We start from the raw sequence: 119951 nt of genomic DNA on the forward strand, positions 1-119951 counted from the left end.
AGAACATAAAGAAAAAGGAGAGAAGTGAGGTGTGTGAATGCGTGGGTCAGAGATGAGCCAGATATGCTGTGGTCATTTCATAGCACTTGTATGCAGACACAATAACGTGGGTGGGTATTTGGCTTGGGCCTCTCTCTAGGAGCATGTGGAGTCTGCCAAAGAGTGAGGGAAAAACTAACAAAAAAGAAAGGAAGAGGTATAGTATATTTTGGTGTGCTTGATACTTCAAAGAACTTCTATTCATTTTAGAGGTTTATTTACAGACATTTTTATCAATCAAGTGTATGGAGTAACTAATAGTCTTAAAATTCAAGTATTAAGTATATGGAAGTGGGTTAAATACTTTAAGCAAGAATTTTTCCACTTATAATATATGTATTCAATTTGACTTAATCACTACTAAAAGAGAAGGTCTTTAGTTTCTTCTACATTTCAAATTATTTGTACCCCTAATGGAGAAATATGAAATAGTTAGATTTTTCCTTTCACAAAGAATGGAGAAATAGGGAACCAAAGCAAGATTTTAGAAAGACTTCATTGTGATGCACAGGAGTTGAGAAACCTCCAAATCACCATACAAGATTTGATGAAGAAAGTAGACATAAATGAGAAGAGCACAAAAGGAAAAAGTGTTGAGTTTGGTGAGGTGAAAGGGCATCAATCAAAATTGACATGGATGCATTTAATACCAACTTACTGTATTGGCAGTAAGATTGCTGAATGAACCCATGGTAACCATTCAGTCTACATCTTACTGTATTGGCAGTAAGATTGCTGAATCACTTGGCAAAGCATCAATCAAAATTGACACGCATGCATTTAATACCAACTTACCAATCAACAAAAAAAACTAAGATACACAAAGTTACCAACCAATAAGAACCCATAACAAAATTTTATATTTTTAATCATTTCTAAACGCACAAAGTATATTTAATAAACAAAAAGTACCTTGTGGTTGTGGCAGCAATAGATTCAAAAGCTGGTTCAGTCCTTATGCTTGTGGCAGCAATACGTTCAAAAACTTCTTGAGTAACTCTTCCAATCGATATAACTTCCTCTGAAAAAATGTAACGAAATTAATTGTCAACTTAGAAGATAAGGATCTCACTCTCAATTACGCATTCTAAACCTTATCACTAGTATTCATTTCATATACTATTTTGTAAGTACTAAAAAAATATGTTTAAAAAATACAAAGATATACCATTAACGTTATAGACTAAAAACAATGTGAAACATTTGATAATGGGCTAAAAATAGCAAAAAGTATTATTTAGAGAATTAAAATGGAAATAAAAATAAAACAAGGGAGGAAAAACATACTTTACCAACAAAAGAAGGACACAATAAAAATAAGCAAAACACATGTTATTCTTCTACTATCACACACTATCATTTTGCAGAGACACATCATAGGACAAAAAAGGTAGACTAAGAGGCACCAAGAGAAGAGACTAATAGACTAATTCAGAGAATACAAAGTATTGAATTTCTTAAGACTAATGTATGTTTTATGAGCCAAGAGTTTCTTTTATTATTAATATCTTGATCTGAGTTACATTGGTGTTGATTTTTAAAGTTTTGGTTTTCTGTGTTGTTTCCTTTTTTTCTTGTTCCTGCTTGATACATGTTTGCTAAAATGGCTGAACCACTAAAATGCTATATCTTTCGGTTATTTTGGTTATGGAATGTTTATCTGGAGTATAGTCTCATGTATACCTCTCAATCTGTGGATTAAGATTGGTTTTTAAACAAATGTTACTGATATACTTAGTAACACTCTTTCTAACACACTATCTTCTATTGGGTGAAATTCACATACTTACTACTAAATTTCCCATCTCATTTGGTGAGTTTCATTTCCAAAATAATAGGACACACATGAATTTCAACCAAAAAGAACTGAAATTGTTTTCAACTTCTACTGTTCATAGTGGCTACATTCATGTTCACCGGAAGCTCTTCATTTTGAAAATTATACTATTGTCTGGTAGAAATTATGATATGATCTATGTATCTACAGTTTTAGTCAATCTCTACGTGATACGTAGTTGAGTTTTTCAATTCACAATAAAGACTAGATAAAACTCAATATGTATCATGGCTGAAACCATTAATCTGAGACTATATATATCAAGACTAGATAATCCTTTTGGCATATTCAACGATGACATTGTTACGGCAACTCAACACATTAATAATCACATTTTAAAAGTCTTACTTAAGTAAACCCCTAATACTATAACACATATATATCAGCAAACAAGAACTCTGAGTACTTCGACATCCTTACCTTGACAGTAGCAAGGTCGCGACACCACTCCAAAGAGCACGACTTCGGCTATGGCGGTGGTGGGAACAACAGGTAGCTACGGTGGGCACGACGGAGGTCAGGGAACGGCGATGTGAGGGTGGGCACAAAAGAGATCGAGTGGGATGGTAGAATGTGCGCTAGGTTTTAGGTTTTCGTCGTAGAATTTTCGAAGACAGGAGATGAAGTGTTGAATCAATATGGAAACACGAGTATATATAGTACGAAATTTACGACGGTGTATAAGCAACACCGTCTTTGTATACTTTTATTTCTACGACGGTGTCTTCAAAAGCACCGTCTTCGATAAGTTGAACCAAACGTACAAAGCCGGGGTTAAATTCAAACGTCGTCGTTTACGAAATGTACCGTTTAAAAATCGTATATAATTACGTAAATGCCACCGCGTTGACTACTACGTCGGCTACTGAATGACCGACGTAGAATGTGCGTCGTAAAATAGGATATTTTTAGTAGTGAGATTGTTGGATCAAGTAGGATGATTGACAACAGGAGACTGACCACAATAAGACAATTGGACCTTTAATATTGAATCTCATATTTTTCACTAAGTCATATTCTATAAATAAATAAGGATGACTCTCTTTTTGTCAGCCATGTTCACACACTTTAAAATTTTCGTTGACGGCTTTAGAACCTCTAGCTTTGAAACTTCGGAGATCCAGACATGAACATAACTTAATATTTTGTTCCAAAATTTTCTTCATATTATTACCATCGTCTTAAAACTTATTATATAGTTAATTAATGGAATTGCCCCATAAGACTGGCTTTGAAGGATTAACTTACATCATACATTGAATTAGAACCATATAGAGCATGTAGCATCCCACATTTCCTCCTGATTGTTGTCCACATCTAAGAAAATTACTAAAAGGAAATGATGACAAGTCCATGTACGCTTGAATTCATCTTCACTCTCTCCTTCACCAATCACCTGAGACACTGTCCAAACCCAAATAAGCCCCACTTCACTACCTCAGTATCAAATTATCAAATCTTATAATTCTGCTGCTTTGGATGCATACTAACTAGGTATAATATTTGGGGGGTTGCACTAGTATAAATATAAAAAGGTATAGTTTAAAATATAAAAATACATTAATAGAATATATTTTTATTAATTTATAATTTATTAATTGCAGGTAATATTTCTAGTGTATCATGAGTATTTTCATTAAAATTAATAATACGGATTTTTTGTTACTGTATTTTAAGTATAAAGTATTCACCAACTTTTTTATAATTAATTTCAGCTTTAAAACCTAACTTAATACAAAATTAATTAATTATATGGTTTATCAGCTTTTCTTAGTGAGAATATAATTAAAGATAAAATGTATTAATTTATTCGTAGAAGGATGGATTGGTGCCACACAAAAAACAGTTAGAGGAAAGATCTTTCATTATAAATTTTGAGATTTAATATTTGGATCAGTAGCATAATTGCGTGTGTTTTCTTTTTGGTATCTTTCTAAGACTAATTCTCATATTAAGAATAATAGTTTATAGATCAAATCTTCTCAAAATGATAAATATGTCCTGCTTATAGATAAATTTCTCTAGAAAAAGAAAATAAGAAGAAAAAAACTTCTTTTATAAGTTAAAATTAAATTTATGCGTAAGTTAAAAATCAACTTTTCAAATAACTAAGATAATCCTTCAAAAACAAAAAACTAAGATAAGAGAGTTTCATTTTTTAATATAAAATATGAAAGAGTATCTAAGTTTTAACTTATTCATAACCTAATTTTTATTTATGAGATAACTTTCTTTTTTTTTTTTTCCTCTCATAAGTATTTACAAAGAAATTTATCCAAATGACCAAATTTTATTTGAAGCTCCAATTTGACCACTTCTACTACCACCAATAATTGTTGCATATTATTTGGTATGCTTTGGTTTAATACATTGTTACTACCACTTAAATCTATACTATATTTTCAAAACTTTGGTAAGTGAAGTTTGGCTTCATCCTATGTACGTCCTCATGCCATCCACACAAACACAAATGAGCATACCTAACTCCAATCCCACACATGGGACATGGCAACAAAGCAATGGCATCACGCACATACACTCCCTTTTGTTTTCTTTGCTATGGGCTCTCTGTAAAATTGTTTGTTCTATCCCTTCCACATCCTCAAAAAATCAAGTACTTCAAGAAAACTCTTGATTCTTGAGAGTGTTAAATTTCCTATTTATGTCTTCTTCCTCAAACCCTTCTCCTTTTTAGTACTGTCCCCAGAACAAGTCCATCATATACCATATGGAAACCAATTCTAGTTTCTTCATACACTCACAAGAATAACAAATTAATATCCTAATATCATATTCTTGAGAAAGCGTTCTCTCTATCTATATGGCAGCCTTATTCATCTCAAAGTCCAAGCTTCAATCCACAGTACTTGTTCTTGTCCTAAACCTATCTTTCTTTTTCCTCTTCTGTCTCCTTCTAAAGGTTTATTATCTCCAACCTCCTAATAACTCGAATTCTCAATCTAATGGCCCCCTCAAAATCTTCAACCATGCAAGATTGTTCAGAGATGTTAGTGTTGAAGGCTGCACTGACCTCCACAAGTACTCAGATTACGAGTCAAAGTGTTTATATGTGAAGAACTATCTTGACTGCAGGTCAAAAGGGTACATAAACTATCTCCAAATCTTCTATTGCAGCTTTGGAAAATTCCAAATTTTGGGACAAACCCTACTTGCCTTGTGGCTTGTGGTGTTGTTCTATCTTTTGGGGGACACAGCTTCCAACTACTTCTGCAACTCCTTGGAAGGCTTGTCCAACATCTTGAGGCTCTCCCCCACCATTGCAGGGGTGACCCTTCTCTCATTGGGAAATGGTGCTCCTGATTTCTTCGCCAGTGTTGTGTCCTTCACTGGATCATCCACCAATGGTGCTGTTGGACTCAACAGCATCCTTGGAGGGTCTTTCTTTGTGTCCTGTGCTGTCTTGGGGATCATAAGCATTCTTGTTGGCCCAAATCAGGTTCAAGTTGATAAGGCCAGTTTCATTAGGGATGTGCTTTTCTTCCTTTTCTCACTTCTTATCCTTCTCATCATCCTTTACATTGGTAAAATCACTTTGTTGGCTTCAATATGCTATGTTTCCATCTACTTCCTCTATGTCTGTGCTGTCTCAGCCACACATCTCATCTATGGAGGGGACAGAATGAATGAAAGGCAATACCAATACTCAACATTCTCTGATGAGGAATCACTAGAGGCTAGCATACCTTTGTTAGGCTATGTTGATGAAGAGAAACAAAGTTTGGCAGAGATAGTGGTGGTGGTTGATGACAAGGACCAAAACCAAAAGCAAGATAGTGCTATTTTTTTGGGTAACAATTCATTGTTTGATTGTATTTACATGGGAAAAATCCTGCAAGTGCTAGAACTACCTCTTGGCTTACCAAGAAGGCTAACAATCCCAGTGGTGAGTGAGGAGAAATGGTCAAAGCCATATGCAGTAATTTCAGTCACATTGGCACCGGTTTTGTTGGCAATTCTTTTCAACACACAAAGTGAAAACGTGGGTTCAAGGAGTGGTCTTGTTACATACATAGTAGCTGCATTGATTGGGATAGTTTTGGGCAACATGGCATGCGTGACAACTGAGAGGTGCACCCCACCAAGAAAGTCCTTGTTCCCTTGGCTTGCTGGTGGCTTTGCCATGAGTGTAACATGGACTTACATAATTGCTGAGGAGCTTGTTTCTCTCTTGGTCTCAATTGGGAGCATCATTGGGGTTAGCCCTTCAATTCTAGGACTAACTGTCCTAGCTTGGGGCAACTCGCTTGGTGACTTGATTGCCAATGGTGCCATGGCCATGAATGGTGGGCCTGATGGGGTCCAAATGGCCATTTCTGGCTGCTATGCTGGCCCAATGTTTAACACCTTGATGGGATTGGGCTTACCCCTTGTTCTCTCAGCTTGGTCTGAGCATCCAGACCCTTATGTCACTCCTAAGGACACTTCACTCTATGAGACCCTTTTGTTCTTGATGGGAGGGGTGCTTTGGGCACTTGTGATTTTGCCTAAGAAGAATATGAGGCTTGATAAATCCTTGGGGGCAGGCCTATTGAGTGTGTACCTTTGCTTTTTGGTCATAAGGATAGCCATGGCTGTTGGAATTGTGAAATTTTAGCTAGAGAAGCAAGTCTCTAAAGGGGTCCATTGTGGTCCTCATGGAACAGGCTTATGTTAAATCATACATTTCACGATCAGCATGTCTACTTTGTACATTTTGCGTGTAGTTTTTCTTTTCTTCTTCTTAGAATAGTAGTAGCTAGTCTTCGCATTTATAAATTCTCGTTGAAAAATGAAAAATAGAGTTTATTTATCCCAAATAATATATACAAATGTACATTTAATTTTTGCTTTATTACGAGTTACTGTTTACAGTTTACAACAAGCTACTTCCCTGATAATATATTGGAAAAGAATGTTTTCTATCGAACATAAAGTATCCTCTTCAGCTAATAACTAACGGATAATTCCATGAATATTGAGATTTATTTAAGTTAATATTTTTTAACATGTTATTCTATACATAATGATGTAGAAATCAAATCCTTAATCGCTTTTTTTAGCAGTGATCACATGTTTAAAAAATATTGTATCTATTTATCAACTATATCATATTGAGAAAACAAAATCTTATCTACTCCTTTTTTTAGCTATCAAAATCTTATCTACTAACAGTTAAATTTTATAATAAAATATTAGTATACTTTGAATAAAGACTTAAATATAATTTTGGTTTCTCTATTTTAAAATTGAGATATTTGATCTTCTTATTTTTAAAATTTTATAATTTTGATTCTTCTATTTTAAAATATAAACATTTAATCTTCATATTTTAAAAAATCTACAAATTTGATCCCATATTTTAGAAAATCCATAATTTTGGTTTAATTTTTAATTTTGCGTACGATTTTTTTTATTTCTTACTTTATAATTAATTATATTATTTCTTGATGGTGCCTTAAATGAATATGTCAGATTTAGGATTCAGCTGAGTCAAAATAAAAAAATGTAGATAAAATTAAAAATTTAATCAAAATTATGAATTATCTAAAATAAGAGGACTAAATATACTTTGAAATAGAATAATTAAAATTAAAAATTTTTAAAAAATAAAAGCATCAAATATCTTAATTTTAAAATAAAAAATTAAAATTAAAGATCAAATAAAATAGGTGAACTAAAATTAAATTTAAACCTTAAATAATTTAGCCTGATAATGGTAGGAAATTTGTCTTACCAATGTTGGTGGCATGTGGGTACCCGGGGATCATTTTCAGCCGTCTGATGCATATGTCACAATACTTTTTGTTATTTTCATTTTCTTGTCAAATTGTCACACATGTTTTTTTTTCTTCTTTCTAAAGGATAAATTGAATAATGCTATTTAATAGTATTGGCCAAAACCATCAAGAGCAATAATATATAATCGATGAGGATATTCCTCCATTCAATACATCTCATGTTGATAATTTTGTCATACATTTTTAAGTGCTACTAATTCGTAATTCAGTTAGGGATACGACATGAGGATGGGATCGCGGAATATGGGTCGGTATGGTGTCTTGTCGCATGACCTTTACTAAGAGCAAATAAATTCAATTTAAAGCAAAAAGTATGTCTACTAAAATATGTAGAATTTAAATAAAAATATGCTTACCTGGTGCTTGTCTGAGAACAACATTGTAGAAATATTTTTCTTTTTTTTTAATTCTTTAAAGAAAATTATGAAAACATAGTCATATTTCTCTAAAATAAATTAGTCACATATTTTATCAGCATCCGTTTCTTTTCATATTTTCTTTCTTCATTTTCAGTTTGTCAAGCATATTAATTTTCACTTTTAAGAAAATTATAAAATCAAAATTTGCAGTAGCTGTGAATCTCGAAAGTTGTTATATTTATAGTGTGTTTGAATACATACATGTCTTCAAACCACGTCCTACATTAAAATCATGTCAATCAGTTCTCATAAATTATATTTGCTTTATTTTTTATTTTTAAAATATTTTAAATAATATTTTTTGAACAGTAAAATATATTATAAAAAATAATTAAAGAACAAAAAATAAAAAAAACTTAATTTACAAATACTAAAAATATTTTTTAACAAGAACAAAAATAAAAAAATATTAAATTATAAAAACTAAAAGTATTACAAGTTATGTACTATGTTCAACCAACTAAAATACTGCATAAACATAAATTTTTAGAAGCTACTGTCTTAATGTGGGAATTAAAAAAACACACATTCAAAACGTCTCCCCAATCACACACTAAAGGATGTGGATCCACATCTACCTCATGCTAATATGTTGTCACACTCATTATCCTATCTTTCTACTTGAATGAGCTCTTATGAGTTATGAATTGTCTCTTTGGCTTAGCAAGGCAAGGTCATGTTTCTTATTTGAAGTGATTAAGACCACGATTTAAGTAATAAAGTTTTTTTTTAATATATAACATTATTGCATATTGAAAATTCAAACTCAAGACACTATTTAAATTGGAATGTACAACTCATTAGGAGTTTATCTACAATTTACATTAAATCATAAAAAAAACGTATAAAATTATTGGTAGCCGTTTCATCTTTGACACACTTCTATGTTGAAACTGAGTTTAACTTGATTCATTCACTCTATGCCCACCAAAAAGAAAACTTGATTTACTCTTATATTTTCTTGACCTCATGAATTGGGGTTGATTTCCAAACATATCAAACGAAACATATACATATTAGAGAATTTTAGCATCAGTTAACAAAAATGATTATTTTTATTAAAGAAATTGATTATGGTGAAGTTGACTGAAGAACTATTTCTCTAGCTAGTGAACAAAATTGGTCATGGAGGGGGTGAAATGCAGGGTCAGCACCATGCAAATTTGAAAGCGACATATAATTAAATCAAATACGAACACATTCATATATTTTTAAGCCATTTTTCTATGCTTTAGCCCAAGAAAATCAAGCATAAACATTTTGGTTCACAATTTTTTTGCACAGTACAAAAATATTTCATTTCATTATGCAGAAAATAGTAAAATAATATTTCTTTTTCTATATAAGGTGCAACTCAACTAAAAGAATCAATCACAAAGAGTAAGGTCCAAATAGCATTTTCACACAAAAAAAAATAAAGTTCAAACGGCATTCTTTTGGTTAGTAGATTCATAAGAAGTACCATATTGATCAAACCTTTTGTAAGATTAGTAGGATGGCTTTGTTTATGAATGAAACATGTTATCTCTTTATTAAAAATAAAATAAATAATCCTATATTATATTAGGGCACGTGAATACGTTCAACTTGGGGCAGCAGTGACAAAAAGCGATAGGTTGCCAGAACCAAGGCAATTAATCATTATCCAACGAAGGGCTTCCTAGACCTACCAAGTGGGAGGGTGGATCCTATCGATATGTCCACTGTGTTTCTATATGTCCAAATCATGATGGTTCATTTCTGACCTGTTGGTTCTTTCTTTTCGACAATGCTGAATCATTCATTAGATGAAGAGTAAATTATTATATTGGTCAATCCTGAGTCTGAGTCTGTTAATTCACGGTGTTCATTTTTTAGTGAAAAATTCAAATAATACTTGTCACTTAACCCACTCATAGTGGCCTCATATAAACTCTCTGAAATTCAAAATCTTAATTAGGGTTTGCAAAATCCCAATGATTGTAGGCAGATTGAAATAGACTTCGTTTGCAAGGGCTCTGGCCGGAAAACCTTCTCTCCACTTCCTCCTCCTAGTCACGCTCCATAAAACCCGGCTTCTCACTCGCCAATTTTTGCATCTCAACGTTATCTAGATCTTAGGGAGTGGACGCCGATCTCACTCGATCACCAAGATAGAAGGACCAAACGCGTTGCAGAAGGGAGGGTGTGCTAAGGAGATGGGTGCGGAAGTTTGATTCTTTTATTATTAGATTTAATTAATCATTTAGTTTTTATATTTTTTATTTTTTTTAATTCTTTTATTTAATAAGTAAATTTTTTAATCCTTAAGTTTATTTTAATTTTCAAAAACTTTTGTTAAAAGTTTTTAACTAAAAGAGTTAAAAAAAATTAATGGCAGAAACTTTTTAAAAATTAAAATATAAACTTTAGATATTAAAAAAATTATTTATTAAACTTCAGGTACTAAAGTATATAGAAATTAAAATGAATAAATATAAAAATTATAAGAACTAAATTATTATTATTATTATTATTATTGAATTTTGGATAATTACTATGCGTTATATGACCAAGATTGACACAATTTTTTGGCCGGTGAAGATTCTGATGAGCAATTTCTATGTGTTTGGATGTTGAAGTTGTGGAGTTTTCTATCTTCTTTTATAATTTCTGGAAATTTGTATTTGCTGAGAAATATTGTTGTTGCAGCATATTTAATATTTGTGAATCTTATGATAAACTTGAAAAAGTTAAGTAGCTTCTTCGCTGTCAATGTGTTAGACGGGCAATAAAAAACTTGAATCAATAAATTGCTTGAAGACAATTGATTTTGTGTCGACAACCTTGTTGGATTCCAAATAGCATTTGAAGAAAATTTTGATCATGAAGCAAGTGAATTATGTTTTGTAGGTTATCCAGATGCATCGCAGGTTCCTTGATGGTTTCCAAGGAAGAAGATAAGAATATTGTTAAATTATATTTATCTTTATATTATCTTGTTTATTATTATGTAGAAACTTATGATTATGATTAATATATAATTACCTAATAATAAGTAATTAAATGATATGTAATTAATATTGATTCTAATTTTTTTTTTTATAAATAAAGGTGAGATGTGGTCACCTTTGACTCACAATGTTATATGTATTTTAGACCAAAAAAAATTAATTAAAAAGCATGCGTTAAACACATGTTAGCTCCAATTAACATAATTAATATTTTTCACATTGGTTATGACTTAGGGAGTCACACCTTAATAGATGATGAAAATTAAGGGAGTTTAGTGTATGGTGAAAATAAGGAGGAATGTTATTGGGTGTAATAAGTCCTAAACTTTGAGGATAAAGAAAAAATATTTTTTGACACCCAATGTTAGTTGATACCTTGAGAGAGAAAGAGAGGAAAGAAAAAAAAAGTATAAGTACTATAGATGATATGATTTAATAGAAAGACACATAGAAACAAAATAAGAGTTTTAATTAGGTGTTTGAAATTTGTGAGTATAAAAAAATAATTTTTTTTAGATAAATAGGTAATAGAAAAGTATTAGAATAAAAAAAAAAATATTATTTGAATAAAACATTTTCGTTCATCTCCAAGTAATGACATGTAACTCCAAACAAAAAATCTTATGTAGGATATCAGTTTTTTTTTTTAATATTTGTTGCCATGCACCAACTTAATTTCGTGCACTTGATTATATCCGGATAGATTTTGTTATCATATTAAAAATTAATTATGATGAATGACTTTTATATCTAATACTTCTGATCATATTTATAAGTTTCATTTCAATTTGAGATAACTTTTACTATTTTGTATGAAGGAAGGTGATTTCATTCTAGATAGTATTGTGGTTTTTTTTTTTCAATAGATAGCATTGTGCAAAGGCAGGGAAGGGGAAAAGAATCCAACTAGGTTGACACTCCAACCCCTACCCGCCAAACAAGCACACAACACTGATATAAATTAATTGAAAATAAAAAGGAAATACAAAAGCATCTGGGGCCAAACCGAACCCATGAAGGTGCCACAAAAACAATACAGACAATCAACAATAACTATTGAAAGGAATGTTAGATCTATTACGCCTAAGATCATCCAAAATGAAGGGAGGTGGAGTATCACACCAACAAAAAACAAAATTATCTATACCGAAGGCAGCTAGCTTGTCTGCACGTGTATTGCCTTAACTAAAAATGTGAAAGATATGAAATTGCATCATAGAAGTTAGGTATATGCAGTTTCTCCACCTATTTCTAAGACTCTAGGGAACTAAATCTGTGCACTTGAAAACAAATACCACCAGCAAGGAATCACATTCTAGCCACCGATCCTTGTTGGAGGTAACTTCAATAGCCTTCATGGCCACCAAGAGCTCCACATGCAGGGAGGAAGAGACTTTCGATATGCTTAGCAAAACCTCCAAGAAAAAAGCCTGTGGTACTCCGGGAAACTCTAGCACAGGCTGAAATACTCGGATTGCCTCTTGAGGCTCTGTTAGAATTACACTTAGTCCAACATGCAAGGGAAGGTGTGACACCCTCTATTTCGAGATACATATAAATAAGAAAAATCTATAAAAATATGAAATTTAATTGAATCAATTTTATAAAAATCACGTACACAAATTCATGTAGGTAAAAAGTCACATTCGATATATTATTGCCAAATAAAACTTGTTAAAAACATACCCTACTCAGAACAAGACCATCAAAGTTTACAAAATAAATCTTGTTAAACAATGAATAAAATAAAGTAAAAATAACATCACGCAATTAAAATAAAAACTCTTGTCCCAATGTCAAATCTTATTAGAGTATTATGTCACAACATCATCTAGCATGAGATTCTTTAAAGTCCTCCACCTAATCATTTGCTCCCGCGAATACAAGATTCGAGATCATCACAAGATTCAAACAGAAACAACATATAGGGGGGAATTATCACATTTCTAAATAAAATACAGATAAACAAAGACATAATCAAAATAAATTATAGAAATATTTATAACATAGCTCAACTTAATACAATCTACGTTACTTCACCACTTTATCATTTAAAATTTATTTTTCAATCACCAATCACATTACACATGAATCACACACTCGAGTCAAGACATAACAACACTCATCAATTTCATAATAAATAATTCACAGGCGTTATGCAACAATTATACTAATATAAGACTCAAGTCTATATGCAATGTGGTACCATATCAGTGAAAAATCACACTGGATCACTTAGGAGTATATAACAAGACACATCACACAATGAGTACGTCACTCTCACTAAGTAAAATCATAAGGTGACCTGTCAGGGTCACTCTATTTTGTGAGAATATTCCAATCATATGGGATCAACATAAGCTTAAAGGAGCACTCAAACCGAGTGTTTTTACACACACATACGCACCCACACACATACACATATGCATGCACACACACACACACACACACACACACAATTATATCAAAAGAAATTACTACTAGGCACTAACTTTACAACTTTCTTTAATTTATTACTTTTATTATTGCAATATATATCATGTTGATCATCATCGTCGAAAGATATAGAACAAAGACAACAATTTGTATAAAATAAGCAATTAAAGAAAATATTATTTAGGATATAATTCACGTTAATTAGAAGAAGAAAAAACTCAATTTTAGGATTCACACTCAACACAAGATAGAATCAAAATTTGCAGAACACAATTATAATTGGTTCGTCAAACATATATAAGTCACAGTTATAATTGTAAAGATAAAATCAAAATTTACATAAACACCCCAAAACTCATTCCATTGATCCTTTAAGGATTCCTACACATGTTCTCACTACTCTCCAATTGTGAATAACTCATCCCTTACCTGTAAGTGGGCTCACGTGTATAGTTCGGTAACGATAACGGTATCTCTAAGATTTCTCAAGTTTTTCCTTTGGTTGTTCTGCTAAGATTTCCAAGCGTTAGAGAGAAGGAGGAGAGATTGAAACTCCATTCCCCTATCCCCGTGCGAGGGGAATTTCTCTCACCACATACATTATTTTGCAAATTCCAATGTTAGGGATGTGAGAAAATGCGTTCCAAACCTGGTGTTCAAATTTTACTAAGATCCAATGGTTAAAGATTCCAAGAGCGTCGAAGATTTTGGAAGAGGAAGAAAGAAAAAACGAAATTGAGAGGAAGAGAAAGTATATAGATGTATCATTGATGTGAAAACTGACCTAATATGTTTCTATTTATAACTAGGATACTCAAGATCTATTATTTACTTAATTTTTTTATTTTATCATTTTATAAAAGAAAACTCTATTTTACCTCTATCAAATGAATAAATAAAACATTTTTTTAAGGACACATATTTATTTTATTTACCTTAAAACTATTATTTTAATTAATAAAATTATTTCTCTTTATTTATTTAATCACAAAAATCTCACCATTTTTTTAAAGCTCTATTTATTTTAAATAAAATCATTTTAAATTTATTTTATGAAAGAATGGGATGTTAAGGTGCCACAGAATGGGGTTGGCATTAAGGGCCTTAAAAGGATGATCCATGGTAGAGAAGTGCTTTATGATGCGAAAGTCCTAAATATCAGAAGACATACTCCCTTTGGACAGATTGCCTGATAGAGAGACACCCGCTAGAATGAGATTGATTACAAAGTTGATAAAAATGGCCTTATTTCTAAATATAGCATGGCTGCGCAAGTGCCAAATGCCCCATAAAACATGAATAATGGCAGAAAGGAGAGTGTCACCGACCTGACTACTCCATCTGTCAAAACAGATGCTGAGAATCGAATGAATATTGGAGCAGTCGATGTAAGAATGGAGGGGATGAGTCATTTAGGCCCAAAGACTTTGAGCAATGATGCAATAAAAAAAGGAATAAAAAGAGGATTCACCACTATTGAGACATAAGCTACAAATGGAAACTGAGGCACAATCCCTATTCTACAGATTATCATATCAATGTTATATTGTGCCTATTAGTAGTCATGTGTAAAACCTAAAAAGCAATGCTAGAAATTCTTTCGGTTGCCACAACACCAAGTCACACAATTGAGCTACAAAAACTATTTGACTCTAGATTTTTACATGGAGTTAAATTTCAATAATATAAAGTTGTTGAAAAAGATCGCACTCAAAAATAAAGTCTATGTTGAGAACTATGCAGTTACAAAGTTGACACTTTTTGAGGTTTCAGGTCATTGTTTCACTGTCTAAATTGGGTATTATTTTGCTCTATATGTTCTAGTTTTAACAAATTTGGATCATTATTTTGGGTATGATGTAGTCTCATAATATCATATTCTCTTACATGCCTAAGGCATTTCTGGACCAATCGTGTTTAGACATGTTGGAAGGTAAAACATGATATTTTTGGATCTTACCGTTAGGTTGCATGATTAAACCTCCTTGATATACCTATTATGTTGATTTTTTTTTTCTTTGTATTTTGTCAAATAAAACCTTTTCTTAGTTCATTTAGTGTAACAAAATGACATAACGAAGAAGACACATGAATCTACAAACTTTACCATTGAAAATTGAAAACACAAATATGAGGCATTCACAATTCATTTAGTATCATTTTGAATCATCTTTAATCAAATTTCCATAGCACATTCACATGTATGACTTAAAAAAATTCAATTATATTTAATCACTTGTTTGTCATATCAAAACAGAAATTACACACACGAAGTAAAATCTTGAATTTTAACATTCATGGAATGAACCTAAACTATTTTTAGATTCTACAAAATAATAATTCTCAAATCCTAACTCAAGTGTAAAGACATTGACTAGGAATAACACTCAAACATATGGCTAAACTTTTGGATTTACTCTCTCTTAATACAATATTATTGTTAGCTGGTTAACACTGTTAGTGAAAAAGGTTAACATTTTTGACTAATTGATTAATAGGTTTATTTGATATGCGACCTAATCCCATTTGAAAAAACAAACCCTATGAGAATCAAAAGGAAGAAACCATAGTGGTTAAGGTTCTCATATAAAATCAGAACATAAATTCATATGAGAAACCCTATATCAAATTAGAAAAGGAATGCACATATAAAAGATAGACAAATCTAACCTAAGAGAGATAAATCTCAACCAGCGATAGACATAAACGTATGAGAACTGCAACCTCCATGATATAGACAAACGTATCAATATGTGTGTGCAAGTGAGATGGACTTTAATATGAACATGCATGTGAGAGAGGGACTCACCATCTACACCATTGATGACATGGGATGGTGACACAAAAACTTTTGATGACGATGACGATAGTTTTCAAGATAGACAATGTTGGTTTCAAAGAATGTTGATGATGGCTTGGGAGAAAACAATATCGTGAGAGAGAAAGTCAAATTCAAATCCCAACGGATTTCCCACTTTGTCCCTCTATTTTATGTTTTCTAATGTTTTAAAAAAACAACAAATAATGTTTTTTAATTTTTAAAAGGGAATTAATTGATTAAAAAATGTCATGTAAGCATGTGGTTGCTGGGTGGATTTTACTATGTAGCAATGTATGTATCAACATTCTAAAATATATGACAACCAAAATTATGTGGTTTTGATGGGAAACAAACCAAAATTATGTACAAATATGACTCCTTATGCATTAGTGAATATTTTTTTTTTGTAAATTAAAATTCAGTGTGAGAAACAATAAAATAGATTCAAAAACAAATTAAAAGTTAAACAGTTTGGATATGATTTAATATAATTTCTTTTTCATTTTTTTCCTAGGTTAATGATCAAGAGTGTCTCTCAATCCACTTGATCAGAGACTAATATCACTCGCAATGCGTGGTTGACGCTGGTCTAAGAATTTTGCACACGGAGGAAATCAAACACAAATTCTTTTGTTAAATATTGTTTCTCACATGTGAACACAACAAGATCTAATCAAACACAAATTCTTTTGTTCAATATAGTTTCTCACATGTGAACGCATCAATATCTTAGACTATTACTTCAATCCTATGAGTTTATTTCTTTTTTGCTATGGTTATATTAAAAGAATTTAAATTATTTTAAATACAAATTGTCATTAATAACTATAATACAAATGTACCTAAATAATTTGTTTTTTTCAGAAGAAACTAAATAATTTGTTAAGAGACTCAAAATTGCGCAATTTACTACTACTACTGATTTCTTAAATATGTATCTAATAGAAAAAATATTGGATATCATCATAGAATTATTTTTTCTATAATTACAAAGGCTGTTATAATCTATGTATTATAATTTATACACTCCTTGATGATACCTTGTGTTGTCACGTGCAAACATTACATGTATTAAAAATATTGAATTAGCCTATTATAAATATGATTTTTTAAATGGCATACTAATATTATTTTTATAGCCTTCGTAGTTTTAAAAATTGGACGAATCTAGTTGGTTTGACCAATTTAATTAGGAATTGGTAGATCAATTGGGTTGAACCAATTTTTGGATCATGCAGGCTTTCAGCCTAGTATGACCCAACCGATTGTTGACTGGACCAAAATGAATCACATGTCAATTTGATCTGAATCGATCATTTTTCTTCTTTTTTTTTTTATCTATATTTCATATAATAAATATTTTTTCTTTTTATAAAGGTCATTTTTATTTTTTATTTTATTCTTGAGTATGGACCATTGGTCTTGTTGCATGATGAAGTAGTTTTCAGAATTGTCAGTGCATATTCTGAATTGTTATTGATTAGCCTTTTTTTGGGGGATTAGTTGATTGGATTGATCATCATTTCAATTTTTAAAGTTATGATAACATTAATTATATATGAAAATGAATATTTATTAATGATCAGTCAGATTTTTCAACAATAATTAGATATCAATAGAACTTATGGATAATTTGTACTAATGTTATAGTGATCTAAAATATATGAAAATTAAATTCATTTCTTAATAGAATGAACTTGTTTCCATTTTACAATTTTTTTATCATGTCATTTATGATTTCTAAGGATTTTTTGTTTAAGGTTTTGTACATGCTTATTGTTAGATTATTCATTTATTCCTCTTTCAGCTCGGGTAAAAAATAAAATAAAATAATTCATTCATTCCAAACTTAATTATTTTTTAAGGATGTTGATATAAAGTTTTGACCGAGATTTACCAAATTTTGGTTGCCAGACCCAAAATTAGGCTAGAAGATTTTGCTAATCGTTTACCTGATTAAGAAACTAAAAGGAAAATATATTCATTCAGTAAAACATAGGTGAACATAAAAAAGATCATGGACAACGTAATTAGTATTTGTCATAAATATATGTATAAAAACACAATTTTAATATTAAGTTTTACTCCTAACATACTTTAAAAACATTCAAATATAAATCACATTACTTTAAAATCAATTTTATAAAATTAATTTCATTCAAAATCAATTATATTAATGTTCATCCAAACACGCACATAATTTCTATTTAAAACAATGTGAGTTGCTAATGTCTATATGAATAGTTTTAAAAATTCAAAGTTCTTATAATTTCTTAATAGAATAACATGTCTTGAAATTGGAGAGACCTGATTGTATGGACTATCCTAAAAGAAAAAGGAAGAAGAAACAACTAAAATTATGCCGCCTAAAGCTTCATATATGTACTCAAAATACAATTACCCAAATTGATTAAAGTTGGACCCAATTATAAGGCCCAAACTCATTTTTACTACCCTTTTATAAATTAAATAAAAAATAAAACTCAGAAAAAAAAATCCTTCCCTCTCTTTCGTCCTCCTCCAACCAAACACTATGTAAAGGATTGTAGGCATTGGACCATAAGACCAATGTTGAATTGTCCATTAGTACCTTGGCCCATCCCATCACGTAAGCAATTACATTGTGACTGAAGCACTAGCAAACGCTTATCTATGACCGACCAATCTCTAAAATTTGTCAAATGTCAAGAATAATCTCCAAACCCACTTAAAATTTCATAATTTCGAATCTACGAGAACAAACATGGTCACAATCAGTTGCCTTATAGCATCAATAACTATTGGTTCGCTGTGGAATAATACCTCACATCAATATCGATGGTTACCATTTTGGCGTTTCCTCGAGATGTCTTGAGATATATCGGCATTCATCCTCAATTTAGCTTTCAACGAGTGGAGTGGATTAGAAGATGACAAATACATCCATCCACGCGGTTTAAATGTGATTGGTTAAACCTAGGGACATTATCATGCTCTTTCGGATAAAGGATTTCACTAACTAATAATTTCTCGATAAAGAAAATACAGAGTAAAATAAGAAACGTGAATTTAGCTCCCTTAGACATGGGATTTAGTTCATTTAGTTGATTTAGTTGAAAATGGTGTATGAGTTGTTATAGATAAATTTTTTTCTCAAGTAAAATTTGATAATACATAACTTCAATTTTAATAATTCAGTTATGAATTAAATCTACAAATTTCTATAGAATTTTAAAATTTATTTAATATTTTATTAAATAAATATAATTTTGCACATGATATACTTATTAAAAAAATATTGACAATAAGATCACAAATGCAAATTTACTTTATCTAAAATTTGGATTGCATGATGGTCATCCAACAATTCAATTAATAAAATTCTATTTGTAAAAAGAAGAGGAAAAAACTTTAGCAAGAGTTATTGAGACTTTAGACAGTAACTTGATCTTCTTCTCTCTATACATGTATGGATGTAATTTTGTGATCTTAATGTATTAAAAATGGCATTAGCCAAGAAAAGCTAAGTACAAATAGCAGTGGAAGTTCTAACGCTATCTAATTTAGGCCTACCTATCATGGTTGCACAATATAGCTCCTGCACAGAAAGTGATGTCAGTGGCTAATAGCTATACCAATATGATGAGAAATTCACAATTCATTATCATCTGCTGAAGAATAAGCCTAACAACATATGCTGAAATTGGAGAGAACCAAGTGTCTGAATCAGCCTCAGGAATAGAGAAATGAAGTAAATAACCAAAAGCCCTCCTCCCAATAGTGCATCAAGCTTCATGTCTCTTCTAATCAGCACGACAAGTGCCCAAACCAATCCAACCCCCAAAAGTGCCAATGTTTCCCACAGATATGGGTCTCTAGTGATCACAACAGATAAAGGGTACTCAGACCAAGAAGAGCTCACAAGAGATAAGCCCAATCCAACTACTATGTTGAAAATAGGGCCAGCATAACAACCTGATATTGCTATTTGAGCACCTTCTGGTCCACCATTCAAAGCCATTGTCAAATTTGTCACCAAATCCCCAAGTGAATTCCCCCAAGCAAGAACTGTTAGCCCGAGTATTGAAGGACTAACTCCACATATGTAACCAAGTGAAACCAACAATCCCACCAATTCCTGAGCTGAAATGTAGCTCCAAGTCACACTCATCACAAACCCTCCTGCAAGCCAAGGAAGCAAGTACTTCCTTGGAGGGTTTGACACATTGGTTGTGAAAAATGCAATAACCCCTAATATAATCCCAATCAACAATCCAATTCCATAAACAATAATGCTGTTGAAGCCGTTTAGATGATTAGGTATCCACAAGAAAGACAAGAGAAGTGGTGCTAGCATAGCTGAACAAACTGCATAAACTTTGGACCATCTCTCTTCACAAACACCAGGAATTGTCAATCTCCTAGGCAAGTAAAGTGGCATCTCCAAGACAAAGAGTAACATACTACACATTGAAGATTGTAAACAACAACGTTTCCTCTCAATTTTCATGTTACATTCCTGAGCTCCATTTACAAGTCCTTTCTCCATCCCACTGAGCATAGGAACAGATAAATCACTGCCACCACCATGATTCAAATCACAACCAATTTCACCATCAGCATCTCCACACACACCCTTGTTCCCTCGGGTAGACAAGACATAAACAACAACCACATACACCACATACATCAAGCAAAACCCAATTGCCCCAGGAACATTAATCTCACCAGCAATCAAAATGGTTAACAAGCACAGAAGAACCAAGAGGAGGAAACAAACATCTCTCACCAAGTCCCACTTCTTAACCCGGATCCCCCTATGCCTTATTGCAATGCTCACTATTCCAACCACCACACAGGACACAAAGGAAGCACCCCCAAGCACAGTGTTGAAGCCAATGTCACGGGTCCCACTACCCTTGAAAGAGACAAGGGTGGCAAAAACATCACAAGCACCATTTCCAAGAGAGAGAAGGGTCACCCCAGCAATTGTGGGAGAGAGCCTCAGCAATTTGGACAAGTTGTCAAGAGAAGGACAAAAGTACTCAGAGGCAGTGTTGGCCAACAAATAGAACAGAACCAAAAGCCAAAGAAACAAAAGAGAGTGACCCAACAGAGGGAAACCCCCAAATTTGCAATAGAATAGGTAAAGGTAGTCAACATAGCCCTGAGAGACACATGGATCATTGGATTTCAAGTACAAGCACTTGGCTTTGGAGTCCTCCAAACTGTGGAAACTCTTGCAATCTTGTTCTTCACCCCTCAAACCAACCCTGTTGCTCCTCAGAACAACGTGTTCTGATGAAGAGTGGAAGGGAACAATAAGAGAAACACAAAACACAATCACGAGGAAGGAGGTGTTCAAGAACAAGGTGAACCCCATGCGTTTGGAGAGAGAAACCATGGTGGAGGGCATGTTGAGAGATTATTGTTATTATAAAACAAAACCCAATTTCATGATCATGGAAAGATTGAAACTTGGTGGTGAAGAAAAGTATAAAACCCAATTGGGGTACTAAAAATCCAAGATTTGATGGTATCAAGAAAAATAAAATAAATAAACAAGTATAACAAAAAAAAGGGTACTGAGTACTGACCTCAAACTCAAATTTTTTTTTTTGCTTAAATACACTTTCTTTATGTGAAATTGGTGTCTGGTTTGTGCAAGAGATTAGGAAAGAGAAAGAGAGAACTTATGAGAGGCTGAGCAATTGATTTTTGTAGGAAAAAGTGGGAAATAGAAATAGCATTGAGATGAGATGAAAAAAAAAACGAATAGCATGAGTCGCTGCCACACACGTCTTGTGTTGTTGTGTTGTCTGGAGTCTAGTTTTTGGTTATTCGAAGGTTCGGTTTCAGAATCATGATGAAAAGCAAAAGCAATGGAAGGGAACACACGTGTCGTGGTAACAGAAGTTGCATTCCTGGTGATTGTCGTACTGAGGGGAGTGTACAGAGAATGGGAGATCCAACGAGTAAGGGTGTGTTCCTATCTCTACGAAGAAGTTTTTAAATTTGAATTGAATATATCATAAATCTTCCCATAAAATCGTCATGATCCACTTACTTTTTAGATAGAGACATTAAATATTTATAAATTTTCTAATATATTTTTTCTTTATTTACCACTTTCTTCATAAAATACTAAGAAGATTCATAAGAAAAGATACTATTATTCATTTTTGGTATACTTTTTCCTTTGGTATAAACAATATTTTTCGTTTAAATTAGAATAAATAGTATATACACCCATAATGCAAATATTTTTTTATATTACACACTCATTTATGATAAATTTATTAATTATTATAATTTTTTAAAAATAAATTTTGATTAATTGACAATATAAATTTTTTACTAACAATATATGTTTACTAAAAAAATTAATTACAATATATATTAAAACAATTCTTGGTTAATTACAATATATTTTTTATTAATTGTTTTAATAAACAAATAATCAAATGATTAAATCATTCAAATATTATTCGAGTTCAATTGTTAACAAAAATAATAATTTTTTAAACTTTATTTACCTTCTAATCAAATTTTGAATTATTTATTATTCTTTTCCTATGAAAATCAAAGGGTTAAGACCCAAATATTATTTATAGGAAATCATGTGCGAGTTTTGTAGGACTACTATTTAAGCGAAAAACTCTTGGTTTCAAGTATTATAAAAATCATGATGTAAAAAAGTTTAAGAACTAAAATTAGTCAGAAAAAAATTAAAAAATTTAAACACTAAAAGTAATAAATCCTATTATATATTATTATACATACAAATACCATATAGCATGGACGTATATATAACTATTCAATAATTATAAAAAAAATTAAAATAGTATATATTATAAATAATTATGTTATAAATAAAAAATAATACTATAATTATTATTAATAATGAAAATTAGTATTTATTATGAGATTGCAATAACAATAAAGATAATATAAGTAATACTAATAAAATATATAAAAAAGTAAAATAATACTATAATCTTAGGAGAAATAAGAAAAAAATGTTACCATAGTAATAATATAATAACATAAAATCTAAAATAGTATGCATATTTTATTAAAATGAAAATAAATATAATGAAAATAACACAATGATAAATTGTTATTATAATAAGCATAAATACTAATAGAATTTAAAAAATAATAATATATATTAGTTAAAATATAATATTTTTATAAATTAATGAGAAAAATTTAAAAATTATTATTTAATTAAAATACATTAATTTTATTGTATGATGTATCAAAAATAAAATTTCAGAAATTAAATTCAAATTAATTAAGATTAAAATAATCTTAAACTTCAAAAATATCCAAATTAGAAAAATAAGTGTTTCTTAATAGTATTAAAATAGTACTACTATTTGTATTTAAAACATCATAGACATATTTAAATTGTTAATAAAATGTTTACAATATTTACAATGTAAAAATCATATCTATACATATTAATATTATAATGTTCAGATGAATATAAAGTAAATAAAAATAACATTAATAATGAATATAAAGAATAGTAATAACTAATACTTCAATGTTAACAAAATTAAGGAAAAAACTACAATTATAAGATAATTGCATAAAATCTAAAATAGTAAAAAAAATTACACATAATATTAATTTGTATTTAAATATAATAAAATTATATTTTTTTGAAAAAATATTTAAATAAATAGACCCGTGCATCCCACGGTACCAAATCGAAGTTTTCTTATATCTATATAATTTCCTTTTTATACTGAAAAAAAAATGCTATAAACCATTTGGGTACATGATCGCTTTCCGTATTTCTTATCAGATTAGTCTTCTATCAACGAGATCGTGCAGCTCCTTCCATGCGCCATGGCCAACCTTGGTAACATATGTTTTTTTTTCTTTTATGTCATTTTTCCATTTTCATCTTTTTCATCTACTTATAATTAGTTTTTTTGCATCATCATAAATCACAAGATGCAAAGAGCCATACGTGATGTAGTCTGTTCACCAGAAAATAAAATACATGTTCTACTATATATGTGATTGTTGTTGCTTTATTCTCACTTCCACGGTATTACTACGAAGTATTAACTTATTGATAACGTAATTGGAAATTGGTTAAAAAATGTAGGAACCAAGCAATAACTATCAGTAGTTTCTAAAAATCATATCTAAAATATGAAACTTAAGACGCTATAAGGTAGACCGGTTGCAAATATATATAGGGATAATTGTTAACCGTGATATTCATATACTGAAATTTAATATACTATTACTAAAAGTCAAAGTATATCATCAAATGAAAGTATCATACGTACATTTCCGATGTTAAAGATGCAAAACACACACACAAATATATTATAATATAATGTACTTTTTTTAAGTATTTTGCTATGAGAAATTTTTTAAGTGGACTATGTTTGAACTCGGCAAGTGCACTGGATCACACAAATAATATAAAACGGTAATACACCTATTGACATATTTCTTGATTTATTGAGTACCAAATTAATCGACTCAACAAGATTGATGATCATGTGCCTCCATTGTCGGTCGTCATCCTATGCGAGAGTCCATTTTTTCTCATGGAATCTCACTAAACAAATTAATTGCTCGGTCAATATTTGCTTCCTCCCTCAAAATGTTGTAGTAGTGATTGAACGTAGGTTTTGTCCTTGCATATGCTGAGTAGTTATAAACATACAATATCAATATTATGAATGATACAAAATGAAGTGATATTTAATATGAAGAGAAAATAGTTTGACACTCACCCATATTGATAATCAATTTTTTGATGGGGTTGTTCTTATACCTCTTAATGTAATTTTGTGCAATGTGTTGAATACAAAACACATACTCTAAATTTTGTGTTGTCCACCCACTATCACGTTGTGAGTAGGAACTTTTGATTAACTCGTGTCTGTCTGAAATCAAACACAGACCATGTTGTGGGGTGACATACCTTTTTAGATCTCGGAGGAAGAACATCAATGCTCTCACTTATTCACTCTGGACAACAGTAAAGACTATTGGAAGGATTTTATTGTTGTCATCCATTACAATTTCCACAAGGAAGGTCCCCTTGCACTTACAGTAACACCATGTTCCATCGATTGAACTACGAGTTTGCAATATTAAAACTCATCGATAAACATACTGAAACTCCAAAAAAAATGATGGAATATGACGAAACCCTTTACTGATTGACCTCCTTGTGGTGACATTGACAGTGTTTCCTTCACAAAAATTACTACATAGCTTGCAACAATCTCGGTAGATCGTGGTGCGATCTTTCCCAATTGTTGTAGATGTTTTCAATAGCCTTTTGCTTTGCCAACCATGCTTTGTGGTACGTGGTGGTGTATCCTTTAGTGTTTTTGATGTGTTTTATCATGGCTAGCACCGAAGTTGATGGATCATTTTCGATCAAGTTATGGATATTTTTACTGATTAGCAAATACAACAGCTTTGCATGATCTTGTGAGATTTAAGGATTCGAAAATGTATGGGGTTCATGAAGCTTTCTTATTTCCTACTACTTACTTGCAAAAATGTATGATGCCCTGCACCTCCAAGCACAACTATCGTCATCGCAAATGAAAATTAGCTTTGTTGGGTTCAATAGTTGTATCTTATAGTTAACTTCTTTGCTCACATAAAACTACTGCAAAGCATGTTGTACATCTTGTTTTCTCAAGAAGTGCATCCCTTCAATGAAAATCTCCGCCGGATGTTGAACTTCTTCGCGATCCAAGCTATAATCGTATTCAAAATCTTGAAAATTGGATTCTTCAAAGTTTTTCATATAGGGTGATATGTAGCATGCTGGTACGATTGTGATTGGTGAAATAGGCTCGACTTTTTCCTCGTCATCTTTCTCTTGGGGTTGATTGTGAAGAGCTTTGTCTTCGTCCTCACTAAAGGGATTGAGTTCTTCGTTAGGTAAGCCTAGCTTTGCTGTAAACTCAAGCTCATTTGGTTAGGTTGATGAAGAAGGTTCTACTGTAGGGGTACTAAAGTACGGGTGAGGGTGATCCTCAGTAACATCAAATGCTTGTGAGTCAAAAAACATTGGTGGAAAATGATGCAAAAAGAAGTTGGGTAAAACAAGATATGTTTGGTTCAAATATATTTTGTTTTAGTTGGGTTAAAGTAAAAATGTATTGGGTTGCATCATATGTGTGTGAATAATGAGGCTGAAGATAATATTGTGGTTGATGAGGTACTAGCTTAGCGTTTGGGGTGGGAATTGTATTGTGCTCAATGTTTGCATACAATTCACAACATTGAAGAATCTTAGTTTGGCAAATAATTAAAATCATACATTTCACGTCTTTGTTGTCAACAAGTTGGACTGTAAATTTCAATATTCCTCGTCTTACTACTTGTGAATATTAGAATGAGATATTACATACTTGGTCCAACAGTTGAAGACAAAGCCTTTCGTGGATTTTTCTTTTCAAGGCCTCAAGTGTGAAGTCTTGCTTTGGTTCAAAGAACAATGGGTGATGGCTTCGAAAAGTACCCTCTTCATCTATTTTGATTATTTGACCATCGCAGTGCACTAATCATTTGACAGATGAGGAAGACATATTATGTAATAGACAAAGAATAGAGAAACAAATGTGGTAGAGGGTTTCTGTTTGCAAACGTGTATGAAAGTAATAGAGCAAAGAAGTGTTGTTTGAATGTGTAAATGAAGGTGGATATGAGTTCTATATATAGGTGTCAGGGCTAAGTGATTATGACCTAGGGTTAAGGTAAGGGTTAGGATTAGGAGCATTGGATTCTTGATGTGAATAGATGAGGGTTTGATGCATTGGATTCCCTGATGTGAAAAGATGATGGTTTGAAGCATTTGATTCCCTAACTGGAATAGATGAAGGTATGAAATAAATTAGACTCCTTGACGTGAATAGGTGAAGGTTTGAAATAAATTGGATTCCCTGACGTGAATAGATGAGGGTATAAAATAAATTGGACTTGTGAGTGAGAGAAAAAGAAGAATACAAGTAACATTAGAGAAAAGAGGTTATGTCTCCTCTTAAGTGCATGGTCCGGGGTTAGGGTTAGGGGTTAACGACCTAGGGTTAAGGTTAAGGTTTTGAGCATTGAATTTCCTGACGTGAAAAGATGAGGGTATGAAGCATTGGAATCCCTAACGTCAATAGATGATGCTCTAAAATAAATTGGACCTGTGAATGAGAGAAAAAAATGGCATGAACCAAGTGGTCAAAAACAACAAAAAAATGACCAAGAGTTGAAAATTTCAATCCATGGGGGCAACTTTTGACACTTAGATTGTTATTTGTATCAGTTATTTTGGTTAAAATAATATTTTATTTTCATAGTTTTTCATGTCAATAGAGCCATTAAAACAACTTTCAGGCGCCCCCAAATGCATGAGCAAAGTGGCAAAACACAAGAACAAATTACTAAGACTTGAATATTTCAATCCATGAGGGCAACTTTTGGCACTTACATTGCTATTTGTATCAACTATTTTTGTTAAAATAATGTTTCATTCCTATAGTTTTGATGCCAATAAAGCAATTAAGGCAACTTTCGGGTCTAAATTCGGGCCTGAAACGCATGAACCAAGTGGCCAAAAACAAGAAAAAATTATTAAGAGTTGAAGATTTCAATCCATGAAGGCAACTTTAGGCACTTAGATATTTATTTGTATTGGCTATTTTTGTTAAATAATGTTTCATTCCCATAGTCTTGATGTCAATAAATCCATTAAGACATCGTTTGGGTCTTAATTTAGCCCTTAAACACATTATTCAAATAGGACAAAATTGGGTGTTTTTTCTTCAAACTCAATTCAAGGTTCATTGCTTAATCAAGATATTCATCCAAACCATCAAAATTGAAAGAGGTTGCAGAAATTGGTGATAGATGTGCACATGTTTGTATAAGTGGGTCTGCTGTGGTAATATATGACTCCAAGAACGTGAGCTTGGAAATGTCTGCAAACATGAAAAATATAGTTATTATGTCCTCATCATCGTCCAAAATGTATGCCATGTACTTGTCACAATCACCAACAAATGATACAAGTAGTTGAAAATGTATATCCTTGACCACTTAGCCATTTGATATACTAATGTTGTTTCCAATAGCTTGCTTCAATGCATCAAATGACATTCTATTGTCAAGTTGAACAATCTTTGGTGAACCGCTTACAAACATTGAACCATGTTTAGTTGCTATGATGACACCATCATAATACACAATCAAATTGACTGATGATGAAGTCATGGTTTAAAGTTGCAGAAAGGTTTTTGATTAAGGTAATGGATCAGACTACCTTGCTATAGACCATATTTATAATGTTTAATGGCTTGTCAAATACTTTTAAAAAAGAATGACCAAGATCCCACCGAAAAATTCAATGGCCTAGATATTACTGATTGGAGCAATGAACGTTGAATGACCAAGATCCCATTGACAAAATCAATAACATAGATATCATCGATTGAAGTGACGCACCTTGAACGACCTAGATCCCATCAAAAAAATTGACGACCTAGATATCACCAATTGCAGAAATGCACGTTCAACGGTCAAGATCCCATCGACAAAATGAACGACATAGATATCACTAATTGGAGCAACACACATTCAATGGCCAAGATCCCATCGACAAAATAAACATCCTAGATATCACCAAATGAGTTGTGTTACTGTTGGATTTTTTTTCTATAAATGCAATACATGTATTGTCATCATATACACTAACTCAATGATTCATTTTCTCTCATTCTCATATATTCTTTTTTAACTTCTTCTTGATGTTAGCACCAAAGCCTTAACCATGACATCTACAATTGTTCATCTTCTTTGGAAACAACATCTTCATATATCTGGAGAAGTATGCAATACATTCAGTTTAATTGAATGTTAATTATGTTATGATTCACAAATGATAATGTTGTTATTATTTGATTTCTTCAGTTAATAAATGATGTAATCCAATCGTATGCTCAGGTAATGCCCTCTCCAGTTCCCATAGTTAAACCTTTGTTGGTTCAAGTTGAGTTTTCAGATGTTGCAAAGCTCAGGAAAGTTAAAATCGATGATGTTTTAGTGACTATTTTGGTTGAAAGGTGGAGACCTGAGTCATATGCATTTCATCTTTTTGTTGGTGAATGCACAATCACCTTGGAAGATGTTACTCTTCAACTAGGTTTACATGTTGATGGTAGACCAGTTACTGGCCCAACATATTATGATTGGGAACAAATGTGTGCAAAATATATAGGTGTTGTTCCTCTAGAGAACACTAGTGGAATCAACACTTAAACTAAAATGGTTAAAAGAGCACATGCTGACTCTCCTAGCTGAACCCACACCACAACAACTAGCAGGCCATTGTAGGGCATACATTTTAGGGCTAATTGGTGGGGTGTTGATGCCAGACAAGTCAAGCAACACAGTTCACCCGATGTACCTACCCTTGTTTGTAGATCTTGATCAGGTTGGCTGGTGCAGCTTGGGTTTAGGATGTTTAACACATTTGTATAGAGAAATGTGTAGGGTTATTTATCCCACATCCAAAAAATACGGGGATGTACACTACTTTTACAGTCTTGGGCATGGTATCGCATATCATTCATTCAACCAAGGGTCGAGCACTAGCTGTCATATCCACTTGCTAATAGGTAAACAAAAAATTTTCACTCAAACAAAATCCATTTTTCAGTAATGTATTTGACGCTAACATCACATTTCACTAGATGGAGTGGTAGAGGCCTACGGTTTTTTGATATCGCACGCGGTGATGTCATGGGTTATAGGTTAAGATTCGAAACCATGTGTAACGAGGAGCTTAAACCCTTTGTTTTTTGATTTATTTATTCAAACATTAATTTCGTTGTTTTTAAAATTACTAACGCAGTTTAATTTTTTAGTTCCACTGGATGCCTTATAGAGATTTTGAGTCATTTCTGCTAGAATATGCATACAAGGATTTTCAAATATGGAGTGTTTGTGTAGCTTTAATTTGTTTTCCAGTGGTATTATGGCATCAAATTGACAGAGTCATGCTCCAATTTGGACTTTGTAACCACATTCTAGATCCACCATATAATCTTGACAAAGTCTATCATACTGGCATGAGAGGATATAATGACACAAATTGGGCAGAGGAACATCAACGGTGGATTGCAATTTGGAAGGAAAGATGCACATATATGTTAATTGGCCAACCAATTCTATGAAAGATTGAATATATGAGTCACTAGATGAATTGATACTGACCAAATTCTAAAATTTTTCTAATACGATTTGCAACTTATCCAAACATTGTTGCAACATTTCGTTCAGCTCCAAACATGAAAATTGAATAACATCTTTCATAAAAAAAGTCCATAGTGGTTGCCGATATGCATGGTGAAGGACTACCACCTCATACTCAATCATATGAATTCACACCACAACTTCATCATCATAAACAAGATAATGGGTACAATCTGCAGTTCTTTAGTGCAACCAGAGAAGACTTTATGAGCAATCTCATGGATACAAATCTATGAACACTGGAGTTTGCTTATGCGTACATGCAAAGTATGTTCATACATTCCTTTGCATCATTTCACCAAAGTATTATTGAGAGTTATTCCACTAATGACTTTGTCCAGGAAGAACAACTTGTTGTTCCTGATGAACAAGTTGAACCATGAAAACATGGATGAGTACATTGACAATCGACAAGAAACAAGCAACCACCCAAATGTGAAACTGGTGGACACAAACGACATTAATTGTTTACCCTTGTTAATTGAACTTGTTAATTATGTTCTATTATGTTCATTGTCAATTTTCCCTTGATTGAATGAACAATACATAATGCATTAATTGAATGCATTAATTGACTAATCACTGTATTTTTCTGATACGCATTGATTGAACATTCATTTCTTCGAGATAATTTGACCCCATGTTGCTTGTTTCAAGACGATGTGTTTGCACAATACTTTTTACAAGACAATTTGACTAAACACTGATTTTTTCGAATAACACAAACCAAACATATTTAATTAAGACCCAATCTAAATAATTTATATTGTCGGTGTCATCTGTGTTGTTGATATGTGTCACGTGAAAATAGTAGATCACCTAATATATATATATATATATATATATATATAGTAGGGGGTTAGATGTAACTCAATACATTTGCTTAAAACATAGAGAGTGTATCCACTTTAGTTTATTGCAATGGTGACATGATTCCAACAGATGAAGGGATAGTGTTTGAATACTCTACTAATCTAAAAGTCGTCACAATAAGTGAGGACATGTCACTTGCTGCTTAAGAAAAATAATTTTTTTATGCCAACACAGGCTACAAAATTTTAATAAATGCTTTTTTATCGTCAACCAAACTATATAGGCAATGGTTGTGCTGGATACGACTCTATGGAATTCAAACACAATGATGATATTGGAAAAATATTTTTCATCTATTCTGAATTTAGTACCAAATGTCCAATTGAGTTTAATGCAACTTTTGAGCATTCTCCAAATGAAATTCTCGACCAGTTGCACAAACCAAGGAAACCAAGAAGAGCTGAAGATATAATTTCCCTTATGCATGATGAATCTGTGTAGTTATTACGCAAAGTACTTGTTGTCACTTTTTTAGCATAAAAATGCAATTCATCATTGGAATTATGCCGTTGCTTTTTTTTAAAACATTTGCTACTTTAATTGTGTTAGTCCCAGAGTATTATGATGTTTATGTAAGTTTTATTTATGTAATTCTTCTTTTTATTTGTCTTCTCCAAACTAGATAAACTTGTTTTCGTTTAAGGATTCATTATTTTTTTAAAAAAATACTATGTAAGTAATAATAGTTTTACATGAATCAATGCATACTATTAAAATTGAATATGTTATATTTATTTAATTTGTTTAGGTAAAAGAATTATATCACTTAAATATATATATTTTTTATAAATATTTAACTAAATTATATTTATTGTGAGTATTTAAATATATGTATTTTTCTTAAATACTATTGGAGATAAATTATACTTTGTTATAAATTAGAATATATCAGTCAGTAAAATAAAAAATTTAAAAGAAAAACAAAACAATTAATTTTTTAAAAAAAGTGTAAGAAAAAAATAGAAAATGATTTTAAAAAAATAAAGTGGCAAAAAACAAGACAAAATTATTAAGATTTGAAGATTTTACCCGTCAAGAATGTTGTAGACCATTGTCTTGTGTGCTAGAAAAAGAGTGGTCAGTATAGCATCAACGAAAATCAATGACCCATAATGCATTGATGTAAACGAGGTTACTTTTCACACGACAAGAATCTTACAGAACTTTGAATTCTATGCCAAAAAAGGAGTAGTCGAGATAACACCGATGACAATCAACAACCCATAATACATTGATGTAAACAACGTTATTGTTCATCGATCAGGAATCCTATAGAGTTTTGTCCTCTGTGCCAGAAAAGGAGTGACTGAGATAACATCAACAACAATCAATGGCCCATAACGCATTGACGTAAATAAGGTTATTGTTTACCAATCAGAAATCCTATAAAGCTTTGTCCTCTGCGTTAAGAAAAGGAGTGGCTAAGATAGCATGGACGACAATCAATGACCCAAAACACACTGTTGAAAACGAGGTTCCTATTCACCCGTCAGGAATCCTGTCCTTCGTGCAAGAAAAAGGATGTGACCCCACGTTGCTTTTCCTCATACGATTTTCACCTCACATTGCTTGTTTCGAGACGATGTGACTGAACGATACTTTCTACCTGATGATTTGACTAACTCTAATTTTTTTTAATAACGCAAACCAAACGTAATTAATTAAGACTCAATCTAAATCATTTATATTGTTAGTGTGATCTCAGTCGTTGGTATCAGTCACGTGAAAACAATAGATTGCCTATTATATAAAGAGAATGGGGGCTAGATGCAACTTAACACCTTTGTCTGCTACTCACCCTATTTCATCATCTTCAAATCATTTATTTTTATCACATAGTCGCATTCATCATGGACAATAATCCATGAGAGCTTCTTGAAATTGATGACTCATACCTCCCATCCTTTGTTTGCCCTTCTGATCAATCATCCTCCAGTTCAACAACACTTATTCCGCGAGAGATAAGTTTCTTTCTATGTTGTATAGAGTTTGTTTTTTATTGAACTAAATGATATACTCTATGGGCGGTTGTGTTTTATCCTTTTCGTCTTCACTCTAAATGTTATTTGAATATTACATTGCATAATGTTGTCAAGGTAATGTTTTTACATTTTAGGTTACCAATAATTTTAGTATTCACAAATTTGCATTGTATACCCATATATTGTTAATATTTGACGCAAGTATTTCTGAAGGAGAATTGATCTCTTGTCAAACAATTTGTGTTTCATGCGTGCAACATGTCATTGAGTGTATTTCATCAATGACTTTATCGTTTATGTTTATTTTTTATGGTACTGATTATGTATGATTTATGAATTTTATGTATAATGTTTTTTATGTGTAATATTATTTTATTTCGTGTGTGTAATGTTGTTTTATTTTATGGATTATCATTTATGTATTAAGGATTTGCGAAAATAAATATTGAGAGGGATGAAACATAATAAAAAAAATGTTGTTTTATTTAATGATTGGTTTTTTTAAAAAATACTATTGTAGATTTATTCATATTTAAGTACTCATAGTCTTACACCAATGCAAACTATCAAAATTGAATATGTTTTATTTATTTGATTTGTTTTGGTAAAATAATTAGATCACTTAAATATATGCATTTGTCATAAATATTTAAATAAATTATATTTATATTAACTATTTAAATATATACATTTTTTCTTAAGTGCTATTCTACATAAATTCTATTTTTATAATTTAATATATATAAACTAGTGAACTAAAAAAATTAAATCAAATAAAAAAATAGTTTAAAAAAACTATAACAAACAGAAAAACAATTTTAAAAAAATAAAACAAAAAACTCAAATAAATAAACACGAAAAAAACCTTCTAAACTATGTTTGAAAAAAAAACCCTTACGAAAGAATCGATATAATAAGGTAGTTTTGAAAGAAAAAAAAGTTGTAAAATTAATTCTAGATGATCGATTTTACAATGCAAAAATAAAAAAATAAAAAACAAATTAAAAGGAAGGTGAGAAATCGATTTTGGAGAATCAATTTCTCACCTTAAATAGTAGCTTATAAATGTATGTAAATATTTTTTAATTTTCTATATATTTTTTAGGTGAAAAATTTCTACAATTGTAACCATACTCATTGCATTTGTTCACATTGTATTGAAATACAAAGAAACTACAACCGCCGTTTAAAACCTCAGCGATAGTATCTCATACTAAAAAATACAATTAAATATAATTTTACATGTAAACAAGAGTTATTAATTTTTTTAATTATAAAAATTTATAAATTAAAAAAAAATATTTAATTTTAAATATATTTAATATTTAATGTTACATGTATTTATTTTTATTATAAAATTTTATTTTAATAACAAATTACTAAATATTAAATTTTTCTTATTATATATAATTTAAAAAAACTAGATAAACTAATATATATTATTTAGAAAATAATTTATATAATTTAAAAAATTAAGTAAATTTAAAATGATATTTAAATAGTCAAAAAAATAAAAATTCATTAATTTTACAATTAAAATGATTTTTTATTATTTATATATAAAAAAATTTACATAATTTTTATAAATGATATAGAATATTTTATATAAATAATTTACATATTAATTTATGTAATTTTATTGATTTGTATAATTTGTATTAAAAAATTATTTGCTATATAATGTTTTATAGTGAAAACAAAAATATTAACATGTAAGCTTTCTAAAAAATCAAATATTAAAATTTTATTAATTTAGATAATTTAAATATTAAAATAGATTTAATTAATTTGTATAAATTACATTGATGTAATTATATTGATTTATATAAGTAGAGTAAAAATAATAGGTATATTAAATCAATTTACAAATTAAATTTTGAAAATAATTTATACGTAAATTATATATTGGTAAAATATTAATAAACATATGTAAAATATTTAAAATAAAAATATATAAAATAAAATTAAAATGATTTATATATTAAATATATTTTTTTAATGCATAAATTCTAATAACGGGAAGAATTATATTTTTTTTACTAATGATAGATACAAAAGAGTATTTATAAATTTAACTAAATAAAACAAATATTTTAGTAATTTATTATTTTTTTAATAAAAGATCATCAATTTATCTCTTATAAAAAATATTTTTATTTCTTATTTTATTTAATAATTTATCACCATCAAAATTAAGGTTTGGATTATAACAAATCAAAATTATAGTTTAGCCTGATTTTAACTATTAATAAATTTATCATATATAATATATTAATAAATTTATCACATGATTTACGATTGAATGAATTATAGAAAACCATTTAAACTCAGTACAAAACTTTTTTTATCATTATCTATTTGTTAAAAAAATGTTGCCGAAAATGCAATCATATTGGATGAAGGGTCAGAGGTGGTCATGAGAATTAAATTAAGAGAGCCCACAAAAAAGGAAAGAGAAAAGCGTAGCAAGAAAGTATCTTGTAAATGTAATGACTCTTCGTGTCGGCACTCTTTGTATGAACTACTAATTGTTGAAATTGAAATATCATCTTCTCGTGAAAAAGGCATTTGAAGTTTCTAAAATAGGAACAATTAGTTTGAAAGAATAAAATTCAAATAAAAGTAGCTCAAGTCACATATATAAGTGTTATATTTTCTAATAAAAGAGAAAAAGATGATGAAAATTATAAGTAGGATAATGATGGTGAGTTCAAACAAATTAATATCATTCTTGAAAATAATTAAGATATAATTATCCTACCCATAAACTTCGAATATCACTTGTTTTTTCTTCCAATAAAGAATTAGAACTTAATACGAAAACACTATGTTATTCGTTTATCAGTTAAAAAAGTAGCTCTGTTTGGGGACTATAATTTGAGTATTGTACAAAAAGTCAACAACACGCTTTCCCAATTCGCTTTGTAGTAAGAACACGCTTTCTTTTCCTTTGCAGAATACTACGTCATAATCCTATTGCTACGTGTGAGTTCCACAAACTGCGTTTTAACTGAATTTCAACGAGCGTTGGCTTAATAGCATTGACATTGGGGTGAGGGGGTGGGGACCATAATACACCAAATAAATTAAAATTCAACTAAAACTAATTCTTTACTAAATTGAATCAAAATTTAAAAACCAATTAAAAACAATTATATTAATTGTTTTGTTAGAACTACTTGATGTCATTAGACCGTCAAAATGATTGTTTTATCATTTGTTATTTTAGTTTACTTGATAATAGAGACAAAAGTATTAAAAAAAGTATAAAGACTAAAAATGTTAAAAATAATTATTTAGAGACTAAAAAAAATAAAATTAAGACTAAAACCATTATTAACTCAAAAGAAAATTAACCATCAACTTGAGGTTACCAATGTCATTTCATGCTTTTCTTGGTGATTGGGCTCCCAAGCCCAATATTATTTATCGAATAAATGGGCCTAATAAAGTCCATATACTGAACCCGAATTCCAGTTCGGATGTAGAATTCGGTTGATCCAGGACCCGTGGACCCACGTCGTGAACTACGAGAACGAGACCCCAGTTGTTGTTGGTGTGAATGAACAAGCGATTTGTACGAGGTAGTGGTGCTGTTCTGTTGCGTGAACAAATTGAGGTGTGCATGTTCATTATTGGGCACCGATGGATTCAGTTTCTGTGCAAATAGCGACGTCAAAATTTGTTCTTTGCCCCGCGGCGACGGCCAGTTCTAAGAAGAATGCCATCATCAATTTCAGTTCCAATTTCAAAGGAACTCTCACCAAAATCCATGCCATTTCCCCAAATGGCTCTGCCTCTAGCTGCACTTCGCGTGTGGTCAGTTCATCTTTTTTCTTTTTATCCTTTAATGGATTTTTTTTTTGAGAAACGTTTAGAAAAAAAATACTGTGATGTTAAATTTCTTGATTTCTTAACATTGGTGAGAGTCCTTGAACAAGGTCTTAGGTTCAACTCTGCGCAATGAAAAAAAAATGTGATTGAGAGGAAAAAATCTCACTAAACGTTGCTAGTCAGGTTCGATGGAGATTAGTCATTGGCAAAATCAATGTTTGCCAATGGACATTCCATATCAATAACATAACATGGTTACCAAAAAAAAAAATCTTGATATATGACATAAATGGTTTTATTTATTTATTTATTATTAAGGATGTCTTTAGGATAAAACAACTGTCAGCGTTTTTATTTTTTTTATTTCTTTATGATTCCAATTTGAAGATCTTAATGACTGTGTATAACTGTCCCGAATCATATTACACGACCCTTGTATTATTTGGCATTAGTTTATGGTTATCCCTTGCTACATTTCCTGAGGCAACAAATTTTAATTTTGTGTATTACTATGCAAAAGACTTTCTTGGTGCATTTTATGCTTTCTTTTTTTAAAATTTGTTTCTCCTTTCTAGTTTTTATTTATTTAGTGTTTTTGGAAGTTTAGTATTTGACCTAGGGGTACTAGGGTGGTTTTGGTCCTTGAAAAAGGTTTTACTTTGGTTTGTGTATTTCCAGATGTTTACTCATTAACTGCTACTTAGTCATATAATGACCTTGTTATGTTTCTACCTTGACCACAATTCTTTTCCATTTCTGTTGTACTTGAGATTTGAAAAATCATTCAATCACCTGCTGAATTCAGGAAAATAATGCCAAAAGATATGCATTTGCTAGGAGTGGTTCGCGTATGATATCATTTTATAATGTTGCTTTCATTTTGACCAAAAAGAAAAAAACAGAAACAAGTGTTGCTTCAGTGACCTATGATCAGGACGCTTTCTTGGAGTTTTCTGTATTTGAAATTCAGATATAAGCTGTCCTCAAAATCATTGACAGCACATAGATCTTGATTAGGAAGGTTCATTTTGCTGAGCTTGTCTAATATCTGCTGGCATTGCATGCTATAATTTCCCTGGAAAAGTTGAGCCTACCTTAGAGCCAATTTGGATAAACTTCTCAATGAACATTTAGAAGCTAAAATGAATTAAACTTCTCCCATAAGTTAAAATCAACATATATACTCCAACTTACAGAAAAGTTAAATAAGGGAGCTGCACAAAAAATGAGGTGTATAAGTTAATTTTAACTTTCGAGAGAAATTTGATTCATTTTGACTCACTTATCCATATCATCATCTTGTATAAGTGTTTGTTTAGAAGTTTATCCACACTGGCCTTTCAAGTATAGTCTGCAGATTTGAAGGATTCGTAAGTGGTAAAAAGTGAGCTGAAAGTTGTTTTTTCTTCTTTCATACAGATTCTCTAAAGTACATTGGACTGTGAGGATGCAACAATTACAAATATATGTGTGCAAGATTTATTTCTAAATATTGTTAAAATTAGAAAAATAGAAGATTCTGTTGAAATGAAGTCCATTTGTCTAAGTCAAAATTGAATGCTAAGATCGTAGGATTGCATACTTCCACAAGACCATGATGTTTGCTTGAAGCTATGATCCTAATCACACCGATAAACATGATTTGGTGTGAGCGTTTGGGACTGCTGTGATTGATCATGGGGTTGTTGGGGTAGAAGATCCCATTATGGCAGTCTAGTCGCCCAATTCCGAAAAGTAAACCTCAATCCCACATGACATCTTAAGACCCTGATGCCTACAAACTCTTTTTGCATTCCTTCAACCCTTCCCTACTACCTGTTTGCACTCCTTGAACTTTGATCCATGGCTGCTACCAATTGTGACTTGTGGGTAACAGTTGAGAAAGAGAGGGTGGGCAGTGGTTTAGCGTCTTCCTTGCTTCTGTTTCTGTTTTGATGTGGTTCTGCTTCTAGTTGTGTGCTTTGCCGCTTGCTTGCTTGCTATTTGCTCATGCAATGTTTTGTTCAATGGTCTAATGATTTTTAGACTCTATTGTATGTCTCCGATTGTAGTGGTAATATCCAATAGTGTTAACTGTTATAAAAAAATTTGTCTATTATTTTATGAATTGTACTTGAGTTTTTTACTTCTTATGTATTGTAGTAAATAGGATCTTGCGATCCAATATACAATCCCACATATTTGTTTCACTCACTCTTCCATTCTTAGGTAGGATCTCAGTCTTGACTGCCTTGTATTTGTCATAGATGGTGAGAAAATTAAATGGCATGATATATGAATTTTGTATATTGAGGCGTGGCCTTCAATAGTTTAGATACCACAAGGCCAATAAGTTTTTGTATGTAATAAGTATGTCAACTTAGACTTCTATTACTGATTACTGGTTGATGCATATTTTCATTGCTCACATGTTTTATGAATGGACTCCTAATATTCTGTTTTCCCTTGAGGACAACTGTAGTATTCAAATTGTTTTGGTATTATTTTCAATGTTTCTATTGACATGTTTCTAGGAAAATATAGATATCACATAAGTTTTTCAGGTTGTTAGAGGGGAAGTGGAGGATCTTTTCGCAAAATACTTTGCTCTTTTTTGTTTTATTGAGATCTGTGCATCCTTGTATATTGAGACATGTAGAACTTTTTTCCCTCAATTTTTGACAATTTAGACATACACTCGATATATTGTGTGTAACTTTACTGACAAGCTGGATTTACAAGGGGCTGTGTTCCTTGGATGGATATTCAACATGACTGGAGAGCTTTTTTCATACTTCCTATGCAGATGTTTGGTCTTTGTTGAACGGGTGTCTCGGCTAACTATTTCCTTATCTTTCAGTCTGTGTCAAGTTTAAAGACAGACAAGAACAAAGGCAGAAGTAATCTTGAATCCCTGTTTTGTTATGATAAGGCTATTCCAGAAGAAATAATTGAGAAACCTGTTGGGTTATCTTTGGAAGAGAAAGCTATTGGTAACAATTCCCGATGCACTGATTGCCAGGCCAAAGGTGCTGTGCTTTGTGCCACTTGTGCTGGTTCTGGTCTATATGTTGACTCCATAATGGAAAGCCAGGGCATAATTGTTAAAGTTCGTTGCTTAGGTATATTCTTTTTCCAGTTCAAACAACCTTTTGATATGTGCCTGCTGCAAGATCTCCTACGCCTTCCTTGCGTTTAAACTGTATTTGCTGCATCTTTTTGTTATTTGGTATTGTTATTGTTACCAATAGCATTTTTTGTGATTGTCACAATGTCTCGTATATGTAGAAGCTATTCTCTCATGGAACTTCTTGATTTTGTGGATGACCAATTTTAGCTTGAACTTCTTTTTTTATGGTTTACTTAGATGAATAATTGGAGCTTGGGCTTTTGTGAGGACTTTGAATGAAACAATTTTGAAAAAAGTTAAACCTTTTTGACATGTAGAGAATTGGTATAACTTGTATGATGATATGTGGTGAAAACTTGATATGACATTCTACTAATTGCTAGATTAAAAAAAGGATGCATAGGCACAATCATAATCATCATCTAACTGTATGATGCTGTGTGTCTTTATTGGTGCAAGCAGGATCTGCTGCAGTTGGCTTTCTGCACCATGTGCAGCTTTGATCCTTCAGCTGCAGATTGCACAGTCCTGTTTATAATTTTTTTATATAAATATAGAAAATGCCATTTGCTTGTGCAGTTGTATTTTCAACTGTATATGACTGAGATCCTTATTGGTGAATATATTTTTATTTGACAACTGTGGCCATGCAGGTTGCGGGGGAACAGGAAATATAATGTGTGCAGAATGTGGCGGACGAGGTCATCTGGGACCAAAATGATCAAGTCTAACTTTTTGGAGTTTTACTGTACCAACAATATGTAATATCTTTGTTGATATTGCTTGTACCCATTTTTTATTTTTTTATAAATCAAGGAGTCGTTACGACTGAAACCCAAGATATTTACCAAAATCTCTGCTATTCCTCACGCATGAACTTAAGTTTAGATGGTTGTCATATTTATTCTTAAGTTTCTCTTAGTATTTTCTTTGCTCACACCTCACAGTGATGATTACCTGTAATACTTTTACATGATTGAAAGTTACATACAGTTGATTTATTAATGAACTATAATGTCCCTTTGATTGGTAGAATAGTGTGGAGCTAATTATAAAAGCTATTAATCCTTTGGTCATTATATATATATATGGTTTTGTTGTTTCAGTTGTACTCTATCAGCTATGCCTATCAGTCCTAGCTGAATGGAGCTGTTGTTCATTGCATTTAGCTGTCTATATTCATGTACAAATAAAGAACCAACATTATCAAGATTTATCACAATTCAAGACTACATCAAAACCAAATCATTATATACAATGCAAAATTGTCCTTCCTAATCTCGGGGGATACTGAAGCGAACTTGGTTTAGTGTTCCTTCATTATTTAGACTCAGCTCAAATTGTTACCTCTGAATATTTGCAAAGCTTGAGATCTATTAAGCTGCTCCAAGCGTACTGGAATAGTGGAGTCAAATTGAGTGCTCTGTGGATTTTCTGCGTAGGCAACATAGTAAGCTGAAACACATGCTTGTACCCATGCAATAGCCAACCGACACTGCAAAGACATTAGCACTATTGTAAGGGTCGTTATCATATAGGTAAACAAGTCATGCAAAAAAAGAAGAGAAAAATGCTAACAATACATTCTCTATACACTTCTATGAACACTTAGCCACTTGTTAAAATTTATTAGAAACTATAAGATTTTGTGAATCACTTATATTTAACAAGTCATGCTTATGGTTTTATAGTGTCTGATAAATTTAAACTACAGTTTATAGTATGATAGGAGTATTGCTAGCACTCCTCCAAGAGATAATTAGAATATAGATGAGAAATAATACACTTAAATTGTCAAATGAAACCTATTATTAGTACTTACAATGAAATAGCCAATCAGGAAAGCATAAATGGACACTTCTGTGGCATAGCTCTTGTGCATTACAATACTCCAAATTCCACTCACTAGACTACATATTGCACCTGTTCCAACACCACTAAGGAAACAGAATGCCCCTGTGAGATCCAAGTCAATGAGTTGCTCCAATCCAACTCTAATGAACATTTCCCAAGTATCAGTAGATGCCTGCACAAACCCTTTGTTATAAACTCCAACATGCACAAAACCCCACCGGTTCCCACGGACCACAAGAAAAGATGCAACCCCCATATAGCAACTAACACAGGAAAACATGAACTCATCTGTGTCTCCTCCAACCAGGCTCGTGGTTCGCGCAAAACCTCGGAAGAGCACGATGACAGGAACGAGGATGGAGCCCATGGAAACACTTCCAGTTAAGTGCTTGATTGTGTCACAAAATGCAACTCTAGTGTCCATGTCAACTCCTCCTGCAAAATTCATATACTTGACCCTTGAAATAGTGACATACATTGCATTCTTCAGAAACTGCATAGTCCATCCTAGGCTCAACAGGATCAAGAAGATGAAAAAGGCTGCTAGTTTGGTTCTGTTTTCAATAGCTCTTCCCCCTCCAATTCCAGCCACCAGAAAACAACAATAAAGGGTTCCAATGAGAATTGAATAAAGGGTTAGCCCCTGGGTTCTGTTTGGAGGAAAAGCTATTGAAACTGACAAGATTCTGGTGGCATATTCAAATCTAGGATTGACCCAACAAAAATAGAGGGATTGAACTAATGCACAAACCAAAGCAATCACACCGACTGCCAGACTCACTGCAGTGCCAATGCACACAAACATGATTCCCATTGCACATATTAGAAGGGGACTCAACCAAAATACCAACCTAACCACCCTTGTGGAATGGCGTGCAGTGATCCATTGCCATGTGAAACCAACAATTCCAGCACATGCTGCTGATGCAAGAAGTTGAGGGTACCATTTCTTGGGGTGGAAATGGTGGGTGTGAGAATCAGAAACAAGACCATATATGGTAAGAAGAGTCACCAAGGCTGCAACTAGGAACAAATGCAAGTAGAAGAGAATCTTGAAGACCCTTCTTGCTGTTTGACCCGCCACAGTTGTTGTGTTAGGAAAGCTTGAAACTTGTGCCTGCACAAGAAATAACCAAGTTGACCCTTAAGTTCTTTTTTTTTTTTTCCAACCAAAAGATATGTAACAAATCCAGTGCCTCTAAACTGTTAGAGAGAAAGGTTTCCAATTTCTATCTCAATTGATAAAACAAGCAATAAGACACACTCAAGAGTATTATAAGAAATGGATGTGTAGGGGAAGCAACACCAAAAGAAGAAGAATGAAGCAAAAAGAAGTTAGAGTTAAAGATAACATAAAGAACAAAGGAACAAAGAGAGAAAGAGAAAGAGAAAGAGAGAGAAAACCTTGATGGGCACTGTGAATGGAAGCCTTTGCTGTGGAGCTTGTGGTGGGATTTGGATGATCTGAGGTGGTGTGGTGGTATCAGAGTTGTTCAACATGGCCATGTTGAGTATGCTATTCTATTTGAAATGCATTCACAATTCAATCTCCTCACAAAGAATTTCTTATGATTTTCTTTCACTTTCTTGGCCCCCAGGAATGAACCAACCAAGATGGAAAACTCTTCAAATCTTGTCTGAGAAACCATACAATATTATTTACTCAAATCTTGTTGCTCTAATCGAAGTCAATATTCACAATTTCACACCACAATTGCTACACAAGCAACTGACTCAGTCCTCGTTTTTCTCTCAAATCATTTTTTTCTTCTTCTTTCTATTGCAGCATGTTCAAATACTTCTGAATCGAGTAGTGGGGTAGTGCAGATTTTGTGCTTCGGTTGGTCATTGGTGTGTGGTTGATGACGTGGCATGGTGACGTGGACTCCAGGTACATGGTAACGTGCTGAAGCGCAAGAGGGTCCCTTCTCTCTTGTGGTTATGGTCCACGTTACCATATTTCCCGGGAAAATAAGGTAACTCATAAGAAAAAAAAAAAGAAAAAAGGAATGAAGAAAAGAAAATGACTTTTTTAAAGGCGGTGTTGTTTGTTCAGTTCAACTACTACTCTACAGGTCCAACTAATATTCACTTCTTCTCCAATGCCTATATTTGAGCAACGATCGATAAATATACTAAATTTAATAATGTGCTATGAGTGGTCAAAAAATATCAAGGAATATTTATTGTTCAAACAAGAGTCATACTTCTCATTCAGAAAAAAAGTTATAAATATTAAAGCGATCTTATCCAAAAATATACATTTCAAAGCTCGGCATTTAGTTTGTTTGACTTTGAATTTGATAGTTTTTAAAGTTTTGCCAAATTCAGTTGAGAGGTTGCTTTAAAATCTAGTCAAAAGCTTTGCTTTGTTGTTCAACGTGCAAATATATTGGAATTCATTTTATTTATTCTCCAATAAAGAATGGACCATCCTTTTTTGCTGTCGATATTTGATTTAAGGGTTCCATGATTATGCAGATAGTTTTGGCCTCTTAGGCATGTATGTATTATCTCTTGTTATAATTTCCCTTTTAAGCTGATATATAAATTTGTAAACGTGAATGGCATACCATTACCAAAGCATAAAAATGGAAAATACTCGACTTTAAACTTTTACATTATATATTTCAATATGAATATTTTAATGATTTTTACTTGGCATATTATATATAAGATTTTTAAATTTGCTTAAGTCAAAGATGGTTGGGTATAAGCATTTCACGTTAAAATGACAACGTACCAAATGTTTCAAAGTTTTTTTAATTAATAATTTGAAGGTGGGGGTGCTTGCAATACTGATGTGTAATGATAAATTGGACCATAACTCAACAGACGCACCAAATTAGTGATGAAGAAAAAATAATAATTTTTTTATTACCAAATGTTACTCAACACGCAGTGAGACAGAGAAAAAAGATAAAAATAAGTGTTGATAAGATATTTTTAAAAATATAATATCTAAAAATCATTACACGATTGGGATTTGGGAACTAGGATATATGGTCTTGATTTTGGAGTTAAAGCCAATGATAAAGAAGTTTAAGAATCAAGATCTTTCGTGTGAATAACTAATAAAGTTTATCGTACAATCATTGGATTGGATTAAGCAAACTGTAAACAAAGTGACTAAGAGGAAAACTTTTGACAATATTTTGACTTTCTTTTGAAGTAATGTGGAAATTCTATCATACACGCCTTTTATTATATAGTATCGCAATTCGCAAAAACATATTGTATGCAAATCCATATGTAATTCAACGATTTTGCTATAATACTTACTTTTCAATATACAAAGAGACCCTAAATTTATATATATATATATATATATATATATATATATATATATATATATATATATATATATATATATATATATATATATATATACATATATCGTAATACAAAAACAAATATACTATTTTACAAATGAAACGATGATTGTTTCCCTCTGATTTTCCCTTTTCTGCATAACTATCACCAATTGAGATGAGAACGAATCATCATCAATTTAAATGAGTACAGGGAAATCAATCGAAGACAAAAGCTAGTTGTTTTAATATTTCCCCTTTATCCTCTTTTATTTGATTCCCGTTGAATAAAGCTTAAGTTTCTTCTCTAGTTGGTTTTCCAATAAAGAAAGTTCGTATATAACCACTCAATTGTCTTTTCCTTTTGAAAGAGACAGATATTAGAACTAACAACTCAAATCTGCCTAAATATACAGCACCCTTGTTGATTGACCTAAAGAAACCAAAACAGACTTGAAAGATAATCAAATAGAATAGGCATTTTACTTTTTCTAGCAGTTCTTACATAGCTTTTTACGAAGTGGGGTATTAGAGGGCTAATAGAAATTTTTACATAAACTTAGTGTATTAATAATGTATGAGTCACTAACCATTTACAGATTTTGAATTAAATTGATTTTGAATAGATGTGATTTGTATTTGGAAGTTCTATTATAAAAATTATAAAAACTAGTCCTAAAATTCAGTATAAAAGCTCAGTAATTTTAACCCGCCAACTGAATCCAACTACTACCAGGTTGTTTAGTAACACTCCCTTCTACCATTTTGTTTCTCAAATCTCAACTCTATGCAATTTTTCCACATTGATTGTGATGCATAAATGTTAGACAGTAGAACATAGGTTGAGGGTTCATTCAGTTCTATATCAGCAAGGATGTTTGATATTCTGTCTCCTATTTCAGCATTCTCGTGTTTAGAGCAAGCACCAAGGAAAGTCTTCCATAAAAGAGATTTTGACTAGAATGGAGCTTCCTTTATCAAAGCCTCTGCTTCTTCCAACTTTGCTGCTTGACCGAGAATATCGACCATGCAGGCATAATGGTTTATAGTTACTTCACTGTTGTATTCATTTCTCATGTACCGAAAATATTCGCAACCTTCTTCCACCAGTCCAGCATGGCTACATGCAGCTAAAACCCCTGTGAAGGTGACACCATCAGGTTCTAATCCAGCTTCTTTAGCTTTGTTAAACAGGTCAATAGCTTCTCTACCAAGCCCATGATAAGCATATCAATATATCATAGTTGTCCACGTAACTAAATTACGGTCACTTATAGTATTGAAAAACTTGCAGGCATCTCTAATGTTTCCACATTTACTATACATGTCTGTAATGGAAGAAGCCACATGAAGATCAACCTCAAGGCCAACTTTGATAACCCAGGAATGGAAACATTTGCCTATGTCCAATGCTGCTAAGCCAGAAGCAGCTGAAATACAGCTGGATAAGATAGACTCATCAACCTGAAAAATGGGAACAGTTTGGAATTCTGCAAAATGCTTAAGTACTTCTTTATGATAACCATTTTGGACCCATGCTGTTAACATGACACTCCAAGAGACAAGATCTTTCTCTTTCATGGACAAGAAGACATGTAAAGCATTCAGAGTTTCATGTTTAAATACTGCATACATGTTAATCAGGGCACTTCCAACAAACGGATGATATTCAAATCCTACTTTGATGATATAAGTTTGGGCTTGTTTTCCTACATCAAGTGCCTTTATTTCTGCACAAGCCTGAATAACACTAATTAAAGTGAATTGACTGGGTTTTGAATATTGAAGCATATCGCAGAAGATCCCCAGTGCTTCTACAAAGTGCCCTGATTCACCACATCCAGATATGATAGTAGTCCAGGAAAACTCATTTCGTATCAGCATTCTTTTGAAAATCAATTTTGCATCATCAATAGCTCTACATCTAACATACATCTCAAGAAGAGCATTTTCTACACCCAATCTACAGTCATCTTCCAAAGGATTTTTAATCACGTAAGAATGAAAAGATCTTCCTTCTTTAAGCATAAAAAGGTTCCCACAAGCCCGCAGAGCATAACTGATTGAAGAACTGCTTTGTGCAATACCAACTTCCCTCATCCTACAAAACAGCTCTAAAGCTTTCAAATCATTTGAATTGAAAATTAAAGTGTTCATCATGGCATTTCCACATATTTCATTCTTATTGCAAACGTCAAGAAAACATTTATAAGCATCAGATATCATCCCAAAATTTCCATACATGTTGATAAAGGCACTGCCAAGATATGAATCCATCTTGAAGCCAAGTTTGATGACACCACAGTGAATTTGAGTACCAGAAAGCTCAGTCTCCAAATTTGAGCACAAACTGACAACCCTCGCAGAAGTAAATGGATCCAGTTTATTACCTTCACAAAGAAAATCAACATATAATGCAAGTCCTTCCTTAGATTTTCCAATCTGATTAAACCCAGCAAGTAAAGCACACATTGCCACATTATCCTTCTCGCCAAGAATTTGAAACACTTTACGAGCATCTTCTAATAATTGCAGTTTAACATAGCAGTCAATAATAGCCCCACCCACAACAGCATCATTTTCAATCCCAGTCTGGTCATGAACAGACCTGCCAAGTTCAACATCCAACACATCAGCACAGAGTTTAACAATGATCATGTAAAGTGATTCCGTGACACAGCAGAGTGCCCCATCTCATGAAACAGCTTCAGAGAACCCTTCACGTCAGACACCTCCACGTAAGCATTCAGCAAAGTATTCCACAATGCCTCACACCTTTCACCAAGACAAACCCCATCAAAAACCTTCCTGGAATTCTCAATATCACCACATTCAGCATACATGAGAAGAATCGAAGCACTGCAAAAACTATGCAAATCAAAACCACTTTTGAGTATCAACCCATGAATGACCTTCCCCATCACAGGATCACACATGACCCTGCAAGCCCTGAGTGCCACAAAAAAACCAAACTCGTTGGGGCACATCCCGGATTGACACAAGCCACGAAACAAACTCAAACCTATTTCATGTTTCCCCACGTGGACATAACAAGAGACTAAGCTGGTCCAAGAAACCAAACTCGGTTGAGGAATTTCATCAAACAATTTATGTGCATTCTGAACTTGTCCAATGTCTCCATAAAATCTAATCATATTGTTTTGTACAATGACATCCTTGTCGAGGGCAGTTTTAACGAAAAGAGAGTGAAGAGTTTTGCCAAAGTTGAGGTCTTTGAGGTCCCTCAGGTGCTGAAAGAGGGAGACACAGTCATGGAAGCAAAATCCTCTATTGTTTTGGAGTGCTGCTTTTGAATGGAATTGTTGTGTTCTTGTCAGCATTGGTTTGTTGGGCAATTGGGTTCTGAAAAACAAAGAGAGCCTGGTGGTGAAAAGGTAGTGGAGAACCATTTTTGAGAATTTGTTCGGTTCTATCTTTCCAATTGCACATTTTTGTCAACAAGTTCTGATTTTGTGAACTGACTCAACTCAACTGTGATGTGAAAACATGAAGACAAGGTGGTTGACACTATTTTTAACCTAAATTCCTTCCATTCCATGTCTTAAACAAATTCTTTCAAAAGGGATTTTTGTCATCAAAAAATTTCTGCTTAGTGTTTGAAGATTTGGTTGCGGGTAGTTCCCATTCTAGTTATGAAAAATAGCGGGTTTCCCAATGTTCTCTTCAATTTTCCATCTTATATGTAGGAAACCTGCGAGGATAAAAAAAAAGCCTTAATTGTATTTTCAATTTCCACACTATAATTTACCTTCAATTTTAATTGTGAGATTCATATGCTTAACTATATAGTTTTTTAAATTATATCTGATAAAATGTAATTATTATTTAATTACAATAAAATATATAATTATATCCAAACAAAACATATTTCCATAATGCACTCATGATTTACATAACTAGATTTTTAATCTAACATAACATTTAAAGTTACATAATTGTATGTTGGACAATATGTAGATATAGTTTTTTAAACGTTGTTGACGTTGTTCTTTTACTAAAAGTAGAGTTTTGTTTAGGAGTTAATTAATAAAGATTGAAAAAATAAAATCTAGATCAATTTTATATATCATCTTATCATAATTTATTATGTATAATAAATTTGTTGATTTTTATATTAATTTCAATAAAAAATGAAAATATAAAATATTTTCAATAAGTTACCTTGAAAAGCTTATGAAAATAAACTAAAAATATCTTATAGACTAGTCAGAAGATGATTTTGTAAGCTCTCTTAAATACTCTTACAAACACTCATAACATAAAATAAGTCTAAATAAGTTGTTAAGAACTAAAATAACCAATCTGTAAAAAAAAAAAAACTAAATATAACCAAAACATGAAAATGGAAAATACTTGACTTAAAACTTTTACATTCTATAAGCCAAATACTATTTTTAAATAGTTTTTACTTGTGTATTTATACCGATGGATAAAAATGATATGTTGTTGTTGCTTTTTGTTCTCCATTTTTATTTTTCATTTCTACCCCTAATATGCACTTATAATAAATAAATAAATATAATGCATATCTATTATTTATTCTATACTTTTTTTTGGAAAATCATTACCTTCACTTCTACTCACTCCCTCTCCCCAGAAGTTACATGATTTTTCAAATATTTAATCCTACCACTCACTTCACATACGTGCATTCATTCACATTCTCTCTTTTTCCCTCTACCATTCTTTCTTCTATGCATTCTTTGTTCCTCACACTGACTTCATTTGATCCCCTCATACTGACTCCAGTAAGACTCCTATATTGCCATATCAGGTAAGAATTATTTTCTCTCTTCATGCTTTAATGTATGGAGTTTATTGCTTTCTTTATTTTGTCCTTCTTTCTCCCAATTGCATTCTTTTCTAATTTCTTCTTCTTTTTTTTTTTCAATTTCCTTCATCTTGCTACTTTTTTTTCTTCTTTGTCCTGTGTCTTATTCTTTTTGGGTTATTCTTTTTCAGGGTTATTCTATTAAAAAAAAATCACATACGCTTGCAACCTTTTTACCTTTTTTCCTGGGTTTTTTATTTCCAATTTTCCATACCCATCATTTTGTTTTCCATGTATGCATCAATAGTTGAAAGCTTACTTTGGCAAAAAAATAAAAACTGACTTTTATTAAAAAAAATTGTAAAACCAAACTAACTTTTAAAATTAAAAAAGAAAAAATGAAATTACAATTTAATTTTAAAAGATGCCAAATTTTGAAACTTCAAACTCAATGTCAAATTTTTATTATTTTGTAGCTATTTTTAAAGAAATCAGTATTTTAAAAAAGCGTTTAATATTTTCCGATTTTATCCTCCCCCAATACAGAATTTTTTAAATCATAATATTCACTTTTAAAAACAATTGACTTATATTAGAAAAATTGTAAAACAAACTGACTTTTAAAATTAAAAAAGGAAAAAAAATCAATTTCAAAATAAAAAATTGGATCAAATTTCACATCAATAGAAGAAGAAATAAATTATGATTTAATTTTAAAAGATACCAAATTTTAAAACTTAAAACTGAGTTTTTATTCTTTTTAACTCTTTTTAAAGGAATCATTATTTTTTTAAAAAGTGTCCAATCTTTTTCGATTCTATCTTCTCCGAATATGGAATTTTAAAAATCATAATATTCACTTTTAAAAACTTTGTTGCATATAAAAATTGTTTAATAAAACTTTGTTGTTGCGTATAATCGGAGAGTGAGCGATTACAAAATATTGTGATATGATCGGAGAGTGATTGTGTGATTACCTCAAATCTTTAAGAATGTGCAGTTATCCACAATTTATAAGTTATCAAATTCAACTTTTTTTATTTATTTTGCATTCTCGGAATAATAATATACTCACTTTTTAAATAAAAATGAGTTTTAAAATTAAAATAAACTAAAAAATTTAATTAACAATAGTTCCTTTTTTCTGCATTTATTATTTTTGTTTGTATTCATTATCGAGATCTTATATTTATCATGTTGTAGTGATTCTTTTTTTAAAAAATTGTTTTTATTTGTTTAATTTGTATTGTATATATTTTCTTCTTATTTTTAAGAAGATGGTAAAAGTAATATTTTTTATAAATGTAGACTTTCCCCAGGCTATATTTTTTGTAAGGATTTAATAAATTTTCCCTTTATATATGGTTGCTTAGATTGTGATACAGCTCTTTTTTAACCTGAAAGGCTGAAACCAATGGCTGACCAAATTTTGAATTGTTATTATACCATTATATATACGCTAATGTATAATGAAATAATTTTAAAAAAATATATATTAAATTTAGTGTACAAATACGATAATAAAATAAAAATGTGGACACACGCCCACAAGTTACACATAAGATTTTTAAATTTTCTTGCGCGAAAGATGGTTGGGTATAAACATCTTATCACGAGTTAAAATGACAGCGTACCAAATATTTCAAAGTTTTTTTAATTAATAGTTTTAAGGTGAGTTAATAGAGATGAATTGGGATTTGGGAGCTAGGATATATGATGAAGAAAGTTAAAGATCTTTCGTGTGAATAACTAGGAACGTTTATTATACAAATCATTGGAGTGGATTAAGCAAATTGTAAACAAAGTGATTGAGAAGGGGATACTTGTGACAATATTTTGACTTTCTTTTGAAATAATTTGAAAATTATATCATACACGCCTTTTGTTTAACATTATCGCAAAAACAAATTGTATCATATTCATATGTAATTCAACGATTTTGCATATTAGTTATCTCTTTTTATTTTATTATCATTATTATTATTTTATATAATACTTGTCAGTATATAAAGAGACACTGAATTTATACATATATCGCAACACAAAAAGAAATATAAATAACTATTTTATAAATGAAACGATGATTGTCTCTCACTAATTTCCACTTTTCTTCATAATAACTATCACCAATTGAGCAAGCTGACAAAAAAAAAAAACAAAACAATTGAGCAAAGAGCGAATCACCATCAAATTAGATAGTACAAGGAAGTCAATCTAAGATAAAAGCCAGTTTTAATTTTTTTTTATAAATATTTTCCCTTTATCCTCTTTTATTTGCTGTGGCTTGTCACCAAGAAAGATTTGATTCTCGTTAAATAAAGCTTACGTTTCTTCTATTCCAATAAAGAAACTTCGAATATAACGACCCAATTGTCATTTCCTTTTGAAAGAGATATATAGAGACATTAAAACTAAAACTCAAATCCTGTCTAAATATAAAACACCCTTGTTGATTGACCAAAAAAATGGGAAAAAAATATCTTGAAACATAATCAAATAGGCATAGTATTGGCTGGAAATAGACATAGTATTGGGGTCAATGATAAAATTCAGTATGGGCCATTGAATGGATTAACGAAAACAAAGGTTGATCAACAAATGTAGTATGCCTTTAACATATGTTAACCAACAAAAGTTGGGTATAGTATAATGAATTAATATCTTACAATATAACGAATCACGATTTAAATTCTCATTAGAGAGACTTTAGCAATGTTTAATTGTGTTTGCAGCAAGATTGTCTTATATGAAGGTGGGAATTTTTTTATAAATTTGTTTTACAGATATTCGGTTGTTGACTAGCTAATGTCAAAAATATACTGCACATGACCCATGTGAATTGTAAATCAACCTTTGTTTTAGAGTGAAAAAATAGGACAATACAGGTAATCTCAAACCTCTTTATGATCATTCTTAATATTAACATGTTCAATAAATTATGATGGGCAAGTGTTTCCTGCACTTCCATAATTGTTTCTTGCACCTTTTTAACTTTTTGAAAAGTCTAATTTAGAATGTAAAATTTCATTTCAGATTAACCTTTTTGAAATGTAATCTAATATGCAAATTTTTACTTCCATAGTGATTAATCCGGAATGTAAATTACATTCCAAAATGAGGTGCAGGAACCACAATTACCAATATAACACCAAAATTTTGTCAGTGTGTTTATAAGGGCCCAATCTCTTGTTACCATTTCGACTGGAACAATAGTGTATTCAGTATTTCATGTTATGTAGAACCAGAAAAATGCTAATGTTCTGTAAACAAAAAAGAAGAATACTAAAATGTTGGGAGTACACATGGAATGTTCCCAGTATTTTAGTAAAGCTCTAAAAACACGATAACAATTATGATATATATTAAACAAAGAAAAGTACGTATGATATATTTAGATAATATATTAAACAATATGTTAAGCACAAGAGAACATATATGTAATTTTTTCGTTTTGTTAACGCAAGATAAAGTTTCGCAATGTAGATTAGGCAATAATAACATTATAAATTTGAGCTATTAGCTATGCACACTTGTCTCCCACTAACACGTGTAGTTCATGAGAAAGGATGTTTTTGTCTTTTAGATTAACAGTATTACACTGTAAAATATTCCATAAAAAATGTTCGGTTTGTGTTATGTTCTTTTCACCCCTTCAAAAGCATAGTATCATTTTGGAAAACTTTTCACTTTCTCTAGCAGTTCTTATATAGCTTTTTACATAGAGGGGTGTTTGAGGGATAATAGAACTTTTTACACAAACTTAGTGTATTAATAAATATCATGCTCTCTAATAGTATGGATAAACACAAATTTTGGGTGACTATGTACAAAATTAATTTTGTAAAATTGATTTTAAAATAAATGTGTTTTATATTCAGATATTTTTATTTTAAAAACAAGTTAATAGTAAATTTTGTATAAATCTTGTATCTCGGTATTAAAGTTATTTCAAATCAAAATCAATTTATTAAAGTTATTTAAAACTATTTTAAATCAAAATCAATTTAAAATTTTAAATCAATTTCTCAACTTAAAATCACATGAGTGAACATTTACGTCAAATCATGTAAGTTATAATTGCAAAATTAAAACTCTAGCATAGTCCAAACAAGCTAGAAGTTGGTGTGACACACCTCATCAATCATTTTCATTTTGCACCATGAACAAATTTATCAACAATTATATTCTTAAGAAAATTCATGTTTGATTTTTATGTTGGTTATTGAGAACTTCACACAATCTTTCTTCTTAATTTGGGCTTGGAATTTGTTATGAAAAAACATAGGCAGAGTTGTAAAATTTAGGTTTTTAATTATATTAAATGTTGTAGTCGACCTTATTTAATTTGTATTTGATAGAGGGGAGAAGATAAAAAATTAAAAAAGATTTAATTATTCATTTAGTCCTTATAATTTTTAAACTTATCATTTTTAGTTCATATAGTTAATAAGTGAATTTTTTAGTCCATAAAATTTAATAACTAATTTTTTAGTTTCTGGTGATTACATTTTAATTCTCAAAAGATCTCTATCGTTAAATTTTTTAAAATTTGGTTAGTTAAAAAAATTTAACAGCAAAAACTTCTTGGAAATTAAAATGTAAATGTCACGAACTAACAAATCCACATATTAATTATAAGAATTAAAAGATAAATTTAAAAACTATAAAAACTAAATAAACAATGAAATCATAAAAAAATAAGATGAATCTCACAACTTTTACACTCTACTTTAATTTAATTATCTCTTTTTTATTTTCATCTTTTTATTTTCATCCTCTTAACTAAATAGGCTACTAGGGAGATAATACTTTGCTATTCTACATTCCTACAAAAAGAAGGAAGTGAATTAAGATCAAGGGACATTACTACATCTAGGCCAAAGTGGGGGTAAAATAAGAAGTGTTTCATTTAGGAATATAACCACTTTACACTTGAAGTAGCACAGAATACGAGTCTCTACCGCTTTTTTTGACATAGCAACTAGCTCAGCAGTAATAATAATGTAATATTGATGCAAGGTATATATAAAGTGCTTTCACTGCAATCCACTTTTTTTCTATCTCAACCGACAGTTCACTGACAAATGGAGGACTTGAGTTCAAAGACAGAAACCCCCGAATATGTGATGTGAACCACACTATTCCTAGTTTCCAAATTCCACCCACATTATAATATCATCTTCACACTCCCAACAACATTAACCATTGATCAACCTTCCTTCCCTTAAGTAGTTAACAATTTCTCCCACCTTCCCTTCTCAGTTTCTCTCACAAATTTGCATTTTTATGTTCTCTTTGCACTTTTCTCCCATATGGGGCTCAAAATCTTCATGGCCTCCTTCATGATGACCTCAATCTTGTTCTTTCTCCTCTTCATCCCCACAAGATTGACCGTACAATTCTCCACCCTGAGGCCACCTGTAAACTACTTCAGTGTCCCCCCCAAGAGCAGCAAGGCCTATCCAGTTACTTTTGCATACTTGATCTCTGCATCAAAGGGAGATGTTGTGAAGCTCAAGAGGCTGATGAAGGTGCTGTACCATCCAGGGAACTACTATCTGATCCATGTGGATTATGGTGCTCCACAGGCTGAGCATAGAGCAGTGGCAGAATTTGTGGCTAGTGATCCTGTTTTTGGCCAAGTGGGGAATGTTTGGGTTGTGGGGAAGCCTAATTTGGTCACATATAGAGGACCAACTATGCTTGCTACCACTCTCCATGCTATGGCAATGCTTCTCAGGACCTGCCAATGGGATTGGTTTATTAATCTTAGTGCTTCTGATTATCCCTTGGTTACACAAGATGGTATGGTGAGTGGCCTTAAATGATTAGATTGTCCAATTGGATTGCTGCTTTGTTTTTTCTCGTTTTTTGTCATTGGTTCTGTTATCAAATCAAAATTGGAGTTTTGCCTAATAATCTATATTAATATTTAATACAAACCTTTACTATACAGTGTGAAACTCCTATTCCAATTATTGAACAACACCAAATTTTTTTTTTCTTTTTTCTGTCACTTACAGTTTTTTTTTAACTGTGAATTAATCTTACTAGTGTTGATTGCATATGTTAATAATTGACTCAAATCAGTGTTTATGAACCTCTTTAAACTTACAGATCTGATCCAAGCGTTTTCTGGGTTGCCAAGAAGTACCAATTTCATACAGCATAGCAGTCAATTGGGTTGGAAATTGTAAGTGGTATTATTGGTTTATTAGATTTTTCTGTTTCATGCCTCACGATTTGCCCAAAATCCTGACTTTAGTTTTTTAATAAATACCCATTTTTAGCAATAGGAGAGGGAAGCCAATAATCATAGATCCGGGGCTTTATAGCCTTAATAAATCAGAAATTTGGTGGGTCATTAAGCAAAGGAGCCTGCCAACATCTTTTAAGCTGTACACAGGTTTTCTTTCTCTCTATTCTCTTTTTTCTTTGTTCTAGATTGTGCTGTTATGTGTGTACAAGGGCATCAAGCATCATTCTTATTAAAAAATACTCAGGTTTCACATTGGCTAGAGATAGTCTCAAGTCCTCGTCCTATAAGTTAATTTTTGGAGTTGAATTAGGCCCAAATTCACCTTCTAAGATGGTATCAGAGCAAGTTCTGATCATGCTTCGGCTAGCCATTGCTTGTGGTGACAAACACCCATCATTTGTTGTTCACACATCAAGTTCAATAAGTGTTTGGCGTGAGGGGATGTGTTGGAAATAATTCAAGTCTCACATCGACTAATAATACAATCATATTAGATTTTATAAGTGAGGGATAACCCTCACTCTTTGAGCTAGTTTTTAGGATTGAGTTAGACTTCTCACATTATAAACTCTATCTTAAAATTATCGCTAATCATTATGAGAGTTGTGTATTTTCCAATACTTAAAAAAAAAGAAGTGCATCCAGCATCCTCTGTTGCCTACATTACACGCCTATATATGGATTTTTATTTGACCTTTTTCGCTTAGTAATCAAATGGCATATATGTGGACCATGTGAGACTCTGAAATCTGAGCACAGTTACCATGAGTTGTCCCATAATAGATGGTGCATATATCAATGTCATAATTTATCGTTGTCTGTTAGTGCCCGTGCCCAAATTTCAACTTTATATTAGATCTTATCTCAATTTTATATTTCCCTTCTTGTAATTACTCATTGGTGTATATTAGTGCAGGTGTTTAACATGTGTACTGATCAGCTAATAGCATTTTGGATTAGAACATGCAAGAAAAAGTATTTTCCTTTCAATCATTGTCCGTGTGTCAGGGAAGGCAATTAAATGGTTGGTTGTAGTTAGGCATTAATTTATACCAATGTATATATATATATATATATATATATATATATATATATATATATATATATATATATATATATATATATATATATATATATATATATATATATATATATACATTGGTATAAATTAATAATTTTGTGTAATTGTTTTTACTCTCCACATCTTTTAAATCATTTAATTCTTATTCTTAATAATTTTTAGTAATGTTAAAGTAGTAATAATAATTAATCTTTTTTAATTATGGAAATTAAAATTGATCTATTAATCAAAATTAAATAATTATTCACTAATCATTCTTTATTTATTGGACAATTTAGACACTGATTTGCTCCTCTTTCCCCAGTGTGCATAATGTGGCTTCAATAACTTTATCTTCCTATGTCAGTTGAGTGAAACTCCACAACCTCTTCTTTAGCCCTTGGCCAAGTACAATTATTTAGCACATAACCCTGACTCTTGGTGAACATGACAAAAAAAGGAAAAAAGAAACAAGTACCCAAGTTTACATTTAACATATGAGAGTTTCTAAGAATAAACAAATATCAAATGAATAAAAAAGAGATGACAGTTTCTAAATGATGAAATTGAATATAGAATCAGAAAAAAAGGAGTGTGTATTGCCACTCTAATGAGTCTGTTACCAGTTTTATGTAATTAGATTTTATCAAAAAATTCAAATATATCAGTTTGATTAACAAAAAAGGAAGGGCATTTTGATTAAAAAAAATAAAAAATAATAAGAGTAGCAATAGACACTGGAGTGGCAATAAATATTACGCAGGAAGAAAAATATAACTGAACCTAACAATATAAAATTATCAGATTTTAGCTACACAAATGAAAGGGCTATAATACTGTATAGACTTTGTCGTTTTACATAGAGAGATCAGTGAAATTTTGGAAAATAGTGAGGGACAGAAAATGCTTCATGTAAATGGCAGAGGATAGCTCTGCATTGAATTTGGAAAATACAAATGTCACTTCCTAGAAGCCATAGCAGAGGAGGACCCATCTATTTGGTTGTGGTGTTGTGCAGTGTGCACTTCTAGTAGGTGCACATGTACAAGTACAATGCCTTTGTTTTGGTCTTGCTTGTAGAGGATCAGTATGCAATAAATATGTCTTCACATGAAATTTTTCTGAAAATAATATCTAACGGTTTGATAAATAAGGTTAACTTTCCAGCACTTGAGGATTCAAATCCTTTTAAGTGAAATTGCTCATTTTTTTTTTTTTATAATATTTGACTCCTTGAGAAAGAGAGGCACATTTTAGAGGTGAAAGTAAGGGGTTATAACCATTAATTGAAAAATCAAAGGAGTAGATTTTAATAACTAAAATACCTGTGTATGTATTTATTACAATCTCATTCTTTGATTTCTAAATCAAAGATTAGATTTCTGCATTTTTCCTCTGAAATTAACTTTTTTACTTTAGATGAACCAAATTCATTTTGATAAATGATGTGTTTTTCCACGCCTAACATATAGTGGTTTGATATGTAGCAAAAAGCAAATGTTTAGTTAGTGTATATTAATTTAACTCCACATTATTTCTGCTAAAATTTCATGCAATGCAGAAGTATAAAAGCTTTAATAGGCCAAAGGTGATTTTTTGTGATATTATTTTGCGCCAATGAATCAACCAAGTAACATCTTGCTAGTAAGCTGTAACTGTAAGTATTACCCCATTAGAGACAAAATGGTGTGCAAAATGTAACTTGTGTGCCGTCCATAACAGTAGTGAACAAAATATGATGTGGGGAACCAAAAAAAGGTTGGCCATAGTCCATAGATCGAGTAGGTAGCATTGAGCTCCTTGGCTCCTTGCCAATTTGTGTAAACAGTAAAAGTATAATTATCAATATTTAAGAATGTTTACATACAATTGTTTAGATTTCTACTTTTGCTCGTCATCAAACTACCCCAACCTAGTTTATTGCCCTGCGCAATATCTAACACTGCATGGTTTTGTACCCCGGCTAGGGAACTTAACGTTGCAAAGCTTTAGTATGTGTTTGGGCGAATGTGTATAAAATTGATTCTCGTTAAAATTAATTTTGAAATGTATTGATTTATGTTAGGATGTTTTTATTCTAAAAATAAGTCAAGAGCATAGTTGAGTATAAAATTTTATATCTAATACAAAACTATGTAAAGTTGTTTGAATTCAAAATTAATTTTGAATCTAAAATCACTTCCTTAACATGAGACTAAACGCGTGAGCTTTTACCTAAAATCATGTTAGTTGATATTTCAATGTGATTTTGAATGATGTAATGGGAAGAATTCAATTATGCTCTTAGATCATTGGATTGTATTAATAATTAGACCTCTAAACATGCATGACACATTCTATTTGGTAACATTTTGCATCAGCTAACATGGTACCATTCTGAATGTCCTCCCAAATCCTCAGGTTCGGCTTGGACAATACTATCAAGATCTTTTGCAGAATATTGCATAGTGGGGTGGGAAAATTTGCCAAGGACCCTCCTCCTCTACTACACCAACTTTGTGTCATCCCCAGAAGGATATTTCCAAACAGTTATATGCAACTCTGAAGATTACAAGAACACCACTGTTAACCATGATCTTCACTACATTACTTGGGACAACCCTCCAAAACAACACCCTAGGTCTCTAGGACTTAAGGATTATAGGAGAATGGTTCTTACTAGCCGCCCGTTCGCCAGAAAATTCAAGAGAAATGATCCAGTGCTTGATAAAATTGATAGAGACCTTCTGAAAAGGTATCATGGGAAATTTTCTTATGGGGGATGGTGCTCTCAGGGTGGAAAATACAAAGCATGTTCAGGTTTGAGAACTGAGAATTATGGTGTGCTTAGGCCTGGTCCATCCTCAAGAAGGCTGAAAAATCTGCTAACAAAACTTCTCTCTGATAAATTTTTTCACAAACAACAGTGCAGGTAATAACCTTCTGATTTCTCCATTGAATTGGTGGTCACTTGTAAAGACTCTACTGAAATTTTGGTTATAATATAATAATTATCATTTTTTTTTACTTCTTTTCAACTTGGAATTTTATGTGGTTAGACTAATTTATTTTGCCATTATCGGAAGCACCGAAGCATGAATTAATACATAATAATAGTGAAAATAATCATGACATGGAAGATTGATAAAATTGGACACTTTCAACTTTGAAAGAATTTGCATCACGTTTATAACATGCATGAGAGTTGTTTTGATGCTGTATTTGTAACAATCATAACCAAGCTGTTTAGACATGATTGATTAACTTCTTTATAAATATTTTTAGGTAAAGAAAATAAGAAAAATAAAATAAGTTTCTTTATAAGTTAAAATTAATTTATGTGTATAAATTAACTAGTAGAAACTCTTTCATATAAGTTTTTGGAAAAACTTATTTTAACTTATGCATAAATTAATTTTAGTTTATAAGAAAAGTTTTTTCTTCTTATTTTTCATTTTATAAGCACCTATAGATAAGTTTATAAAAAAAAGTAAATTTAAATATTTTTTTAGTCTTTATAATAATTTATTATTTTTTTTTTGTTAAAAAAAAATTAGTCCTTAAAATACTTTAAATAGCATTTTGAATAGTAAAAAAATATTATTTAAAATATTATAAGGACGAAAAATATAAAAAATTAATTTATAAGGATTAAAATAAAAATAATAATTTTATAAGAAGGAAAAGTAAAAAGAAAAATTGTAAGGAATAAAATGATATTTAAGAAAAGAAAGTATTGAATCGAGTTGAAGGACCAAAGTAAAAAAACTTTTCCTTATATTGCTTGAATTCAAATAGGTACATATATATAGAGAGTACAAAAGAGAGAGAGAGAGGAGAGAGACTATGACAGTGACAATGCATTGTTGCCTTCTGAAAAAAGGCTACCAATTAAGTTACCAAACATGGCTAAATTACAAGGATATTCAACACTCTCCCTCAAGCTGGAGCATATAAATCATATGCACCAAGCTTGGTACATATAGTCTGAATCTTGGATCCTCTTAAGGACTTAGTCAAAATATTCGTTGGCTGATCATTAGAACCAACGAACTCAGTGACAATCTCCTTGGACAGAAGCTTCTCTCGAATAAAATGACAATCAATCTCTATATGCTTGGTCCTCTCATGGAAGACTGGGTTTGAGGCAATATGAAGAGCAGCCTGATTATCACAATACAACTTCATTTGCAACTCTTCACAAAACTTCAATTCTTGAAGAAATTGTTTGATCCACATGAGCTCACATGTAACCATAGCCATAGATCGATACTCAGCTTCTGCACTAGACCGAGCAACAACAGTTTGTTTCTTGCTTTTCCAAGAGATTAGATTTCCTCCAATGAAGACACAATAACTTGATGTAGATCTCCTATCCATGGGACATCCAGCCCAATCAGCATCACAATATCCTGATAGTTGCGTACTACCCTTGTCTTCATACAACAACCCTTGTCCAGGAGCTTTCTTAACATACCTCAGAATGCGCATGACAGCATTCCAATGGTCCAAATGAGGATTCTGCATAAATTGGCTAACCACTCCCACAACAAAGGAGATATCAGGTCTAGTAATGGTAAGGTAAATGAGTTTTCCCACAAGCCTCCTATATTTCTCGGGGTCAGGATAAGCTTCACTTTGATCTGCCATGAGCTTCAAATTAGGATCCATAGGGCTTTCAACAGGTCTACAGTTCTGCATACCTGTTTCTTCTAAAATATCAAGAGCATACTTCCTCTGAGAAATCACAATACCATCTCCTGATTGAGCCACTTCAATACCAAGGAAATACTTCAAAGATCTCATATCTTTGGTCTGGAAATGACTGAATAAGTGCTCTTTTAGCTGGGCAATCTTAGTAGTATCATTCCCTGTAATCACTATATCATCAACATAGACCATTAGATAGACACATTTTCCAGGAGATGTATGATAGTAAAATACAGAGTGATCAGCTTCACTTCGTTTTAGTCCAAACATTTGAACAACATGACTAAATTTATCAAACCATGCTCGAGGAGATTGTTTCAACCCATAAAGAGATCGACGAAGCTTACACATAAGGTCATACTCCCCCTGAGCAACAAACCCAGGTGGTTGCTCCATATAAATATCCTCCTCAAGATCACCATGGAGGAAGGCATTCTTAATATTAAGCTGATGAAGGGGCCAATGACGAATGGCCGCCATAGCAAGAAACAAACGAACGGTGGTGAGCTTGGCTACAGGAGAGAAAGTATCACAGTAATCAATGCCATATACCTGTGTGTAGCCCTTAGCTACCAAGCGAGCCTTAAGCCGATCAACCTTACCATTGGGTCCAACTTTAACAGTGTAAACCCATCTGCAACCCACAGTCGTCTTACCAGGAGGGAGAGGAACGAGCTCCCAAGTACCATTATTTTCAAGAGCCTGCATTTCATCAACCATAGCTTGTCTTCAGCCAGGATGATCAAGTGCCTCACGAACAGTGGAAGGAACAGTAAGGGAAGACAAGGAGAAAACAAAAGAACTATATGAAAGAGACAAACGGTGATAACTTAAGAAATTATAAATAGGATGAGGATTGCGAGTAGAGCGAGTACCTTTCCTGATGGCAATGGGCCAATGTGAGTCAGAATGAGAAGGAGAAGTGGAAGACGAGGAAGAATCCATGAGTGGAGGACTGGTTGAAGAAGAAAGAGAATCACGAGGAGAGGCTTCAGGTACTGGAGATACAATTTGCCTTGTCCTGGGTAGATCGGTAACCGGAGGTGGAGAGATAACTTCAGGTGAATTTGGTGAGGGAGATGGGACAACACAGACATTATGGTCTGAGTTATCTAGAGGACAAAGAGAAGAGATAGGAAGAACCTCCTGGAGAGACGAAGAGTGGTCCACGGAGGATGAGAAGAAGGGTGTGTCTTCAAAAAAGGTGACATCTGCAGACATATAGTACCGTCTCATGGTGGGAGAGTAGCATTTGTAACCTTTTTGAAGACGAGAATAACCCAAAAAGACACATTTGACTGACCTTGCAGAAATTTTGTCTAAACCAGGAGACAAATCAAGGACAAAGCAAGTACAACCAAACACTTTAGGAGAGACACGGAATAGTGGATCATGAGGAAAGACAATTGAGTGAGGGATTTGGTTTTCAAGAGAAGAAGAGGGCATCCTATTGATTAGGAAACAAGCAGTAAGCACGACATCTCCCCAATGATGTGTAGGAACATTCGAATTTAGCATTAGGGAACGTACAGTTTCAAGAAGATGTATATTCTTCCTTTCTGCTATACCATTTTGTTGTGGTGTGTGTGGACATGTGGACTGATGTATAATACCTTTGGAAGACAAAAAAGAAGAAAGATCATGAGAGAAATACTTTTTAGCATTATCACTTCTGAAAATTTTGATTGTTTTTCCAAATTGATTCTTAATCTCATTGTAGAATGACACGAATATAGGCAAAAGTTCAGATCTGTCTTTCATTAAATAAACCCAAGTACATCTGGAGAATTCATCAATAAAGGTTACAAAATATCGAAAACCAAAAGATGTGACACGACTTGGTCCCCAAATATCAGAATGTCTGGTAGAAAAAGCCGAGTCACATCTTTGTACAGTTTGAGGAAATGACGACCTGACATGTTTTCCTAGTTGACAAGACTCACAATCTAAGACTCTAAGATTCTTAAGACTAGGAACCATAATCTTCAATTTTGGTAAACTTGGGTGACCCAGACGATCATGCAAAAGTTTGGGTCTAGAGGTAGCAAAACAAGACCCAGGTGGACTGGATTCCAAGTAATAAAGCCCTCGTGATTCATGTCCTTCTCCAATCAGTCGCCCCGTTCCATGTTCCTGAATAACAAAAGAATTGGCAGTAAAGGTTACTGAACAATTTAACGAACGAGTTAATTGACTTAATGAGATTAGATTATAGGGACACTGGGGAAGAAATAAAACAGAATTTAATTTCAAAGAGGGAGACAATGAAACTTGACCACTTCCTTGAGAAGCTACCTTGGAGCCATTAGCTACAGTAACGAGGTGAGGAATTTTTGGAAGAGAAAAGGATGAGAAGGAGGACTTATTACCAGAAATATGATCAGAGGCACCTGAGTCAAGTATCCAAGGGCTGTGACCTTCAATGGATTGAGAGATACACGCTGTTGAAAAACATGGTACGAACGAGGGTTGTGCTTGATTGCTGGGCTTCTCGGATTTGAGCTTCAAATACTCCTGATACTCCTCATCAGAGAATCTGGACTCTGCTTTCTCTAATTTAGAAACTTGTGCGACCTTGTCAGGAAACCCATGTAATGAATAGCAAGTCTCTTGGGTGTGACCTATCCTCTTGCAATAGGTGCAATGAGAACGTCCACCCCTTCCACTGCGACCTCCTCTACTGTTGCGGCCGCTTCCTCTCCCTCGAGACGCAACCATGGCTGACGTCTCCACTCCATCAGTAGGATTCTCATCCTTCAATAAATGAGGCACGCGGAGAAGTCTAGTGATGAGGGAATCCATTGATGGAATCTGGTCCCCAGCAAGTACTTGATCACGCACATGATCAAAGTCTGAATGTAAGCTCCTCAAAATAAGAACCATGTAGAACTTGTCAAGCTTCCTATTCACTTCTTCCAATGAATCAGCTACAAGGAACTTTCTCAGTTCTTCCACGGCAGCCCGAGCCTTACCCACATGAGCAATCATGTCATGACTGGTTTGCTTGAGGGTTGTAACCTTCATGGTTGCATCAAACAAGCTTTGGATATCATTGGCAAAGATTTCTTGGGCTTTCTTCCAAAAAGAGCGACACAATTTAAATGATCGGAGGATCTCCAAGATATCCGGCTCAACTGATTGCCATAACACGACACATAGTTGATAGTCAAGCTTCTCCCATTCAGGTCTTTTATCAACTGAAACAGAATCCGAGGTTTTCTCCAAGTGGTCATGGTGTCCTTGACCAAGGAACCACAACTCCACGGAAGCAGACCACGAAGGGTAGTTTTTCCAGTTCAGCTTTGCAGTGGTGATAGTTGGAGTCCCGGAAAACGAAAAAACAGGTCCAGAGAAGGCCATTTAAGAGCCAAACAGCAAACCCTAACACACAAGAGAGGAAGACACTCAAGAGCTGACCAAACGGCTTGCCGAAAGCGAGAGGTGAAGCCTGAAACAGACCCAGGAAGTGACGACGAAGCTGCCGAGACCGAAAGGGGCAGCTTCCGACGCCGGCACGGCGGCGCGTGAGCTGCACGCGCCGGAAGTCGCGAGAAGAAGAAGCGGTGCGTGGGACGGCGGAAGGCGGTGCGAGTTGCAGGGTTGGGTTGCGCTTCTCGAGGCGATCTGAACCCTGATCTCGCTGGAGAAAACCGCCGGAGATGGCGGCGGCGGCGGCCCGACGGCGGACGGCGGCAACCCGCTCTGATACCAAGTTGAAGGACCAAAGTAAAAAACTTTTCCTTATATTGCTTGAATTCAAATGGGTACATATATAGAGAGAGTACAAAAGAGAGAGAGGAGAGAGGCTATGACAGTGACAATACACTGTTGCCTTCTAATAAAAGGCTATCAACTAAGTTACAAGGATATTCAACAAATTGTAATAGTGATATATGTATAGTAATTTTATAAGTAGCTTAGATTTGAGTTTTCATTCCTAAATTTTTTTACTAGGTACAAATTTCAATTCTATTTTTTTTAAAATAATAGCTATTGCTAAATTTTTAATAACCCATCTAAATTAGAGTAGCTAGCATCAAGTTGTGCCGGTTGCAAAATTAGAAAAAGTATTGAATCTTCTTTACCTTTATGAAATGAGTAGTTCAAGAACACAATTGAAACTAATTGATTCTCAGAGTAAATAAATTTCCATAACTTTTTTTTTATGCAAAAGAGGTGTGCAAATGCATCACAATAGTGCTTACAATCCCAACTAAATTGTCACCATAGTAGCTAACAATCAATTGCAGCACACCAAAACATCAATAAAAAACTAGAAGATTACAAAAACTTGGGAGGAGATAAACCAAACCAGTAAAGGCAATTATCCATAACTAAGGCTTTCCATGAACATTACGATCAATTGTCCAACAGGCCACTAGGAAAAATTATAACTAACAATCACAGAGTACATGACTTGTTCAACTAAAGTGCATATATGGAAAATCCACAAAACCACTAGAGCAGTGACGAGAGTATCAGAGGTACAACAATGGTAGAACGGGTTTTTGGTACAGCAATATCGTTTTTGGCGCGGAAGACATGAGTTTGCAGTTATTTTTGGAAAAATATCGTTTAGGATATGATTAGACCGTGATTTACGTTTAAATTCTTTATCATGTTTTTAAAATTTCAGATCATCCGTTTTGGATTCTGTTTCTACTATTATCTATATATTTATAAAAATTGTCCAACACTTTGCCACTCGTTGGCTGCTGAATAGTGGATAGTGACCTTTTTTTTGTCTTCTCACTTAGTCTCTGCTACTTTCTATCTCTCTCTTCCTTGTGCTTTTTATGTAACTGTTACCATGCAAACACTAAAAAGCTTATTGCATGGGAACACTCCTTTGCCTCTATGATTTTTTATACGGCATTCAATTTTTTTTTTATTTTCATAAAAATAAAAATTGTATTGTCTAACGTGCAAAAAGTACGGAACTAATCCATCTCCTAGTATATCCCATGCCGGGAGATGTTAAAACGTACTGATCCAGATCCACCTTTTAAACGGATCAGAGTAATTTAATTTATTTAAAGTTGATTTCAGATAAAAGTGATTCGGTCTGGTCTAATGCACCACGGGTTGTAGGTTAAATGGGTTGACTCATTGACTTGTCTAAAATAATATATATATATATATATATATATATATATATATATATATATATATTAAAAAAAGGAAATTCAGAAAAAAAATCAATTTTTTTAAAAAATATTAGTTAAATTAAATCTTCTACTATTTACATACAACAACAAATATATTATTACAAATTAGAAGTCTAGAACTATACTAACAACAAATTTTAAATAGTCATGAACAAATCACTAAATAAAATAATGTTAACAAATATTATAAAATACTAAAAGTGTATTTTAGATGAATTTTACTCTATTTCTAGTTAAATGAACAAAAACACTTTAATCTTAAAAAAATATTACAAAATACTGATAGGTTATTTTTTTTAGGTGGGTCAGGTGGATTGACCTGACCTACCATGGGTTTAGCTCAGGTGGGTCTGGTCGTAAATAGGTCAGGTCAAGTTTTATAGCCAATTGCAAATTTTTTCATTTTTTTGGTTCGGCCTAGCTTGAACTCGTAGTGGATCGGGTTGACTTGTGGGTTTGGACCCATTTTGACAATTCTATATAACAACAAAGCAAACATGATTAATCCCTTGCACGAGTATCTCTCCACAAGTCATGTGTCACACATTGATCAGCTGGAATCACAATTGACATGGTGGTCTTGAACCAAGTAATAATTTCTCCACTAATTGGCCTTGCTTCATCGTTTGTGCCTTGTTCCTCTTAGTACTTTGATGATACTTCTCTTGACTTTATTGGCTAAAAAATTAATGGCAAAGAAGATGGATTAATTTTGATCACTAGTGTAATTTGTAAATAATCTTAGTAACATTTCGAGCCTGTTGAGATCTATATCATGTTAGCTGATGCAAAATATTAGTGCATTAAGTCGTGATCCGAATGAAATTGGATTCAATCTTTTTAAGTATGATACTAGATTCAAATATCATATAAAAAAACGTGTTATGAGGAGATACTCACTAAAATTAAGTGACCAACTAGATTCTTTAGTGTCAATTATTCATTGGCAAAATAAATAAATATTTTACATCAATAACATGATTAAAAAATCTGGTTATAGTTTATTTGAATTGATTTAGACATGGTAGTCCAATTTTATCTAGACAAACACAAATAAATGAAAAAAAAATAGTAAAGAAAGAAAAAAAAGAGAATCATTTAATTCAAAATCAAACCTGGCTTCTTTTCCATTCCCAATTTACAACTCAATTAGATTTTTATTAAAAAATGAAAATAAAGTAATATATATATATATATATATATATATATATATATATATATAAAGAACATTTCAGATTAAAAAAAAGGAAAAGAAAAAAATAAATCACATTGCAGGCATCCGTTCGAAATGCAAGGACTATTTTCAGTATACTTCTGAGCCCTCTTTCCCCTTGTCTCCTGACTATAACAACAAAACAAAAATCTGAAATAGTTTAAAGAAAATGCAAAAAATAAAAATAAAATGCAAAAAATAAAAATAAAATACAAAAGCTTCAAACGGAACAGTGCTGTTTGGGGTGTGCTTCCTAGCTCCCTTTCTTTTTGTTCCTGTTGATTTTCCTCACACTCCTATGTCCTTGCCTCCTTTTTGTTTTCTTCCTCTCAAGGCTCGGCAACAACCACTCACATAACACAGCACACACGAAAGTCTTTACCCTCTCCTTCCTTTAAATTCATGCATTTCACAATATATTTTATATTTTAGTTAGTTTTTAATTTTTTATTAACAATTCTTTTGACAATTGCACAAACAAGTTTTTAAAAATAATTTTTAATGATTTTAATATTTAAAACATTACTTTCAGTAATATTTTTTTTAGAATATAGCCTCAGGATATTATATATATATATATATATATATATATATATATATATATATATTATTCTTAACATATTTATTATTTTTCTATCATTCTATACTTTTTAACTACTTTAATAATTAATTTTATTTAATAAATTAATTTTTTAACTTTCAGTTATATTTTTACCTAATTTTACCAAGCATCATCTTAATGAGGAACCGACATGTTCCCGCTGAGTAGTGGCTATACACTTCTTCCTGCTGAAGGGTTCCTTGCTCCTATCTTATCTACAAAAGACAAGACACTTTGATGCTTAACATCATGACTTTGAACAAATACTACTAAAGTAGTAAAGATGCCTAGAAAATGAAGAGTAGTTTTTACCTACACATCTCCCCTTAATTATACAAATCTTTATGGGTCTTAAACTTTGGGCCTTTGTGTTCGAATTACCATCTAAGTAATTCTCCCTTAATTGAGGTTAATTAAGTGACCTAAACTTTCTAATTTTCCTTAATTATGTCAACACATCCTATTGTGGATCCAACCACTGGCTTGCTTGTAGGGGTCGGTTCGAGATAACCAATGTCTCAATGGTCATTTGGTGAAATCGGTTTTGAAGTTCTTATCTTGATATCTCGACACAAAGGGGATTATTAGACTTTGGTTCTCACTCTCCTCAATACACAAGTCACACAGGTTCTTTCTTTCCTCACTACTCTTTACCCTAATATATTCGATCAGAACCCACATTCTCTCAAGATTCTCATAAACATAGCACCACTCTCTCAAGCTCTCAACTAGCGCACAAAAGAGACATTGATGGCAACCTTTACCCTCAAGCCTTCATAAAAGCCAGCCCATTATTCCTTCCTATTGGGAAAATATCCCAATCCCATATCGACTGCCTCAATCCCTGGAGTGCAGTTTATATACCTGTTGAGCAACTTCACTTAATGTCAATTAATTTTGAGATGAAATCTAACATGGTATCAGAGCGGACTCTGACCCTGGGACATCGACTGTCTCAATCCTTGGAGTGCAGCTTATAATATTCACTCATCACTCTTATACACCATTCACGTAGACTCACTCTACACCTTCATCCCCATAAAAGTTTTCAACACAGGACATCGACTGTCTCAATCCTTAGAGTGCAGCTTATAATATTCACTCATCACTCTTATACACCATTCACGTACAACACAGGACTCACTCTACACCTTCATTCCCATAAAAGTTTTCATCACATAACCACACTTTCTGACCATCATTCTCTTTTTTAGGCAGAAAATGGTAGCTACATTTGAACCGGCCTCCCATGAAACCAAAATTATCTCACACCATCCAAACCATGACATATATCAGAAAATTATTTGTAAACGTTACTATGACCGTCTCTCATTGGATGTCCACGTATTCCATTATCAATAAGTGTATCCATGATATATATCTTTCCGCAACCCTTCTTCCCTTACCACACCAAAACACCAGCACCACCACCAACCTCGGCCAGCCATAACCACCCCCCAAACACCGTGCGCACAGTCACTATTTCCGCTGAAGCTTGTAGCTGCTACCCACCACATACCAAATCACGAGATCATAGCATGAGGTTTTGTTCCTTTGCTTCGTTTGAATGTTTCATCAACGTGTTTATTTGGCTTTTATTAGTTCATCACTTTAGCTGTGATTTTGTGCTTCTGTGATGTGTCGTAAGTTTAGGTTTGATAATTATAACGGCTTCGTATCTGTACATAGTCCATTGGACCCTTATGATATTCGACCACTTTTTTTTTTCTCTGTTATTTGTCTCTTATTTTATTATGTTTTTGTTATTATAAGCTCTACGTGTGCAGAAAAAAATACTAAAAAGAAGAAAAAGATTTTCTGAATCATTAAATAAAAAGTTCCAAAATACTTTTAAATTAAAGATATTCCCTTTTCTATAATATACTATCTACCGTATATTATATATATATATATATATATATATATATATATATATATATAAAAGGTTTTTTCATATAAATTGATGTCATGTCACATGACAGTCTCAAATTTATTTTCTTCACAATAAATGTAATTAATTAGATTTTATTTATTTTTATTAAAAATCATGATTATAATTATGGTAATATATATATATATATATATATATATGTAATAATAATAATTTATGGTAATAAATCATTATTATATATCTTTGTGTTAAATGCAATTAATTAGAACATTCATTATAAGTTGTTTCATATATTTGGTTTTGTTACACGAATTTAAAATGATAATCTTAATTGTATTAAAATGAAATGAAATACAGAATATTTATTTTTGCCTTGCAAAAAAAAATAGAGATGATTTTTTAATGTAACATATTCTACATATTAATTTATTATGAAACATACATGTGTACTTACATAAGCTAGAATCCTATAAATTAAATCAAATTAGACATGTATATTTTATTATTATGAAAGATAAACATGCACTTTTTTTAATTGATTGTTCAATAAAACAATTTAAATCAAAATTAATTTATTTTACATATTTAATGAATATTATATTATAATTTAAAAATTTTAAATTCATTAAAAGTGTGTATATAAAATATATTTAAATATTTATTGACATATTTACAACATACATTTATTAAAATTTAAACTAAATAAAATATATTAAAAATTCAAATATTATAAAAAAATAATTCTATAAATTATAATATATGAATTTAATATTTATGCAACACAGCAAATACAAAGTAAGTAATAATAAAAAAAAACTTTAGTAGCGACTACTTTAGATGCACTTTTAATTTAGTTACTACAAGATAGTTATACAGAAGTTTTGCTATAGTCACTTTGGATATCGATGCACTTTTAATTTGGTTATTGTGAAAGCTTTTAAGTTAAAAATTAAAAACTAAAAAATATAATAAAGGTTGTACAGTAGCCACTTTGGATGTACTTTTGTCTTGGTTACTGTAAAAGTTATTAAATGTTAAAATATAATCACTTTAGATGCATTTCTACTTGATTATCATTAGAATTTTTAAAATAAATTAAAAAGATAAAAATAATAAAAATATCAATATATAAATATTTTCTAAGTAAGTCTTATTCTCCCATTGCACATAAAGATACATAGAGCAGAAGACCACCTCTATCAAGCTAAAAAGATAAAAAAAAATGTAAGTTGAAAATATAAAAAAATGCAATAACAAACCCTTTTTTTCTTCATAATAATAAGCTTTTTTTTAATAATAAAATTCCCTTTTTAAAAATAAAAGTAAAAAATATTCACATATATTCTTTTTCATTTTAAGGGGTAAAATAATTTTTTAAAAAGTTATACAAATTTACACATTTAATTAGAGATAATTATTTTAGAATAAGGTTGTAGTGTGTTAACACCTTCCATATACATTATTGTAATTGATTTATGAATCTCAAATATAAATTATGGTAGTGACTCCTCTACTTTATTTAAGGTATTTTTTGTTTTAAATTCGATCAAGAATTATTTTCGTCAATAACTGAGTTTGAAACTATTCAAATGATTCAATCTTAAGTTTAACTCATTAACATTTGTATTCAATCACTTGATTATAATAATAATTTTATTCAACTCAAACAAATAAGAATAAAGTTGTGTTAGTAGTAAAGAGGTCACCCCTTTGTAAAAAATATTTATAAGTAAGAAAAAAAAATATCAAAATTGTGATGAAAAATGAAAGTTGTGTTTTTTTTTTCATGCAAAATTTTACATTATAATAATAATATAAAGAAACTTAAATCAATAAAAATATAAGGTGGTAATTTTTTTAACATGCATTATAATCTAACCTATAGACAACTAGCTTAGTTCTTCATTTGCTTTTTCAGATATTAAATTTACATTTTATAATTTATAGGAGTATTATTTTATATTATTTGAATTTATAATATTTTATTAATTATTTAATTTAAATTTTAATAAATGTATGTGAATAGACGTGTCAATAAATATTTAAATATATTTTTATGTATATGTTTTAGAAAATTTTTATTATTTAAAATATTATCCTAGATAGGATCAATTAAAATTGTCCTTGATCATTCTTAATAATAAAATTGTTTATATTTTTATATGTGTTTGTTTTATAATAGAATAAATTACTATATTAAAATATACCCATATATAACCAAATATTTTTAACATTTTTACTTTGATTAACAAAAAATATACCATAAGATTCTTATGTACTATAATCGATTTAAGATTCTATATTAGATTTAATGGATTTAAAATTTTATTAGAAATAGAATAAAATATAAAATATACGTTAATTGAATTATTTAAAGTGAATGAATATTAAAAGTGTCTCTCACACACACACACACATATATATATATATATATATATATATATATATATATATATATATATATATATATATATATATATATATATATATATGATTTCTAGGTGTGTTTATTTACTTGATATTATTAGTTCAATCAGATTTGACGTTCTAAATTTAGTAATATTGCTTGAATATGTAAAACTTATGTTCAGTTGTCTACAAAATTCTGAATATTGATAATATTTTAACCAATCATGCACATTAAATTATTCTACATGCCATCCCACATATTAAATGATGATTAGAATTTTAAATTTATAAACTAATTAGTATAACATTTTATAGTAAAAGATAGAAGAAAAATTATTCTTTAACAACATTTTATGTTTTTCGCCACCCCAACAATATCTTTCTAGCTCCGCACTGCAAACAATTTTTTTTCCCGTTAAAAATGAAAAAAATATATGTTATAGAAATAAGGTGTTTAATTTTTATATAAACAAGAAATTAAGTAAATTACCTTGACACATTGTTGTTTCATTAAATTTCTTTCAATGCTCCTCAAATTTCTAATTCTATATTAAACTCCTTAATCATTAAAAAAACATTACATTATGTTTCTTAGTTTACTATCTTTTAATCCTTCAACTTTTTGAAATTTCTGTTTCTCAGTGTCTAAACTTTTATTTATTTGTTTTTAGTTATTAATTTTTTTTACATCCCTGTTTTTTAAGAACTTAAAGTACATAAAAATGTTAAAGGATTAAAAATATAAATAAAAAATTCATGGATTAAAAACAAAATTTTAAAAAATTTAGAGAATATAAAAAAAGGGTAAACACTTTATCAAGGGGTAGTATTCCACAATGTGGTAAATCAAAGTTTAAATTTCCATGATTTTTTTTTTCACATTTAATATCTAATTGTATTTTAAACCAAAAAAAGTAAAATACAGTAAATTTTATACCAAAAAATCACATTGTTATAGGTGTATTCACGGCAAGAAATCAAGATATTAGATTACTTTTTTTTTTATCAGTAATTAAGATATTAGATAGAGTAGTTATAAAAAAAAAAACACTATCAGATAGAGAAGCTTAATTAGTTTTAACTTTCCCGATTAATTTTTTTTTTTTTAACTTTATAAAACAGGAGCGCGCCGCGCCCTTCCTTCCCTGCCTAACCCACCTTCTCGATCGTGTCGAGCTTTTCATCCCCTCTGTCCCTCTTTCTTTAGTCCTTTCTCACCTCTTTTGTTGCCTTTCTTTCACGTTTTTTCGTTTCGCTCGCGTTGAAATCGCAGAGACCACCGGCACGCCACCGTGAACCACCGCCGCCGCCTCCGTCAGGTCTGTTCTCTCTCCCTCTTCTCCTTGTATGTTTATTCATTTATTGGATCAATGACATTCCAAATCTGCTTTGTAACTTCTAAGGTTAAAAAAAAAAACTGTCCAAAAGTGCGATTTTGTTTGACCGCAATTTCAAAGTCTTTGAAGTGTTTGCGACTGCAACACGACCTCAATTGTGTCTATCGTGGCTGCATCTGCTGTATTTGTCTTTAATTTCCCCCAATTTCAAGGAACGCGACGAAACCGCGTCGTACCACTGCTCTGTTAGTGTGAGAACCTCACTCACTGACTCACTCACTCAATGTTCACCCCGATTTTTTAACCGCTAAAAATTTCAAGGGAAGGAGGTTCAGTTTGGTGGCAAGTCTCTCTCCTTGGAATTGGTTGTTCTACTTACACTATGCTTCCGTTATGTGCTCTGTGGAACGACGCAATTCCCTCCACTGTAATGGAGCTGTTACACATAAGAAATTGGACTTGGAACACAGAATGCTTGAAAAATGTAAAACTGTTGGTTTATTATTTACATCGTGTTGAAAGATGTTCAACTGATTTATGAGTGCAGTAATTCAATTTTTATTATTTTAATTTCTAATTTATTTGGCAGATTTATTTACCTCTCCCCTAAATGATAAAACCTGACTGAATTCAACTTTTATCCCAATTCCCTAAAAAAATTCAACTCCATCTTATTTCACTTGTGTTCTGCAATCGTTTTCAATGCCTCCATCTCACTGACTCTGCAGATTTGTATCCACCACAATGGTGTACTGCAGTCACTGTGCCAAAAATGTTGCCGGCGAGCGACTAGATGATGGTTTCTTGTGAGTATCTTTAGTGCTTCCACATTAATTCAGGAATGACACTTTTTCTTTTCTTGTTTCATTTTAATTTCTAATAATATGTGTGTGAGATATTATACAAATTGAATTTAGAACTGTTTATTATATTTAATCATGGTTCTAGGAATGTTTAGAGGAAACCTCCGATGTTATTTAACGTTTTTTTTTTTTCTTTTTTTCTTTCTCAGATGTTGTGGAAGCTGTGGGAGGGTGTTGGAAGATTACTTTTTTGCTGAGGAGCCTTCATTTGTTAAGAATGCGGCAGGGCAGGTAATGGAAGCTTGACAAGCTAAGGTGGTTTTCTGGGAGATTGAAATTTTATTTTTTCTTTTTCTTAAATTAACAACATCATGTCACCAGAGAAAGAGGCTTGAGCTACTTCTATTAAGGATTGATGGGGATTTGGATTACTTGAGGTTTAAGTTTGATTGTGGGTATGGTTTGAGAGAGAAAGGAAGAATATGTGGATCCCACCATGAGGTCCTATATTTGAAACCTGCGTGTTATCTTTTCTCTTGCAGAATTTGACAATGTCGTTCTCTTAGGGTAGAGGATCCAAATTCTCCCAAGGTCATATATAGGACTTTTCTAAAATGCGCCAAAGATATTGTTGTGGCACATAATTTGCTTCTTCTGTCAATGGAGAATATCATAGAAGGAATTAATAGGTCTGGTGCTTGAACAGTTGAACTGAAGTTTCTCGGATATTGCTGACTTATGAGGAAGACACGTTTAATTGTTTTCTCCATGAGCATTTATTTTGCTTTTCATTCTACACTCTTGTTTTTGTTTACATGTTTTTTTGTTTCTCATATGGTTTCCTTGTGTCTCGTAGAGTAAATTATCAGGCAATTATGTAAGAACAGTTCAAAGTGAGTACTCTGAATCACGTCAAAGGACTTTAGATAGAGGTATGTCTTTCTTAAGTCTCATGACTGATTTCACACTCGGGATGTAATTGAAATGATGGTTTCCAAAATACTTTTTTTGTTTAATATTAATTGATTTTCTCATTTAGCATAGAATTCCTCATTGTATATTTGAGAATTATTGAACTTGTTATTGTTAGTCTTAAATCTGTCAAGTTCTGCTATTTTCTTCTGGTCGTTCCTGGTTCATTTCAAATTCGTGGTCCAATAATAAATTTAATGTTTCATATTTATCCCAAGATAGGGAAAATTTAATATTTTGAATCTTCACAACAGCCAATGCAATCAATTGATAGTGTGCAGGAGGATGACCTTACCATTATTGGGAAAGAATGTATAGAAGAGAAATTTGGATAATTGTTGAGTACTTATCCAAAATATAATGAACAGTTTGATTACTGTAAATAATTTCATACATGTAGTTATTTATATTCTTATGTGCCTATTTTCTTTGAATTCACAGCTTATGATGAAATTAAATATTTAAGTTTTGGCCTTGGAGTTAATGATGAACATATGGCTGAACAAGCTTTGACCTTTTATAAAGTAAGGACCAGTTTTGACTTACTCATTTTAAACTTGCTTTCTATTTATTTGCACATGTTTTGAAAATGGTTTTTTATTTAATTTAACTAATCCTTGAATTTGCCTGTTGAAGATAGCGCTTGAGCGAAATTTCACCCGTGGACGTAAATCAGAACAAGTACATGCTGCTTGTCTCTACATTGCATTCCGGTATGAGTTCTCTTTGGCATGGGTGTTGCAGGGTACTTCAAACAATTATCATTTTATAGTTCCCATGAGTAACCATGCGATGTGAAGATTTTGAAGATCCCTTGTTTAAAGCTGTTCAAATAATACTCTTAATATAAACGTCAAACCATTTTTTTTTTAATATATTATATTGTGTTTACATATTTTATTTTTCTTGATCCATTAGATTAGATATAAAATTAGGGTGTGTGCACATATAGTCTGTGTAGAAGTTGAAACAGGAGGGCACACTGACATAGCTTAGTTCTAAAGTTGATCTACAATGAATGCTTGAGTTTCTGATTTCGATTTATGCACGCATTTCCAATTGATTTAGGGAAACTGCCTCAAATTTCTAAACCATTACTTTGGATGGGAGGGCATATAGACAAAGTTTGGGGAGACTTTATTGATTTAGGGGGAATTTGGAAGAGTTTTTACCAAGTTTATTGGGACTTATGATTCATATATATATATATATATATACACACATACACACACTCTCACACGCACACTCACATACACACACATATACACATATATAAGTCATGTTGGAGTGTTTGGTGTTTGTATTGGAGTCCATGATTCGTAGCTTGTTAAAAGCCGCAATAAATATGGTAGTAGATAAGATGGAAGGTGATAGGAATTGAGATTTGAGAGGAATACTTGGGTTAGCTGATACAAAATGTGGAAAATAGGCCCGTGGTTTGGCAAATTTACTATAGGAGACGTAAGCAACAAAATAGGGGGCTGAGCTAGCAAGAAAGGGACAGAAGGACATGTACTGAGTTAGTTATAAAGAATAAGGTAAGGGGAGAGAGAATAATGAGGGGTTTTCAGTTGTAGAGATAGAGTGAGATCACCGAGAGTCTTCTCTATCAGATTTTCTTTTTTCATCAATACAATTTACATAGTTATCAAGTCATTTTCAGTTTTGAACCCATCTGAAGTTCACTCAGTTATTAGGGGTGGAGGGAGACTGAGAAAAACTATAGGTGAGACGATTAAGAATGACTTTGAAGTTAATAATTTGTCTAGGCATGATTTATAACAAAACATTATGCTGTTGTTTTATCCTTGTAGTCATCTACCCCATCTAGTAGTAATTGACTGTGAATAATGCTGTACGACTGTGGTTGAAGAGCAATGAGTTCAATGGAATGTGCTTTTCCCCCTTTGATTTATCTTAATGAGTCTGGTCGACTTGTTGTATTGTATCTATATTCTTTTCAATACTTTATTTTTTATGCTGAAATTATATTTTTCTTGCAGGCACAACAATAAACCATACCTTCTTATTGATTTTTCAAATTATTTAAGGACAGATGTGTGAGTATGCTTTTCTTTCGTTACTGGAGTCTGACATTGGTTATATTCCCCCCATACTTTAGTTGATTTAATCTCAATGTATCCCTGTTTTTTTGTGGTTCTGAATGTTGCTTTGTTCCTGTTTATGAATTTGTTGTGCAGTTATGTGCTAGGAGCAGTTTTCTTGCAGCTTTGTCAAGTGTTAAGGCTTGGAGAGCACCCAATTGTTCAAAAGCCTGTTGATCCTAGTCTTTTTATTCATAGATATACCAAGAGTGAGTGTTTTCTTTTCACAGCACATTTTGTGTAAGAGGGTAACTCAAATGTTTGGTGTATAGGATAATCTCATTGTATTGCAGGATATATAGGTTATTTGCAGTAGACTCGAATGGAATGTGCTATGTGCATGCCATGATTAATAACTCACTGTTAAGGATTGTTCAATCCTAACAGGCAAACTGAAGGGGAAAAAGAGAGAATACAATAAATTTCTTGGAACTTGTTAGTGTATCATGATCATCAAAAGAAATGGATTTCTATTGCCTTTTAATCTCATTGCTATTTTATAGACTGTTTTGTGATTATTATGTGTTGAATTTAGAGAGGGAGAGAGAGAGAGAGAACAAATCTATTGGAGATCCCATGCCGACTAATGATATGTTCAAAATAAAGTATATAAGTGGGCGGCAACCCTTATCTAGAAAGCTGATTTTGTAGGGTTCAATTAGCCCCAAACTCAAATTCTAAGAAAATCATTTAGAGAGAATTTAGACAATGAAAACTTTTTGTGTTCATGTAGAATATAGTACTGCCAAAATAGGAGAAACAAAGGAAAATTGAGGGAAAACTATAACAGCGTTTTACTGTAATGTTGTGTCAATGTAGACCACACCTCATGCTATTTATAATATGGAGAAGGGAATCACTATTGATTACAAGATCAATCAGTTACAATTAATAGGAAATAGGATATTCTAATATTAATACAATATTAAGAATAATAGACGTAATCTCATGTAATCTCACACTCCCCCTCAAACTGGAGCATATGTGTGATATGAACCAAGCTTGTTACAAATGTGGTAAACCCGATAGAAACTAAAGGCGGTTCAAGTCATGTGGTTGCACCGGATGGAGACCAGTGTGGTGTTGGTCAGAGATGCGTCACGTGTCGTGTGCATGAACTTCATACCCTAGGGCCCTGCATGGGTCGTGTGCTGCAGTGTTTTGAGTTGGTTGTGCACGTGGACGACGTGACAGTCTTCGGAAAGGTCGCCGAAAAAGCCTAAACAGGTCACTGGAAATAGACAAAGCACAATGGTGTGGTCGCTGGACTGTAGGTCTCCCAAACAGTGGCTGTTTGGCTTCTGGATGTGTAGATACAATAGCCAAAGGAACCAAATAGTGCCAAACAAATGCAAACTGAGCCAAACAAAGCCAAAACAGGTTCCCCGGAGAAGAAGCACGGCAGGGATGTCTGGAAACAGCGTCATGTGCCTTTAGTGTTGAGCGAGAGTTACACTCCGATAGGATAGGCAGCCAAAAAGTTCTTCGCTAGAAAATGAGCAGCAAGCGGAAGGCACTGGCCAAAAAACACCGGAAAAGGATGGTGGTAGGATAGGTGGCCGAAAAGTTCTTTGCCTGAAAATGAGTGACGAGCAAAAGGCTGTGGCAGGAAAGCACGCTGGAAAAAGATGCGACCATAAAGTTCTTTGCCAAAACATGAGTGCGAGCATAATGTAGTGGTCAGAAAACATGCCGGAAAAGAGAAAGCGAAGGTCGGAAAAGTCGCCAGAGAAACTGAATAAAAATGAAAAAGATCGTCGGAAAAGGTGCGACGAGTAGAAGGGTCCACCAGGGACAGCACGATTTTCATTATACCTCTGTTAGGCTCTAGATACCATGTTAAAATAGGAGAAAATAGAGGGAAATTGAGTGAAAACTGTGTCACAGAGTGCACATCGGATGCGTGTTTATATAGGTTAATTACATTAATTATACATAAATAGAGGATATTCTATTTCCTCTAAATCAAAGATTATGTTCCTATAAACCGCAATTATTAGTGGAATCAGAATATTATATTCTGATTTTCAACAAGTACATAGGTTTTGCATATCATCAATATATATTGACTCTTAATAGACTCAGTGGAGACTATTCCCAATGATTATAATAAGTGATGCAACTTTATTTATATTAGTAGTCATGAAGATTAATAATATGCCTCCAGCTAAAGCTTATTCTGCTTAAAGTTTGTTCTCAAATAAACACTCCTCTTATATGCTTCTAGAGTTTTCACTTGCATTTCTTCTAGTTCCTTTGCCATATCCTAACCTTCAAAGATTTCCCCTGTACCTATGATACTGCAATGAATAAATTGAGAATATAGAAGAGAATTTTAAAGTGGTTTATGTTTATTTGAAAATGAATCTAAATTACTGTGATTTGAGTTCAGAGAATTTCCCTTCATATTTTATGTTTTTTTTTTCCTTTTCTTTTGATAAAAGAATAAATAATTAAGACAACCTAACTTGTATGTTTTTAGTATGAAAAGATATTCGATCCAGGTTAGGTTTAAGAATTTTTTTATTTAAAATTTCTATCCATTGTTTTCTTTAAGCAAGGAGAAATAATTAGATTGATGTCATGTCATGTAGATTTGTTAAAGCGAGGGAGTAAGGCTGTCTCTGATACTGCACTGGCCATTGTTGCAAGCATGAAACGTGACTGGATGCAGGTTTCTTAACATGTTCTGGCATTTTCTTAGTTATTTTTTTTAGTTTGGATAAAAAGAAAGCATTAATTTGGGATGTGAAGTATGAACTCTTTTTATTATGAAGATTTGCATTGCTAATGTGTAAAACAGACAGGGAGGAAACCTAGCGGATTATGCGGTGCAGCATTATACATATCTGCTCTTGCTCATGGTATTAAGTGCTCTAAGCCGGATATTGTAAGTTATGCTAAAGTTTTCCATCTTTTTATTGATTTTATTATTGCTTGTAGGGTATTTTCTATAACCTATATAGGGCCTCATAGTTGTTGAAGATAATCATTACTGAATCGATAATCTGGAAAATACTCAATTTATCCATAGTTTTTATTTAAAAATTTTGTTTAGACTATTCCAGCAACATCATTCTGTTGGTCTGTGAGCAGATGTTTGATGAACAGTACCCTGTGAAGTATAAAAAGACAAATATTGGCTAGCTGTTAGACCAGTATCTGAGTTGCCCAAACAGACCCGCAGGTTTATTATAGGAGGAAGGGCAAAAGGGGAAATCAATAGTTGTATAGGTCAGTAATTAGGAGAAGCATATAAATAAGCCCTTGAGGTAGGAATAGAGGGCAGATTCTGATTTTGTATTTGTCGACTGGAGTTCCAGTGTGAAGGAGAATTGCTCCTTTGGGTTACCTGCGGGTCCTTGGTTTCTTCTTCCCTTAATTGATAATACAGAAGATTCATTCTTTCCCTTTTTTCTCTCTCTGTCATTCTATATGTTTTTGCTTGATTAGATTAGAGATCCAACCCAGTCTGAAAAGGGGGTGGGTCCTAACAAGCATTATGAGTGTGCAAAATTTTAATAAAATTGATTTTCAATTTCTGTTGAAAAACTTTGAAATATAGTAAAAGCATCATTTTACCTATTTTACCCTTTAACTGCCATAGATATAACTGTACATTCTATCATTTTCTATTCAACTTCCTTCCTCTCTCCTATTTTTTGTCTTAGTCCCTATAACAATAGGGTACACATTTGTTTACCCTATTTTATCCTTATACCGCTATAAATGTAACTTACATTCTTTCATTTTGTATTCAACCTCCCTCTCTCTTATGTCTTTTTTCCAAAAAATGTGGATAGATAGGCACGGCAATGGCCGTCTTTCCTGTAGTTGTTATTATTATTATTATTTGCACCAAGGGTGATTTATGCTTTTGTATATATGTGCCTGTTATTATAGTAAATGACACACAAATTTTCCTTCGTACTTTAATATTGCTTTCTGTCATTCTGTTTCCATTTAAGCATTTCTGTTCTTGGAGAGAGAGAATGGTCATATTAGCAGTAACATATGACATGATCTTATGCTTAGACTAGTTGCACATTTGTTGATGTATTTGTTTCTTCACTCAATGATTGATCTTAATTCCAATTATGTTAGTTGAGCCTTAATATTTTTTTTTTATATTAGGTGTCCCTTGATTTTCTAATTTTCAATGCAGCTTAAAATTGTCCATGTATGTGAAGCAACATTGACCAAACGATTGGTAGAATTTGAGGATACCGAGTCTTCTAGCTTGACAGTATGTTTCTACCTCCTTTTAACGCCATGGTGTCTTTTGATATGTGATTATCATAGCTCTACACTGAATTTTGAACTTTTAAGTTCACTTAGTGTGTTTTAGACTTGTACTTAATTTCACTATCTTAGATTTGACAGTAAGTGGAGAATTTTCATCAACCTTTACGGTTACAGGTTGAGGAGTTGAATACAATGGCAAAAGAGCATGAAAAAAATTCAATGATAATGCCAGGAGGTGGATTAAAAGGTTGTATTTCAAAAGACCTACTGTGTGAGCACAAGGAGGATAGTGGGGTGACCCATTTTGCACTTGGATTATGTGAAGCTTGCTATAAGGATGTGAGTACTTTCTTTCTTGTCAAGTTGCTTAGCTTTTTTAGCCACACGGCTTTTTGGCATTTACTGGTTCGCTGATTGATACACTCACAGTTTGATAAGCTCTCTGGTGGACTTGGTGGTGGTTTGGATCCTCCTGCATTCCAGCGTGCTGAGAGGGAAAGATTTAAAAAAACACTTCCTGAGGAGAGTGTCGATGAAGCATGTGCTGTAAGTATTCCTTCACTAGGTCTTGTGTGTGGTAGTTTGCATTTCCTTTCATCGGTATCCATGTTAATTTTTCCAGTTTTCATTTTAACTTTGTTCAGTAGAAGATTCAGAATATTCACTAGGGCATGTCTTATACACAGAAGAATTTTTTTTTTTTGTTGACTTCATAGTTAAATTGCTAAATAAAATTGATGATATAATTGGAAACATTAAACAAACAATTCGAGAACTAAGTAGGGGCTATAAAACCCTCTTCAATTCCATTAAATTTTCATCTCAGAAGAGAAGAGAATCTATGTTCACAACTCAAGAGACAAACATACTGGTGTCAAATATCATGCCAGAACACCATGCCCATACTTTAATTTCTTTTTATAATACTGATCAGATCCACTTAATATTCTACTTTTAACTGAATGAATCCAGCAAAAGTGTAAGAGACGCCTTGGAAATGAGCCATTTAATGTAATAAGAGATACTCATATTGTGTGCACATGTTCACACACTGTGTAATCGCTACCATTCCATGATTATGTAACCCCTCATTAGCAAGAGTAATCAGAAGAACAGTGTTTACAAAAATGTGGGCAAGTAGAAGCTTTAACTTTAATATAGCACTTATCCTATATGAAACCCATCCTGTCTTAAGCCAATGATGCCATGTATATGGGCATCTGAAATTAATTCCAATTTCCAGAAACTGCATCTCTTTCTGAACAACATGGTGCTGATAAATTTTAAAATAGCCATAAACTAACAACCTCCAAATCTTTATATATATATGTGTGTGTGTATATATTAATTATTTTTCTGGTTCTTTTGGTTAGTTGGCGAATGCATCAAATGATCAGTTTAAGAGCCACAAAGAAGATTTGCATGCCTATGTGCCAGAAAGTATTGGTGGCTGTTCTTATTTCTTTCACTCTTGCTAGCTTGTTAGATTTCCTGTCTACAGTTATTCATTCCTAAATTGCTCAAAAATGCATTTAGGGGCTAATGTTGAGCATGAGGCCACTAAAGATGGTAAATATGATGATTCTCATAGAGAAGATGAATCAGAAACTTTATCTGATATTGATGATGAAGAAGTTGATTTGTACATTCATGATGAGGAGGGGAAGCATATCAAGAAGTTACTATGGGAAACAGCGAATCGGGAGTATCTTGAGGTACAGAAAATTTTATCTACTATTTTCTTGTTTTAATAGTGCTAGATAAAGTTGTTTGTTAGTTTTTTTTTTCCCCACTTTCTATCATGATTCGAAGTTCAAATTCAGAACTGGGTGCTTGTACTTTTGTTTGTTCCTGGTTTTCTGTTTAATTTTAGACTTATTTGGGAGGTTAATCTGCACAGGATCTCACTCAAGGTTTTTTTTTTCCCAGGAGCAGGCAGCCAAGGAAGCAGCTGCAGCAGCTAATAAGAAAGCTTTTGAGGCAAATTTTGAAAACTGTTCGGAGGATTTACTAGCAGCAAGAGAGCTTGCTGCATCTTCTGCTGAAGCCGTGGCAAAATCCAGAAAGGTACTTTCTGAATCTTGTGAGGTTCTTCATGTGAAATTAGACCACAAGTAACTTAAGATAAATATTTCATAAAATCCACTGTTAGATTTTTATCTCTCATTACATAAATCGAGTCAATTTGATTTTAATCCTTTATTAGTACATCATTTAATTAACATAAATATGATTTCCATAATATATAAAACTGACTACTAGATTTTGGTACCAATTTATTTGAAATTTAATATTCATGAACACTATTTCTCACAATTCAATGGTTAGATTGATGAAGATCACATATAATAAGTTACTCAATTGTCGAAGTGTCTCAATTTATGACTAGTAGTCTAGTACTAGAATGTCGTTCATGTTTTACTAACATGATGAGCGTTAGTTTGGAATTAGTAGCTATGAAATAAAAAATTGGGACTTCATGGTCAGTGCAAGTAGAAAGTGGTCATTATCACTGAAAAATATATTTGTGATTGACATAATGTTTTTTTAATTGTTTTACTTTCACGTTGATTATACTCCTCAATATACATTTCAATGGCTGTGCTTTCGCAGAGTGGATCCAATAGTTATGCATTGTTTTTTTGTTTACATAGTATCATTAGACATTAATGCTGCATAAACTACTGCAAGACTCCAAGCTTATAACTTTTTGGTTTGTTAAATTCACTATTGCAGGAAATGAGACAGAAACGAGCCTATGAGGCAAAAAATACAAGGCCAGCTCAATCTGCTGCAGAGGCCTTTGGCCAAATGTCTAATAAAAAAAGGGTATTTATTCAACAAGAGACGTGCATTTTCTTTAGATATTTCTTGTAGCCCTATACATTGTATTTTTGTAATATGTTTTGTATATATTGCTTGGTTGCATGTATTTTTTAAATTCCTAGTTTCTTTTTTTTAGGAGATTTTGACATTGCTGAAGTTTAGTCTATATATTGACATTATGTGCAGTCTTTTGGATTGAGGAATAAAGTTATATTTCCCTCTATTTTGAAAGAACCCTAGCTGCCTTGATTGCAGCCACAATAGCTGTCACGTTTATTGTGGCTGACCGCTGCCCCTGCCTGTGGCTGCCTTTGTTGTGGTTGATTCAAATTAATTCTCAGCCTTTAGAGTACTCAGTTTTTTTTGTGACAGAAACAGCTGCTGCTTGCTGCCCCCCGTATCTTGATTGGCAACCTCACCTAAAGAAGTATCACATTCATTTTATATGATTAGGATGGATCATGAAATCCAATATCTTTATGAGCTAAATTTATGGTGTTCATATGAAATCCAATAACACAGGCATTTTATATGCATGTGTGTGTGTATAGTCTAAAAATCTCATGGGATTCCTTTGTAAAACCCCAGGATCAAGAGATTAGGTTAATCCCAAAATTACTAGGTTATGATATAAAAACTAGCGTACCCCATTGCCCTCTTCGCTATGCGAAGGTATGGGGGAGGGATATTGTACGCAGCCTTACCCTTGCATATGCAAAGAGGCTGTTTCCGGATTCGAACCCATGACCAACAGGTCACCAAGGCACAACTTTACCGCTGCACCAGGGCTCGCCCTCTACTAGGTTATGATATATACATTTGTAATTATTAAGAGAATACTTGTTTTTTTTTATATTTTCTAGTAGGATCTAATTATTAAATATTAATTAAATTTCAGGATTTTGTTCTCTTTTAATTCCTATTTTCCTGGTTGATAGTTAGCCCTTCTGCTGGGTATATTGCAATTGTTTATCATGAATAATAGTAGTTCAAAATTATTCCAAGAGGTAACTTGTTCAGACCGGAAAAGATTTAGAAAACCAAACAACTAACCTTGAGCCTTTTCATTCCTGCTTGTTCTACATATCTGTTTTAATTGAGGGAGACAAAAGAGGAACTTTTGGAATTGAAGAATGATGTTTAGTGTGAGTACTTGGTGGCTTATGTCTGATGTCTCTCTGTGGTGGTCACGACTGTGGGGTAAGGGGTGGGGTGGGGGTGTATTTGTAAAGATACTTTGACAACTCGGTAAGTTTTTGGTTGAGTATAAGGTTTGAGTTATTTCTGGTGCAGCGGTAAAGTTGTGTCTTGGTGACTTGTTGGTCATGGGTTCGAATCCGGAAACAGTCTCTTTGCATATGCAAGGGTAAGGCTGCGTACAATATCCCTCCCCCATACCTTCGCATAGCGAAGAGCCTCTGGGCAACGGGGTACGAAGTTTTTTATTCATGAGGAGCGTCTGGGCATATGTTATTAGGAGGGACAATGCAAGTGACGCTGAATATGGATCTATGTGGTATAGGGGATTGTGGCCTTGTGGATTGCCTATAGGCCTAATTTCTGGATAGTTCAAACTACAGAGAGTATCGGGGATGCTGATTTGTGATTGACTGGATTGTTTCTGGGTGGGTGCTTGGGTGACTTGGCCCGTTAGAGCTGATGGTATGCTAGATCAGCACGACTCAGCCCAATACACTGTTGGGTGAGGGTTTTGTAACTGTCCAGAAGAGACGAGTAGAAAAGGAAGTCAAAAGTGAACCGTTATAAATTTATAACAGAAGAGGAAAGCGGAGGTAGCGTGGTATCTTAGTCTTGCTCCCTAGTGTCCATTTGGAACTCTAATTTCAAATCCTTGAGAATTCGGGTTTAAGGCTTCTTCGTTGACATCTTTTTAGATAGAGATGATCTGTGATTTTCTGTGATTTAGGTTTTTTTTTTTAATGTGCATGCATCTTTGTTGGTCAAATCCTTGAGATTCATTTTAGTTATTAACATAAGATTTTCTGAAATTGTTATATATTTACTGACAATACTTTTTTGCTTGTAGAATTTGCAGGGTCTCAAATCTAAAGTCAATTTTGAACTCCTGAATGAATTGTTTGATGAAATGGTAACTATCTCTAGAACTGTTTCTTTTTAATGCATGCAATATTGATACTTTTTGAGTTCCACCAACACGAGAAAATATCTCATATTAAAACCTTGTTTGGGTAAACTTCTCATCAGCTACTTATACAAGAAGAAAATAAAAGAATAAAATGAATAAATTTCCTATAAGTTAAAAATTAGGTTATGTATATGCTAGCTTATAGGAAGGTGTTCCATTTAGCTTCTCCCAAACCTGATTTTAACGGATACATAAGCTAGTTTTAACTTATATGAGAAGTTTAATTCATTTTATCTTCTTATTTTCTTTTTCAATAAGTGTTTCTTAAGTTGAAAGAGGGCCTAAGTTCTTGTTTGGATAAATTTTTCTTTAAGGACTTATAGGGGATGGAAATAAGAAGTTGAAATAAGTTTATCCTATGAGTCTTACTAACCAGTGTCCTAAGAGCAATATTTATTGTGCAAATCATGGAAAAACACAAAAAATATCATGGACAATGTAATTTTAGGTTTCCCAATAAAAATCTTTCTAGTTTTAGTACTTTAACCAATGCCCTTAGGGCACCTGTTAAGATTTGCCTTAGTTAAAATTAGCTTATGAGAGAAATTTATTTCATTTTTTCTTCTATAAATGTTTATGGAAAAATATATCCAAATAGGCCTGAATGATTTTTTTTTTTATCTGCCTGACCTATATTATTATTCTTTAAATCAAGATGTTGGACTTTATTTCATTTAAATGTTTTTTCATATGTAGGAAAATACCGATGATCTCAAGAAACCGAAGAAAGTACGGTTTGATCTGCCCCTAGATAATGATGACAATATACCGTCCAAGGTTGAGGACAAAAATGAAGATGAGATGGGATTAGCGGATGAATTCGATGATGAAGGTGATATGGGGGAGATGTATCAAAATACTGAAAATATGGCTGATAAATATTTCCCTGAGGATGGTGATTTCGGCTATGATGACTATGATGATTATTACTAAAATGTTGCTAGATGATGTTTCTGATTTTTTTTAGCAATTCATACTCAACATGGCTGGCAGCGTGGAACCGAAGATTGTCAGAGACCCAGAAATCTTTGGAAGCTAAGTTGCAATCTGATAAGCTAGTATCACTACACGAGCTTTTTTAATGATTCCACATGCTTTAAAGAAAGCTTGGGAATTATTGTACCGGAAAATTTTTAGGTAGGTATTACCAGCATCACTCTGCTTAACACAAAATAGGGGGTTAGATTATGTGTTTCATTTTAAATTATACTTATCTCTAAACATTTTTTTAAATATGACAATCAGGAAGTTGATTATTTATGCTTAGTTTGTGTAGAAATTTTCGCTATGATTCTTCCTAGTACTGCTTTCAAATTTTTTTCCCATCTGAATCAGAGGCATTTTCAATTCTATGAGATGGTGTAAAAGAAGGCACGTGTTTATTCTATTTACTTATAGACACGTGTCAGCTTCTTATTATTCAACCATTTTCTCGCTTTGCTTTTTCCCCCTCACACAATTCTGCTGCAAAAACGCAAGACTTTTACCAGACAGAAATCGAACCCTGGACTTCTTTTCCTAACAGAAGACAGCTTACCAATAAGCCAGCTCTTATTTTGTTCTTCATAAGAGAAATATAATATATGGTATATGTTACATTCATCCGTTTATTATCTTATATTTATCACTATTTAACCATTTATGCAGTTCAACTAATGATTGATGATCCATTGACTCTAGCTTTTTCATGCTAATCACGGAATGTTTCTAGTAGAAGTAGAACTGATTTCAAATCTCTTTCAAATTAATTTGCAGTCATTATAATATATATTTGCAGTAAGTTATTTTATTTATTTAATTGACGAGTTTAATCAAAATATATACTTATTGTTTTTTTGGTACACAAAATATATACTTATTATAGTCACCTTAATTATTATAATTAAACATAATAATGTGTTTTAATAAATTAAAAAAAAAACTGATAAAATTTTTGGTAAACAAATGAATACGGTGATACTGTATTACATCTAGGGGTCTGTGTTCATCTCGTGAAACGGTGTTTGTGAAAATTGTGAAGCCAATAACAACATTTAATAATAATATTTTTATGCCACATTTAATATTATTTGTGCAGAGAATTTTATTGAATATATTTTTTTCGAAACATTTTGTCCTTAATCTTAAAAATGAATAAAACAATGGCAAATTAGTTTAGATTTCATTATATACTAATACTATTACTTGAATAATTTTTTTTTTATTAAAATATATGCTAAGGACCCATACAATTGAGAGAATAAAGCAAAGTTAAAAAAGAATTAAAATAAATATTTATAATGAATCATTAATATAGTTTTTAGTAATTTATAATGATTAATTTAGAATGTAAATGAAAAAAAATTAAGACCACTATTATAAAGTTACCCGATTTTTTAAAAAATGAATTTATAGATATTCCAAAACAGTTTGAAAAAAAACATTTAATTTTTAAAACTTATGGTTATTGCCTATTCGGTTTTCCAATATACATTAAGTATAAAGGGAAATGACGTGCTTGGAAAATCTGACTAACATTAATCTCATTAACTGATTCACGCTAATATTGATGACCAAAATAAATTAATAAAAATTAGGCATGTTAGCGTAGTATGATAATGGTTAAATTACATAAGAGTCCTTTAAATAGGTGGAAAAATGAAAATAACAAAAGATATCTGAGACCTATTTCCTTATTTAACAAAGAAAGATAAATATATATATATATATATATATATATATATATATATATATATATATGTATGTATATATATATGTATATATTAATTATATTATTAATTAAATATTAAATAATTAATATTCAATTATTTTTAAAGAAAGGTATTTGAATAATAATCATAATTTTGAAAATCTTATATAACTTTTGAATAATTTTCAGAAACTAAGTACATAAATAAATCATAATTTTTTCTTTTGAATAAAAATACTTTTTATAATTTAAATCACAAAAATAAATTAAAATTTAATATTTAAATAATTATATATAAACAAAATAATATATATATATATATATATATATATTATTTTATTTTTCATTTGAACATAATTTTCTCTTGAATTTGAGGTGTCTTTTTTGTTGAGGTTGAGAATCAATGACTAATTTCTCAAAGTACTTAGATCCATTATTAAAATATTAATCTTTTTCAACAAATATTTTTTAAGATTATCTAACAATCATATGATACTATATTGATATTTAAACATAATATTTTACCAATTAAAAACATAATCATATTATAGCCTTTACGTGATTTATTATCTGTGTTGCACCAACTTTAAATAGAATTAAAAGTTACTCTATCTTACTTTTATCTGATCATATTGTGTTGAATCTTGGTTATCAAAGGAGACTTTAATAGAACGACAATACTACTATAACCGATCGTAACCTAGTTGGGCCGCGGTTCTAGTGTATATTTACCCGCCTCTAAGCATAAGCAATAATAGTATTACTGTTTTTTTTATTTTTTTATCAGGCAATAAACAGAAATAGATGTAACATAAAATAGCATTGTATCACCACAATGCTATGAACTTATTGTGGAATGAATGATGCAAAATTTTGACCAGAGATCGCCATTTCTATCATGGAGATCGATGGCTTACCGCAATGCTATGAACTTATTGTGAACATGCTCAAACATCCTACATGGGGTTGAAAATTCCTGTTTTGGAACTATGATGGTGATATTGATCATCCCTCTATATTGTTTTTTAATATCAGCTATTAGCTAGAGTCGGTATTGGGAGTTTGGTAGTTGGGGAGACTGGCATAGTAGTTGGAGTTGAGATCATGAATTTAAATTTCTCTACTAACATACATATTAATTGTTAATATTTTGTCTATTTTTTTTAAAAAAGTATTAAAGTGTGTTTGGATAGGAGATATTAAATGGAGAAAGTAATTTTTTTAGAGAATTTAAAATTATCCACCCTTAAATATTTTGTTTGAATGTCCTAATAAAAGAAATTTAAAATTACATCATTTTAAAAGATAATTTGTAATTAACTGAAAACTTAAACTTGTAAATCCTTGAAAAATGAAAATTAGAATTTTTAAAATTTAAAATTATTATTAGAATTATAAAATCCTCTATTCAAACACAATACTAGAGTCATTATTGCCTTGTTTTTTCCACAGCTAACGCATTCCTCTCCTCTGGTTTCAGTTTAGACTTTAGAGTAGAGGGAAGCTTCTTTCCACATCTATTAATTTTTGCTGCTACTAAACAAAGGTTGATTTAGTTGATATTCATATCCAAAAAGATGTGAATTCTATTTTTGCGGCTGATATGATAATTTTGTTAGTGGATAATTTGTAAGTACTATAATAAATATTCTTTGAATCTTGAGACTTATCGTGACCCTATTGAGTCTTCAAAATTCAACTTACCTGAATTTTTAAACACCAAAAAAAATCATAATTAACTATTTTCATGAATTTATCAAATGTTTGTTGAAGTGTGAAGTGGAAATGTGGAAGGAACCAAGTACACAATTTTCCAAAGGTTGGGTGAGATACAATTCGACCTTTTGAATGGTACGAGAACCTTCAAATATTATTAGGGTCCTACGTCTTATCGAAGGATTTTGATAAACAACATTTAATATTATTTAAAAATAAATATTAAGTAATTTAAATATTTTGTTTTAAAAAAGTTTTTTTTTTCTTAACTAGCTAACAAATAACAAAATCTATTAGCATTTGCCATGTTTTAGTCACATACACACAAAACATTTGTTGTTTTATTACTTAGAAATTAGGAGTATATTAAATTTAATTATTTAAACTTGGAAAGTGTTACCAAATATTAAAAACACATGTCATTACTAATAAGTCATTGGTACCAGTAAAATCATGTTCAAATCTATTAAAGAAGACATTTAAGCATTAGATGAAAAAAACATTATTCAGAGAAAAGACTCAACTAAATTTGACCAATTAGATTTTCTTGTAGAAATTAGTCATAAAAAATTGATGATATTCTGCATCAATGTTTACAAAAGAAAAACCACCAAATTTACAAATGAAATAACCTAGAGTTTTTTAATGGTCTTGCTATATGATAAGTCATCTTAATTGCAAACATTTTTGGCTTGCTTTAATTTACAATTTCATGCAGTTTCATTATAACATGTATAAGGGGTGGGTATAGTCTCACATCAACTAGATATAAGGCTTAAAAGTAGTGCATATAATGTTTGAACAATCATCATCTTACAAGTCGATTGTATGGGGTTCAATTATGTTTTAAGTCCAAATTCTAATATGGTATCAAAGTCTATCATATATCCATTATTAGGTTGCATGCATTTGGCAATTGGCACACTCCACGATGATAGCCCTAAGCATGAAGGGGTGTGTTGAGCCTTTTTAATTATGGACAACCTTCATTGTGATAAGTGTGAAGAGGTATGTATAGTCTCACATCGACTAAAGATAAGACTTAAGTAGTACTTAAAAGGTTAAACAATCCTCACCTTACAAAGTGATTTTGTGGTACTGGGTTAGGGCTTAAGCTCAATTTTCTCCAAGATCAATATGTGACATAGCTATTGCCAAATATGAGTTTCTGAACTCAGTTTGGACATTACAGGTATGTCGTGGCATCTTCTACAGTGACAAATGCTCTTGCTTTATGTACACATTACAAGAATAAGGTTACATGGTGTGCCTTCAAGTATCATATCCGATAGGATATAAGGTTCACATTATATTTATGGCAAAACATGCAATAAGGTGTAGGTAATGAAGCTAAGTATTAGTTCAACATATCACCCAACCCATAGATGGATGACTAATCTAGGAGTGAGTTTTTTGGATTTTATTGCCCTACTTACCCTAGTCATGGGTTTGACATTGTCAAACTTAACCAGTCTCCGTTGCTTTCTAGATATGACTTTTGATGACTTTGGGTAACTTTTATGTTTCCTTGAATCCTTAATCTTCTTCATATTTGAATGTGAAGTCATAAAGGTTCATGGAGAATAATTTGTTTGAATTTTCGGGGATCCTTATAAAATACTAATAACCACCAGGAACACATTATGTTAGATTATCAAGAAGAGTTTTAGGAATATTTGAATCTATAATGTTTGATCAAACAAACGCAGCTGAATCTAAATCCGTAGGTAATTTCTGATCTATGCGCTCTTCTTAGGATTTGTTACGGAATATTGTAAAGACAACAAATAATCGGCTAACAACGTAACCAGTGGCTTCATGGTTCTTCCTCAATCGGAACCTCTTTATTTCTCAATAGAACTTTCGTAACTCTTCAGATGGGGAGAAGAGAAACTATGTGTGGCGGCTTGATATATTGGGGACCATAGCCTTCTTATAGTGTCTTAACCTAATAGGGTTCTCATTATCCCCTAATGGGCCAACACTGACATATGCTCATTTAAGTCCATATCATCTGATTTAGTTGTCTAATGGACTCACTTAATTTGATAACATAAAATAAAACTCACTAATGGTAAATAATTAATATAATTGTCTTATAATATTAACTCACATTAATTATTGGAATAAAAAATTCCAACAATCTCCCACTTGGGCTACATACTATAACAATTATATCAAAATCCTTAAGCGCACATCCGTACGCTATTTATCTTTAGACTTCCACCTTAACAACCTAGTCCATTTCATGTATCAATAATGGAATCACTATGGCTTTCGTCACTACAACAAATGTAACTAGACCTCAATGACCACCACATCAATACATTCAATGACATAAGTCAATATGGATAAGCAACATGAAAATTACATGCAATGTGATCTCAGTCATGTCTATTTCCAATTGATCCAAATTTTATTCTTTATAGAGATCAATCCAAACACAACATAAATATTGCAAACAAAATAAGCTTATAATGAAATGATAAATTTTAATTTTATTTTTGCAGAAAATCCAAACAGCAAAATGTTTGTAAACCATAAGATATAAAACATAAGCAAGACTCCCACTAAACTAAGGTACTATATGAAATTACACCCTTATGAGCACTGTGCTTGTGAAAAAACTTTAAGTATTAGACCTTTAGTAAGTGGATCAGCTAACATGGAATGAGTCCTTATATGTTCTATACAAATCTATATTTTTTGAATTTTTTATTTAACAACCAAATACTTATGTCAACAAACTTTTACTTGGTTGAATCCTTAATAAGACCGCTAAGATATTGTCTCAATAAACACCTAATGTCTTCTTAATGTCGGCAACAACAGGCAAGCTAGTTACAATAATTTAGTTGTCATAAATTCTAGTATGATGTCTCATAGCAAAAATATTAACTCTACTAATATGGTTAAATATGAATCCTTATGTGGAGTGATTGCTATAAAGATATTCCATAAAAATCGAAGTCAAAATATCCAATGATCTCTAAATTTCTAGACTTTCGATATGAAAACACATAGTTTCTTGTTCTTTTCGATTAACACATTATGCGTTTTACTACTTTCTAGTGTTGCATACCAAGATTACTCATATATCACCTTAGGACTCCCACAAAAAATTATTTTAGGACAATAAAAAAATAAACTTAAACATACATGATAAATCACAATATAACTGTTTTGCAACAATAAAGCGTATAATGATAGTAGGATGTCATCAACGTATAATACCAAAATAATATATTTACTTCACTGAACTTTTAGCATTCACAATAATCAAATAAATTTACCTAAACACCATAAGAGATAATCTTAATGAATCTTGTAATACCATAGACAAGAGACTTGTTTAAAAGCACAAATGGATTTCTTTAGTTTGTATACCATAGACTTTGGATCATCTTAAACAAGGTTTTCTGGTTGCATCATATAAATTTTTTCATCAATATTTCCATTTAGAAACGTAATCTTTACTTTTATCTATGCAAAACAATCACCAAAATGTTCTACAATATCATTATAGTTCTAAGAGAGTCTTTCTAAGAAATAAGAGAAAAAGTCTCTGTGATCAATGTCTTCCTTCTTGTAAAAATTTTGGAGACAAGACAATGTTTATATATCTTAATATTATCCATTGAATCCCTTTCGACTATAAATATTTATCTAAAACTTATGGGTTTCACACTTTTAGAAAATTTGACGATATCACAAATGTCATGTTCAACCATTAATTTTATTATATCATTTATGGCCTCAATCCACTTACATGACTTGACTAAAGTTAACCTAATGTCATATTCATGTTCTTAAATAAATATAACCTAATCATTCAAATTACGTTTTTTTTCTTTCTTTAGAGGATTTTATTAGTAACACTTCTTGAGGCTATTGAGTTTGAACTTTAAGTGGTACTTGATAAGAAATCTCAGTGTTGTCTTGTCTTTTAATAATGTTATGAATAACATCATTATTAATTACCATATCCGTTACTTGAACAATGGTAAGTACAAAGACTTATCTATTGTCAATAACATGTTATTCTTTAAAGACAACATTTCTTATGTTTTCTTCCCCTCCAAACTCAATTTTCTCAAGGAGTCTTGCATTCTCATCTCAAACATGATCTTAAAGTGGGATTGTAAAACTCATACATGCCAGAGTTTTAAATGCAACAAAAAAATTGTAACTAATTATCTTTAAGTCCAGCTTACCTACATGCAACCTATAAGGCATTGCTTCGGTTGGACATCCCCAAACGTACATATACCTAATGTTGGAATTTTCCTAGCTTGCATCTATAGGAGTTATTAGTGATTACTTAAATTGGTACCCTAAAAAGATATAAATTGTATTCTTTAATGTCTTTCCCCAAAATGACTTTGGTAGAGAAGAATCACACTTCTTATCATATTTGTACAAGTTTAGTTTCATCATTCTACAACTTTGTTCATGATAGATTTGCCTAAAAATATATGTTGTAGAAAAATTTTACAATTATTAAAGAAAACACACGGGGGACTCTAGATGTTGCACCTTATGTCATATCTACTATAGTATTCCCTACGGTTAGTTTTGACAACCTTAACTTTTTTTTCTTAGTTGAAGTTCAACTTCAGCTTTGAAAGACTAAATATCTAGAGGCCAAAACTTTTCATTATTTAAATAAAGAGAAATCATCTATGAACATAATAAAATATATTTGTTCATTCCATGAATTCATAAGGAATATAACACTAATATATGTATGTATTAGTTCTAAGGCATCCTTAGTTCTTTCATCACCTGAATTCCATTTTGTTTGTTTATTTTCCCTTTATATACTCAATCTAGATTATAATGTCTAGTCAATATAAAGGATCTAGAATTTCCTACAACACAAGTATCCAAATTCCCTATTAAGAGATATGACTTAAGTGCTTATGTTATAAAGTGACGAAATTCTCATTTAATTTTAAGTTTTGTACCACCCAAAATTGTTTGCAATATGAACACTCAAATATCCATAAAAGAACTCATAGCTTGCAACATTTGAATCACAAGAGAGACTAACTTTATTATTTCTAATTGAATAATAATAACTGAATTTATCCAAATTAGAAATAAAATTTGATTTAATAAACAACTCAATATATGTCTGAACCAAATTCAAAAGAAATTGAGTATTTTAAAGAAACATAAAAGTTCACATGAAAATAAAAAAAATTATGCAATATCTTCAACTTTCAACTAGCTCTTTTCAAACTCTAAATTTTATAGATGCAACTTTGAGATTTAAATAATATGAGTAATTTAAATTGTAGTAGTAACAACAATAACAATTAAAGAAGATAATAATAAACATATAATGCATAAATAATCTTTATGATAAATTTTAAGACCCAAATAAGATACCTAGCACACCATTAATCCTCAATCTATGGATTGAAAAAGATTAATTACAAGTGGTACTCTCAACGCATTGATCAAACATTGGTGACAAGTCTTGTCAAATAAAGGTTGTCTTTGGATACTCCATTGCTCACATGGAAAACTTATACGATGATTATTCTGGTTAAATAATGATTGTTTTTGAACATTTCATTATTGACATGAAAATCAATCTGATAATAATTTCTGCCAAATAATGATTGTCTTTGGACATTTCATTATTCACATGAAAAATCACATTATTTATAATCACCATATGTTTACCATCGCTAGCATGTAATTATTTTGCCAAATTGTGTCTTCCTTTGAGTCGAACACAATTCACATGAATAATTTCATGCAACATCTATGTAAATTCAATCAAATCAACTTACGCAACAAATGTTACTTTGACAACATGTTGTTTCAATCAATTTAACAAAAAAATACAAGATAATTTAATATAATAAATGGGAGGTCTAAAAATTATACAAATTTCACATATAATCAAGTAAGTTATATAAAAATATATATAACAGAACATGCAAATATTTTGCATAACAAACTCATCATAAGATACCTAGCACAACATTAATTCCTAATCTCTGAACAGAGAAATTAATTTGTAATTGGTACTCTCAATGTAATGATCAAATATTGACAATAAATTATTTCAAATATTAGTCTTTCTTTGGATGACTATAATTCACATGAAAATACCTTATAATTGTTACACATTTATCATCACAAATACAATATTATTTGGCCAAATTACGTCTTCTTTTGGACTGAACATAATTTGCATAAATAACTTCATACTGATGTCTATGTAATTTTAATCAAACCAATTTTCACAATAAGAATTACTTTGACAAATATATTACGTCGATTAATTTAATTAAGAAAAGTACTAGATATACAAATAAATAGAAAGGGTCTGTTATGGCTAAATTTACGCCCAATTATAATAACAAAAAATATAAAAAATTAATTACATCAAATAAATATAATATTCTTAAATTACATTTAACATTATCATTGATTTATACTTAAAATACAACAAGGAAATATCACATCCATAAATAATACTGAATTTGTATATGAAAAAACATAAATCATATACGTAATTCATAAAAAAAATAAACAAAAAAAACTAAGGTTTTATTCTCTCAAATAAAAGCAAATGCTTTAATTTTTTTTAACTCCAAACATAAATACTATTTGTCCATAATTTCATACATCCTTTTTAAATTACAAAACACAATCTTATAAAGACAATGTCCCAACGACATAATTATTTTCTTTAAATGATTAAATCATTAGTAATTGGTGATGAAAACTATGCCTTAACATTGCAATTGACATAACTCAATTGACCAATGCTTCGCATGGCAGAATTTTCAAACATATATATTCCATTAGCCCTACAAAGTACTAAGGCGCTATTTACAAAAGGTACCAACCACTAAACTATCATTTTCTCACATTTTCATCGATGTAACGAAGAATTGAAAAAAAGAAGAAAAGTTCCACTCATTTTTAATCAATTCGATGAAAAAAATATATCCAAAATAAAATTAGGGCTCACGTAACAAAGCAAGATAGGTATAATATAAACCAAACAACTTTAATTCTTAATAATCTAACAATAAAGATGGTTTTGATACCACTTGTTAGAATTTTAGGGGATCCTTATAAAATACCAATAACCACCAGAAACACATTATGTTAGATTATCAAGAAGAGTTTTAATAATACCTGGATCTATAATGCTTGATCAAACAAACGCAGTGGAATCTAAATCTGTAGGGAATTTCTGATCTATGTGTTTTCTTAGAATGTGCTACGGAATGTTGTAAAGGTAACGAATAATTGACTAATAGCGTAACCGGTGCTTTCATGGTTCTTCCTCAATTGGAACCTCTTTATTCCTCAATAGGACTTTTATAACTCTTAAGATGGAGAGAAGATAAACTATGTGTGACGACTTTATATATTGGGGACGATAGTCTTTTTATAGTGTCTTAACTTAATAACCTTCTCATTATTCCTTAATGGATCAACATTGACATCTGCTCAGTTAAGTGTATATCATCTGATGGACTCACTTAATTTCATCACATGAAATAAAATCTATTAATAAATAATTAATATAATTGTCTTATAATATTAGTCCACGTTAATTATTGGAATAAAAAATTCTAACATAATTTTCTATAGATTTAATTATTCTTTTGGTTCCTTTAGTTGGAACAACTTCAACTTTTAATCTTTATATTTTCAAACATCCCACCTTGATCCTTATAGTTGTAATTTTAATTCTTTTGATCATCGTTGTCTAAAGTCACCTAATGTAATTAGGCTAAGATATTTTAAAACGTTACAAAATTGGAAACAACAATGCAAAACAGCTAAAAAAAATTATGACAATTTTTAACCGTTATAAATTAAAAAATAAGATTCTATTGTGGTGTTTCGTGCATCATGGCAAGGTATTATATTATAATTATTTTTAGAAATTTATTTTTTGTTAATTTAGAACTATAATGTTATTCTATTATTATTCAAAATAATGTACTAAATTATAAATAAACAAAAAAGGCTTATAATGTTATTATATATTACTAGATTTATAATATATGCTTAAAATATGTTTTAAATGTAATTAAAATAAAACAAATTAAATTAGTTTATATGTAGAAAAAAATCAGATATTAACATAACAACTTGGTTAGAGCACTAGCAAAGCATAGAATATATATATATATATATATATATATATATATATATATATACTTGACTGTGAATATAAATTAGATTTTTATTATAAAAAAAATCATTTGACTAGAAATAGGCTTTGACAATTAGGGGTGGGAATAGGTCAGGATAGCCTTTAAAAGGCTTGAGCCTAGCCTACAATGAATTTTTGAGGTCTGAGCCTGGCCTATAGCCTATCAAAGACTTTTATTTTGGTTCGGCCTTACCTTTTTAAAAGCCTAGCATGACCTGATAGCCTTTCTAAAAGCCTTATCCATATTAAATCTTTAATATTCCTTCATGGAAAAGGAGGAGAAGCACGAGTAGGCTTTCACCACGAAGAAAGAATATATGCATGAAAAAGAGAAAGTAAAAAGAAGATGAAATAAAGAATGTTAAAGCAATAAGAAGATGCAAGAAAAAATGATAAAGTTTTGAAGTTTTACCTATATTAAAGCTTGAAGTGAAAATGATATGATTTTTGTTTGCGTCTTACTTGATTATAGGAATGAAAGTTACGAAGAAGTAATGTGTAATCAAAGTCTACTAGTTTAAAAAAAAATATTAATTGTACCCAAAAAATAATATATATATATATATATATATATATATATATATATATATATATATATATATATATATATATGCCGATCTATCAGATTTATAAGATTTTTTAATAAATCTAAGTCTGATTTATTTAATTTAATAGACTTTTAAAAAAATCTAAATTTAACATTTTAATTAAATAAATCAGTACATACTAGATTTTATAAGATTTTATAAGCCGGACCGACTTATTCTCACTCCTATTGACAATTAAGCTATGTGCCGCCAATTGTCTTCAAAATTCCTTTGTTGACCTGCTGCACGTGAAATCAAATTAAATGCAATGACGAAGTTAGATGGGCAATTAAGTAGAAGCTTATAAAATTAGAATCACTTTAAAGATGTCCAGTATAATGTAAACCATCCGATCCCTAATCAATAAAGAATTTAACCAACACATATAATGGGACAAATAATCGTCAAGGGCTTCTTCATCCTTTGTCGTGGTTTAAGCGTCGTTTTACTATCATTAAATTTTTGGAATATTAAGTGCTAATAATTTAAAGTTTAATAGTCATCCAGTATAAAATACTTTTTTATATTATCACTTAATTATAATTAATTGTTAATATAATTTTTAAAATAATTATTATAAAAATTATTAATCTTATCATACATGATTAATTATGATTTAATAACGCCATAAAAACTTTTTATACTATATGTCAATATGTATAATTCTTTTTCTAATAATTTTTTCGGCAATAATCTTACCATTTATTTGAAATAAACAATTCAAATTGTATTTTTAAAGATCATTTTACGCGTTTTTAGGTGTAACTAATGTGAAGGAGAGAGATATATAAGAAAACAAGAGAAAAAAAATAATAAATTAATATTATTGAACAAAATGACAGTGAAGGAAGAGAGAAAAATATACCAGTTGTTACATATATATGAGACTATAATGTTATGACTTTTGAACAACACCACCAGACAATTTGAACAAGCAAACAGAAATATATAAATAAAGTAAAGGAAAGCAAACCGTATCTTTGATTTTACAAGAGAAGACCAAATATATAAAAATAGATACATATAGATCCTCTATTACATTTTCGGGTGCAACTAACTTAAAACACTTTGTCGTTTTTGGGATTAAGGTTAATTAAGCCCCTCCTGGGGATTTTGGATCATGATCTTTATTTGCACCAGTCCCTTCATAGTCTTGGGTTTCCAAATCGACCCTCCTCTCCATGAATCCTTCATTCATGTCAACGAGCACCACCTCACCATTTCCAACCACATGATCCAACTACAAAACATATTATAAACAAGGAGTTAATCAAAAGAGAAAAACTATATATATATTTTTATATATACAATGATGGCACTGAAGTTATGCTAGAAACAAACTGTATTGATCACACACACACAAAAATGTCTTTCTTAATTTTCTGTATATAGTTTCCAAATCCTTTTAATTTATTGAACGATTTTATCCTTTAACTTTTTTTTTTTTTTTGATAAAAAGCAAGGTATGCAAAGGTATCATTAGAATACCTGAGTTCCCAACTAGGTCGACACATGAGGTATTAACCACCATGATTTTATCCTTTTAACTTAAACTATTTTCAAATTCCCTATTCAAGTTAGTCACATTAAACTCACCTACTACTACTAGTAATAACAATTCCGGGGTAGATGTAGCTCCACAACAGTAATTAAAAGATTGGTATGAGAGGAAAATATTTTTAACTCTTAGCCTCGTGAGAGAGATTAGGTAGGAGCACTGACCCTAGTTAAAGAAGGCAGGGCTGAAAATTCTTCTTCTTCGCCTTTCAAATTTTGGGTTCCTATAACCAGGCAAATCAATCATCCACTTCATCATATATTTTAAAACTTTCATAAAAAACAGAGAAAAAAAAACCGAACAATCAGTTAAATATCCTATGAAAGGCTTACTTGTTGCAGGAATAGCAGAGACAGAGAGAACATATGAGAAACACAGAAAGAACATCAGCAGCAGTAGCAGCCTCATGAGTTTTCTCAGCATCTTAGATGATGATGATGAATAGCATACACCACACCAAGTTGGGTGACAAGGAAGAGCACTAGAAGCAGGGGATATAGAGATAGGCAATGACAGAGTTAGCACCAACCTTTTGTGCTTAAATAGGTGGCACAATAAAGAGAGTTCAATAGATTAATTAATATACCATATAAATCCAAAAAAAGTCAACTTGTTCATTTTAGTATTTTTTTATTTTATGCCCACTGACCTAACTTGATTTATTCACCGTTCACAATCCACACACATGTACCATGGTAAATATATTAGTAAAGTTGTTATTAAGTTAGCAGATGTGAGATTATTTTAATATGATTAGATCTTTTAGGTTTAAAGTTATATATTTTGAGAAATTTTTTTATTATTCATAATAATCATTTTATCTTATTTGAATATGATTGTTTCTGGTAGAAAATACTTCTGATTTAGAAATTTTTTTTACTAATATTAGTGAAGGTGCTGTTTGTATTTCTTTAAAGTCTTTTATAGCACAGTACAACGTCAACAATGGTTTAAGATTCATTCTATCAGAGTAAATATTATCATACTATTGGGATAAGTATGTGTATATTATCAACTTGTGACACTATTAAAAACGTGTAATTATTATTTAACTTGCCTTTAATTAACTACACTTTTAATCGAGTGTTGTTGTGGGTTGGGCCTAACCCAATCTGAATAACAACACCACCATGCCAAGACACTAGGCTAGTCGAAAATTATAAGTATCGACCTAGTTTAATACTAGTAATAGGAAATTAGCCTACACTCATTAACTATCACCATCTTGGCTAGAAGTAAAAGTATCATGTTGTTACACAAAAATAGAGTATTATTTTCCGCAAGAGGCATTGGCTATGTGTCAAGCAATGAAGCTCATCTTCATTATTATATATACCATTAATGTAATAGTTGGTAAACAACTGTAAGAGACCTAAGAGACCTATGAAAGAATATTGGGGTTAAAACTCTAAAAGATTTATCACAATTAACCCAATTGTACTTACAATACATTCTAAAAATATTAGTTGACTCTTTATATCTCTAATTAGGTATTTATAGTTACTTTTTTTTTTATATAAAAACAATTAGATGGGAGGATTCAATATTGGAAAGAAAAAAAGTTTAGGGACCCAATTAAAATAAAATAAAAAACTATAAAGACCTAATTAAAAATTTAATAAAAATATGGGGATCCGTAAAATAATTAAACCTTATATAAATCTTATATAAAATTACATGCAATATTTATTTAATAATTTACTCACTGTATGCTAAACTCACTATAAATAAATTATTTTTTTATATACCATGCATGAATTTAGTGAATAAACATAAATAATTATTAAATAAATATTACTAGGAATGTTACTTAGGGGTGAGAATAGGTCAGACCAGGCCAGACTTTAAAAGGCCTGAGCCTAGCCTACGATAAATTTTTGAGGCCTGAGTCTGGCCTATAGTCTATCAAAGATTTTTATTTTGGTTCAGTCTGACCTTTTTAAAAGGCCTAGCCTGACCTGATAACCTTTTTAAAAGTCTTTTTATATTTGTTTGCTTTGGAGTAGAAACGTAATAGGAAAGAAGCTAATGGAAAAGGAAACGTTAACAAGAATAGGAAAGCCAATAAAAATAATGAGTAATATAAAGGGGCACATGACTCACACCTAAATTATAATTAAAGTCTTACTTGATTATAGGAATGGAAGTTATGAAACAGTAATCTGTAATCAAAGTCTGCTAGTTTTAAAAAAAAATTAATTGTATCAAAAAAATAATATAAATATAAATTGGTACCCAAAAAATAATATAAATATATATACATATATATAGGTCGACCTATCAGGCTTATAAGGTTTTTTAACAAGCCTAAGTCTGGTCTATTTAATTTAATAGGCTTTTAAAAAAATTTGAGCCTAATCTTTTAATTAAATAGGCCAGTTCAGACCAGGCTTTATGCAGGTCAGGTCGTAGGCCCCTGTAGGTCAGTTTGTCCTATTCCCACCCCTAATGTCACTGAGTAGTGTCACTCTCTCATACATTATCTTTTTAACACTGTCTAATAGTAGTATATATGATTGATTAAAATTAATTAAAAATAATTAATTTTTGATGGATTTCATTTTTCATTTAGAAATTTTATCTTTTGATTTAGAAGTGAAATTGACCATAATTAATAATTTTTAATGACTTTAAATCAATCATATAAAGAGAATAATAGAAAGATAATGTCCTTATCATTCCTCATTTTTTTACATAAATACTCAAAGAATTTTTTTTTCTAAAAGGAATTTTTTTATTAATGTTTATAAATCAAACCCAAACACAAGGTGTGTCTAAGTTTAGAGAAACAAAAGTATTATAAATATCCATAAGATTAAATGATTTCTAACCGTGGTTGTATTTAATAACACAATTCGTAATTCAAGAACTAATACTTTGGCTTAAGAAATGCAAATGATAAATATTTATTTTTATATAGTTAAATTTTATAGTAAATAGATGTTTTTAATATATAACTATTTAATAATTAAAATTTATAATAAATTAATATTTTAAACATAATTTTTTTAGACATGATAAATAAATTATATTTATATACAATGTTTTTTTTTAATTTTTGATATATTTTTAAAATTATTGGCATTTAATTTAAAAATAAATAAATAAAGATAAAATTGGAAGAATCCAGCAATTAAGATATCATATGCTTGGATTGGATTGTCAAAAGCATCCTCACTGTCATCAATTGGATTTTCACAACCTCTTGGCATCATAACTTCATTAGAAATAAAAGTATTCCAACTTCTTTCCTTTATGTATACTCTAAAAAACAATCGATTGATATATTTCATAAATTCATAAAACTGAAAAGATAATTTCAGAACCATATATAAAGAATCATGATTTTATTGTGTCTCAATCTAGACACAGATAAAAATATGATTTCGTTATTTATTTACAAAAAATAAAAAGAATAAAATCATGATTCTATTGATTTAAAATTTTAAAAGAAAAATACCAAAGCACAGATCGAACTGCAACGAGTGAAGGAGAAAAAGCAACTGAATGGAGAAGGAGATTTGGGGTTTGGGGTGTGATGAAAAAAGGAGAGAAGAGGTGGTGGGGGTGCCGTGAGACAAGATTGTGAGGGAAGAGGGGAAAGTTTCGGAGTGTAGTGTGGGAAAGGAAGGAGAAGTAGGTAGGTAATTTCACAAACGCTGGAGTGAGAATAGCATTTTTGGGCGTGAGAGTAGCACTCCCGAACTAGTTAAACTAGAGTCACTGTGGTTCAATTCTGGCTTTTAACTAAGCCCATTAATTAGGCCTTAATTAGTTTAATAAAATAGGTAAACAATTATTTTCAACATCTAATCCCTTAAAACTTTATGTGAAAAAAAAATACCCTTAAAAATTTACTTATTTTATTTACATAAAACCATACACATCGCATATAATTCATATTATATGGAATTTTTTTTTGACAGACATATTATATGGAATTAAAACAAATAAAAGCATCAAAACGTTGATTTATCAAACGGAATTAACTGCAAATGCTCAGTATTATTTTTCCGCATGCCAAACAATTTATTTCTAAGGTATATTCTTATTTCTATTTTATTTACAACATCAAAATAATTAATTCTCTTAAAAACCATTCATACAACATGCAAAGAGGATAAATTCTTATTAGTCGGAAAATAAGTCGTTACATGCATGTTACTTATATCGTTAATAGTTTAGTGAATACTTCCACTTAAATAAAATAAAAAGTGTGTGTCATATTTATAAACTTCACAATAAAGTAACAACAATAATGTAAAGTCACTGATAATCCATCGATAATGACAAATTATAATGGGTTTTCTCCATTACCAATGCCTTTTAACCTGTTACAATAACAATTTTTCTTATAGTTCACTCAAATATGTGTACGAATTTTGTAACTATATTTTCATAACTTCTTTAACTCTCTTATTCTTGTAATTAGAATACGACAAACGGCTAATAAATCATATATACAAATATTTAGGTTTAGTTTGCCTCTTCGATTTCCATCATACACCTTATATGAATGACAACATTTTTACTTTATAATAAAAGATGGCCAACCAATAATTTAAACTTTAGTTGTTCGTACAAAGCAACTAATTAAGGGTACCCTCACCCTTCCCCAATTAAAGAGTTGTATTAGACGGGACAGTGATAAGCAATGAGGAGGCAACTTTTTCTGTTATTTTAAATTTGAGATTTACTAACTTACATCCAGTTTTCTGTTATCTTTTAAAAGGAATAAATTAAAAAATTATAACTACAAATATTCTTAGAATACATTCAGTATTTATTCCTTCTAAAAAATAAATGAATATATATTAACAAATGCACACAAAATTAATTAATTTACATGCACTTATTTTATAAAAGAAATAAGTTAACAATTATAACTATAAATTTTCTTAAAATACACACATGTATAACTTATTAACTTACTCTTTTTTTTAAAAAGAAAACTGTGTAAATTAAGAAATCCCTCTAGATTAAGATGTTTATATACAATATTTTTTAAGGTAGGTTGATAAACATGATATGATTATGTCTAACAACTGTCAAAGTCATCATAAGATTGTACGTACAAAAACCTAAACTAGCAAACACGCTCTTTTCTTCTTTAGCACAATTAACAATAGCTCATTGGATTTAAGCCCACAGACGCTTGATAATTAGGTTTTGGATGATGATAATTAATTAAGAATAGTTTATAATATTTGTTGTTATAAAGCCGATTTTTCTTTACACGCTCGTGTGCTAGGCAACTTGAAACCCACCCACCAACCCACTTGCTGTTAGGGGGCAATAGGAAAATACTTGCTCGTGGTTTTAAGCCTTTAACTAGCAAAAAACTAGCAATGTATTGCATTGCCATCAATGACAGGTGTAAATATGTTTTTTTTTTCTTTCTATGAATAAAAAATATGTTTTACATAATATATGTTCTTTTAGTTTCTATAGTAGTTTTTTTTTTATCATTTTAATATTTGTTTGTCAATTGATCCTTGATGTAATGATAAGGACTAAATACAAAAACAAAAATTTATTATATTTTATAAGGATATAATGACATGAACTAAAAATAAATTATTATGTTTACAGATATTAAAATTATAAATATTTATTTTTGATTTCTCAAATTTAAAACATAATCTTTTAGTCATCTATTTGTGAAAATATGTTATATGTGACAATGACAAAAATATTCTTCTCTATGTGCATCACATCAAGATTGTACATCAGCAAATCTTTCTAATATGAAAGATCCCAAAATCACTTTGTTTATTCTAATTATGAATCACACTATATCCATGTAATTTGTCCCAACCAAGTTTTATCACATCATACCATGTAATGTCCAATTTTTCGTAAACTAATTTAAAAAGGATTGTTATTTGTAAATAATAGGGTTTTAGAAAAATGATAAGTTTTTTTTATAATCAAATAAATAATGAGAAATAACTTTATTAATTAAAATAATGGTTTGAGAGAAAATAAAAGGGTATTTTATTTATTCATTTGATAGGGAATAAAATAGAGTTTGTTTTTATAAAATGACAAAAATAAATAAATAGAGTAAATAATAAGTTGTAAGTATCCTAGCTATAAACAGAGACGTGTTAGGTTAGTTTTTCACACTGACAGTGTCTCATCTTCCTCTCAATTTCATTTTCCTCTCTCCTTCTCCCAAAATCTTTTCTTTTTTTCGCATACCACCAAACCTATCCGAGAAAAATGATAATCTCGGACTCATTCACCGTTGGATCGTCTTCAAATTTTATCACCAGATTTGGAACTCATTTCTAAACATCCTTACCGTTGGGAATTACGAAATCATATCGGATCTAAGAGAAATATCCTTTGCATCGTAGTTTTTTTTCTGCAGAAACTCAAAACTGTCTCAGTAAAACTATGATTTCAGACTCGTTAACCGTTGGATTGTCGTGAAATTTTTATATGTGGTTCGGGATTAAATTACGCACACCTTCACCGTTGGGATTTTATTCACGGAGATAGAAAATAGAATCACACGAAGACAGTACAAATGAAGGTTTCAATCCTTTTCTCCTTCTCTCTAACGTTTGAGAACCCTATCAGAGCAAACAGAGGAAAAATTTGAGGAATCTCAAGAAATTACTAGAGATGTCGCTATCGCTGCTGAAACATACATGAGCCCGCTTAGAAGTAAGGGATGAGTTTATCGCAATTGGGGTTAGAATAAACATGTGTAGGGATCATTAGTGGATTAAATTGGAGTTTATTTTGGGATGTTTATTGAATTACAATTTTTCCTTTACGATTTTAAATACAATATTGTTGTGTTTTATGTACCAATTGATGTTCTGATGAGAATTAATTGATAAACTTGAGTGCTCTTGATGTTTTTGTGTTTTGACTCATGATTTTGATATAATTATGTGAAATTATTTGAGGGGTTTTACTCCCCATGTTGTGATAAGCCTTTTGTATAAATTGTTATGTTGAAATTATGAAATGGTGATTCAAATTGGTAGTATGTGATAAATTGAATCTCTGGTGAATGATGAAAATACATGTGTATTGAAATGAGATGTGTGTATTGAGTTGTGAGCTATGAACTAAGCAATCACACAATTGTAAAACCCGTTAAGGGCGACGAGTATTGTGATGAGATCCACTGTAGGAACTTGACGAGTTTAATCACAAGCGTGACGAGTTAAAATAATTTTGAAAACAATTGAGTAGTTATGTGTATTGCATAGTTCATAGGTAAAGTGTATATGATTTATGAGGTGTGATAACATGCTATTTTGGGATTATACCATTGTGATTAAGACCGAATATATGTGATAAATTGAGTATGTATTGACTTGTAATATATTAGTGCATTGAGATGTTGTGTGCATTGAGTTGTGAGCTATGAATTGTACAATCACACGACTATAAGACCCTTCAAGGGTGATGAGTTAATAATAAGACCCTTTAAGGGCGATGAGTTAATGCACAACGAGTATTGTGATGGGAACCACTATGGGGACCCGACGAGTTTAATCACAAGCGCAACAAGATAAAACTATTTTGAGAACAATTGAGGAGTCGTGTGTTTGTACAGTTCATAGATAGAGTCTGTGTGCTAAAATGTTTTCTGGGTTGGACCTGAATTAGGAGGAAGAGGTCCTGATGGACTCTTCAGAGTGTAGGTCTTGGGGGTAAATACACCTGGTTTGAGTGCTCCTTTAAGTCTATGTTGATCTCATATGGTTGGAACATTCTCGCAAAAGAGCGTAACCCTGATTGGTCTCCTTATGATTTTACCTAGTGAGAGTGACCTGACCTGCTAGTGTGTGGTTTGTCTTGTCATGTACTCCTAGGCGCCCGACGAGGTTTTTCACTGACATGATACCACATTGCATATAAGATTGAATCTTAGTGTATATGTTGCATAACGCTTGTGTATTGATCAATATTAATTGACTTGGTGATATTGTGTTTTGATCCTTGAGTACGTGAATGTTGTGAAAATGAATGAGATGTGTTGTATTGTGATGTGATGTTGGGCGACAAAATGGTGAAATGACGTGAGCTATGTTTAAGTAAGTTTTATTTTGTTTATATGATATTTATACCTACATGTTATCTTGTTTCTCTCCATTAGTTAGGAATGTCATAACTCATTCCTTGTGTGTTATTTGTGTTTGGATCCTGTGATGATCTTGAACTTTGTGTTCGGGGAAACAGATGACTAGGTGAATTGTTTTAAGGAACCTTGTGCTGAAGGATGTCGGGACACCATGTTCTGATAGGATGTGACATTGGGGTATAGGTTTCTATATTAATTGTATGAAGTCTTAGACGACCTTATTTGAGCCGAGATGACTTTATTATTTATTTATACAAGTTTGAATATGATGTAAAAGAAAGTGAATGTGAGCCTTTTACCCTATTGAAAGGATTTTTTTTTAAATGTGTTTTAAAAACTTTTAATTAATTATGATTTCTTTTCCTTTTATTAGTACATATATGTATGGGGTAAAGGATGTCACACACCATGCAATTTGTCCCAATCAATTAAGTTTTTATCACTCTCAAAAAAAAAAATCATGAAGACATACATGCAAACCTAATGTCTTAAGATTTTAAGTTGAAGTGTGTTATCAAATTCACTTATGTAGTGTGTTCGTAGCTCATTGGTGAATATCTCTCTGAGTTGTGATCCTTTTGTATTTCCTAACAAGTGGTATCAAATCATAGAGGTTGGCTAGGTGATCGACTTGAACAAGTATTAAGGCATGACAAAATTGGTGGTGTGGATTCATGCATGGAACTCATGTATGAAGATTCCTTGTGTTTAAAGTCTTCTTAGCAATGTGAAGGTTAGACAATGTGTCCAAATGATGTGAGAGCTAATTAACGATGTTGCAAAGTATCTAGAGCATGTTGGAGGTCATGGCTAAGCACTAAGGGCAACCATTGAATGCTCGTGAATGGAAAGAAGGATTTCACTTGAGGGGAAGATACCATGAGAAAAAAATTCACACTTGAAGGGAAGAAACTCACAATTGGGTAAAAATGGACAAGTTGAACAACATATAAAAGGGAAAGACTAAAAATCCTAATACCTTAAGGCTTTGGATTGAAGTGTGATATCAAATTCATTTATGTAGTATGCTCATAGCCAACACTGAAGACTATTAGAGTTTTGACCCCTTCATATTTCCTAACAACTATTACCAACCAACATGAGTATGAAGAAGTAGACAACTAGATGTACGATGTAAACCCATCAACACATAAACTCGGTCTTACATTAATTTCCTTGCTCTCAAATTCTGGATAAATATTGTCAAAGTGTTTTCACACCTTCCCGTGATGGGTGGTGCAAAACACCCACATTATTTTGGTTCTCATGATGTTATCTCATTCAAGCAGTTACGTTGGTTGATGCATACTTACTATTTGGATCACTGCTTCCCATGCTTACCATACGTAACACTTCTGGTATTCAAAATACCAAATACAAAACTACATGAGGTAAATCCAAACCTATGTGAGGTTTTTTTTAGGGTTAAAAACTGTCATAAATTACAAATAAAAATAAATAAAAATACAAATTGTGATAGTTTTTATGTAATTTGTGACAACTTTTAATTCCCAGATTTATAATGGGCACAAATAGTTACATGTAGGTTCAAATTTACTAAAAGCTTGTTCCAGATCAAAATATAGCATTTCAATTATAGGAGGACGAAAAAAAATGGAAAATTTCATAAGATTAGGTAGTTTTGACAAGGAAAAATACAAAAATCTGAAGAAAGTGAGAAAAAATAAAGGGATGTGCAAATAGAATCCCCGTTTATATTATAACGAATGGGTCCTTGCCATTAATAGGAGACAAAGCAATTTGGGCAGGTGGAAAGCCCTAATGTAGGCCCATTACCGTATAGATATTTTAAATTGTAATTGGTAAAGACATACATAGCATAATGAGATTCTTGAAACGAGGGGCCAAAGGGTGTGACTCACATTCATGTAGATACTAATCAGTGATACCCGGATGAGCAACAATCTCTATCTATGCTGTTTTTGCAAGATGATGATACCCATAAGGGTGCTTAACACCTACCTACCAACGCACTCATCGATCTTTTGAAAAAAGACACACCTGACACCTGGGATAATAGATTGCAGGTCTTGTACACCACTATATTATTTGGTGAACCTGCACTTCTTAAAGACATTTTGTTTATTGTAATATATACATATCATCCCTTCGTGTCACCCTAACAAGTGCCAATTATTGAAGCTTATAATAATACAATCCGTCTGCTAATTCCCTTTACAATTATACTGTATATATGTTGCTCACTAATTAATGTTTGTGAATATAATAAGAATGTCATGTAGATATCCGGGAACATTATGAGAACCTAGAAAAAACAGCAAAAATTATAGTTTGTTTTTTCTCCATACGCTATGTATGCAAAACTTTTTTCATCATAAGAATTTTAAAGCTAAAGTGGGACTGGAAACGAATGTTAGATCTGCTTTACACGGTACATGAAAAATCATCAAAGATTTGGTATCTGGACCAAATTGTTAATGCAAGCGTGGAGATGTCAATTATGCAGGTTATTCTCTTGAGGGGCTCTACCTAATTAATTGGACGGCAATGCTACTATATATTCTATTAATCTTTCATATGTATCACATGTTAGATGTTAGATTATGTTCTTTTTCTTACTACTATATCGTTTCATATATAATCATAAAAAGAAAATATCGTTTCATATACTGACAGGTGTTTGTTCAAAATAGCATCGCCACCGTTAGTGGATATGAAACAGTAGTAGGGTTCTTCATTTTTGTGATAGTTAATTTAATGGGATTCATATGTTTGACCTTCAGTTTTTTTTCTTAAATTAAAGTTAAAACTGCAATGTGTAATAATATTATATTGATATTCTGTTGCTCAAAATGGTACATAGACCTAATTCTCTGACTCCCAATAACTATTGTGAGTGGTAACTAACCCAGAACACTACTGAACAAGCGTGTCATTTCAAAAATGTGTGAGGTGAAAAGCATTTGAATATATCATGCGCATAGCTGACTTTTGTTAGCTCCAACTCAATTCAGTGCCATTGAATATATATGACTTTTGATAAGTCTAATATGGCATGATCTATAGGATGATAATTATTGAAAGGAAAAGAACTTACATTCTCTAGTAGCTTCGACAAAGAACATGAGCTCGTTAAATCATATATATAAAAATTCATTTGTTACCTACGTAAATGGAGTGTTATACATAAGAACGTACGTAATATATAGAAAACATAAAGTGTAATATTTTTTTAAACTTTAATTTTTAACCGTGTTGAACGACGTCATATATTCATGTAACCAATGTTATTTAATTGGATAAAATTTTACTGTTGTTATTGTTTATATGCACCGCTCATTGTTATTAACAAATTAGTGCCAATCATACCACTGATGCTTATGCTTCTCCCTGCATACATTCATTGGAGCATCCCTTGTATATTGAACAAATTCCTTAACGATACCAATTTAATTATGCATAATTAACAAGAGAAAATGAAGTTCTCGTTTATTATATTAAAAAAAAGAAGAAATAATGATTCTCAATAACAGTACCAAAATCCGTAAATTTAAGGGTTTCATAACTAGAATTTCTCTTTTGTTAAATATGGTTATATATAGTGTTAGAAACCTGTTAAGAAATAAGAAATCATGCTATAAGTTTTTTTTAAAATCACATTCTAAATGTGAAACTAAAGAAGCTATTAATTGATTTGACATGAGTGAGTAATGTAGTAGGAAACAAATCCCACGGTGTGGTTTTATGGTAGTAACCGGTAAATACTTGTTTAGTTTATCTTTAATAAAAACATTACGAATTATATAACTAAAAAGTTGGAGGAAACCCCAAAGGATTTAACTATATACTCCGTACACATTACTTTGTAATAATGCAAATGGAAGTGTTGTTTATATTCTTTGGTGATATTTTAATGACGGAGTGTTAGCCTTTCTCCTCCATATAAGGACCCTCTTGGCCCTTCCCCTAGGTCATCTCACAAAGCTTTGCTCTTCTATTTCTCCCTTTTCTTTCAATCGCTCATTATATCCCTCTCTTTCTATAGATATCTACACTGATATCATGGATAAGAATGCCCTCTTTAGGTTTCTTCTTGTTCTTCTGACTCTTTCCTGCGTTGTATTTGTTGCTGCTGTTCCTGCAATCAGTAAGTTTCAAGGGTTTGATGCAGAACTTTTAATGGTTTTATTAATGTATTTTTTATTTTATTTTTAAAAGTTGTTAATGTATTAATTCAGGGTTATTACAATCTGATTCATCATGTTAAATTGTAAATTTTATAGGAAGCTCCATGATTGGGAAAATTGATCCTTTAGTGCAAGATCTTCTGGCTAAGGTCCTCTCTCTCTCTCTCTCCTTGCAGGTTCCTTTTTTCTCTCAAGGACATTTTTTTTTGCCACATATATGTCCCGAAAACTCCATAAAAAACAAGATATCTAAGATAATTATCCTCGAAGGGGACATGGCCATGTCTTGTGCCCTAACTACATGACAAAATCAGTTTCTGTCGGAACTACTTAATAGTTGAAATTATTATCTTAAGAAAAAATAAAAGAAAAAAGTTCATAGAAAGATTCCAACTTCTGATTTCCCTAAGAAAATCCAATTCAACAAATTATAACCTAAATTATAAAGCCATTTTCATTTTGTCATATATATGGGGTACCGCTTATGAGGGAGTTTAGTTTAATTAGTTGAGCAGTGTGTACTCATGATATTTAAGTTTGATTTGTACGAATAAAAAAAAATGAGATATCGGTTATTATTTTCATCGGTAACTGATAACTCCTAATAATAATAATAATAATAATTATTATTATTATTATTATTATTATTATTATTATTATTATTATTATTATTATTATTATTATTATTATTATTATTATTATTGTTGTTGTTTTTTTCTTTTGATTCAGTATAGCAAATGATATCTTTTAACCTGCAGGAGGATCCAGTTATGCGGTTAAGGAATAGCGAGGAAGAAATGAAAGAAGGGATTGTAGAGAGCAGAATGTTGATGGATATTGTGGACTACCCCGGAACAAGACCAAATCCAGCCCATGATCCAAAATCTCCTGGAAAGCCTTAACTTCTTGTATGATCTTGGAAAGGGTTTTGATTAGTTATTTAGTTTGACTGGAAGTGTCTAGATGATGTGTGGTTTCGGTTTGTAATGTTGAAAATGTGTTTGTATGATAAATCTCTAATCTCTAAGTCCTATTGTTAAGTTGTTGGTTTAGCTTAAGTGCTTTGGTGTTCTACATATATGGGTCATAAAAGACTTGCTGTAAGATATATGAAAAGGTGTATGAATTAAAGTTGAGGCTTGTACTGGTTGATGATAAACCTTGATTTCATAGTGAATTGTGAACAAGCTAGATTGTGTTTAGTCCTGAGTAAAAAATTATATGTGATAGTATCTTACAAATTTAAGAGACGGTGGTTAATGGAACAACATGCATGTGCGGATAATTAGGGTAAGGGGTAAATTTATTAAGCTAACTTGAAGGTAAGCAGCCAAAACTGAAACTTGTGTGTGTGCGTGTGTATTTCACATTCTTATTTATCTTATGTATGTTAAATTAATTATATACAAATCTGGAATGTGACATGCTGCAAATTTAAGGTTGTGCTGGGCAACAATATAATTAATATGAGGAGGTAGCAAACTAGCAATACGTAATTGCACAATTACATTCCACAATGTCATTGCCCTGTGAATGTTACAGTAGTGAACAAAAATTTAACAAAAAAAAGTTCTTACATTTTTGCTTGAGTGTCAACGTTGGAAGAAATATTACATAACCATATATGGTTCTCAATATGTGGTTACATTAAGATAATGAAGGCTTCGGACTCCTTTTTATTTAATTGCTAGTAAACTTCATTATCGATCTGTTAAATAAATTAAAGCAGAAATCTCAAGCCATATTATTACCATATTGAAATGTCATACAAACCAAACTTTTGTATTTGTGAATTCTGAATTTGAGAGGATATCGATCTTAATTCTGGAAAGAATTCGTTAATTATATTAATGACCATGATGAACACATAATTGATAAAAGAGAAAACCGTTTTTTTACATGGCTGAATTTGCTTACTGTCAGTTAGATAGATTATGTTTGAATAAATTTAGCTATGAAACTCATTAAATTGAGTTTTAGAAGTTTTTTTTTTTGGTATTAGGATTTTAGGAGATGAAATGATTTTAACTATAAAACTCCACCTAGAATTTTCGTTTTGAAATTTCGAAGTTTGTTGTCCAGCTTATAACATTTGTCTGGACTTAAAGCGATACTAACGATGTGACTTTTTTTATTTATTTATTTTAACTTTTTGGGATGTAAAATTACTTATTAAATTATATATTGTAATATTTTTTTAATAATTTCTTTCCGATAATAAGGTTAATTTATTTAACTTTATTTAAATACTATTAATCTTATTTTTGGATTTCAATTTTTATTTTTATTTTTGAAAATCCTCTTTCTCCTAAAGAAAAAGTTTCTATATAAAATTGCTTATGTAATTTTATAAGTGATAAATGCATATAAAAGAGTTAAGGCTTTTTAAATAATTGAGTATACCAAATGGTGTATTATTTTTACTTATAAAATTATTTTTAAAACTTTTAATTCTAAAAAAGTTTAAGTTTCTACTAATATTAAATTTCTCACTTATTCTCGTATATATATAAAAATATTGCTATATTATTGCAAAAAACAAAAGAAATACTAGTACTAATGTTGGGAGGCAAAGGAAATTAGGTGAAAGTTACTGTGGTATTTTCTTAATTAAAATTTGGAAACAATTATAATGTCTGTACAAAACATAAGTTTGGGATTTCATCACAAGAAAAATAGGTGAAAGTTACTGTGTTATTTTCTTAATTAAAATTTGTGAACAATTATAGTGTCGGTACAAAACATAAGTTTTGGATTTCCCCCCGCCCCCCTTTAAAATGTTTAGTAGTAAAAAAATTAAAATTAACTAATATTATTAACAATATTAAAAATTCAACTAAAGATATAAATAGACTACTTACTAATTAAGAGAGAAAATGATAAAATGAGATACTTATTTTAAAAGAATATATCTTCATTTTTTTATTATAAGAATATATCTTCATTTTAAATATTTCCTATTGATAAGTTAATAATTTTTATTTAATTACTTTTTAGAAAGATAATATTAATAATAAGTAAAAGTTTTTGAAATTTTATTTATTTTAGGCCTAAAGCAAGAGTAAGTCAGGGTTGACCCAAGCATAAAGTTGTTAAAGCCCATGCTTTAGGCCCTAGAAAAAAAAAGTTATTTAATATGAATATTTATATAATCTTTACTAGGTAAATAACCAAATTCTTTTTCAATAATGTGATATGTCACAAATTGATTCCTAAAAGATGAAAAATACAAATTTAATATTTAAGTGTGCAAAAAGTGCAACAAATTAGTTCTCTCGTTAAATCACTACTACAAAACATACATTTTACATTCAATTAACATCGATTTATATAAAAATTGATGTTAACAGATTGGTGGCAGTGACATTATTATAAATAAGAGAACATTGTTAATATCGGTTCTAGAAAAACTGATGTTAAGTATTAAACTCAACATCGGTTTTATTTAGCATTAATGTTGTTCATCACGCATCAACATCAATTTTTCTTAGAACCGATATTGAGGGTCGCCTATTAACAATAATTTTAAAATAAACCAATGTTGACCCTAATAATAAATTAAAGCTCAAACATTATTATTCTCATCCCATTCGCGCCCAAACCTTTTTGTCCAAAGCCATTTCCTATCACAGTTGGTCATCATTGGCTCTGTTTGTGCTCGTCACTGTCGTCTAGAGCCCTAGCTTCTCGTTGCCGGTACCAGTCCTTGCCTCTCATCCCCACCACCATCGGTTTTAGGCTCCCCTCTTCTCTTGATTAGTATTATAACTTGAATGCTTTTTTCTCTCTTCTCTTTTTTGCATGGATATATCACTTGACCAACTCAAATTAACGTGATTGATTTTCCATTAAGAGGTAACTAGTCTGTACTTTTCCGTTAGGAGAATTTATGTGTTTGATTATTATGTTATCATATGCTGCTGGAGTTCAGAAAGCTGTAATGGCATTGGTTTCGAACAGTTAAGAGTTTCAGGATATAATATATAGTATATTAGAATGCAAAATCATAAAGCAATTCAAGACTTAAGTTAGATAAACAATTTTTCCCCATTAGCTTAAAAATTCTATATATCTTTGTGTCTACTTGTTTCTCCTAATTAGACCTTCTGTTGTATAGATTAATGTGTTTTTTAAAAAAGTCCAGTGTACTTCAAGAATGAGAGTTCCTTTATGCAAATCTTCTTGGTGCTACTATGGAAAAAGACATTGTGTAGTGTTGAGTGAAAGACAACCACAAACAGTAGGCACTGTTGGCTTGATCTTATGGCCAAACCTCACAATTTGTTCCATCAATGCTACAATTGTACAAATTTTTCTACATTTATTCCATCATAGCTCATTGCGATCATACTTTTAAATTTTACCCAATTTATTACTCACAAAAATGAGGCTAAGCAAGAAAGATTAGTTTTGAGATGCATAGAGTGGATGAAAGTACAATCACAAAAACTAGTTCAACCCAAACAAGTTAACCTAGGTTACAAGAAAGAGAGATTAGTCTTCCTTCTACAACTTTCACGATCTAGGTTACAAGCACAAATGAACTAGTTAACCCAAAGTTTTACACTTGTGTAGCATAGCATTAGCACTTAGCAGCACAACAAAAGAAACAGGTTTTTTGTCTGTCATCCCTTGTATAATTAGGATGTCATTGTGATCTCATTAAGTAAAAAAATATGGTATATATTTAGTGGATAGCTTCCTAGATAATTAATTTTTGTCTAGACGGTGTTGTCCAGGAAAATAAAATTAGAGCCTAAGTCCACTCCCATTTTTCTTCTACTGTTTTTAACTCTTCCATGAACCACTACTTCAACCTT

At 31.4% G+C, this 119951-nt stretch overlaps 9 protein-coding genes and 1 long non-coding RNA gene across 13 annotated transcripts; 5 read left to right on the forward strand and 5 right to left on the reverse strand.

The window, feature by feature from the left end:
• Window positions 1-4697: 4697 nt before the first annotated feature.
• LOC100811635 (cation/calcium exchanger 1) lies at window positions 4698-6491 on the forward strand. The gene has a single exon (XM_003554003.4). It carries the CDS (start codon window positions 4698-4700, stop codon window positions 6489-6491), a length of 1794 nt encoding a protein of 597 aa, XP_003554051.1.
• A 13220-nt stretch (window positions 6492-19711) lies between these two features.
• LOC100787016 (cation/calcium exchanger 2) lies at window positions 19712-22288 on the reverse strand. Its single transcript, XM_003553302.5, has one exon. It carries the CDS (start codon window positions 21715-21717, stop codon window positions 19966-19968), a length of 1752 nt encoding a protein of 583 aa, XP_003553350.2. The 5' UTR covers window positions 21718-22288; the 3' UTR covers window positions 19712-19965.
• Window positions 22289-36941: 14653 nt separating this feature from the next.
• LOC100812164 (uncharacterized) lies at window positions 36942-41432 on the forward strand. Its single transcript, XM_003554004.3, has 3 exons — window positions 36942-37276; window positions 40131-40392; window positions 41054-41432. Exons 1-3 carry the CDS (start codon window positions 37103-37105, stop codon window positions 41119-41121), a joined length of 504 nt encoding a protein of 167 aa, XP_003554052.1. The 5' UTR covers window positions 36942-37102; the 3' UTR covers window positions 41122-41432.
• Window positions 41433-41451: 19 nt separating this feature from the next.
• Window positions 41452-44335, reverse strand: LOC100787553 (protein PNS1). Its single transcript, XM_003553303.5, has 3 exons — window positions 43659-44335; window positions 42223-43371; window positions 41452-41895 (listed from the first exon to the last, which is right to left on the reverse strand). The coding sequence occupies exons 1-3, from the start codon at window positions 43758-43760 to the stop codon at window positions 41731-41733; spliced, it is 1416 nt and encodes a 471-aa protein (XP_003553351.1). The 5' UTR covers window positions 43761-44335; the 3' UTR covers window positions 41452-41730.
• Window positions 44336-46522: 2187 nt separating this feature from the next.
• Window positions 46523-48223, reverse strand: LOC102667189 (pentatricopeptide repeat-containing protein At2g40720). The gene is made up of 2 exons (XM_006605136.1): window positions 46854-48223; window positions 46523-46772 (listed from the first exon to the last, which is right to left on the reverse strand). Exons 1-2 carry the CDS (start codon window positions 48221-48223, stop codon window positions 46523-46525), a joined length of 1620 nt encoding a protein of 539 aa, XP_006605199.1.
• On the reverse strand, window positions 48220-48975 carry LOC102667328 (putative pentatricopeptide repeat-containing protein At3g13770, mitochondrial). Its single transcript, XM_006605137.1, has one exon. The coding sequence runs from the start codon at window positions 48973-48975 to the stop codon at window positions 48220-48222; it is 756 nt and encodes a 251-aa protein (XP_006605200.1).
• Window positions 48976-55402: 6427 nt separating this feature from the next.
• Window positions 55403-60682, forward strand: LOC100812712 (beta-glucuronosyltransferase GlcAT14A). Of its 2 annotated transcripts, XR_001386712.3 has the most exons (5): window positions 55403-56162; window positions 56475-56550; window positions 56648-56763; window positions 57533-57640; window positions 60077-60215. XR_001386712.3 is itself a non-coding variant. In XM_003554005.5 (4 exons), exons 1-4 carry the CDS (start codon window positions 55670-55672, stop codon window positions 60589-60591), a joined length of 1200 nt encoding a protein of 399 aa, XP_003554053.1. In that variant the 5' UTR covers window positions 55403-55669; the 3' UTR covers window positions 60592-60682. The 2 variants fall into 2 exon arrangements, 1 of the variants encoding a protein (XP_003554053.1); XM_003554005.5 differs by lacking the exon at window positions 57533-57640 and having other exon boundaries at window positions 60077-60682.
• Window positions 60683-74711: 14029 nt separating this feature from the next.
• LOC100789154 (transcription factor IIIB 90 kDa subunit) lies at window positions 74712-89368 on the forward strand. Of its 2 annotated transcripts, none has more exons than XM_006604206.4 (19): window positions 74712-74966; window positions 75713-75790; window positions 75997-76078; window positions 76644-76719; window positions 77201-77283; window positions 77396-77472; window positions 78763-78819; window positions 78961-79073; window positions 81459-81538; window positions 81668-81754; window positions 83030-83110; window positions 83284-83448; window positions 83539-83655; window positions 84483-84555; window positions 84646-84824; window positions 85039-85176; window positions 85846-85938; window positions 87983-88045; window positions 88799-89368. In XM_006604206.4, the coding sequence occupies exons 2-19, from the start codon at window positions 75729-75731 to the stop codon at window positions 89033-89035; spliced, it is 1863 nt and encodes a 620-aa protein (XP_006604269.3). In that variant the 5' UTR covers window positions 74712-74966; window positions 75713-75728; the 3' UTR covers window positions 89036-89368. The 2 variants fall into 2 exon arrangements, with proteins under 2 accessions (XP_006604269.3, XP_040868434.1); XM_041012500.1 differs by having other exon boundaries at window positions 74760-74966; window positions 84483-84549.
• Window positions 89369-102145: 12777 nt separating this feature from the next.
• On the reverse strand, window positions 102146-103399 carry LOC100813251 (uncharacterized). Its single transcript, XR_419942.4, has 3 exons — window positions 103185-103399; window positions 103017-103075; window positions 102146-102534 (listed from the first exon to the last, which is right to left on the reverse strand). It is a non-coding gene; the product is annotated as an uncharacterized lncRNA (long non-coding RNA).
• Window positions 103400-114880: 11481 nt separating this feature from the next.
• LOC100527025 (uncharacterized) lies at window positions 114881-116318 on the forward strand. 2 transcript variants are annotated; one of them, XM_006603610.4, is made up of 3 exons: window positions 114881-115091; window positions 115228-115307; window positions 115890-116290. In XM_006603610.4, the coding sequence occupies exons 1-3, from the start codon at window positions 115007-115009 to the stop codon at window positions 116031-116033; spliced, it is 309 nt and encodes a 102-aa protein (XP_006603673.1). In that variant the 5' UTR covers window positions 114881-115006; the 3' UTR covers window positions 116034-116290.
• The last annotated feature ends 3633 nt before the right edge of the window (window positions 116319-119951 follow it).

Source organism: Glycine max, chromosome 19 (assembly GCF_000004515.6).
Source record: "Glycine max cultivar Williams 82 chromosome 19, Glycine_max_v4.0, whole genome shotgun sequence".
NCBI lineage: Eukaryota > Viridiplantae > Streptophyta > Magnoliopsida > Fabales > Fabaceae > Glycine > Glycine max.

Coding starts and splice junctions, on each gene's coding strand:
- LOC100811635 (XM_003554003.4), top strand. CDS start 4,698: ATGGCAGCCTTATTCATCTCAAAGTCCAAGCTTCAATCCACAGTACTT.
- LOC100787016 (XM_003553302.5), bottom strand. CDS start 21,717: ATGCCCTCCACCATGGTTTCTCTCTCCAAACGCATGGGGTTCACCTTG.
- LOC100812164 (XM_003554004.3), top strand. CDS start 37,103: ATGGATTCAGTTTCTGTGCAAATAGCGACGTCAAAATTTGTTCTTTGC. Junction 37,277..40,130: donor CTAGCTGCACTTCGCGTGTG/GTCAGTTCATCT, acceptor CTTATCTTTCAG/TCTGTGTCAAGTTTAAAGAC. Junction 40,393..41,053: donor TGTTAAAGTTCGTTGCTTAG/GTATATTCTTTT, acceptor GTGGCCATGCAG/GTTGCGGGGGAACAGGAAAT.
- LOC100787553 (XM_003553303.5), bottom strand. CDS start 43,760: ATGGCCATGTTGAACAACTCTGATACCACCACACCACCTCAGATCATC. Junction 43,372..43,658: donor CATTCACAGTGCCCATCAAG/GTTTTCTCTCTC, acceptor TTTCTTGTGCAG/GCACAAGTTTCAAGCTTTCC. Junction 41,896..42,222: donor TCCTGATTGGCTATTTCATT/GTAAGTACTAAT, acceptor ATGTCTTTGCAG/TGTCGGTTGGCTATTGCATG.
- LOC102667189 (XM_006605136.1), bottom strand. CDS start 48,223: ATGATCATTGTTAAACTCTGTGCTGATGTGTTGGATGTTGAACTTGGC. Junction 46,773..46,853: donor AACATTAGAGATGCCTGCAA/GTTTTTCAATAC, acceptor TGGGCTTGGTAG/AGAAGCTATTGACCTGTTTA.
- LOC102667328 (XM_006605137.1), bottom strand. CDS start 48,975: ATGGTTCTCCACTACCTTTTCACCACCAGGCTCTCTTTGTTTTTCAGA.
- LOC100812712 (XM_003554005.5), top strand. CDS start 55,670: ATGGGGCTCAAAATCTTCATGGCCTCCTTCATGATGACCTCAATCTTG. Junction 56,163..56,474: donor TCCCTTGGTTACACAAGATG/GTATGGTGAGTG, acceptor TTAAACTTACAG/ATCTGATCCAAGCGTTTTCT. Junction 56,764..60,076: donor ATCTTTTAAGCTGTACACAG/GTTTTCTTTCTC, acceptor CCAAATCCTCAG/GTTCGGCTTGGACAATACTA.
- LOC100789154 (XM_006604206.4), top strand. CDS start 75,729: ATGGTGTACTGCAGTCACTGTGCCAAAAATGTTGCCGGCGAGCGACTA. Junction 83,449..83,538: donor GTGAAGCTTGCTATAAGGAT/GTGAGTACTTTC, acceptor ATACACTCACAG/TTTGATAAGCTCTCTGGTGG. Junction 84,825..85,038: donor CGAATCGGGAGTATCTTGAG/GTACAGAAAATT, acceptor TTTTTTTCCCAG/GAGCAGGCAGCCAAGGAAGC.
- LOC100527025 (XM_006603610.4), top strand. CDS start 115,007: ATGGATAAGAATGCCCTCTTTAGGTTTCTTCTTGTTCTTCTGACTCTT. Junction 115,092..115,227: donor TGCTGCTGTTCCTGCAATCA/GTAAGTTTCAAG, acceptor TAAATTTTATAG/GAAGCTCCATGATTGGGAAA. Junction 115,308..115,889: donor CTCTCTCTCTCTCCTTGCAG/GTTCCTTTTTTC, acceptor TTTAACCTGCAG/GAGGATCCAGTTATGCGGTT.